Raw genomic sequence first — 133,251 nt, 5'->3', positions numbered from 1 at the left:
GCAGTTAGCTACTAAAATAGATAGTGCCTACTTGAAGTTTGTATTTTTATTGTAGGCTTAGGTGGCTATGTACATAGTATCTCATGCAAAGTATGCACTTTTTACCTCTAGGCACGAAAACCTCTTGCATAATTAGTAGCAATTACTGTAAAGATCAGCATTTTGAAAAGAAAAATATGTAAAGATTAAATCATTTACTGTCCTAGGGGAAAGTGTGACATTTTTGTGATGAAATTTGTCAACAAACAGTTGACTTTTTTAAAATGTTAAAACCCACTGAATTTCACAAGGTAAAATTTGCGAAAAAAAAGTTGCGAAAGCTATTGCTGGAAAGAGAATTATCTCTGCTACCCGTATATATGCGTCAAGTATGGGGAAAATATCTAGAAATATGAGAAAATCAAAGAAAACAATTTCAGGACTGTTAGATGCATGACTGTGTTATTATGTATAGCAGGTAACATAGATAGCTTACTTTTCTATTGCACTGGTATAACATGGACAGGATTATGATTGTCAAACGGTGTTCACGCAACAATTTCACTCTAAAACAGATTTTTTTCCTTGTGTAAAGAGAGCTTAGTGAAAATCTCTACATGTAGCCGATGACTATCGATAAATACTTCTGGTAAAATCAAACAAATCCTCACATCATACTGAACGAACTTCCTAAATGTTAAAAAAATGTTAAAGTAAAAAGTATCTATTTTCACAAAATTTTATCAACAACGGGCTGTATACTAGCATTTTTACAAAGCTAAACTTGTATAGTAACAACAGTAGATCAGTTTTTAAGAAGACGTTGTAAGCCGGCAGATTAAATGTGACTTTTATACTATACATCTTTATCCATTTGACATGCCATCCTTCATTTCTTTATTATATACGTTGTCATGTATAGCAAGTTTATATATGTAGCTGTTTGTTTAATCGAGGTGTCTGTAGTAAGGCAGTGCATTTTAGAAAGTGTATGCAGTAAAACTCTGAAAACCGGACCCTCCAAAAACCTGAATCCTCTGAAAAGATTTTCTCTTTTAAGAAATTTGAAAAACACTCTTAATCCCGGAAACTCTGAATTCTGAAATTCGGATGTTTTTTTCAAGGCCACAAAAGAATATTATACATAATATTTTTTCTGAAAACCGGACAGTGAGTGTGAAACTTTTGTGCACTGTCACTTTGAATTGATTTTAAAAAACATAATTTCATGCAGGTGACAAATTTTTGTTTACCAACTAACAATCACAGATGTTGCCTGATTGGTGTGAAAAACATTTATGTGTGTTTGTATTTTGTTTATTAACTATATATTGCAACGTGTCTTAATCTAACAGGGAGAGGTTATTTGATCTAATGTACAAGTGATCTTTTATGAAATTTCATTTTTTCCCGAATATGAAAAGGATAAATAGTCTTATTACATACTCGTTTTTATTCCCCGGTAAGTTACACTGGTACCGGAAACGTCAATATTTTTCCATACACTGACGCTTGAATTTCATATTGGGTGCGTGACGTAATTCAGTGTGTGTTGTTACACTCTTTTTCTATTTAGTTCAGTATTGTCAATCCTATTCAGGCTATTGAATATATTTATGATATTTACATAATATTTATACGTGTAGATGCGTATGTAATAAAAAGGTTATTATCTTTGCACCGGAAAATATGCACTCGTTCTTCAGCGGAAGAATATTGCGCTCCTAAAGTCGCGCAATATTTCCGCTGAAGAACTCGTGCATATTTCCCGATACAAAGCTAATAACCTATAATTATTAATTTATTAAAATTAATATCGATATTCGCATGATTCATATTCAATGATTTATATGCGCTAGTCTATTCATATCTCCATGTTAAGAGAAGCATAAAGTATCATTTTAAGTGATGTTTTTCAGTTAAAAATGATTCAGCTTTAATAAATAAATAAATAAATTAATAAAAGAGAGATACAATAGAAAAACCTAATAAACATTAAACACAATTTGGTCAATATTAAATAAATAAGAACATACATGTATTAGCCCTTTCAGAAATTTGTGCAAAATCCTGTTAGAATTGGAATCCTCTGAAAACCGGATTTTTTTACTTTGTCAGGAAAGCGTCCGGTTTTTCAGAGTTTTGTAGTAATTATAAACATAAATATGCAGAGGGGTTAAATGGCAGAGGAGGTCTATTAATAAAGGTGCCGCAATTTCAATACATATGTCGTAGGTTTGAGCCCTGCTAGGGTCAACTCCAAATACGATACCAGTGTTATTGTCAAGAAAGCGGCTTCGAAACTTATTCTCACATTTGAAAGCTTATAGCTTTCTTCTAAATCATGCTTTATTAATTTAGTATTATTAAATGTGGTATAAAATAACAACAATAATAACAACAATAACTGATAATAAAAACAAATACAATTAGTAAACATCCCATTTTCTATTTTTACAAAGGAGGCATTAGGATTACGATACACTTGGATGTTATTACTTGTTGTGACAAACGTGAAGAGCTAGAGATAGCTTTACACGAAAAACGTATGTCTCCCAACACTTCCCAAGTAGAAAAGGCAAAATGTCACACATTTAGGATAATAACTCCAGGATAAATCACTGAACCGCAACATTCCAATGATATACACAACTATGCTTGACAGTTGTACATTTTTAACTCCTGTGAGGTATGGTGGAATTTCAACCGATGGTATGTAAGAGCACAGATATCAAATAATTTAACAAATCAAGGGTCATGACTCCGCTGAAAATCATTTAATCAGAGCATTACGATGATATGCACAACTACACTTCGCACTTATGAGGTTTGACGAAATTCAGCATAATGGTGCACAGCAAATAGTGTAAACAGTGTATAATATATATCGCGGGCTTAGCGTAAAAAAACTTTTGTAAATTGGAGAAGCAAAAAAAAAAAAAAAAAAAAAAAAACTGTTTTACTTTTGTGTAGTTCAGTTTCTGGATTTGATTTAAACAGTACAGATGTGCTTTGATAAGTTTAATTATCATGTATTTAGATTAAAATAATAAGTATACTACAAAAAAGATATTTGAATGAGATTGAGTTACAACCGTTTTGCACAAAAAAATGGGAAGATTTGGAAATATGTTTTTGTGCAAAACGGTTGTAACTCAAAATTGTATCAGATTTCCAATGCAGTAGATGGTGAAAAGAAAATAATATTCTGGCAAGTGCTAAAATGTGAAACATGCTCTGCTCTTGGATTATTTTATTTCTAATTATTGTGGACTAATCACTTAAGAAATACTTCCATTAAAAGCAGTTATTAATAGCCGCCGGTTTCTTTTTGCCACGCCGGTATTTGGCAAATTCAGCCCATATTTATACGCGCTTTACAAAAATGAAAATTGCCTTAAATTGTTACATTAACCCACCTATTTTAAAGTTAGTATGTTTTGATATGATATCATTACTAGTTTTTTGTTAATCAGTACGAGAAAATTACATTTGCCATGGCAAAAGCGGTTTTGCCATGGCAAATCGGTCTTTTGCCATGGCAAAATGTCTTGCCATGGCAAAATTATTTTGCCATGGCAAGAAAATTCATGATTTTGCCATGGCAAAATTGCCATTGCAATTTTTTTTCATTTTTCTTAAAAAGTGATTTTAACTATTTCCAAACGAATGTATTGGTAGAAATATGTTGTTTCATATCGATAACTCAGTTTTTTTTATTTTGCCATGGCAAAAACTGGCCATGGCAATTTTGCCATGGCAAGATTCTGCCATGGCAATTTTGCCATGGCAAGTTTCTGCCATGGCAATTTTGCCATGGCAAGTTTCTGCCAAGGCAATTTTGCCATGGCAAGTTTCTGCCATGGCAAGATTCTGCCATGGCAAAATTTTACCATGGTAAGTTTGCCATGGCAAGATTTTGCCATGGCAATAAAAAAAAATTCAAATATTTTAAAGGAAGTTTGATAATTTTAGTGGTTATGAAATACAATACTGACAGAAACAGAGAAGATTTTAGATTTCTTGGCACATTTAAATCAGAAAGAACAGAATCTTGCTACATAGATTGTTTCACCATTACTGGGGTAAATGCTGATTGATTTCAGCGGCAAGAAGTATTTTTTTACTTCCTTGTTTTAATGAATGAGAATGTATGAAATGTATTTGTAATATTATATAACAGTGACCGTGTGCCATATATTTTTCTATTTAGAACAATACAAATATTACTTAAATTACAGAACATATCTATTCATCAAATAAGTAAGTTTCTTTCGTTTATGAAATATAATATTAGTTATTATCATAGTATCCTGGTCTTTGATGTTATATATGACTCGAGAATTTTAGCAGGCTTGGATAATCTAAGCCGCGCAAAAATTCCAACAAAAATGTTTAGCGCTTTAAAGTTTTTTTTATATTCTTCATCTGCATTCAGGTACATTTGTCAAATAACGTAAAGAGTAAGCATGTTTAAATAAAATATTTCTATTTTCATACTGACTGTATCTGACAACATCTGTATTTAATTAAAAATATTCGGGAATTTGGCTGTTAACATAGACGCAGTGCTTCCGCTGTAATAAATTACATGATCACCCCTAGTCCACTAATAAAAAGGAGTTAATAAGCGATAAACATGCAAACAGATATTGATATGTAATAAAGTTCTCTGCTTTCTACGGCTGTCTCAGGCGCTCCGAAAACAATTTACTTAAAATGTTGCATTATATCAATTCTTTATTGCATATGGCTAAAAATTTATATATTAATATGTAATTGTGTGAGTCTTCAAAATACGAGACAGTGGTTATATCGTATTTTTATTTAAGAAGAAACAGATATAATCTATAATGGATATAACAGACTAGTTTGGCTATACGGAAAGAAACAGATATTATAATTCACAATGTGTAGCAAAGCTGATTATCAAGTAACTATCTACTTGCAAAGTACATTATATGTTATGAAATATAGTCATTTTTATTTATTAACATGATACGTCAGCAGTGTAATTTTCAAATAGAAAAGACCGATAAAACGTTTTCCGTATACAGTACAAACGTATTTTCAATATTTTAGTAATGCTAACTTAAAGTAAATAGCTTGTATTGCGTATATATTTTTTTGAAAAGTAGTACTACAAATATTTTGTCCAAACGATTCTCAGGCGAAAATAGAAGACTACTAAATAAGCATTTTAACCAAAGTGTTATCTATGACGAATTTAAAGTATCTTTACAAATCCTCGCGCGATATAGTGTAAACTTAATGAATTTACGAGTCGAATGTTAAAATATTATCCAGAGGTACCTACATTCAATCAAACAAGAAGCTGCGTTTAAGTGGCAGGGGCCAGTTTCGCATTTGGCCCAGGGTACGTTTTTAAATAAAATAGACATATGCACTTTACAGGCATATATATTCAACTGGTTATTTATGATGTGTATAGAACTAAGGATTCCTGCGTACGAGTGATTATTGTGTAAAATAAATATGTGCATGTATCGATTTTCCTAGCTCCATGTAGACGGCCGGGTCTAAAACTTTACCTGAGGTAACGGAAGTCAGACGTATTGGAAACAGTCATCCATCCATCCAGCTTCAGCTCAAAGTTGCGGAAAAAGTAAACGGTCATGAGACACTTTTCTTCCCACTATTATTTTCGTCAGGCCACATGCTTTAAAAGTATGCATGTGTTTTAGGTCAGTCATTTGCAGATAATACGGTACAGGTCGCGCAAGGTGTGCATTTTGGGCCATTTTGTGTAAAAATGTAGTGTCCTGAAACCTGCGTTTTACTCGTTTTTATCACAGAAGCAACAGAATCGGCAGACTGAAAATGTCACATAATGAAGTGCTATGTGTATGCAAGACATTCGCTCAATAATTGCCTTGAATTTGTCGAAATTGGATTTTTATGATTTTTTTCGCACTGGTATCAGCGCAGAGTTGTGGAGTTCAAATTGACCGTCCCTTGTCCCCATAAGTGATTCGGCCAAAATTAAATTTCGGAAAATCTCTTGATTTTGCGCAGTTTTATGTAGTTTAGAACCTCTAGATTGAGATTTTAAACTTTCTGGGGACTTAAAACGCTAAATGAAGGCACAGCGGCTCAAAAATGTTACGGTGAGGACACATCAAGGTTTGAAAGTCAATATCTGTACAGACGATTTTTCAAAATTCTACCACTATTAACAGTGTAAAAACACCGTTTTCATTATTCTTAACCCACGTAGCGCATATTTAGCCAATCAGCTCTGCATTCCATCAATCAGGGGGATGCTTGGAGGGTGGGGACCCAATAAAATAGGCAAATAGGGGGTGGGGGCATTTTATTTTCGCAAAATGATGCGAATATGACTTTATTTCATTTTAACTAATAGAATACGTTGAATTACGCCAGAAAATGATAAAAACGGACGTATTTTACGTCATTGGTCTCGTAGCGACAAATTGTAAATTTTGGCTCATTTTGCGCGAGAGGGGTAGGCTAGTTTAGACGCTCACTTACAGATATCTTTTCATGCTACTAAAATATTTTTGTGTGGTTATATTCGCAAAAGAGGTATTAAAGTTCAGAACAAGTAAAATCCGCTTTTGGTCATAAAAAGAAAAATCTTAAAGTGGCAGGGGCCAGTTTCGCATTTGGCCCGGGTACGTTTTTAAATAAAATAGACATATGCACTTTACAGGCATATATATTCAACTGGTTATTTATGATATGTATAGAACTAAGGATTCCTGCGTACGAGTGATTATTGTGTAAAATAAATATGTGCATGTATCGATTTTCCTAGCTTCATGTAGACGGCCGGGTCTAAAACTTTACCTGAGGTAACGGAAGTCAGACGAATTGGAAACAGTCATCCATCCATCCAGCTTCAGCTCAAATTTGCGGAAAAAGTAAACGGTCATGAGACACTTTTCTTCCCACTATTATTTTCGTCTGGACACATGCTTTAAAAGTATGCATGTGTTTCAGGTCAGTCATTTGCAGATAATACGGTACAGGTCGCGCAAGGTGTGCATTTTGGGCCATTTTTGTGTAAAAATTTAGTGTCTGAAGCCTACATTTTACTCGTTTTTATCACAGAAGCAACAGAATCGGCAGACTGAAAATGTCACATAATGAAGTGCTATGTGTATGCAAGACATTCGCTCAATAATTGCCTTGAATTTGTCGAAATTGGATTTTTTATGATTTTTTTCGCACTGGTATCAGCGCAGAGTTGTGGAGTTTTCAAATTTACTGTCCCTTGCCCCCATAATAAAAAGCAAAACATGCCCCGGGGTTATGATAAAAGGTGTTGAGGTATTTAGATTAAGGTGAAGATCATAATATGAAGGTCAGTGACATCTATATATAGATTACTTTGTATGTCTGCCACACGGTTTGTTGCGTGTAACTATGAACTAGATTTCGGCTGCTCTTTCTGATCTCTCTGTTGACCCTTTAGCCACGTAAAAGAAAAAATAGCCACATTAAAGCTTACGGAATGAATGACATCAAAGAAAAAGTACGGTTACAGCTTGTCCCTCTAGCCATATAAGTATGCAATGTAAGCACAGAGGAACAAACGAAGAGTTGAAGGAAAATGAAAAGGAAAATTTAGGCAGAACTTTGCGAAATAAGTAAAAGGTTATAGGACAGTTATTTACAACATATGATTTCGTTTAACTATTAACTTGTGATCTTTTCAAATAGAAGACAGACCAACAGATAAACAGACAAACAGTTTTTATTTACATTCAGGTTCTACAGTATGTATACATGAGAACAATATGATTTATTTTTGTTGGATTTAACGTCGCCCCGACACATGATAGGTCATATGGGGACTTTCCAGCTTTAATGGTGAAGGAAGACCCCAGGTGCATTATTTCATCACGAGCGGGCACCTAGGTAAAACCATCGACCTTCCGTAAGCCAGCTGGAAGTTCCTCACATGAAGAATTCAACGCCCCGAGTGAGGCTTGAACTCACATCGATAAGGGGCAACTGATTTGAAGTCAACGACCTTAATCACTCGGCCACGGAGGCCCCATGATTTATTGTATTACCAAATGTGGGTGTATATATATACCTAGCAATTATATTAAAACAAACATTTACATGTTTACTTTTTTCTTGTAAATGGGGACCGTGGCATTAGCGTGTTTGTTCCGCGCGCACGATTAATAGGCTGGACACCACTAAATCCGGCTGTTCTTTATTTTATATAAAAGTCACTCACTTTAAATCGGGTTTTCGACATTTTCTAGCATATCAGATTTTCAGAGACTTACATTTCCATAAAGAACTATATCGCTACTTTAGAAAAACAAAAAGAAAAGGGGGTGTTAACTTTTATATAAGAAAACTACAGTTCGCTAAATACAATCCGCTAAGTTTACTCCTTTTCGCTTCTTTCAATTTCTCTTTCCAAAACATTAGATTCTTACGCCGCCATTTTTACATAGAATTCGGTAGGACTCGATGTCGATAGAAAGCAAAGGTATTCATACTGGAACGTGGTAGGGTAAAAGTAAACACGTTGCAGTTGAAAAAAGGCACTAGGAAAGGAAAAAAGATTAGTACTATTTATATGTGGACTACTTACATTCTATTTAGTAGTGATAAGCCTTAAACACTTTGCATTGTACTATTCGTACACGTTACACGTTTGGTTAATCGTGCAGCAAATCATATTAGTGAGATTGTTGCATTATACGCATGCGCAGCTGGTACATTGGAAATGGTAAGGCGCGTGCGCAGCGTGCGTCGTCTGCATGATGTCATGTGGAATTGTTTTAAACATTGCTTTCATTTCAAAAGTTTAAATGGAATCAGAACATAATAACTAATTTATCTTGATTAACTACCGTTTGTAAGAGCAAACATAGAACAAATTTTCTTTTTATTTCGTATCATTTCGTTCTTAAGATCTACATTTTAAAAAACATTCCAGTGAATTTCTATGTTATTTTGAAGTTATTCCTTTAGCCACGTAAAAGAAAAATAGCCACATTAAAGCTTACGGAATGAATGACATCAAAGAAAAAGTACGGTTTGCGAAAATTGAAATCTGTGCCAAAATTGTCGAAAAAGTCATTGCTTGTAACTTTGGATGTCACATCACTGTATACAAATATACCACATGCTGATGGAATAGACGCGTGTCGACACTACCTAGATAAAGAAAATAATAATAGTAAACTATCGACGGATGAAATATGTAGCCTCATAAAGTTAACTCTCGAAAACAATCATTTTCAATTTAGTGGTGAAAACTATGTCCAAACTTTAGGAACGGCCATGGGTAGTTCCATGGCACCTGCGTATGCCTCCTTATTTATGGGTAAATTAGAAACTGATTTTCTTGAAAGTTATCATCTGAAACCTACTGCTTGGCTCCGCTTCTTAGATGACATTTTCATGATATGGGATCATTCTCTCGCAGACTTAAAGGATTTCATAAAAAAGCTGAATGCATATCATCCAACAATAAAAGTTACTTACAACGTATCTGAAAACAAGGTGTCATTCCTAGATGTAACAGTGCTGAAAAATGAAAGCAATAACATATCTACGGACATTTACATCAAGTCTACAGATGTTCATCAATACCTGGAATACAGTTCATGTCATCCAAATAAATGTAAAGAAGGCATACCATTCAGTCAGGCGAAGCGATATCGACGCATCATATCAGACGACGGTAAATTTCAAGAATCTCTTGACAACTTAGAACAGTATTTTAAGAATCGGAATTATCCCGACAACGTTATTAAGACCGCATTTGTAAAAGTGTCGAGTTCTACACAAGATGAGGCTTTAATCAACAAAAATACAGACATAAACAGTAGCCAATTAATTCCATTTGTGATCCCATATAACCCGTCCCTTCCGCATCTTGGACTTACAATAAATAAATACTGGGATCTTTTGAAACTGTCCAACAATAACAGTGTACAACAATTATACAACTATAAACCTGTTCTAGCTTACAAACGACCCAAAAACCTACAGGATTATCTTACTCATTCGTCGCTAAACAAAAAATCTTTGGATTGTAAAACAAGTAGATGTAACAGACGCAGATGTACACATTGTGACAGTATTATTGAAAGTGATGCATTTACGAGTACAAATACAGGGAAAACTTTTAAAATATTTTTCGGTGGAAACTGCACGTCTAGTGACGTTATTTATTTAATCACATGTAAAAGGTGTAAAGTACAATATGTCGGTCAAACGCATCAACTTGTGTCGAAACGATGAACACTCATAAATTTGATATCAGAAGTATATGTGACCCAAGTTTTTCATCAAATATTGCTCTTCATTTCAATTCTACTGAACATTCTATGGAAGACTTTACTTATTTATGCATTTTAAGTTTCAATGAAAGTTCGGCTGATAACATGGATAGACTGCTCAAGAATACGTATTGGATTCATAAATTTTATACGTTATATCCGAACGGTATGAATGCAAAGTCACTGTATAAATTCTCACAGTAACTTTTATGAAAACTGAAATGTCTCGTATTACGTGTTTGATGTTGATGTTAAGTTTTGCACTATTATATACTACCTGTTTTATATAGTTACGTAACCTTTCTATATAATCTTAACACTATCAAAATTGTTCAGTTTTAATTTTTAACATGTTTGTATTCTCAATTTATTGTAAATATAAATATTTTTATGACAACATTTTACGAAAACAACAAAATGCATCTTAATTATTACCTCCCTTTATTATATATAAAATTTTGATAAAGACAGTACCGTCTGCAAGTTTTGTTTGGAACGTAATTTGATTAATTCTGGCATATATATTGTATTTGCTAAATAAATTAGTGCATAATATTATAAACAATTAGATTATTTTTTTAAATGTTCAATTATCTTGTTAATAATTTAATGTCTTTCCTTCATATATATATAACAAAGTGTGCCTTTATCGTGGCTTTATGAATTTTAAAATGAATCTCTGCTGGATTCTACCTTTAAAACTTTTGTATTTGAATCTTCAATAATTAACTGTTATTTCCACTTTTTTGAATATTATTTACTGGCCGAGTCTCTGTGGAAATTCATGTATCATTTGATCCAGTTAATTAATGATGAGTTTATGTGTATTATCTAAATTATAACGTCTACAACTATTACATTGAAAAATAGAATAATAATGTATATTATTTAACATTCATAGACGTATTATTTCATGATGCACTTTTATAAACCATTTATGGTGTCTAAACGTCGACGTCCATTTGGCGCGTCAATGTCATTTCCGTATTTCACGTATCATTGTGTATATTATTGTCAACTGAAGAAGCTTACTAAAGCGAAACATGTTTTGACAAAACTGTGTTGGTTTATGAATTTTTAACATTATATGTTATTTTAACAAACACAGGTTTACATAAGTTATTGATTGAAAAGGCAAAACAATCCACATTAGAGACGGCATATTTCCAAATGCTTCGGGCATTCATACAATGATTTTTTTTTATTTTTACAGACTTTTGTTTTTATTTATTTTGCTGCGTATTTTTAATCCACTGTTATAAGGATGAGTTATCATGATTGTTCTTTTATGAAATATTTAAATATTTATTTAGAATTAAAAATTTGAGGGTGAATAATTATAAATATGAATTATGCAGCGAGTAAACACTGACACGGATTACACTCCATTCAGTTTGGTGTTTTGATAAATTATTCACATATTTAAAGGGGATAAAATACAGCTTTAATACGGGAGCTGGCGTATTTTTAAATAGATATATTTTACTTCCTATGTACTATAATCTATCATCTGTCTAAAAATCAACCAAAAGGAAAGGTAGAAACACATAACTTCATATAAGATGCTCACGGGCGACATGTCGAGTCCGCCAGCTGTCAAAAGGACTGGAAGCGCAAAACATCTAAGCAGGAAGGTCTAATACGTATCAGTTGTTCCAGATCTAAGTACACACAAAAATCCTAACCAGTAGAGATAGATCATACATTTGTTATACATCTCAATATTGGATGCAAATTGCATGTTGTACTGTTTAAAAGTGGTGTTAATTTTATTTTAAAACGAACAGATATAAAAAAGTTACAATTGAAGTATCATAACAAATGTCTCTAAAATATCGTTATAAAAAAGAAACAAAAGTTATTTACACAGCCATCAGTCACTAAGTATAATGCATAATCACACATGCGCAAAATGCTAAATACCAAGTAGACGCAAAACAACTAATGGATACTGTATGACACGATATATCATCCTGTTAATCAGAAGATCAAAGTGCGATACCGCCTTTGGCGTCTTTGTTTGTGTTTTATCTAATTAGGATAACAGTACATTTTGTATCATAATCAGTACATTATTGTCTCGAATAGCTCCGGACAATATCTCTACTATTATATTGTAAATATTTTGGTAAAAAAGTTGAAATTGTAGTAAAAAAGTTCAGATACGTTCAGCTGTTTAAAACTATCTTCATGCAGTTAAATCGAATAAATCTAATGAAATTAACGCACTATGTATGACTTATAATAACTCATTTTTTGTAATTAAACTCGTAGTCATGTATTTGGGAAAAGGAATGTAATTGTTGAATGAAAAATTCTGCGATAAAGCATGTAAAAATCTGACCATCTATATTTTGACTATTCGTATCTTTTTTAAGGGGACCCTTTTCATTCACGTGTAAGGATGAATCTTATAACACGTCACCTTATTTAAGTCGTCGGCCCATAGTTTATGCTATTGACATGTCTAAATTCAAACAGTTTATTTTCCTGTACTTAAGTCGTAAATTAAAGAAACGTTTTAATGAAAATTTACATCTGACCTCATGCAATGAGAAACTTTATAGATCGCTGGGCGGTAAATAGTGAAAAATATTGCCCAAACGGTCCGAAAAAGTCATTCAATAAGTGCGTGTATAAAGTTAAACGTCAACCAAAGTATTTGTTTCAGTGTTACACTAAAAAGTTACACTATCGAACCGGATTTTCTTACTAAATTACAATGTTCAAACGTTAGTAAAACGCCGGCGGGTGGTGCGGGGGACTTGAATGATTTTCTTCTCAGACGCTTATAGAATTATAATTACATTACACAATGAAATTAAAGTAATGATCGTTATAGAGCCGTAGTGAGTTAAAACGTATCATTATGGAGCTGACGCAGTTTTCTGTGTGTATGGCTTTAGAACCAGGGGAACTTTTCCAGTAACGGAGGTTCAATAATACATCTTTCATTTTTTACTGCCAGCCGTTACATGATTGAAATACTGTTGAAAACCGCGTTAAACCCAAAACAAACAAATCTATCTTTCCGAAAAATAGTTTCTGTGTTTAAATATTGTCATTTCATAATATGTTTATATAAATAAAACTGCCTTTGTAGCGATGCACTTAAAATTCGCCTGCCTGACATGTTTTGATTCTCAATAAATGCTAGCTATCTGACACCGGTGCGTATCTCTGAATTAAGTGTGTGTTCAGGTTTAACGTCTTTTTCAAAAAATTTAAAGTTATATAAACTACGGTGTCTACTTGTAGCAGTGAGCACAATGCCCAACTTTAGTGCTGCCTAACTATTACGCCTTAAAATGTGATATGATACCCCACCCAGTAACATTATACTGACACCGGGCTGACAAGTCCTAGGACTACCGTCTTGAGCGCCAAGAGAGGAAGCTTCTAGTACCATTTGTGCGTCTTTGGTATGACGCGACCGGGCATCGAACCTATAACCGGTTTCGCTGGTGTGTGACTTTCTACGGGTTTTGCAAAATGCTTATTTTTGTAACATAGCATATGTTGCACAAACCTATGTACAAGGGGAAATCTGATACACATTCTTCCTATTCGTCATTAAAAATCGCTGTATTCACAATTATGTCTAGAATTCGTAAGTACCTCAATGCAGATCAAGAATATATAAAAAAAACTTTAAAGCGCTAAACATTTTTGTTCGGATATTTTTTCTATTTTTGCGCGGCTAAGATTATCCAAGTCTGCTAAAATTCTCGAGTCATATATAACATCAAAGATTAAGATACTGTGATAATAACTAATATCGTATTTCATATTAAACGAAAGAAACTTACTTTTTGTATGTGTAACTCGAGAAATATATGTATTGTTCTAAACAGAAAAATAAATGTCATATGATCACCGTTATATAATATTACAATTACATTTCATCAATTTTTATTCATTAAAACAAGGAAGTAAAAAACTACTCCTTGCCACTGAAAATTAACATTAGCATTTATCCCAACAATGGCGAGATAATCTTTGTAGCTAGATTCTGTGCTTGTCGATTTAAATGTGCCAACATAGGAAATATAAAATCTTCTCTGTTCCTCTTGTATTGTATTTCATAATCACTAAAATTATCGAACTTTCTTTAAAAATAACTTATGACCGTTATGTAATATTAGAAATATATTTCATACATTTTCATTCATTAAAACAAGGATGTAAAAAACTCCTTCTTGCCGCTGAAAATCAACCAGCATTTATCCCAGTAATGGTGAAACAATCTATGTAGCAAGATTCTGTGCTTGCTGATTTAAATGTGCCAACACAAGAAATCTAAAATCTTCTCTTTTCCTGCCAGTATTGTATCCCATAATCACTAAAATTATCAAACTTCCTTTAAAATATTTGAAAAAATAAATTAATTGCCATGGCAAAATCTTGCCATGGCAAACTCACCATGGTAAAATCTTGCCATGGCAGAACCTTGCCATGGCAAAGTTGCCATGGCAGAAACTTGCCATGGCAAAATTGCCATGGCAGAACCTTGCCATGGCAAAATTGCCATGGCAGAATCTTGCCATGGCAAAGTTGCCATGGCCAGTTTTTGCCATGGCAAAATAAAAAAAACTGAGTTATCGATATGAAACAACATATTTCTACCAATACATTTGTTTGGAAATAGTTAAAATAACTTTTTAAGAAAAATGAAAAAAAATTGCCATGGCAATTTTGCCATGGCAAAATCACGAATTTTCTTGCCATGGCAAAATTATTTTGCCATGGCAACACATTTTGCCATGGCAAAAGACCGATTTGCCATGGCAAAACCGCTTTTGCCATGGCAAATGTAATTTTCTCGTACTGATTTACAATAAACTAGTAATGATATCATATCAAAACATACTAACCTTAAAATAGGTGGGTTAATGTAACAATTTAAGGCAATTTTCATTTTTGTAAAGCGCGTATAAATATGGGCTGAATTTGCCAAATACCGGCGTGGCAAAAAGAAACCGGCGGCTATTTATTATAAAAACACATAAAACATAAAAAGTTAGTAGTACTTACCAGTAATGTTTAACTTTGCAACACACCAAAAGATTTGGAAGGGCATTTAAGTAAAAAGAATCCATTCATGTAAATGACAAAATACATTGATATAATGGTAAATTAATATTCTATCATTATTGCTAACATGTGTATACATACTATTGTTACGGGCATGCTTATATAGTCTCAAATGGTAAATTCATAATCTATCATTATTGCTAACATATGCACGCAAACTATTGTTACGTGCATATATGGATGTTACAACTGCTTAGTGTCAAATCGCTGTCATATATGAGAAACTTGAATTTTCTAATTACATTAATAATTATTGATGTATGTATCACCTTGCTTTGTGTTAATTTTAGATTTCATCCACATACGTGACAAATGTATGCTGACTACTGTTTAATTACTGTTCACGTGCATCGAAACGTATAGTACATTTTATTTACAAATTAAAGAGTTTAAGTTCTGCTTATTAAATCGCCTCTACCGAACATATATATATTGAGTGTACAATATACTGACTATGCCGACCTAAGCGAAAACAATCAGCACTAAAACACAGCTAACAAGAAGGATACCAAAGGCATTTGTATACACTTATGACAAATCTGAATGCATACAATGCTGGGAACAATCATCTTCGGCCTTTTCCGTAGGTTAGCCACGCCCCGGTGTTACCTGAAAAAACTACCAGATTGAGATGCGCACAAGCAGTTTACTTTGTATTTCATGTAGGCATATTTCTGCCACGAGATAGCTAGGTAGCTATCGCGATACTTTAAAAAGTTATCTTGATAAAACGCAGTTTTCTGAAAAGATTATCTCAATAGTTGAACCTTTCCTGGAAATATTATTACGATACTTTACATTAGTATTTCGATATTTTTTGCGTAAGTGCCCACAGCTGCCATTTATTAGCTAAGTAGCTACCTCGATACTGTCAGCAATTATCTTGATATTTCAAACTTTTCTGAAACGTTTTTTTTAATGCGATAATGTTTTCAGAAAATTGCACAACTTTTCTGGAAAGTTCAGAATATTATCAATATGGCTGCCAAGTATCTCATGGCAGTTTCAAGCACTAACGCGAAGTTTTGCGCTAAAATATTTTCAGAAAAAATGCACAAATTTCTCGGAAAGTTTACAATATTATCGTGATAGCTACCTAGCTATCTCGTGGCAGAAATATGCCACCATAGTATTTAAAGAATACGTAAAAGTATCGAAAGACGCGTCATCTTATTATTTAGAAAACTGAATCGACATGTTATAATAATCCATTATAGGTTGATTGTGATTTGTTTTGTTTTGCGTTTTAACGCCATTTTTCTACAGTATTTCAATTGTAACGGCTGGCAGTTAATTTAACCAGTGTTCCTGGATTCCGTACAAGTACAAAGCTGTTCCCCGCAAGTAATTGTCAACTTCCCCACATGAACCTGAGGTGAAGGACGAATGATTTTAGACACAATATCTCATCAAATCGTCACAGAGAACATACTCCTCGTCCGGGAATCGAACTCACGATCCCGCAATCCGCAAAACTGCGCCGCGTCCTCTTATTGAGCTTGTGAAGCAAGTTCTACAACTTATATAAATCAATATTGACATTTCATTCCTGATGAATCCATCGTCACAAGAGTAGGAGAAGAGAAACCAGTTTCCCTTTTAATGTTAAACGTCAAGCAAGGGAGCTACTGGTAACATTTTTCTTGTTTTTGGTATGACGGGATCGGAGATCGAACCGAAGCCCTCCTGCACTCGAGGCGGACGCGGACTAGGCTCTAAATATAAAGGCACAGATACATCGATGATAGAAAATTGTGATTCTTTTCTCTCTCTTTTCTAGAGAAACAGTAATAATTTTTAAAAAATCGGGGAATGTGTATCACAGAGAGGACATGGATGTTTTATTATAATAAAGCGTGCGCACGTATTATTTGCTGTGTGCGCGCGTTATGTCTAAAAGTTGCGCATGTAATAAGAATTACGTTACGTGCGCACGTATTAGTATAAAAACATCTGCGCACGTATTAGTATAAAAAGCCTCTGCGCACGTGTCACTCGGCATGTCGGAAAGCTTGTTATTGTGTACACTTATAAGCTTTTACGTGCGTACGTGCTCAGATGTTTCTTTGAACTAACACGTGCGTACAGAGCAATTTGTCCGTTCTTTATTGTTGCAGCCGTTTCGTCTAGAATTTGTCTAGAAAGCTAAAATTGGCTTTCGATAGCGGTAGTCCAAAGGAAAGCGGTCATCGGTTTTACATTCTGCAACCATGGCCTATTGTTATTATATAATATACCTACCGTTCTAATGAGTGTTTAATATCATTAGAATAAAATCAAATGTCTTCATGCGTGTATAAAAAGTGTCTCCATGCGCACATAAAAATATTATTACTTGGGTATATCCCAGGTCATCTTATATATGCCGTGTTTACTGGGGATAGTGTAACACTGTGCGCTATAGTTAAAACTCGATAATTTGATTTTGTTGACAAACAGTAACAAAAATTAAATTCAACCAAATTGTAAGAATACAAATGACAAAATCACGATTTGCACGTGCACAACCAAGCTCGGGATTTTCGCAAAAGTAAAATTATTTTACCAATATTTGTGTAGGCATTCATGTCAATAAAATTAATTCATTAGCTTACCTTTTAAAATAAAGAAAGATATCTACATTCTTCAAGGGTTAAGTTGGAAGTTTTGCTCAGTATATATATAAAGTCAAGGTCCATATCTCTGCTGAGAACCGGAACATGCTGATGATCGGCATAACTAGGGTTGGCACTGGTGGAAATATGCCCAATGGTGTAAGAGAGGATGCCAAAATTTCATTAAAATTGACAAAAAATGGTCATAAGCCCCTAACACTCGCTGAACCAGAACATTCTGATAATATGCATAATAATACTCGGCACTGATCACTCCTGTAATGTTTGGTGAAAATCTGCATCATTATATAAGAGAAGTTGCCAAAACATCATGGGTTTGCCGAGTTATGGAGCATGACTCTGCTCACAATCCTCGAATCGGAAGATATCGACGAATTCTACAACTATGCTTGGCATTTTAGGCTTATTAAGGTTATATATCGCGTGTCTCCTGCTTTGTGTTGCATCCAGCTTACTTCAAAATAATTACTAATATATATATACAAAGTTCTGTGATCTCTTCACAAAAGGGAACATCTTTTTTTCTATAACATATACATTACATAGTTCAACCTTAGTATACTTTCTAGGGTACGACTTTAATATTTTCTGACCTTGGCGTACATACCTACATGTCTTTTGTTTAGGTGATAACCTCTCAAAGTGAATCGGGCAAATTTTAATGCTCTTATCTACGGAATCCTGATGGGGCCAGTTATAATGTCGCCGTCGCGTTTGTGGGGTCGACACACGACAACGCGAAGTGACATAGCGACATTACGAAGTGACACCCGACAATCGCAAACGACGGCTACAAACCCAAACGACATTGTTGCGATATCCACTTTGAAATGTCGCCTTTCAAAAGCACGATATATCGATATGTCACTTCGCGTTGTCGAGCGTCGTATCGCATTTTCACTATGTCACTTCGTAATGTCGCGATGTCACTCCTCGTTGTCGTGTGTCGACCCTGCAAACGCGACGGCGACATTATCAAACGACATGCGATAGTCACAAACGACGCTCGACAATTCCAAATGTCGTATCGTATGTCGCGTGTCGCGGGTTTGGGTGAGGGTCGACGCGCGACAATTCCAAACGATACACGACACGCGAAGTGACACTCGACAATACGAAGCCACATTTTCATAATGTCGTATCACATGTCGCCCGTCTACCGGTGAAAGGGTAAGATAAAAAGCTGTATTTCCGTACTTTTTCGTACGTAAAATGTCCATGTTTTTCATTAACTTCAAATAATTGTAGAATGTTCCAAACACAAGATATTTTAATGAAATACCTTTTATGAATTAAATTCAAACATTGTCTTATGGAAGATTATTTATGCAAAAATTCTATTATTGTATTTGATCAAACGCTTTATGATTAATGACAACTATTATTGCATTTGGTAAAGTGCTTTATTGTTGATGACAAACGCATGCTACATGTTGCAATTTAGATCACTTATATATGGATATAAGTTAACTAATTAATGCTTTAAATGCCAAAATCCTTAGTATCTTATGTATAGCTTCATGATAATTTTTCAAAGTATTTTTTCTAACGCTAAGTGCCAAAAGAGAACTGGTAGTCATTTACTTGATCTGGGCTATTGGAGACTACATACGTTCTCTCATTGTTAACCAACTGTTTTTATTACAGTTATTACATGCATACACTGAAATGTCATTAAGTACTTGTGTAATGTCAAGAGAGAGCAACGATTTCTGTATTGCGCTTTATGCTTATTCATATACGTAATTTCATGTCTTCGTATTTTGTTAGCTGGGTCCATATTCGTTTAAATGAAGAACGATAACTCCAGCTTACTTATTTGAGAATACAGTTAATAGCTGATCCCTTCAAGAAACTCTCCTAGAAAGAGGTAGCCGGTGTCATATTAAATTATTGCTACAGAAAACAAAAAAATGTAATTGTTTGTCTGAAATGAATTATGTGCCTGTATTTTGTTTTACACAAAAGTTGTTATTATAAATGTTTGGAAGGAAATTGTTATTGTTGGTAAGTGGCTTATATATATTTACTATCTGAAAATTAGGCTTTATTCTGTTTTAATTGTATCTTTGAAGTTATTCTTTGGTAAGTGGTGTTGAGGTGGGTCAATGGGGCAGTAGGACAAGGTTATTCCTTCTTTATTATGCCCCCCTACCACACAGTGGTGTAGGAGGCATATTGATTAACTACTCTCTGTCACAAAGCTTGTCTGTACTCTAAGTCAATTATTGCTCATCTGATCTTCACCAAACTTGAAGAAAATGTGTTTGACCATAACACCTCGGCCATGATACATAACTTGCCAAATTGGCAAAGGTACTTCAGAATGATGGCCCTTGAAACTTGTTTTGATAATCAAAGCACTGAAAGTCTGATAAGGCAGTTGTGGGAAAGATGTGCTTTTCTAAAAAGCAGTTACAGTTTCTAAACTAATGTAATATAAAATGAGCCGTGCCATGAGAAAACCAGCATAGTTGGTTTGCGACCAGCATGAATCCAGACAAGCCTGCGCATCCGCGCAGTTTGGATCCTAGCTATGCGCAGTCTGGTCAGGATCCATGCTGTTCGCTTTTAGAGCCTACTGCAATTAGAGAAACTGTTAGCGAACAGCATGGATCCTGACCAGACTGTGCGAATGCAAAGGCTGGTCTGGATCCGTGCTGGTCGCAAAGCTACTATGTTGGTTTTCCCATGGCACGGCTCAAATGTGTTTTCTTTAATAGCTTTATATAAATGTATAGTATCTATAAGAGTAATGTACTGTGTTCTACATACTATGATTATCACATGTTTAGGTGATGGAAGAATGGACTCTCCAGGCCACTCTGCGCAATACTGCTCCTACACTCTAATGGAAAATTACACCAAGGACCTTCTGTGTAGTATTATAATTGACAAGAGAATGACTGATCTCAAGTCAACAAATATGGAGAAAGAGGGACTGATCCGTGGTCTGAGGACATTGAGAGAGAACAGAGTGGCTGTAAAGGAATTAGTGACTGATGCTAGCACTACTATCGCTGCTATGATGAGTATGTTTACCATAAGCTCCCTAAATTAACTAAATAATATAAAAATCATATTTACATACTAGCAGAATCCACATATGCACATTCCTAGCTTGACTTTTCGAAGAATAAGTACAGCTATTCTACTAAAGACAGTGTCATTCTTTGGTTACATTTGTCGCACCAGTCCACTTTTTGACAAAACCGCTTGAGATATAGCTTTGAAACTTTTAAACTATTTGAACTACCACCGTGTCATAATTTTGTTTGGTGGTTTGTGATTATTACTAGATGGTTGCATTTTTGATAGGTATTTGCAGTGATGTATTTATATGTCTTTGGGATCAGATCTATAGTGATGTGATTGAGTGTCAAATAAGAATTGACCATTTTTTGAGACTTAAATCTTAAGATAGGCAGTTGTCTTAATTTGGCTAGCTTAATGTCTTAAATGTTTACATGAATCCCAGCATGTTACTACCTCTCAAAACAAATTAGACTATCTTTGGCTATTTCAGAAAATCAGTATCCTGATATAACACATACCTTCGACACATGGCACGGAGCAAAGAACTTTGGGAATAAATAGGAGCAGTATGTATTGTTCTTCACAAACTCCTGTCATTATTGTTCTATTTCTTATTTATACTGAAAATGTCTGGTACATGTATATAGTTCAACTTTAGCAAAGCATTAGGAAACAAAAATTTGCTTACAGAAAAAAGTTTATATGAATTGCAAGCAAAGTAGTTCCTCCTCAGCTAATATTACAAAATTAATCTCTATAACTCTAGATTCAGATACCTTGAGAGTTTATGTATTTGATATTTGTCAGCAGACAATAAAATATTTAAACTACATAATAGGACTATTATCATTTCATGAAAGCATGAAAGCTCTAAACTGAGTATTGTGTTGTAGGTATCCAGTCTATAAAGCAAGAAACTACTTGGCAGGACTGGACTATCAGATTTACAAGGAAAGACCATTTCTGATGAATAAGAATGGCGAATTTAGGTTGGTATTGTGAAATTTCTTCTTTTTTTTCTTATTGATATCATCCCATACCGGTGAAAAGGGCCATTATTTTTCCTTTTATCTGTTCTGAAGCTGCTATTGTCATTTATTAAAAAAATGTTGGTATCTAAGTATAAACTATTTGGCAGTATTCTCATGGTGCAGGCTTGTACCTGTCAGAGTTGTCCATAGATCACATGTATGATTTTTTTCCCTACTGCAATCCTGAATTATGATTTTTTTCTGGACTTAGAAGTTATATCATGTAAAACAGCATCTCAGCTGTTATCTGATCTGTTATGGATTTAGGTAATTTTTTGTAGGTGTTCTGTAACTCTGTCTTTATGTTTAAAGTTTTTAAAGAAAGTTTGTATTGATCTTTGACATTCTTTGCAAGATATTCCTCCAAATTGTAATGAATTGAAATGATTGCATTGTCCTCTAGTGCATTTCACATATTTAAATTGTGGACTTCATAGATGCTTCTCTAAACGAAGTGGAACATACAGCTGCTAGAAAGAGAAAGTGCCAAAGACATACACATATGTAGAACAGTTGCTCCAAGATATTCTGCATTCAGTAGCTACAAGAATTGAACCCTTAAGAGCTCAAGTGACGCTTACACCTCCAGACCCTCGAAAGATCAAGAGAAGCGTATCTGGTATTACTCCACCACCGACAAAGTTTTTAATGGCTTCAAAGAAATCCAGATTTGATGAGAAGTGAATGCAACTTACACAAATATAATCTTGCATGAATTGTCATAGAACTGGACTTAAGGACAGAAAGATATCCATTATTCTACCATGTATGAAATAAACATTTGCGAAATCTCAAAAATATTGAGGATTGAATAAATGTAGGGTATTTCTTATTTGTTCAAACCATTTGAGAGGGTAAATTACACTATAACCAAACGGATTTAAAATTACCAAGACAACACATTCTTTACTAGTTTCGACCTTTATGTCTTCGTCAGAAATAACAACGTACAATACAAACGACGCCACGCCCGTTTGGACGCGAACTTCAACGTGACAAAAAGCGCAAATATAGAATAAATTTGTATTAATGTACATATAGATACGGATCATAATGATACGGCGGGTATTTATCGAAAACATATTTCTTCAATATGAAGCAGAGAAAAAATAAAACCCAACATACCTACATGACAAATTTTGAAGTATACATGTGAAGCATAAGCGAGAATCAACGATAGATCTACTTATAATTATATAAATAGTAAAATAACATTAATTTAAAAGCGAACCACACATATATAATTACAGAAACAATCAAAAAAATAAAAAACTTTCATTAAAATACGATTAAAGGCAAAATGCAGTCAAACGGCGGAAAAGGGACCTTGAAGCAGTAATAAGGGGAGGTAATAAAACCTTATCCAAACCAAAGAGCAAAAGTCTTGAATCCACATGCAGTTTGTTTTCTTTGTAAGTTGTATATATAACGAGTGCCAAAATGTCATAAACCTAGTCAGGAAATCTGACCAATTCTGTAGAACAGGAGATTCAAAGATAAGCTATTTGATCAGTAAAGTAGGCATGTACACCATAGTCATTTTAATAGTGACTTAATTACACAAGAAGGCATATTTCTTCTTGCTGGAGTCTATACCTGATCAATAATGGACTTACTTTCAAAATGGCTGCATTTTATATCTGGTATACTAGATGTATTTGTTCAGCTAATGATAAAAAATTCTCCATTTAATAAGAGGACATACGACATCATGGTATATGATACATGATACAATCTCATGATACAGACTGCTACAGTCCAAAAAGTTTGTATCAGACAGATTAACCAGTTAATGGGCAATACGGTCAAACTTGTGTATAAATACCACCCTTGTGAAAGACAAATGGTCTTTTTTCATGGGTTAAAATACACTGTAAATGTTATAATTTAGAAACAAAACTTGGTCCCTGGAGCCAGGTAGTCTCTTTTAACCCTTATCATGCTGGACACAACTGATTCCGCCTTTTCAACCAGTGTAGATCATGATCAGCCAGCACATCCATGCAGTCTGATCATCATCTGCACTGTATACCATTCAGTCAAAATGTTTGGTAAGCACCCATTTTAACAGTTAATGGTAATGTCGTAATTGAAAGATGGACAAGTTCATTACATAAATTTACCATGGTAAGGTGGTCTTTAAAAACAAGTTTGACTGTAAATGATTTCTGGAGTACTCATGAGGCAGAAGCCTCTGGCTACAGTATACTAATCGTACTTATGGATTTTTACCGAGAAATAGTGACACACAATTTCTATTTTCGGCTTGGTCTGGCTTGTAAGGGATGGAATAACGAGTCTCATGTTAACGTTTTTGTTCATTCAATAGCTAGACATGTTGGTATGATGGACTTTATTTGTACATGGCCCCTATTGATTTCAATGTCACTGAATCGAATGTCAAGATTACAATGACCTGAACATTGGAAAAATGAATTCTGCATGGTATATGGACAAGTATTTCACCTAAGACCTTGGAACTTCACAATAATGTTGTTGGTCTTATGTGTACATTAACATTTTTGTTAAAAGGTCACTGCTTCAAAGGTCAAGGTCACAGGGACATGAACATGTTAGCTTGGTTGTTTTTATTCAATATCTGGACTAGTATTTCACCTAGGATCTTGATACTTCAAATTTATGATGGTTTTGATGTGAACATGACCTCTAATGGTTTCAAGATCACTAAGTCAAGGTCACAGGGACTTGAACATTGAAAATAATTTTTGCTCAGTATCTGGACAAGTTTTTCGCCTAAGACTTTGAAAGTTTATAGTTAAATTGATCTTTATGTGTATATGACCTCAAATGATATCAGGGTCAAAGGAACCTGAACATGTAAACCTCTGTATGACCTCAGATGATATCTAGGTCACTGAGTCAAAGGAATCTGAACATGTTAACTTTGTGTTTACTCAATATCTGGACAAGTATTACACCTAGGACTTTGAAACTTCATACCTATGTTAGTATTGATGTGTACATGACCTCATTTTATCTTCGGGGTCACTGGGTCAAACATTGAAAATGGTTTCTGTGCAATATCTGGGCAAGAATTTCACCTAGGGCCTTTGTCTTCATGTGTACCTTATCCAATTAATTTTTAGGGTAAAAGGTCAGGGTTACTTGAATGTTACTTACTACCAAAGGTAAGAACCAGTTTAGTGAATGGGAGCTAAACTGTTCAAATGCTGGGAGTTATAAGGTTTTAACTATAGAATGTATGGGGCTGTTCGGCTACTGACCAAACTTTGTTGAAACATTTTGTTCTTACTTATTCTATAGTTTGGTGAAGATATGATAAAAATAGTTCTATATAGAAACACATGAATCTTTGTACCTATTGTCCGACCAACATAGCCAGTCCCATTGCTTAGAAACAGCATAAAAATGAAAACAATTGTGTTATTTTCATACATTTCTTGCATAGAATTGCTTAATTTAAATATGCTTGTTCATAAAATACAAAGGATGTCTAAGAAATTCATGGAACAGTTTCATTTTACGGTATGTGTGGAGTTACTTTTTGTAAGCTTACAATGAATTCTTTATACAAATGCACACAACAAAAGACTAATTTCTATAAAACTGTTATGTTTGTTGGTTTACCTAATCTGTGTGTGACTAGCATGTCTGATGAATTTTTCAGTATTGAAAACAAATTCCAAAAACTTCTTAGACACCCTTCTTTTTTACAAGACACTAACTAACCATTGTTAAGCTTTTGATATGTAGATAGAACTCATGACTGTTATTAATAAATGATATATTACTGACAGACTGTAGTTACTTCAGCTTTATTTTAGATGTTGAAAATAACAGCACTTGAAAATTCATCATGATTTCCTGTAGTCTAAAGACAATACAAACTGTATCTCAAAAGTGTCAATCATAAGCAAACAAACTCAAATGATAAACATCAGTAGTTGAATGTGAAAAAAAGTCTCCAAGACCTAAACTAGAACTTTCATAAGGGTTTTATATTCACGGTCTTTAAAGGCACTGTATAGGTGAATAATCACACGACTGTCTTGACCATGCTTTGAAAAACTGGGTTATTCTCTGAGTAAATTACATATGGCACAAAAATCGTCAGATCTCTTAAATGACAATGTAACTCAAACGAAACATGCAGGCACAAAGCCTGTGTACTGTCCCGAGGCTGAAGGAAATTTTCGCCTTATAGCTAGAACACAGCAACTAGGAATCACTCGTCTGATTCCAGCCCCCAAATGTCCATGTCTCCAAAGTGTAAAATTGCAATATCCTGCATGTCGCATGGTTCTATTGTAATCTTCAACTCGTTGGCGATGTCTTCCAAACATATCCCTGTAGTAGGCCTGTCCTATTGCCAACACTTCAGGGTCAAGAACAATACGGTTCATTTGCTGAAAAAAACACACACTTTTCATGAATTTACTGACTTATCTGTACCTGATTTGATACATAATACAGTACAACCTCTCCAGAGCAGCCCTCTCTTGTGCAATAATTGCTCTATAGCATCATCAAAGTTTCTCTAAGCTGAAATATACTTTAAAGTTTACTTCTCTAGAACAAAAACCTGTACACAATTGTCAATATTTGTATCTCCCAAAGGGCACTGCTCAACAGAGGTTGCAATGATTGAAATTTGTGCTCTAAGATAAAGGGACACAATATAGACAGACACATGAAGAAAAATCAGATACATGTATTCTATAAAAAGGGACTTAAGTTTGCTACAATGTAATCTTGCTGTGTTAGATTGCCCCAATGTGCTGAATATGTGTGGAAACAAAACAAAAAAATAATAAAATTTTGACAGAACAAGAGAGTAATGTCAGTAATCCTATGATGTCTTATTATGATGTTGAATGTATGTGTCAAGTTTGAAAGCAATAGACATCCTGGTTGTGGAAAAACATAATTACATGCAGAACTTTCATGACACTGGCACTCATAAACAAAAGATGTCAAGCTGAAAAAACTAGTGTGGAATTTAAAAATAGATAGACTTACATCTCTCTGGCTCACACAGTTTTGTGGAATACAACCACAACATTTTTTTCAAACTCCGTGGGCATTTCTCTACAGAAACTACATCTGCACCATGATGGTACTATGTTGCCTGAAGAACCTGGAGGTGATGGTGGTGGAGTCCCGTCATGATGACGGTGTCATCCTCTAAAAGATCAATGAGAAGACCCGGCTCCCTCTTCAGTAAGGCCAGAACCAGATTATTTTCTTCTTGACTCGACGCTTTGTTGACAAAAAATGCTTGGCGCGATACCTACTGCATAACGTCATAGACCACGTGATTGTGCACCGTGAAACAATAAAGACAAAATCGAAGTAAAACTTCCTGTCGCAGTCGAGGTTGTACTACTGGAGGCCATGTTTATTTCGATTTGGTGTACCATGTGATCCGTCACGTGGTAGGGTGACGTTTGAACGCGCTAAATTTAGAACCGGAGATCTATCTTACTTTCATTTTTACATTTTTTTCCTTTACGATTATGACATTTTCTGTAAGTTTTTTTTTCACATGGAAGGTACTCTATATGTTATTTAGATAGATTGTAAGCAAGTTAGTGAAGAAATAATTTTTATTTTTAAAACATACTGGCACTTTAAAAGAACTTGTTCGTTTTTGTTCCTTTAGGTTATAGCAATTGAACAAGCCTGGGGATCAGTCCTTATAATTTTAGGACATGTGGCGCCCATAGCGTTAAAATTTATCAGAATTTGCCGGTTCCCGGCTTTGTTGAAGTCAAGGAACTTAGTGTATGGTGGATAGTGAATTGTCGCTGTGCCAAGTGTCGAAATTTCTTTTTTTCCTATTTAAAACTGTAATTAATGCAAACGCATTATGGAAGAGCTACTTTACAAAATCAAAGTATGGTCATACATGCAAATAGTTGATTTATTCTGTGCATCAGAATAATAAAGTATATGCATGCGAACATTTGATATAGAGCTATGCAGGAAGTATGTTATCAAACACCAAGCATATAGTGTTTATATTCATCAAAATTGCGTTACATAACATACATTTGTCAACAATCATAAAGCATTTGACAAAATGCAATTGAATGTTTGTCATGAATCATAAAGATTTGACCAAATACAATAATGTTTGTCATCAACAACAAAGCACTTTACCAAATGCAATAATAGTTGTCTTTAATCATAAAGCGTTTGATCAAATACAATAATAGAATTTTTGCATAAATAATCTTCCATATTGTCTAAACAGATATGTAACTTGTATAATTTTACCGCCGACGGTTTCGTCGGAGGACCGTCTCAAAATGTATCATTTTTCGTGAAAATATGCATACATCTTCATATATTAGATAGAGGGGTGGTCCTTGTCTGAGGAGCCATATCTTCATAACCTGATGTCCGATTTTAATAAATGATACCTTGTTGCAAAGGGTCAGCCAGTACCTAGAGAAAAGGGGCCACGTCAGGTTCGAACCCGGTCGGCTAGGGTTCAAGGTCAAATTCCGGTAATATTCTCAAAATATGAACTTGTCAGAGCAGTCAAGACAGTCCTGAAAACCCAAGCACTAACTTCAATGAGTCCAATGACACCATTGGAGCAATTCTCACGGCTCCCCGCGTTTGTGGGGTCGACACACGACAACGCGAAGTGACATCGCGATATATCATGCTTTTGAAAGGCGACATTTCAAAGTGGATCTCGCGACATTGTCATTTGGGATTGTCGCCGTCGTTTGCGATTGTCGGGTGTCACTTCGTAATGTCGCTATGTCACTTCGCGTTGTCATGTGTCGACCCCTATAAATGGCCCCAACAGGATTCCGTACTTATCGGTGTTAGTGCACTACAGACGCTATCGGATTACTTGACACGGCAGGTTATATATGCGTATCATATTATCATAAAATATATTTAGCAGCTCCTTTAAAATTAAGTCAAAACACGTTTAAATAGTTGTTCAACTGTTATTAATGCTTGGAGGTGTAATAGGCCGTGTTGAACCATTTCCACGTTTTGTTAAGTGTGACAAATTTTGTTATGGACAGGGACGTTTATTGGTAATTGCAAAATTAATAAGTTTAATTCCACTGGGCCATACACATGTGCACTTTTTCATAAAAAAATGAATACTTTTAAAAAAACTTAATCAAATTTAAATGTTGTAACTGATTGCAGGATTTTCTTACAGATTTTATTGTAAGTGTTTGCATAGCTGACAGGTATAATTCCACGGTTTTACAAAAGTGCTCCTTTGTAGACAACTCTACTACTCGACTGGGCAAATATCAAATATGAGGTACAATATGTTCATTACACAGAAGCAACGATATTGATTGACACAGTAAGGGAATATATTCCTTGAATCTTCATAAAATCGAAGTCAACAGCCAATAAATCTGACATGAAATTCCCAACAATTCTTCATGATAATGATGAATATCAACGTTCATTTGAACGGATGAAACTTTAGGAGTCGAGTACACAAGGTAAGGTGTAAGTATAACTCGGTTATATAAAAAGAGGTCAAAACATTAAATTTGATAATCATATATTTATATATTTTGATATAATCCGGTCATATTCACAAATGCACTACATTTCATTTAAAACCAACTAGAAATGTAGAAGTTGAGTACAAAAGAAACAGATGTAGTTTGTTTGTCTTAGTATGACTAACTTAAAAGGGGTATACATGTAACCCACAAAATAATAGTAGGGAATAAAAGTTCATTCTATATGCGTATGTTCGCTTCATGCTTATAATGTACGCCGAGTATTGAAACTGTAGGATCAGTTGAGTACACAATATGCAGATAAAGCTGTAATATAGCGAAGTGGGAAAAGCAGAAAAACTCAAAAATAATTAATGTACATGAAAGTCCTAGAATTACGAGCATGTTCACTTCATGTTGATGATTTTAACTAGGTAGAAACTGTAAGAGGAGTTGAGTACACGATATACAGATGTAGTTTTAATACGACCACGTTCAAAAAAGGTCACAACTCGCAAAATAATAATCGGACATGAAAGTCCTGAACATGTCGATGGTGTAGGTCAAATATCATTTGAATTTGCTCAATAATGAGCATACAAGAAAGTGTGGTTGACGAACAGAGGGAATATTTAAATACTATATTAGCTATAGTATCTGTAACATATCATCGTTCTTGATACAACGTAAAGAAATTAAATACTAACAACAGCAACACTTGTTAAGGTTTAGCTGTATATCACAAAACAACAGATTTTTTTAGCAAATGAACAGCATCTTGACACACAACTTATCTGTCCAATACATGTTTTACTGTTCTGTCCGACGGAGTTGGATACTTAAAATATTCTAAATGAGTTGTCCCCCTTTAAATATGAATGCCATTTGTAAAGAAATAGATGTAAACAATTGTCAAAACGATGTTTTACCTAGTTATGTAAAGTTTAAACACTCGGACGATGTTGCAAATGCATCAGAACGAAGACATGTAACAGCTTTTTAAAAATGGTGAGTTTTTAAAGGCACTGGATTGTCCAGAAGTGTGGCCCCTTCATGCAGACCCTTTCCGGAATTCAATATAAATATGCATAAATTGACAGTGGTTTTATACAGTAATATAAATGTTTTATACGCTGTTTTATTTTCATGTAAAATAATTCTTTCTTTCTATGATTTGAAGACGTTCGAACTTTTTTCTCCGAAACATGGACCTATACCTTAAATAAATGACTGAATGTATATCAAGGGGACCATTTACATTTTTAACATGGCCTTTCACTGATAACCTACAAGTCTAAATAACTTCCCAATGACATTTCGTTATCAAACGTAAATTACTTAAACATGAGTGTTAATTTTTTAATGAAATGAAATGTATGACATAGAATTCCCGAAAATATATACATGTTTTCGTATTGTGGTGTGAACCAATTTTCATTTCCATTGGATGTAAACTGTAGAAGGAAAGAGAAAAAAGGGGACGGATAAAGCAACACTGCGTTTATCGGCCAATTCAAAGCAATACAGAAACAGATTCTCTCTGTCCGTGCCCGGGGATGTAGCACAACAGGAAAAACACTCTGTTTATAGATGTAACCCCAGCCTTATAAAATAGAAAATGCAAAAGTTACTATCTTTAATAATTAGGTGTTTGAAGGGCTATTGCAGTAAAAGCAATTGCCTAGTTTGTATTGGTGTTTCTGTAGAGTCCATGGCCAAATTCGTAACTCAGCTATTTTATTTTCGTTTTGCTGATTGTATAGTGATTAAATGAACGTGCTTGCATGCATCGGTACTTTGGATACTTCAGTGATTAAACATTTGCTAAGACCAGTGAGCCGGACAGTTTGAGTTCGATCGAGTGCCCGTCAATTTCAAACAACATTTTCATCCAAAATTTTCAGTTTTAATAAGAATTCATTCTGGATTGCAAAGCCTGTAGATGTTGATTTGCATTCTTTGTTTACATGATTAAATACTTTCCTTTGCAGACGACGAGGATATTTACGGAGAGTTACTCTTATCGATTGACAATACAGCACTAATGCAGACCCTATATAATTCCTTATAAACCTTACCTAAAAGAAATCTTTGCAAATCCATTTTTTCTTGAATGATAAAATTTTGGCAGCCTACCATCTGTAAAAAGCTCACTATTACTGCAACAAAAAATCGGAAAAAGTGGGGTTTTACTGCTATATAAGAAAATTGTGCTCATCGTTCAAAACACAGCATTTTTTAGAGATTCCGGTTAAGGAACAGCGGTATCCTTCCAACATTACATGTTTTCATAATTGCATTTAAAGATTACCAAATTGTAAACTTATGTCGTTTACACAACCTATATTTCTCATACCATTCAATATCAGTGGCATCAGTCAGTATCCAATGAACAAAGAAAAGACAAGGAAATTTGCGCTATATTTTAACCGGATCTGCTTGTGACTAGACCTTAGAGTCTTACACTGCATTTGGTCTTGGTCAGTCTTAACGTTACAGTGTAAATAAAACTAAAAATATGCCTACAACTATATGACGTACACCATCTCTAGTGTTTTGAATATTACTGCTATTAAATTAGTTGATATCAAAACAGAATATTTTCTTAACTGAAATGAAAATCATTTGTCATAACTGAATGTTACATAAATGATATACTAATACTTTTATCACTGATTAAAAAAAAAAAAAAAAAAAAAAAAAAAAAAAAAAAAACATCCACATTCCCCAAATTGCAGTATTGTTTCACCACTTTTTTGTTGCTTGATTGCCGCTAAGTCACAAACGGGGACACATCTGTAACAGCAGAAGCCTTAACATTTTGACCTCCGTCCCCATTTAATGTTCTTTAAAAATGATTTAAATAATTGGCCATTGTATTCTCGTTTGCAGCGTCCTTCTCTACATCATAATTTTCGCTTTTTCTCATTTGTATAAAGAAGAAAGAAATTATACCATGTAAAGTGAAGCATGCATTCGGATACTTTTGGATATCATACTTAATCTAAATCTAAAGTGACAATACGCTGTGGTATTTACGGTTTAGGGACAGAGCACACAAGCCATTGAATTAATTTACACTACATGCAAAAAAACTGGAATAAAAACAGGCAAAATATTAAAATGCATAGTAAGGTTTCATTTATTTTAAATTTGATTAATCATGAAAAAGAACAACATATGTATATTTACAGGGGCTTCCTTGGCCGAGTGGTTAAGGTTGCTGATTTGGATTCACTTGCCCCTCACCACTATAGGTTCGAGCCTCGCTCAGGGCGTCGAATTCCTCATACGAGGAAGCCATCCAGCTGGCTTACAGAAGGCCGACCAAGCTGCCCGCCCGTGATGAAATAATGCACGGAAGGGCACCTTGGGTCTTCCTCCACCATCAAAAAACTGGAAAGTCGCCATATGACCTATAACTGCCTCGTTGTGACGTTAAACCCAACAAAAACATATTTTTATTTTGGAAAATATTGCTCAGTAGTAGTTCAATTCAACTACCGGGCCAGATTATGGCGAAATCTTTTTACCATTTTCATACTTGTGTAATTCTTTTGCGGTTTTTATTTAATTGTGCATCTAAACTTGACAATTGAATGGTATTTTCAAGTAGATGTTTTGTATAATTACATGGAAAGGTAAAAAGAAAAAAGAAGTACACATGTATCCCTCCCCATAATCTCATTTCTGAAGAAGATCCATAGTGGTCACATGTCAGACAAAGCTATCTCTCTAAGAAGATATGGCATTCCTATGGTGGCCACGAGATAGCTAGGTAGCTATCGCGATAAAAATGTAAACTTTTCAGGAAATGTGTGTGTTTTTGTCTGAAAAAAAAAATTGTCACAAGCTATTGTTCTAAAGTACACTACAGTTAAAATAGAGTAAATAGTATAGTAGACTGAGATTTAAAACGTTTCGTTACAGTTTTCACAGAAGTTGATGTGAGCTTTAGGACGTGTGTGTTTTAAATATAATATTTTAACACGTATTATGCTTAGGTGATTTGATTTCTAGTGTTTCGATTTTTAACATAAGCAGCAGTCCACGTATTTATGTATGCGAGTATTTTTTATGGGAATTTACCACTATGCAAGTATGTAGCAGAATCTGTTTGATTGATGAAAAGACAAACAATTTCGAAATAAGCTGTCTCGACACAAAACGCCACGAACGTAAAAAAATGACGTTTCCAAGCGTTGTTTTGACGTTCCAATTGGTGGTACTGCAATACACCTTCTTCACCTTTAATAAGCTTTGAGTATGCATATTTTTAAGTAGTGTACATTACACGTCATAGATTTGGGTTAAATTATTCGGTCACACGGAAGACATCTGACAACAAACTAGAACATTTATTTACGATTGCTGGTCGAAGGAGCCTTTTCTGGAAGCTTGAAAGGTATGGTATCTTTTTCACTTGAGAATGAACGTTTTTTTTTTGCTCACATGTCACAAAGGTGACAAGGTGAGCTTTTGTGATCGCGCAGCATCCGTCCGTTAGTTCGTCCGTAAAATTTTGCTTGTGACCACTCAAGAGGTCACATTTTTCATGGGATCTTTATGAAAGTTGGTCAGAACGTTCACCTTGATGATATCTTGTTCAAGTTCGAAACTGGGGCATGTGCTTTCCAAAACTAGGTCAGTAGGTCTAAAATAGAAAAACCTTGTGACCTCTCTAGAGGCAATGTTTTTCAATGGATCTTTATGAAAGTTAGTCAGAATGTTTACCTTAATGATATCTAGGTCAAGTTCTAAACTGGGTCACGTGCCGACAAAAACTAGGTCAGTAGGTCAAATAATAGAAAAACCGTGTGACCTCTCTAGAGGCCATATTTTTCATGGGATCTGTATGAAAATTAATCTAAATGTTCATCTTAATGATATCTAGGTCAAGTTTGAAACTGGGTTAACTGCGGTCAAAAACTAGGTCAGTAGGTCTAAGAATAGAAAAAACTTGTGACCTCTCTAGAGGCCATACTTTTGAATGGATCTTCATGAAAATTGGTCAGAATATTCATCTTAATGATATCTAAGTCAACTTCGAAACTGAATCACGTGCCGACAAAAACTAGGTCGGTAGGTCAAATAATAGAAAAACCTTGTGACCACTCAAGAGGCCATATTTTTCAAGGGATCTGTATAAAAATTGGTCTGAATGTTCATCTTAATGATATCTAGGTCAAATTCAAAACTGGTTTAACTGCGGTCAAAAACTAGGTCAGTAGGTCTACAAATTGAAAAACCTTGTGACCTCTCTATAGGCCATACTTTTGAAGGATCTTCATGAAAATTGGTCAGAATGTTCAACTTGATGATATCTAGAATAAATTTGAAACTGGGTCACGTGCCAACAAAAACTAGGTCAGAAGGTCAAATAATATAAAAACCTTGCGACTTCTATAGAGGCCATATTTTTCATGGGATCTGTATGAAAGTTGCTCTGAATGTTTATCTTGATGATATCTAGGTTAAGTTCGAAACTGGGTCAACTGTGATAAAAAAACTAGGTCAGTAGGTGGTAAATTAGAAAAAACCTTGTGACCTCTCTAGAGGCCATACTTTTGAATGGATCTTCATGAAAATTGGTTAGAATGTTTAACTTGATAATATCTAGGTTAAATTCGAAACTGGATTATGTGCCGACAAAAACTAGGTCAGTAGGTCAAATAATAGAAAAACCGTGTGACCTCTCTAGAGGCCACATTTTTCATGGGATCTGTATGAACTTTAGTCTGAATGTTCATCTTGATGATATCTAGGTCAAGTTTAAAACTGGGTCAACTGCGGTCAAAAACTAGGTCAGTAGGTCCAAAAATAGAAAAACCTTGTGACCTCTCTAGAGGCCACAATTTTGAATGGATCTTCATGAAAATTGGTCAGAATGTTCACCTCGATGATGTCTAGGTCAAGTTCGAAACTGGGTCACATGCCGACAAAAACTAGGTCATTTGGTCAAATAATAGAAAAACCTTGTGACCTCTCTAGATGCCATTTTTTCAATGGATCTTCATGAAAATTGGTCAGAAATTTTATCTTGATAATACTTGGTCAAGTTTAAAACTAGGTCACATGAGCTCAAAAACTAGGTCATTATGTCAAATAATAGAAAAAACGACGTCATACTCAGTTCAAAACTGGGTCATTTGGGGACAGGTGAGCGATTTAGAACCATCATGGTCCTCTTGTTTATATAAATTATCTTCAGAATTAATAAGGCACCAGACAATCCAACATTTTAGCACTTTTGCATTGCATGTTTTCAGAGAATATGTATCAAAAAGGAATGTATATAGTTTGAAACAACTACATGAGACACAATTTAAATATATAAACACCATTTACATTTTATTGATTTATATACGTCTAACCCAGTGTGAATGTTTATTCATTTTACTCGTTAAAGATTGAGGTATTTCTGGTTTATAAAATATTGAAAAGTTCATTTTAATAACAAGCTGCAGTGTTTTTTTATTTAGATGTACTTTAAAATGACTGTGCATGCGTATATTTAATTTCCACTGATAACTGGATGTTTACGATGTTTTGCGCTGAACGATATCCCGTTTAACGAAAACCCTTTCCAAAAATTTAAAACATTTTTTTTTTCACGTAACTTTGAATAGAGGTCAATAAAAGTCATACATTTTTATTTATACATTTAACCTAAAGGTGAAAGCTGTTTTCTCGTGGTTCGTTTGTCGGTTGATTGCTTCGAAATGTTTAAAATGCTACTAAAAAGACATAATTGAATATTTTTATTTTTTTTTACTTGCATGACTGTGTATAAAATAGAAAAGATGACACGTAAATTAAATTTCGGAATTTATTGATTGATGAAACAGAAAGGACCGGGCGAATAATCGTAAGTCTAAGCATTCGGGTGCACAATAGGTATCCTTATGGGCATGTCATGATGACTGTCAAGTTTGAACAGTAAATCTGCATGTACCGTAACAGCAAGCGATAGTCTTAACACCGTTTGCAGACAAATGTAATTTATACACCGTTTGCAGACAAATGTAATTTATACACCATTTGCAGACAAATGTAATTTACACCTTAAAATGCTTCATTACTGGTAAGTTATTTTTTTATTTTTATTTTACATTGTTAACGTTTAACTGAAATATTTTAATAAAAGAATTTGTGTTCTGTTTGTGTAAAATGACAAATTTGCAGACAGGTCAGACTTTTTGAAAATATTGAAAAATACATTTACTCGTATTGAGAATTGTGTTACCAAAATAAAATATTCCCACTTTTGGATATCGATGTTTCTATTAGAAGATTTGATATAAATGTAAAAGAAATATTGATTTCATAATGTTATCAAATATTGTCTTCGCGAAGAATTTCGTTCGTTGTAGTTTATCCAAAAGGTAAAAACATCAAGAAAATGTATACTGACAATTTGTTTCATTTTTTTTTTAAACTTGACATCATCTATTTTCAAAAGAAATACATGACCAGTCATGCTTTTCGCAACAATATATCAAAAGGTTTGAAACAGATACATTTCTCATTAATTTTTAGGTTTCATACAAGAGTCCTTACATTTAATATAGTGCAATTAATTAAACTATTCTATAGCAATACCATAAGCCTCATGGGTAAATCTATAGCAGAACTGAATATGACGCCTTGTTAGCTGATAATACTAGTATGCATAAGGCATTTTTTTTCTGTTGATTTAATGCGAGGTACATGTTTATGTTTTCGCCGTCTGTCTACCTTGTTATATAACTGTTTATCTCTCTATATTTAACTTGTCCGCACTTAATCGCAAAATCCAAGGAGAAGAATTCTATAAGACAATGTGTCTTTCATTCTAATCCTTTCCTACTTTTCTTGTTCAAACTATGATGTATGTATTTAACTTGTACATGTATTACTGGGAATAAAAAATGTTTAAACTAATTGCAAAATCTACTGAACGGATTTCAATGAAAGTTCACAGGAGTGGTTTCTAGTTTTTTTCATTTCATCTGCATGCTAGGGTAATTTTTGCCGAACTATGGCCCCTTTATGTACAGCTTCAGAACTGTTTTCAAGACTGGGTCTCCTATATTTGATGGAATAGAATAAAAAAATTATAGAAATAAAAAGTTATAAACGCGCTATTTTACGGGTTTTATGGTTGTGGTATTGCTTTGAAAAGAAGAGGCCGTGATAACTGCAAATGTCGATTCCTGAAGGAAGTAAGCTTATGTCTGTCGTAGAAAGGTTAAACTTTCCTGCTGGAACTAGCCTCGAGGACACATTGAATAATATTCCGAAATCGGTAAAAAAAGTAAGCGGTAGCATATTTAGACCAGATGTTTACGCTATGACTATACAGCGAGTATAATAATCTGCTGTTGATTTTAGATTGAGATGGGAATATCCGGTAAGAGGTATTGTCAGTACGAGTCTCCTCCTTGTTACCGCCAAAACAGTTACCACAGAACCGTATTCTACAACCAGTGGTAGCTTATTTATCTTCCATGCCATAGTTACTATTTATAGAATAAATAAGGCACAATTGAATACTTTGTAGCAATATTTCTTAACGTCGCGTATTATCATAGCACGGTAAAATAGGTACAGCAACAGAATTCCAGATTAGCTTATCAATTGTAGCGTTAAATTAAGTTTATTTGTCATAAAATAATTTCCTTTGTGTGAAAATATATATTACAGCGATGAAAGAACAACTATCAAGACATTGTCGGTGTGCAATAATACAGTATCCCTGGAAACAAATTTTGTTTGCACATTGGCTGAATTGAGAAAACAGTAAAAAGCTGTTGTTCGTCTAACAATAAAATTATAGAATTATTTGAAACGTGCTGGGTTGTGCCAAAACGTATACTCTACCAAAGGTATCATTCAGGTTCTAAAAAGATAACACGTAGCGAAAAAAACAACAACAGGACAACCTGAGTTGGAAAAATGCATTCTCTGTTCAGCAGATATTTATTCGAGACACTAGAAGGTAACACGGACGCGCTATGTATATCACAAACAGAGTACAAGGAAACAAAGAATTAAGAAGCCTAACATTAGTTAGGAAGTCGACATCGTCATCAAAAACGTTGTCCTATCAAACGATATGTAAACCATTAACCCTGATCGTGACCGCAGGTTTAGCATCGTAAAAAGTAATTGACCGCATACCACCTAGATTTCATACAAACATACATTTTGACAAAGATTTATGATGATCAAATGGAAGAAGTTGCCTATGAAGTGTTTACAAAGATTTTTCTATTATTTGACCTAGTGACATAGTTTACGTTTAATTTCATAGAGACAAACATTCTGACAAAGTTTTATGAAGATCAAGCCAAAAATGTCCTCTAAAGTGTCAACAAGGTTTTTCTATGATTTGATCTAATGACAAGGCTTTTGACATCAGGTAATCCATTTTCAAACTTGACCTATATTTTTAGCTCACCTGTCACAAAGTCCGTCGTCCGTGCGTGCGTGCTTGCGTAAACGTTTGCTTGTGACCACTCTAGAGGTCACATTTTTCATGGGAGCTTTATTAAAGTTGGTCAGAATGTTTATCTTGATGATATCTATGTCAAGTTTGAAACTGGGTCATGTGCGATCCAAAACTAGGTCAGTAGGTCTAAAAATAGAAAATCGTTGTGTTCAGATCACTTGCCCCTCATCGATGTGGGTTCGAGCCTCACTCGGGGCGTTGAATTCTTCATGTGAGGAAGCCATCCAGCTGCCTTACGGAAGGTCGGTGGTTCTACCCAGGTGCCCGCTCGTGATGAAATAATGCACGGAGGGGCACCTGGGGTCTTCCTCCGTCATTAAAGCTGGAAAGTCGCCGTATGACCTATCATGTGTCGGTGCGACGTTAAATAAAAAAAAAATAAATCCTTGTGACCTCGCTAGAGGCCATATTTTTCAATGGATCTTCATGAAAATTAGTCAGAATATTTACCTGGATGATATCTAGGTCAAATTTGAAACGGGTCATGTGCGGTCAAAAACTAGGTCAGTAGGTCTAAAAATAGAGAAACCTTGTGACCTCTCTAGAGGCCATACTTTTCAATGGATCTTCATGAAAATTGGTCAGAATGTTCACTTTGATGATATCTAGTTCAATTTCGAAACTGTGACACATGCCGTCAAAAACTAGGCAATTAGGTCAAATAATAGAAAAACCTTTTGACCTTTCTAGAGGCGATATTTTTCATGGGATCTGTATGGAAGTTGGTCTGAATATTCATCTTGATGATATCTAGGTCAAGTTCGAACAGGGTCAACTGCAGTCAAAAACTAGGCCAGTAGGTCTACGTCGGCCGTGTGTCCGTCCTTAAACTTTTGATTGTGACAACTCTAGAGGTCACATTTTGAACTTCATAAAATTTGGTCAGAATGATTGCCTTGATGAAATCTAGGTCGATTTCGAATATGGATCATCTGTGGTCAAAAAGTAGGTCACTGGGTCAAATCAAATAACACCCTTGTGTATGCAATAGAGGTTGTATTTTTCAATTGATCTTCATGAAATTTGGTCAGAATGATTGCCTTGATAAAATATAGGTCAAGTTGGAATATGGATCATCTGGAGTCAGAAACTAGGTCACAAGGTCATATCAAAGAAAATACTTGTTTAAACTCAAGAGAACACATTTTTGGTCCAGTCTTAATGAAAATTGGCCAGAATATCACTAGGTCAAACATGTTTACACTATTATGGTGTGTTTCTCAGGTGAGCGACCTAGGGCCACCTTGGCCCTCTTGTTTATAAAGAGAAATATTGTGATAATCAAGTAGACAATGTGGCCTATAGAGTGTGAACAAGGTTTTCCTATGACTTTACCTGGTAACCAAGTTTAAAAACTCAGGTAACACAGTTTCAAACATGAACTAGATTTTTTAAAGACAAACATTCTGACAAGTATAAGTTGTCGTTGGGTACTTGTCACACCGCCCTGGTGTGACAATCCACCGACAGCTGACTTGTTTTCCCTGTCATGAGGCTCTGATAAAAATGGATTTATTGCATGAAATGTCATCATACAGACAATTTTACCATGTTTTTCGGCGAACGCCGTCTAAGAATGAATTCATGTCCTGGACTGACTCATGCCACGTGACTGAAGTTTGCAAATCAGACTTCTTGATAACGCATTATAGATAATTTATCAGAATGAAAGATTTATGCAGCACTCTGCCTGATTGGACGAGGGTGTCCTTTTTCAACTCTGTTGATTGTGCAACGCTAAGTGAAATGACAGACGAAGCGTTTGTCGTTAATGACGCTGTTTATAGTTTTAAAGCTACGTTTCGCTCAGTATATTAAGAAGAATATTGATATATCTAAAAAAGATAAGTAAGTTTAATAAATATAATAAAAACCTGTTCAAATACCAACATATGTCAGTCTACAGAAAAAGCTGATACGGTCTGCCTATCACATTAATAAGGGTGTGATTAGCCGATTGATTAAGGTCTTCTAGGTAGAGAAGTGGCTTTAATTATTTGTCGAAGGATAAACGAAACAAGTTTGGACTTCTATGAAACCTTTGTGAAACATTAAAAGAAAACCATTTAAATTGTTAAAGTGTGGTGTTTATTTTTGCTATTTGAAAAATGTTAGACAGATGATAGAATAACACAAATGTTATGAAAACCTCATAAACTTCTTTTCTTATTACAATTCGCTGACCATTTTTTTAGAGATATTTCATGTTTTATTTTGTGTTTTTGTGTATAATTATCTTGGTTTCTTGATAAGGGTTGTCTGGAATGTCAGTTTAAAATATTAACTTATTCTTCTTATCAGGGGCAGTGTATGGAAATTTGAAGTCGTATTTTCTCTTTCCATTTTTTTGGGAAAATCTCTTGAAGGAAAACAAAGTTTTATGAAGATGAGGTAAAAATGTGGCCTCTAGAGTGGTAACAAGTTTTTCTCGTTAACTGACCTAGTGATCTAGGTTTTGGCCCAAGATAACCAATTATCAAACTCGTGCAAGATTTTATTAAGGATAATATTCTGACTAAGTGTCTTTAAGATTTGGTCAAAATTGTAATCTCGAGAGTACTAACAGTCAATTGCTAACGAGAGTCGACGCACGATACACGACAGACGATACCGGACGCCGGACACAGGTGATGACAACAGCAGTGCTCAGGTGAGCTTAAAGCTTGGGAAATTATACTTTTTATGTTACTCTAATTAGAATAATTATATGAAACATGTCTAAACAATCACCTAACCGGTGACCCTGACTTAATAAATATGAAAAAGGCAAGGCGTCAATCATGTTTACAGTGATGTCAGCGTTGTATGAAAACACTGGTAGAAAGTGGAAGAATTACTGTCTAAAGCTAGAAGGTCACGACTATCAATATTTCATATTGCAGGCAAAGACAGCAACACGCTTTAGAAACATTCAGCTATCAATAATTTCCATTTTGATCGGCCCTTCGCATGATGCTTAATAGGAGTCTTCCTTGCCTGGTTTGATCTAGTTCTTTGCTTTGTATTCTTTCGGACGTAGACATTGAAACAGACGTCACCTTTAACATAAAAAAGGTCGCCACAAATAATATGACTGTGTTCTAATATAGGATTTTCGTTCATGTAAGATGATGGTTCATAATTAGATTTAGCGATTAACCCGTAAATATTTAATAATATAACTATAAATCTACTCAATTATGCATCATATGTCATTCCTCATGTTCATCGACAACACATGCGTGATGAGGTAAAATTGATATACATGTATAAAGATAAAACACAAATCAATAACAAAATGTAACATAGCGTTGTTAAATTTACGACGTTTGACGGTAAAGAAGTTTCTCAACATCGTACCCGATGTTTAAAAGAAATAAACTATTTCACATATTGATTTACGTTGAACAGTACCACGTAATATGTTCTGCACTGTAATGTAAAAGCCACGGCTAAACCTGGGCAAAGATAGAGTGTGGAGCCAGACTTAACCTGTTTCCGAAGGAAAAATAGGAAAAATACGTAAAATGTGTTTAGAAGGACCGAAATGTGTGATAAAGGCGGGAAAGATTTGTAAAATAATAACATGACGCTCTAACAATGAACTTAAAATAGCATGACCCTTCTTTATACAGCGCATGATATAAATAAGTCCGTTGCTATTGTCGTCGGGTCATTTCAATATACACAAATCATAGTATTGTTATAATTGAACAAGACATTGCCGATATTTGTTTTTTAACTTAGACATAAAATGCCAATGGTATATAAGTCATCGTATACATATCAAACAACAAGAACCATTTGTAAGCCACTTTCAATATTTTAACTGATCAGGAAAAAGGAATACTGCTAACGTTTTGCCTCTCTTTTATACCTAATGTATAGTGCAGTCTGGTTAATTCTGTGTTTGTATAATTTATATACACTGGTCAGTATCTTTCATACTTTCAAATATGAAACATGACTCCAGTATACCTTTTAGTTAATCTCATTTATGGATGTGTAATGTAGCTTATGCAGTTAGTTATTTCACGGAGTCAGTGACCAAGACATACATCAAACCAAAACATACAACATGACCAAAACATACAACGTTAATTTAACATAATATAATTTCGATCCCTAAAAAGTGAGACATACATTCTTAGAGTGTAACGGTCAAAAGTCGAATACCATGTGCAAACGAAAACAAAATCTACCGGTTGTCAAGCGTTGATGGTGCAAAACAATAATTGTTATGATTAAGTACATAAGCACAAAATCCAGACGGAAATAAGCACAAGCTCTATGGATAAAAATGATCAAAAACAGCTTTAAAAGTAGACACAGTTTTGCATTTTTAACATAAACGATGTCAATGCTAATTCCTTTAAATCTGTGTTACAACTTTAGAAATAAATTTAGGTTATATCAAACGAATCAGATAAAATTGTATATTATGTACATTTATTTCGGATTTTGTGGCGCAAGTTAATTGGCGTATAACGTTTGGAATTTTTCTGTTTTGCTCTGTCTACCGATTGCAAATACCCTTCCTACAATTTATAGGTTGTTTTACGTTCTTAATATTTAAAAACATATCAAAATCATTTGGAGGTTTTACGAAATAATATTTAAGGAACGTTATATATTAACTGTCGGAAAGAATTATTTTATAAGGAACGGTCTCATATTTTGATGTAAAATATAATTGAAATATCAAAAGATGATACGATATTACCAATAAAATCTCGAAGCATTGAACCACCAAACAGACGTCTTCAAGTAATGTATAAATCATGTCATAGGTTGTATTTATTTTAAAACTGAACATCACATTGTATTCAAATATATTCAAAATTTTAAGAATAAGTAGGAAATACCTGTCTTTTATGCAAACGTTTTACAGTTGCAAAACAAGTGTTATTTTCGTGCAAGAATTTTAGAGTATTGTCAAATTCATTTACCTCTTTATCACGTCGTTCAAATTATTCTATGAATATTCAGAATTAATAGTTAGGTGGAAATAAACACCACTTTGCCTGAACCTTGGAAGGTAAAACAGTGCTGAATTGATAAATGCACCATTTTGTCTTTAATTTATATTTAAGCATACAAATACAATAAGGAAATGAGTAAACGAGCCGACTATGAGCGTATATCAACTGTATATGATAATACTGTATCTCCAGTTGGTTCTGACGTCATTGTTGCCATGATACAGCTTTACACAGGAAAACAACTGAAGGTATGTTTCTTCATACAGATTTGTACATTTATGACAGCTGTTGATATATAAATACGGGACTTCGTTGTACTCGTATATATATGTAGATTTGCCAGTAATAAACATATTAAAGTCGTTCGAAATTGTAATTGGATTGCCTTCTTACAAATGAAAGAATTAAAATGAAAATTTAAACGTGTGCGGCTAAGATCGGATACGAGTGCAATGATTTAGTGTTAATATTACAAACGTTATTTTTTTGTTGGATTTAACGTCGCACCGATACAGTTTAGGTCTTATGGAGACTTACCAGCTTTGATGTAGGAGGAAAACCCCAGGTGACCCTCCGGGCATTCTTTAATCACGGTCGGTTACCAGGGTAGAACCACAGACGTTCCGTGAGACAGCTAGATGGATTACTCACATTGAACGCTCCGAAAGAGGCTTGAACCCACATCGGTGAGGGACAAGTGATTGAAGACAGTGACCATAACCACTCGGCTACGAAGGCAACACAGTCATCCTGAGCGTTGACCATTGATTAGTTTAAGAACATGTTAAAACCACTCACTGAAAGCGAAAAAGCAACAGTCATAAATTAAGCTTTATAGACACGTAAATATTTAAAAAAAAAAATCATAACTTTTCGGAATTTGTATGTGTGCGTGTGTGGGAAGACAGGGGAGGGGGAGGGGGAGAAAATTATAAAAAATGCAAGTGGTCATTCTGCTTTTAATTTCACCCACTGTTAACTGTTGCATAACATGTTGAACACTATCCCTCATAATACCTAAATTGATAAATTCATGTAAATACACGACAAAAGACATTGTTTTAAATTTATTTGAGTTGCAAAGAAACCGTTAATAAACATTAACAGTAATAATTTGTGCGCCGAATGTTTGTCTGAACCACTTGCTGTATTTAGTAGCATACAATCATTCGAAATAGAATATCATTTGTAAAACAATCAATGTAGGAACAGCGAATCAGTTGGTAATATAAATTGTGACAGATCCTAGTTATTTTAGGATACACATGTTTTGGATGCTGGATGTGGAACTGGTAATTATGCAAAAGATCTAATCGATTACGGAGTTGGCCATGTAAGTTTAATAGACGCATCCACTGGCATGTTAGAAAAGGCAAAGGACAAACTAAAAGGTGCTGAATATGCGAGAAAAGTGGTGGATATCGTGGATAGTAAGATACCACCATTACCTTTTCCAGATGAAACATTTGATGCGGTAATGTTTAATCTTGTAAGCAAATAATGATAACAAATCTTTTGTGTTCTAAATGTTACTAGTAGTTGTAGACAGAAAGTAGCTATCGGATTAAAAATTCTGTTATGCTTGAATTTGTGTGTAAAATAATAGATTACATGTTTTGTTCAGTAATTAATGAAACAAATACAAAAGTATTAGACTTTCATATTTTATTCAAAGTAGAAATTATCCGAGAGAGTATGCATGAAATGTAAACTAGAACAGTATGAAAAATCTACATATAAGTTCTACTCATGCACATATCCGTCAACTTTCCAATACAGTTGATATTTAAGGCAATAGCTACCTTAAAGATATAGAAGATGTGCCAAAAACGTTTGACAGCAATAATTTAGTCCGGCAAGTCTGGCTGTTGCTTGTTTTTGTTCCAGTATTGGTTGATCTAAACCTTGATGTCTGAACCTAAAACTGTGTCTCGCTGAAGAACTGTGTTTTTCTTCCTAGGTTTTGAATCACTTAGATGACGAAGATGATAATGAGTACCCCACTTGTGTTGAGGCATTGAAGGAAGCAAAAAGAGTTCTTCGAAAAGACGGATTGATAATCAGTTCAACAGTTTTACCATCTACGCTAAAACATGCAGTTTGGTATACTCAGCTTAATACGTCTTTGACCGAAAGATATATCAAACGATTACCTTCCCTAGAACAATTTGAATACATGTTTCAAGCCGCCGATATATCATGTGTTCAGAAAATGAATATATCAGGCTCGGATTTGCAAAAAGTGTACCACTGTCTGGAAGGTCCGCTTGATTCTTCCTGGCGAGCAGATCAGGTATACTGGCTTAGTGCTACTGAGGGCGATTTGAATGTTGTCAAACAAAAAATTAAAGAATTAAAAGCTAAAGGCAAACTCGATGAATGGGTCAAACAACATGATAATGTCAACACTTGTGGCCTTCTGACTATCTTCGTCTGCAAACCAATAAGGAATATCTAATTGAAAAGTAGTTCTGATTGTTGTATACTCCCGAAGTCGTGGCTCGTTATATATACAGATTACCTGGACAAATTAAACCCTCGTGCGAAAATGTAAAATATGTAAGGAAAGCTCATGGAAGTTTTTGTAGGAAGTTCTGCACGTTTGATAAACCGGAAGTAATGGTGTAACGTCATCATAGTCGTCTTTTTAGTTAGTTTGTTACATTTTGAAATTCAACAACAATAAATCACTAGGAGACTGCAAATAACGAAAAATATGTTGATAGAAGGAAATATCAATAGGCCCAAGTAAACAGTATCATTAAAAATAAAGTAGCAAATCTGAAGCAATAATAAACATTTCGGGTACTCAAGTCAAAACCTAGACAGGAGCTGAACATGTAAAAATATTTGCCGTTCAAAATTCACACTTGTTGAGAACCGGGTTTTAGTGGGGCTAGTGTGAGATACAATTTCTTTATTATTTTATTGTTTTATTATTCTATTAACTATAGGTTATGTACCCTGGTCATTGAGCTACATATTGAAGTACATGACTTGTGCAAGTCCATACATAATGCTTTTGGCAGAGATTTATCATAAGCATAAGTCCATTTTATGAGAAACCTTCAAAACTGTATCTCCCTCAAGTTATTGGAGACTGTTGCTAAAAACAGGTTGTGCTAGATCAGCAGTTTATTAATATTTTTGCATAATCATACATTTTAGTCTTTCTGAAAATAAAATTATTTATATCTTCTACAAAACATCAAAATCTAGCTTGCATTCTTGCCATGTTTATGGACTTTAGCAGATATTGCCAAAAACAATTTTATTTAATTAACCTGTCCACCTTTGACCTACTTTCGCTGTATAATCTCTCTCTCTCTCTCTCTCTCTCTCTTTCTCTATCTCTCTCTATATATATGCAGACAGTTTTGATCAATTAGGGTCCAACTACTGATAATTATCATATCTCTTTCCTGAAAACAGTTGTTTACCTATCAAAGAAGTCCCTGTAAATATGATTGAAAAAACAGTTAGGGGTTCTCAGTAGTTGGTCATCTAAAGGTCAGCCATATTGAATTTCCAGGCACCTGTTGACTATATCTTTGACAACCAATCTAAGCAATACAAAGTAATGTCTCTGGGAAATATTTACATAGGAAGATCCCAAATATTATAAACTTCATTATGATATACTTTATAGTATCAAATTATGTGTATATTACTTGTACTAATAAAAAAGGGGCCAGAGTCATTAACCCAGTAAAATCTGAAATCTAGGCCATTACAGGTACTTGAAATTGAATTTAAGGGGCTTCTAGACTGGGTTGAGAATTGGAATTTTACTCATTAAAAAGAGAAATTTAAGTAGGTTAAATTTACATTTTGATTTTCTTGCTTTTGGAGAAAAACCAAACAGTGGAGATAAAAAGGGGTGATTTTAGCAAACCACATCCTGTTCTCTACTAGTTTTTGAACTACAACTTGTGTATCTAACTAATCTAGTAATTAATTAATTTCTTTAAAATAACTTGTGATATTTGGATTTTACTTACAATGTGGATAAATAATAGATTTAAAGTTTTCTAATGGTGAAAGTAAAAGATGCTCTGTTATAGCTGTGGCTCTTTTTCTTGATTTTACTTTAAATCTTACAGTGTTTTTGCCATTTTCTTATTCTTTGGGACTTAACAATTTTCAAGACATTTAGCTGGCAACAAACTGCAGAATCATATGCAGGTTGTAGCTCCCTTAATGACCGCTATGGGTAATATACCCTGTATATTATTAATCCTTAATTTCTTTTGTTGACCTGTGCTTCACAGGTATTTTCCCCTAGTTCCTGTGCTTACTTTATGAACTTAGTGTTTTTTCCATTTAAAGTGACTTTTGGTGATTTTTTCAAGTCGTCATGGAATTTGGAAATTACCAGAAATATTAATCTGAATATTTGGAACTGTTTACATTGGTCTTGTGTACATACTCAATGTAAATAAAAGACTTAGTTAGACTTCATACTGACTTGATTGTTAATCTCTGAGTGAATAATTATTGACACAGCTGGAGTGTACCTGTGTGCTAGTTCCTAACAGACAGTTGCGGCTCCTCTGATATTTTTAATCATAGGAACAAAGATTCCCCACAGGGTCTCTGACTAGCCCTAAATAGTCAGTGGTGTCGGTCTCCTGATATTTATTGGTGACCCTGTCCCCATTCCGGATAACTCACCCCCTCGATTAGCCCACGGGAAAGTAAGGTCCTTAACACACTTAACAAAAAGTCGGCGACCATTTGTAATTTTCAGCAATATCATAATGCACAATTCTAAAGTACAGTAGATTGCAATCGACATGACCAATTTACGAAAGGAATATACCAATGTAAACATAAATTACCATTTAGTATGTTATTTCTTTTATAATTTCACATACGCTGAAGACATGTTTCCATTAAAGAAATCAATATATTATTCTGCTGTGCATTTCTTACTTTCATTTTCACTGCGGTTATCATCTTTGCAAATAATGCGCATTTTCGAATTTTACTAATGACCAAATGTATCTGTATTTTACAGGACATAATTTAGTATATACATATATTGCGATAATAAAATACATCAACAATTTATTTGATTGTATAATTTGAAAGTAATTGTTTTTTTGTCATCGGATTATAACTGCGAATTTATTTCCGGTGAATAGCTCCTGAATATCTTTTCGCGATGTAAGAAACTGGTTGAAACAATTTTAGTAGGAAACAAGCTTTTAAAGCTTAGGTAAGTATTTTTAAACAGGTATGAACAAACAGATAATGTTAAGGTTTATTTGCTTTGTATATTACATTGATCACCTCATAATCGGCTGTAACAGCTCATGTCTGGTCCTGCCGGATTTTTTGAAAGTGCATTTGTTCTCGCGATTTTTGTATGGTGTACATGAATGACAATAACACAGTTGCATTGGAGCGCCTGGTGACTAACTATATTTCCTAAATTACAAATACCTGAATAAAATCTGAAAAGTAGATCCCTCGGAAGCACCGAGAACAAGGCAAACAGTGAAAATAGCAGACTCGGTTTGATCGAGTCTGTTCATGAGATCGAGTCTGTTCATGAGCAGTAATGAAAAATGCAACACCGCCCACGCCCCCTAGCACCGGCTTAAGCAGTATTCAATCTTCAAATCTAAATGAGTTAAAATCAATGATCCCGAAGGACCAGAAAATATAACAACACTGAGATGAAGTCGGGGCGACTTTTTACGGCCGCCACACAGCACTTTACACCCGCTGTTGTTAAGTAAATAAAATCTGGAAAGTAGATCCCTCGGAAGCACCGACAACAAGGCAAACAGTGAAAATTGCAGACTCGGTTTGACTGAGTCTGTTCATGAGCAGTAATGAAAAATGCAACACCGCCCACGCCCCCTTAGCACCGGCTTAAGCAGTATTTAATCTTCAAATCGAAATGAGTTGAAATCAATGATCCCGAAGGGCCAGAAAATATAACAACACTGAGATGAAGTAGGGGCGACTTTTTACGGCCGCCGCACAGCACTTTACACCCGCTGTTGTTAAGTAAATTAAATCTGGAAAGTAGATCCCTCGGAAGCACCGAGAACAAGGCAAACAGTGAAAATTGCAGACTCGGTTTGACTGAGTCTGTTCATGAGCAGTAATGAAAAATGCAACACCGCCCACGCCCCCTAGCACCGGCTTAAGCAGTATTCAATCTTCAAATCGAAATGAGTTGAAATCAAGTCATTTCTTATTAAACAGAATATTAAGTGTTTGAAACTTGACAAAATTGACACACTTTATATTGGAAACATGCTGAAGGTTATGTTTGAAAAGGAATGCCATTGGAGAGCAAGAAATGCTTCGGTTAAGCTGGTGGATTATTGACATAAAAGAATGACTGCGGTGCACAAATGTCCACGGATATCAGATATCAAAGTAAAAAGCTCAAAATGTAGACCAAAATTACCCTCAAAGAAGCTCACTAAACGCCAATTCTTACATGATGGGATAATGCACCACGTGTAATTCCAATCCAAGCGAATTGGTTACATGAAAATTGTTCTTTCTCCATTGAAATATACCAATATCAAAGGGTACAGACTCATCAATTTGGATTCATCAATTTGGATTGCTTGCAGACGCATATTAAATGTTATTGAAACATGCGGGACCTCCATGGCCGAGTGGTAAATGTCGCTGACTTCATATCACTTGCCCCTCACCGATGTGGATTCGATCCTCGCTCGGGGTGTTGAATTCTTCATGTGAGGAAGCTATCCAGCTGACTTACGGAAGGTCGGTGGTTCTACCCAGGTGCCCGCTCGTGATGAAATAATGCACGGAGGAACATCTTGAGTCTTCCTCCTCCATCAAAGCTGGAACCTCGCCACATAATTGTGTCGGTGCGACGTTAAACCCAACAAAACAAAACAATTATTGAAACATGCATTTAACTGTAATGGTGTAAAACAACCTATCAATGAGAACAAGCCGGTAGTAGAGATTGTGTCAGAGTCACGAAGTCATGGTTTGGTTTTAATGTTAGGTGCGAGATGTGCTGCTTGTAAGGAACAGTTTGTTTGAAACCATACCCAAATTAAAAATTGATGATAAACGCAGCAAATATGATATAAATGTTAGGGCAGTGTGGGCAATCAGTTGTTACAGGTAATGGTGCTATAAAGTTGAAAGAAATGATGGCAACAATGGATGTGCCAAGTTTGTCCCAGCCAACATTTTGTAAATCGAGCAGGATATTGCAACATGGTGGGTAAACATCAGGAGTATCTTATACAGAATGTAGCAGCAGGTAATTTTTATTATACACGCAGATACAAAACTATTATGAGGGCTCTATTTAATTCGCGCTTGTCAATCCATTGGTCCTTCTATTATTCCATCATGTCGACCTAATGTTTTAACTGCTATATATATTTTCATAAAACTAATATCAGTAGTGAAATATTTGAAGACGAACTGCAGATGCACAGCCTTGGTCACAAGGTCATACTTCAAACTCATACTTGGAGCTGCAGGGATTTCCCCCTATATCTACCTAAGGTAAAAGGAGGCGACCAAAGCAAAACACATGTTTTTCCCCCAATTCTGAACTTAAAATTCGCAGATGAATGTAAACTTTCAGTGTTGTTGCTGCCATACAATTTAGTTTTGCTAAATTATCTGTTGACTTTCTGTAAACAACTTTTATAATATACTGTTGAACAATTATTAAAACGCAACCCTACATTTGGAAATATTACACTCAAAAGTACATTTATATAGAATATGGTAATTTTCAAATTTTCCTGATTTAGACAATTTCCGAGAGCATTTTTCCCATTCCACCGGTGTTGGTTGCATTCCCAAAATGATGGGAAGAAAGGCCTGAGGTCAAAGGTGAAATAGTGAATTTCTGGTGAACTTTACATATGTTTTAAAGCACTAAAATGACTTTCATACAGTTGTCTTCAATTGTTAACCTCATCAAGATGACTTGCATAGTGTGCAATCTAGGTACAAGGTCAAGGGCACACTTGAAGCCAGTAAACGTCAATCGTTTTGATTAAAAAGTTTACTTTATCTGTAAAACTGGCGCCTAGGACTTGCATTGCCTTTAATGTTAGCTTTCGTGTTTTAGATTATATTTTTAAGAAGTACAGCTTTAATTTGAACTGCATTGAGTGATATGTAGGTCTGAAAGGCCCTTTTGTTGTATATAATACACTTCAATGTATGTCTGTAAAACTCAATTGAAAACCGAACGGCACGTTAGGTGGGTAGCACATCAAACATTTGCAATGTTAGCCAACACAACCAGTGTGTAGCAAGTACTTTACTTTTTTTCTGTAGAATTTCATAATAGCAAATGCAAATTATATTTCATTTGTATTTGATTGAATTAATAATGTATGAAGGTATTTTCTATTGAAAGACATAAAGCTTTGATACAAACGATAACGTAACACTTTCATACGTTAATCATCGCATTATTTACAGCGTATAAAACAGAACGTCTCACGTGAATAAACCAGCATGAGAATAGAGATGTTTGTCAGGAGAAAGAGCATTAGTGCGATAATTTGATTTGATCAAGGTATCAAGTTCTCTGTTGCTTTTTAATCTTTAAACTCTGTGGACTACTCACTTTCGGATTTCTCTCTCGGACTTTTCCAAACTGTCGAAAAACATGCGGTAATGATACAAATGATGACTTATCCAGATTTTTTGTTATATGTAGTTCCATATACTTGAGTAGGTAAGGCATACCATCTAAAGGCTATAGAACCAATACGTATTTGTCCTTTACATCAAGAATAGACTTTACTGATAATAAAGAGGTTTACATATCATTATTGTCAGGATACCCATTGTGCTTGTGCGATCATGTGATTTGATCCATGCCTCCAGTTCTTCGCTGTCCTTTAAGTCTTTAACTCTCTGTACCAGTTCACTGACCTCCGCCTCTGTTGCAAATGACCAAAACTCATTCAGGTTTCTTCGCAATGACTCTTCTAATGGGTCTTCAACATTATAGTAGTGCTTTAACAGATCGGAGCCCAGAACAGTCATTTTCTGAGTGCAACATATACCGGCATCTTCAAAGATCTTGTACAGCTGATTCAAAGAAGGAGCATTATTTTCTATGAATCGCTGAGCCACCTTTCTGTCAATCTGCATAAACCACAACGCATCTGCAAATGTTTCTGGAAGAATTGTTGTTATAACTATAACACCTTTTGGACGCAAGATCCTACGGGATTCTTGTAGTGTCTCAATCACGTTTGGAAAATCGGAGTTTGTTCGATCAAGGTGGTGTAAGACCTGCAAGTAATAAAAGATGTAACTCATACTAAAACCTAGAAAGAGCGAGGCATAATTAAACTAATCTAGTGTTCAAACTATCTATGCTTTAACAGTTTGATAACAAATTTGTAAAACATTTATTTTCACACATCGATGTAATGTCACAATCAAACACACATAACAGAAAGTAAAGTCGGTCTCTTACTAAGGAAACCAATGACAAATTTAGAATAACTAAAGTTACAGACACCCTTTAACCCATTCTTCCTGTCTCGGCCAATCGTTGTCAATATTTTGTACTAGCATGTTAACGGTTAGCCCAATGTTTTAAGAAAAAATCAAACAACACCAGATCACAGAAAGAAATGGTTGTTTTACGTAAAAATCAAACAGCACATAAAACATGTATATTACTCTACTAAACAACTGTCAATTTATTTAATATAATAATTACGAAGAAAATATTTAAAACCATATTATTGTAGATGGCCCACACTAAATAAATTTGATAATTTGATGTCAACGGAAAATAGAAAGGAATTACTAAATCTCTCAAAATTTATTTATTTTGCGAATAAACGAAGACAAGATATTGAAAGTTAGTTTCATTTTAGAAGCAACACCATTTTTCCATCTAACATAGTTATTGTATGTTAGAATGTTCTGTATGTAATAATAATAATCTTGCAAAGCTTCTCTCAGTATCTGTATTATTATATTAAATGTTAAATATGTCTCGCTACATGTCAACTCTGTTTAGGCTAGAAGCATTTATAAAAATGCTTAATTGCTGAATAAATGTTGTTGTTGTTGTTGTTGTATTTAATACCTTGAATTCCGACTGCAAAAAGGACAAAACTTTAATGCCTTCAAAAGTCACCATTTTCCAAAGAACTGTTACATAGCTTTGTTTTGATGCATTTGCAATGATGTCCCAGTTCAGACATTTCTCAAAACTAGTGGAACTAGTTTGCAGCATATTTTAATTTTCATTTCTTTGCAAATGTCATTTATTTTCAAAGGGGAACAACTTTTTGAGAATATTCTCAAAATATCCAGCCATACGGATCAATACATGAGGTGGACAGGTGGATTATTGGTAAATATGTTGTTTGTAGACCAAACATTTCTGTGTTTGATAATATATTCCTAAACCTTAAAACGAACTGAGCATATGTGACGATCATATAACATATTTGTTACTAAATAGTAAATTATCAACCGCTTCAGGTCTGTAAAAACAATATGTATTCTCTCTTAATCTTTTATTAAAAAAGACTGATTTTCTGTTCTCTTCAAATAATTATTTTCGTTTTGTTTGTTTGCATTGCGTTAATTGCCTTTGTAAAATAGTATTTCAGTTATGTAATTGAGAGCAGTTATTCTAATTTGAGTCCTGCAGTTAAAAATTATCCACATGCATCAAAGGTGGAGAATATGAAATCGTCACGGAGAAAATACACCTTGCCAAGGAATCGAACTTAGAACCATCCGTAAATCTGCACTCTTCTTATAGAGTTGAGCTGGTGGGCAGGCTTTTTATTCATTGTTTATTTCTTTTTTTTATATATTCATCCACATCATAATGATAAAAGTTTCTGTAAAGGGTTCGTTTATGAGCACTTTAACGACGGATTTCCTTAACACTTCAATCATCTAAGCACGCTTTTAAATATCAGTGTTTCTTTGCCCTCAATCTGTCATAATATTTCCTCTTGATTACAAGAATGACACTGAAGTTTATAGCAGTTCATAGCAAAGTCGGAACGTAAAAAAATTGACTTGTAGAGAAAATTTCAAGAATTCTGGCGTTAGCCGCACAAACACTATTGACTCATAAGACTACAAACTTACTAACCGATTAAGACATACAAACCGAATTGAACAAAACAGCATCAAAACAATCATCCTGAACAGGAATAGGCGGCAAACTGCACTCAACCATATCTTGAACCCGTCCTTGTGCTAAATAGTTACTAAGTTTTTCTCTAGCGCGTTCTAGCATACCATTTGATGCATCCAGTAGTGTTAAGTAACCAACTCCAATATCAAGAAGTGCCTTTGCATAACTCCCAGTTCCGCAGCCTGCATCTAGCACATGTAAATCCTGGAATTAAGTCGAAGATTCATCGAGATTGTTTTCATGAATTTTGAAGTTGTGCTTATATTGTAAGAAAAGAAAAACCTTGTAAACGAGGTCAAATATCCAATATCGGGCTTGTTGAACTGACTGTCATGGAGTCTTCCCGATAGACACGAACATGTAGCATATCTAACGACTTACAGGCTACAGCATTTTAATTAAGAAATAATAAATATGTCCCTATATTCTATCAGTTAGTGAAACATGGGCAGAAGGTCGGATACGTATAATATAATCACGAGTGCAAAGGTTGTGAAGTATATGCAGTTTCTGAAAAAGTACACATGACTGATGACGACACTCGAATGCACAAATAGTCAAATACACATTAGACTATTTCGACATATAAACTACGTAAACACTGGAGCCTGTACGATTGAAACATGGATTATAAATTATTTACAGTTATTATAATAGTTGACGTGCATAGTGTCTGCATTAACTACGATGGAGATATTGTAAAATACACGGCCAGATAGATGACACTTCTGTCGAACTGGCAACTTATCGGCACGATAGACTGGCAAGCATTGTCACACGATGAATATTGCTTCTAACTAATAAATAAATATCAGTGAGTAATTGTTTGTCTCAGAATTTTGACATATTTTGTATTACTGCTATTTAGCTATAATGGAAAAAGGAGTATACAAAGGCATATAATGAACGCCGAATCTCTTATGTTTCAATCATAGGCTGAAATGGACCAGGTATATTTTATCGAAGATTCATGTATAGACTTTTTGCTGTATGTGTATATAGTATGGCATGTCAAACGTTGCTAAATTATATATGTATATTATTATTATTGTATGTTTGTTATTGTTATTCAATGTCGTGTCATTCATATTCTAAAATTTGCTATTGTTATTGTATATGTCGTTATTCTTATGGTATGTTCGATATTCTTATGGTAAAAGTCATTATTGTTATTCTATGTTTCGTTATTGTTATTGTATCTTTGATATTGTTATTCAATGTCGTGTCGTTCATATTCTAAGTCTTACCATTGTTTGTGTATATGTCGTTATTCTTATTGTATGTTCGATATTCTTATGGTAAACGTCATTATTGTTATTCTATATTTCGTTATTCTTATAGTATCTTTGATAATGTTATTTAATGTCGTGTCATTCAATTCTAAGTGTTACCATTGTTATTCTATATGTTGTTATTATTATTGTATGTTCGATATTCTTATTGTAAAAGACGTTATTGTTGTTGTATATTCATTATTGTTTTTGTAAGCTTGATATTCTTATTGTATGTGCGATTTCCCGCGATATAAATAGCACAGCGACACTATACAAATACAATCACTTAACATAGAATAAGAATGACCAGTTTTGTAAATAGAATCGTCAGATATTGAACAACATTGATAACTTTTACCATAAGAATATCGAACATACAATAAGAATAACGACATATACAATAACAATGGTAATACTTAGAATATGAATGACACGACATTGAATAACAATATCAAAGATACAATAAGAATAACGAAATATAGAATAACAATAATGACGTTTACCATAAGAATATCGAACATACAATAAGAATAACGACATATAGAATAACAATGGTAAGACTTAGAATATGAATGACACGACATTGAATAACAATATCAAAGATACAATAAGAATAACGACATATACAATAACAATAATGACTTTTAGAATATGAATGACAAGCCATTGAATAACAAAAACAAACATACAATAATAATAACATACATATATAATTTAGCAACGTTTGACATGCCATAATATAGCACTTGCTGCAGACTGTGTTAAAATAAACCTTTTAAACTTTTGAAGTAATACAATATATGATCTTGCCATGACCGGAACACTTTGGGTTCGTGTTTTTGCTTCGGGTCTAATGTTGCTTTCCAATATATGTCAATTATACAACGACAGTGGCGGTCAGATACCTTTAACGTGTTCTTGAATTCGGAATCAGGTCTAACTAATTCTTCATATGTTATTTACAATTTCTAAAACATGAATTATAGGCAAAAAAACGAATGACTTGTGACATATAACCTTCTTCCAAAGCGTTACTGACGAGCCTATACTTTAAAGGACCTTCCATTTCCTCTTGTGAATTATCTAAAACCCACCTTTAACTGTTTACCCGTGTTGAGCTGAATCATAGCCGCTATTATATCTGATCCCACTGCAGTCCTCTGGTCGTCATAAAACGAACATGATTGGTTATAATCGTGAATTAGGCTCATTGTATCAGTATCCTTGCCGTCTTAGCTATAAAATTATCTAGAAGGTTTCTCGCGCTGCTGCTGTTGTTTGTTTAATTTGATCCTTTAACTACGGTCATTCGTCTGAAACAACAGAAAAATATTATTGTCAGAATGACGAATATATAAGTTAGACATGAATTTGTAGTTATGTATAAACTCATTTTGTTCTACTTATGATAATTGTCAACAAAAACAACACCGCATTTATTAACATCAGTTCACAAATAGTTTCATAAGAAAATACAAGGCATTTGAAATAACTTTACATATGTTACACGATGTATAAAAGACAAATTTAAGTAGAAGTCAAAACCAGATACCTCGAATCGTGTGTTTTAATTTGCTTCTCTTAATGTAAAGTAATTTCAGAGTTCAGTCAAAAACTTAATAGGTTAGTAATTTGATTCCAAATAAGAAAATTTCGGCATACAAGAATTGCAGAAGTGCTGTCGAACCATAAGACATGGCTGAATATTGCTCCCCGTAATTCACACTAAAACATTGATAGAGCGCAAGTGTCATGTTCTTGCAAACGACCCCTTTATTTGCATTGTAGTACTAAAGAGGATTTGGCACATATGTGGCGTAATCAATTTTTATAAATGGAGGAAGAAATGGAAGGCGAAAAGTAAGAATAATAGTGTATGTAAAAACTCCACGTTCTTGGTTTGTTTCAGTGTTGTTATATTTTCTGGTCCTTTGGGATCATGGAGTCTATTCAATTGATATGTAATAGAGTTCCGCTTAAGCCAGTGCTAGGGGGCGTGAGAGGTATTGCATGTTTCATTACCTGTCATGAACAGACTCAATCAAACCGAGTCTGCTATTAGTCTGCTTTGTTGCATTCTTTGCTTCCGAAGGATCTTTTTACAGATTTTTATTTTGTACTTTGTTAATAGCCCAGTCTTTATATTGATATGTCTAGCAGCAACGACGGCCTTGCACAATGGCCGTCTCCGATTTCCCAGCCAAACACAAAATCAACAAAAATATTTAAAACATGCGGTATAAATAAATTAGAGTCTCAGGCCAGTGACAGGATGGTCTTGTCATTTGTTCTTTAATTTTCAGTTATTAAAAACAAAAATTTGCAAACTATAATAAGGTAAGCTAACCGCCGTGCATAATGAATAACATCTTATTATATGATTCCTACTCAGTCTATCGAACACAACTTTTAATTCTTTTTAGCTGAAATTTTGACTATTACATGTTTTACGGTTTAAAGTATTCGTCTTTTCTAGAATAACTTAATACTGATTCGAACAAAGAAATTTAACTGACAAATTTAAGTATTAAGCTTACTCTGACTCCATATTGGCGTATCCAGCTATATGTCTGACCGAATTTCCCTACATATTCTAACATGATATTTCCAATTGTTCACATATTATAATTATATAATTGCATTTTGGAAGTATTTTAATGAATTAGGAAATTGTAAACATAATACACAAGTTTTTCTGGCTTTAACTGTGGACAATTTGGCCAAAGAACGACTATAAAATAGGACAAAAGACCGTACCTTTAGAGACATTGTTCTCTGGGAATATTTTAGCCAGGTGCAAAGGAACATATTGTGCGTGGTGTAGGGTTTATAAAACCAGAATATACTTGTCAATATTATATCAAACTTCTTTAACAAAATGTCTTTAGTCTAAAATATTCTTTTAACTCATTTTTCAGGTATCATAATATCAATAAACAGACTGCCATCCAAAAGCTCAGTATAGCGTAAAGAAATATAGAAATGGCTACAAATACAAATAACAATGTTAACAATTTACATTTATCGACATTAGAATATTTCTCTAAATATATAGTTCTTCTTATATACAAATATAACAAACAAAATCTAAACTAGTATGTGTTTGATGATCATGGCTAGCTTGTTATGCCTGTATTCAAAACTGATCATATGCCAGTACGAAATGCTAATGTCAACAGGAATGTGTATCCAAATTTAAAAACTCCATGACCTACATGCCTAAATGTAATCATATTAAATTTGTTAGAATATAAATATATTTACTAACTTTTGTTGTAAGTGTCTAAATTGATTTCTGCCAATTTGCAATGATTCAGTTTTTTATCCACAGAGATTTTGTCTTGTCCTGGTACTGGTTATTTGCACACACTATTTTATTTACATTTCTGCCCAATGTTCCCTTCTGTCACGCTATAACGAATTCAATTTCGCCCAATCTATGCAAATCTGTATGACAAAAAATGTAAAAAAGGATGTCACTGAAGCATTAAAGCATTAAAAACTCTTCAAAAACATAAAACGACGCAACAGTGATATTAAATTAGTAAAATATATGACTTGTATAACTACCTAATAACAAGAGGGTCACGATGACACTGGATCGCTCACCTGAGTAATATGAGCTACATGTTTCAAAAGCCAAAATGATGCTAAACTATTAAGAAAGTAGGTCAGTAGGTCACATCTATGGTCACTAAATGTCAGTTTTAAGATCGGTGGGCAAAACTGTACATGTCATCCAAATTTCAAGGCTGTATCTTAGTTTTAAACAGTATTTATTAGATATATCATGTACATAAATATATACAGTAACATTTACAATCAAAATGATGTAAAGGATCTGAAAACAAGTTTTCAGCGAAAACTTATATTAATTCATTTCCTCGACAGTAAAACATGTTGTAAGGATAGAGTTTAAAAGAGTATGGGGTTTGTCTATTTATTTGTTAGTTTAAACTCCTTTTATAGTTTTTTAGTTAGTGAAGTATGAACATTGTGGAAATAATTGAGAAATGCTGCTTGGTACTAAGAATGTGCTGCATACGGCCAGTCCGCGCCAATGGTCACCCGCACGCACCGGTATGCCGGTCACGTGGAGAATCGCTTCGAGGCAACGATGTATTGTTGCACTTTAGTAAAGACCGATATATTTTGAGTCGTTGTTAAGTGTTCGTTACCAAACAGTAAGTTATCAATAGTAGGTGCACAAGGTAATTCATTTAGGAGCAATTGTCTTTGTGGTATATAAATCGGGCATGATAAAAGGTAGTGATTTGTTGTTTCTGGTTCACCGCATATACAATAAGGATTATTTGAAATTGATTTACGAAAAAGGTCATAATTTAGGGAACTGCAGCCTAGACGGAGACGAGTATGTAGTACTTGACCAGTCCTACTTCCTGAAAGGTAATGCGGCGGGGGTTTGGTTACGTTGCTGTTTAAGCGTCTTTTAAATATTTCTAACGAAGGACTTGCTTTGTTTTCTTCGGACAACGCGTTCCATTCACGAATCACGGATGGAATAAAAGAATCTTTGTATAATTGTGTACGACAGCTTAATAAGGGAATATTCGTGTTATTTCTTAATTGATATCTATTCTGTGTAGAAGGAGGGATAAGGTCACATAAGTATCTTGGGGAAATGTCATTTTCATTTTGTAGAATAGTATAAGTTTATGTTTCTTTCTTCTGTTAGATAGTGTTTCCCACTTTAAGTCGGTATACAGGTTGTTAATACTGCAGAGCTTTGTCGCGCCGGTAATAATTCTCGCTGCTTCAGTTTGTATCGCTTCTAGTTCGCGTTTAAGTTCTTCAGTACAGTTGTCCCAAAGGACATCACTGTACTCGAGAATTGGTCTTATAAAAGATATATAAAGGCGTTCGAGCGATTGTCTGTTGATAATAAATTTCATCGACCTTAGTATTCCTATTCTCTGCCATGAACGATAAATAACGGATGAAATATGCGGGCGCCATTTACCATCACTTGAAAATATGACTCCTAAGTGTTTATGTTCTTCTACTGTTTTTATAAGAATATTGTTCATGAATAAGTTCGGATGGTGAGGTTTGTTATACTTTCTAGAAATGAGAAGAGTTTCCGTTTTATTAGGATTAAAATCAACTAGCCAAGTTTTTGCCCAATGATGTATTTTACCGAGGTCAGAGTTGAGTTGAGATGCGGCGTCTTTTGGATCGTCAACTACTAGATATAAGCTTGTGTCATCGGCGAATAATCGAATGTTTGATTTAATATCTTTCACAATGTCGTTTATATAAATAAGAAAAAGAAGAGGCCCGAGGATCGACCCTGTGGCACCCCGTGTTGTTATCTGTTTTCTAAATATGATGTAAACCACTGTAAAAGGGAATCCCTTATTCCAAAAGACGATAATTTATGTATAGGATAGACAACGAGCTCCGTTGTCTACGGGATATATACAACGAGCAAAGCGAGTTGTATATATCCCGTCGACAACGGCACGAGTTTGTCTATCCGACTTAGACCTCGTGAGATAAAAACTGCAATTAATGAAAACTGTCCCACGCGTTCTATAGAAATTAGGATTAACGTGTTTTTGTAAGAGTGATATAATCTTTGTACCGTTAGCGCTTATTTGTCAGTAGGGCATGTGAAAGAATGCAGGTTACTTTGTATAAATTCAGTTTTACTTAAATACCGGATTACTAAAATTTGACGTTCATTAACACTTTGAGTCATTTGCAGTCGCAAATGCTAAATAGTTAAATATGGACTTCTCAAAAATAATCAAAATTGAACTACTGAACAATTAGTTTTGTAAGGAGTTTGCATGTTGGCGAAACACGATGACAGATACGTAGCCAGGTTCCGAAACTACAAAAAAAGGCTGACAGCAAATCGGAGGTAAACATGTTGGATAAAAAAAATACTATTGTTTGAAGTAATCTGGTATTTTAATTATTGACTAGTGCTTACTGGTAATATACATAATCACGTATAAATTATCAGATTCTATTAGAAATCACTTTTCAACAATCGGTATAAAATGACAAAATAATTATGGTTATATTCATTTAGTTGTTCTACTTTCTAACAGGGCCTAGTTGTTCGAAACTTTAACGGGTTGTTAGTTTAGTTTAGTTTAGTTCAGATTATATTAATTTATTTTAGCTCGATTGTGATGAAAGCTTCAGGCTTATTGTAACCACTCTGGAGTCCGTTGCCTGGGAAAACCAGTACTGGTGTCATATGAGAAGTCATGGTCGTGACCCTAATGATGCTCGAACCCACGACCCCTGCATTAAGATGTTAAACTAACCGCCTGTTAAATTTCTATTCAAGATACTAGTCTTGGTGGGTGGGAAACACTAGTTTGATGTTTTAATTTTACTGTTAAGATGATTTAGTGTTTATAATACTTAACAAGTACATTTGTTTTTCTAAGTTTTCTAAACTATCAAAATATACTAATAAAGTTAATCGACCTTTAGCTCAATCGCCTGTTAAAGTTTCGAACAACTGGATCCAGTTGTTTGCAAATGTAAGGATCGTGCTGACATGTCTATTTTATAACAAGTGAACATTAAAAGTTACAACTGTTGGAAATGTTTCAGTGAATATGTAAATTACGTATTTACCCAGCTGGTTCTACACTGCAAATATGGAGTTTCTTGTAATTCAATTTGATTTTTATATAATTGTAACTATTACTCAATTCATAGATTTGCGCGTTTCTGGATATGTTTATGTTCGGTCTCGATCACAAACAATCCCGCGGGCTTCTGCAGACGTTAATACACACAAAAAACGTGTATTATCCCTACATTTATATTTAGATGTTGTCAACTGAATTTACCTCAAAGTCAATCTTATTTTTTATCCCATTGATAACTGGTGAGAAAAAACTCCACCGTTAGCCTGTATTGTTAGATGGTAAATTGACACGAAATTCACGCGTTTTTTGCCCAAGTTTCCCCCGATATATATACAACGCTACTGTTGTATATGAAATATGGACGGGTACAAATCTGCTTTGCGATTGGCTATTTACGGATTATCGTGGTCTAAGTATTAATCCACGGTGCCAAACACGGTCAAACGCGGTCAAAATAGCATATAGGTGAAGTTTGGGAGATTTATAAAGACTGCACGTGGATATCGTGATAGTAAAGTATAGTACAGGGAGGAATGTTATTCATTGGCAATTTCGTAGTAATAGTAATAAGTGTTATTCAAGCATGAATTAGAATACGTTAGAGTATTCTCAAAGATGACTATTTGATACAGAGAGTATGCAACCTTATAGTGCGTTTTACTTGAGTTCACATGAAAATACCCAAGAAAACGACTTCAATTAAAGATTATAAACTTTACATACCGTAGTATTACATTGAATAGGACTTTCGCTGTACATATATCAACAGAGCAGAGCATAGCGAGTCAAAACACATATTATAGCTAAGAATAGTGTAATATTGGTAAAATAGAAAAATAATAGGAACATTCTAGGTTATGGGTACAATGGATTTTTAATGCCAATATCTAATTGTTATGAATAATAATAGTAAAAAAGGACAACAACAAACTTATGTTTGCGTTTTGGAGAAAGTGGGTGGTCTTCATCACATATATACATCCTTAAAAAGACTTGAAGTGAAAATACCAATTGAATTCTGAAACTCATTTACGATATTCAATCACAATAATCTGATATAGAAAAAAACGTTTAAAAATAGACTATTAACCACCTGTCGTGTGTATAAATAGCATATACATGTATTTGAACTTGAACTTGAAGGTTGGGAGAGTTGACATGATTGCACGTGAATATCGTGATAGTAAAGTATAGTAAAGACAGTGATGTCATTCAATGGTAGTTTTATAGTAATATCTGTTATTCAAGCACGACGTAAAATAGATACAGGGTGTATACAACCTTTTCATTCTGTTTTACCTGAGTTAGTAAAATACACCAAGAATGACTTCAATTATTACAACTTATAAATTTTACAAACCGTAAAATTACATTAGATCGGACTTTCGCTTTACATGTACGAGCAGAACAGAGCATACACTTCGTAAGAGTCAAAACACACATTATATTTTGAGTACGTGAAATAGAAAAATTGATAGATACATTCTATTATGGATCTGAACAATAGAGTCTGACTTTTAATGTCAACGTCTAAATATTTTTAATAAACAAACCAACAAATGTATGTTTCCGTTTTGTAATAAGTGAGTAGTCTTCAAAACATAATTATATAAAGTTTTTAAAAAATCTAAAAGTAAAAATACTAAATGAATTCTGAAGCTTACCTACAATATTCCGTAAAAGTAATCCGGTTTATTAATTCGTATAAAAATAGCCTACTGACCTCTTGTCGTGTTGTATAAATAGCATATACATGTACTAGAAAATTGTGAAGGTTGGGAGAGTTCAATCTGACTAAAGTACATCTCCTATTACGCTACGCATAGGTTTAGAAGATCAAGTACTTAAGTCAGATTGGGGAGAGTTAAAATGAATGCACGCGAATATCGTGATAGTAAAGTATAGTACAGATAGGAATGCCATTCAATGGCAATTTTATAGTAACAAGTATTATTCGAGCATGGAGTGAAAAACACGGTATATACAACTTCTACAATATGTTTTTACATGATACACAATCTACATGATCTAAATTTAACAGAAGCACGAAATTTTATGCTAATATTTATGAAGATGTGAATTTTAATTACGTTTAATTATGTTTTAAAAACAGTGTGAACTTTTATTGTACACGGTGGATATATCAAACAGTGTCAAAAAGGATATTGGAAAAATTAACCGGCGTTAACTGTGGAATTATGTCGATAAAGTAAGTTTATCACTTGTTTATGATACTGATAGGCGATGTCAACATTTAGTACAACGTACTGTATTTTAGCTTAAGATCTTCAGCTCTCTCGGTTTATATACTGGATTTGGACGGGAGAACTCTAAAGCCGCAACTATGAAAAAAACAAAATATAAAAAAGCGGCATTTAGAGTTTTGGAAGCCAGGACTAACTGTTTTTTAGTTTATTTGCTGATATTTAGCACATGCACCTTTAGGCGTGTCCTAAGTACGGGCTGGGTTTAGGCAGCCGGCCTTCTCTAACGCATTGGATTGTATCCATGTCTATTATATTTATTTTGATGTCATCTTTTCCGTTGATTTTCATCAGTGCGAACACTTTGCAGCCAGCGACCCAGGTTTTTGTGAGTTTTTTTGTCACGCACTAGGTGGCGGGCCTCATATGCTATCTTTTCTCTATGTTTCGTCAAGTTTTCTTGAACGAATATGCCGTTACCAAGAATTTTCCTGTTGGCATATAGACACTGGCGGGCTTTAGAATTGGTGAATTCTACTATCACCCTTCTGTTGTAGCTAACGTCATTCCTGAAACGGCCTTTACGATGGCACTTGTCAATATCTTGACTGGAGATGTTGAGTTTCTGGCCGTTAGGAAGTTTGATTTTGCTGATGTGATCAAGGATCTTTTTTTCAACATTTTCATTCGCATCCCCAGTGTCTCCAGGAACGCCTGAGATGTCTAAGCACATGCGGCGACCGTACTGTTCGAGGTCGTCAAGTTGCAAGAATGCATTTTTTAAGGACCCTCGCAGTGAGGCGTTCTCTTCTTTCAGAGCGTTGATCTGTGATCGCATGATTTCAGTTTCGATCTCTACTATGGCTTTAAATTCGTTTTTTAACTCGACAATTAAGTTCTCTTTAATTTCTTTCACTAAAAACTGACCTAGTTCTTTCAGTTCTTCTCTGGTCAATTTGGCGGCCATATTTAAAGTTTGATTTTCAGGGTCAAGTTCTGGGTCAAGTTCACCTCTATCACTGAACACACTATATTCACTGTTTCCACTTATATCAGAATCATTACCGTCTCTATAAGATTTATGTTTTTTTATCCAGTCTTTTTCAAGGGGTGAAGATTTGTTTCTTTTCCTCCTTCCAGTAGATGGTTTGACCCACGACATGAAGGTGTCGAAAGAGTGGGTGGGATAACGATTCAGATAACGATTCGGCAAAGTCACATTTGAGGGCAGATTTTAGGAATGCTCACATCTAAAGAATATATTGTCTAAGTTTTAATCATATTATATTTCAGCTCACTTCCCTCTTTTGTGAGTGTTCACAGCATTTTTGCAGATTTTTGAAGAGCGCCAAAAATTACCGCCATACCTGTTTACACCGGAAACCAATCCGAATGGCTGTATCTTAAAAAACAAGAAAGTAGGTCAACAGGTCAAGGTTATAGTTAGGTGACCCTTATCACTTGGGTTCATCAGGTAATTATAATTAAATAGTCAGGAAATATGATCTGATATTTTTTGAAGTATTTTTCCTATATAACTCATATAACAAGTGACCCCCGGGGCGCTCCTTTCACCCAAAAGGCATAATTTGAACAATGTTGTTAGAGATCCACTAGGCAATGCTACTTACCAAATGTCAAAGGCCTAGGCCTTGAACTTTCAGACAAGAAGATTTTTAGTTTTTTCCCTATATAAGTATATGTAAAATTTGGGACCCCCAGAGAAGGGCCTGTTTTCACCCTTGGGGAATAATTTCAATATTTCAAGTAGAGAACCACTAGGCAATGCAACATACCAAATATCAAAAGCCTAGGCCTTGCAGTTTAAGGCAAGAAGATTTTTAAAGTTTCTTCCTATATAAGTCTATGTAAAACTTGGGACCCCCGGGGCGGGGCCTCTTTTAATCCCAGGGTAATAATTTGAACAGTATTGGTAGAGGACCACAAGGCAATGCTAAATACCAAATATCAAAGGCCTAGATCTTGTGGTTTATGACAAGAAGATTTTTGAAGGTTTTTCCTATATAAGCCTATGTAAAACTTGGGACACCCGGGGTGGGGCATCTTTTCACCCCAGGGGCATAATTTGAACAATTTTCCTATAGAACCATTAGATGATGTCACATGCCAAATATAAAGGCTCTATGCCCTGCGGTTTTTGACAAGAAGATTTTTAAAGTTTTTCCTTTCGGTTGCCATAGCAACCAGAGTTCAGTGTGGAATTCCATTTTTTTAACAATTGTAAAAGGGGGGCACCCAAGGATCATTCCTGTAATGGTCTTGGATTTTTTCTTTAAATTCTGACTTTGAATTTGCTTGAAAACAATAAACTGTCTTAAACCTAATGAAAAAAAATTCTCACACCCAAAGGACTGAAAAGAAGTTCTAGCTCTAGGACAGAGTTTTTGGAAAAAAAAAACGACTTATAAAACTTATTTCCATTACTCTGAAAGCCTCCCTAATACAGAAAGGTTGCGACACTTTAAAGGAATAAGACAAAGATGTTATTAAAAACAATTCTCAACACAGATAGAACAAATAATGATACAACAATATTTGATATTTTGGACTCTTAATAATAAAAACAAAACACCAGTAATACATTTTATTCTTCTGGTACAATGCAAAACACTTGACTACAGAAACTTTTTTCTCTAAAATCTCTGCAGATTGCAGGATTCAGAATGACCACTTCCTGTGTTCAGCTTTCATTCGGGGAGCATATATCTTTTAACTGATAGCTCCTGTTGAAATGAAGTTGTCTTCCTTTAACTATAATAATATTAAACGTACAAAATATAGCAAAAAGGTCTACTACTTTTCCAAATATATCTTAATGAAGTAGAAAATTTGAGAAAAAATATTTTTGTTAGAAATAACTTTTACCAGTATGTTCAAATTATTCTGATTCGTTAAAACATCGCAACAAGAGCTGAAAAATAAAACATATCTTCTTAATCCATTTTCTTGACTTCAGCTCAAATATTTCCTAGTTAACCCTCAACTGATTACAACTCGGCAGAAACTATAGCCGTAAGAAAATAGGTCCCTTTTACCTTTGTATTGGGAACATGCCTAATCGTCTTGTCCGAGACTGCTTGTCCAAATTCAATATTCCACATGTTGCTTGAATGATCCTCTACCAAGATTAGAAAAAAAGATTCCAATATATTTGTCAAGAATGGACAGGTTATCATGTTTGTATGTTTCGGACATTAAAAATGGCCTAGTCAGAAACGTCCGGTCTGATTTAAACAAAGTTTCATTCTAAAGTAGCTTTGGTGACTTTCTTCTGAATTTGTTCAAATTAAACCGATTCTTCAGATGCCTTGGTCATATTTTCCTATATGTGTAGTAGAAACATTAATAGTTATCTGGTAACAAACTGCTTGTCAAATTTGAAAATAGTTTAACACATTCATGTTCAAATTATTCTACCTCGTCAAAGAAATCAAAGTCACCAGTGCTAAACAAACATTTTTTTCAAACAAAATATCCTAAAGCGGTAGAGTATTTTTATAACAATGTCTGAAGGTGACGCTTTACAAAGAGTGCTAAAATAATTACTATTTGTAAATCAATATGGCCTCAAAACTATTTACCGAACGTGGTGGGGGCTAATTGTTCTTACTAGTATATCTTTCTATGAAAAAATAATCTCCTTTTAATATGCAAGTACTTTTTAAATGAATTTGGCACAATTGTCTCTATTATGACTCTTACAGATTTTATTTGTAAGCTGACAGAATAAATTTCACGTTCAATGTTTTACATCTTTATCCATTTGACATGTCATGGTTTTAGGTCTTTATTATAAACGTATTCATACAAAGCAAATTTATGTATGTAGCAGTTTGTGTTATTGAGGTGTCTGCAATAAGACACTGCGTTTTAGAAAGTGTATACATGTAATTATAAACATAAACATATGGCTGTGAAGCTATAGAGGGGTTCAATGGAAGAGGCGGTCTGGTGTTATAGGTGCCACCACTTTAAAGAGAATTCCTATAGTTTTTTTCCTTTCATAGAATTTTTTTTAATTCACATATATGATAGGAAAATTTGTGCTGAAAACAATGAACAAATAAAAACAATAGGTCACCAGGCTTGTTTTTTGTGAAAAATTGTTTTGAACACACCCACTGTTGCTGAAACTGCTAGCGATTTTTCAACATTTTCATAATTTTCTGCCTTTTTAGTAATACCAACCAAAATATACACCAAGACAGCACAATAAGTTTTTTCTTTTTACAGATTTTATTATATACTTATTTGATATCATAGTCATATTTGTAATACTCTATCCTTACAATAATGGGTACAAATGAAAAAAAAAATTGTTTCATATTTACTTTAGTGAACTTTTTTTCACTGAAAAATACCCATAGTGAAGAATTTATTTTTTAATTTTGAAAAAACTCTTTCATAGAATTTTTTGCTGTTTTTTCTTATGTATAGATAATTGTATTGTGAGCATAAAAATGGCTAAATATGTATGGGTCACCAGGCTAATTTTTATGTTAAGACCGATAGAATAAACACCTGTTCGGACGGAAAATGGCGCGAAACTGGCCAAACTGATTACATGTATGTCTGCTAGAAGTTAAAAAAAGTTTTAAAAATTCTTAATTCTTTCTATAATTGAATACTAAATAATCTGAAAGGTGATAATGTCTTATTAGTACTAAGTCAATTATCTTACATTATATGAACAACACTGTCTTTGTACTAAAGTGCTATGTGAAAACACAACCACAAAAATAGCAAGATACCTGTCAGGCATGACACTTGTCAATACAACATAAACCAGTATCAACATTTGATTACTGATAAAACTTACCAAAAATGTTATTTCATTCAAGATTCCTCATATTTAAGACTGTCTGTAACATGTTTCAAGAAATTTTGACTTCAGTTCAGTTTTCCATAGAAAGTGTCGGCTGCGCAGAAAGATGCGCATAAAAAACTACCGGAATTCCCTTTAAAACAAAAGTCGTAGGTTCAAGTCTTGCTAGGGTCAACTCCTTACGATACAGTTATTTTAAGAAAGCGTCCTCGAGACTAATTATAACATTTGAAAGTTGATAGCTTTCATCTGAATCAAGCTTTATTAATTTAGCGTATTAAATGTGGAATAAAATAACAATCTAATAATAACAATAACAACTAATAATACTACAAGTAATACGATTAGTCAACATCCCACTTTCTGTTTTTACAGAGGAGGCATTAGGATTATGGTATGCCTTAGCTTGAAGTTATCACTTGTCATGAAAAACATGAAGAACTAGAGATTGTTTTACACGAAACATGTATGTCTCCCACAATGTCTCTAGTGAAAAGGCAAAATATCACCATTAAGAGTCATAACTCCAGGGAAAATCACTGAACCATAACATTCAATGATATACGCAACTAGGCTTTGCAGTGGTAACTGATGTGAGGTACATGTATGGTAGAATTTCAACTAGTGGTAAAGGAGTAAGAGCACGTATATGAAAGAATTTCACAAATAAAGGGTTATGACTCCGCTGAAAATCATTTGATCAGAGCAATATGAAGATATGCACAACTACGCTTCACACTCATCACCTGTGAGGTTTGGTAAATTTCAGCGTAATGGTGTAAACACTATTATATGACACATCAACGTTCATAGCTCTGCTGAAAACCACTGAACCGGAACATGCCAATGTCATGCATAACTTGGGTTTGCACTGGTAGAAATCTGCCAAATGGTGTAAGAGAGGATGTGAAAATATCACAAAAATGACAAATAAAGGGTTATAATCCACGTACAAATACTGAACCAGAACATGTCGATAATATGCACAAGAATAGGCACTGATCACTGCTGTAAAGTGTGACAATGATTACTTCTGTGAAGTTTGGTGTAAATCCTCCAGCTGGTATTGGAGTAGTTGCGCAAACAAGGTAAAGTAAGACTAACTCAGTCTACTAAAAATTAATGACCCGAAACATGCCAACAATGTGCATAATGTTGCTAGGCTGATCACTCCGAAAATGTTTGGTGAAACTTCATCCTATAATGAAAGAGAAGTGGCCAAAACATCGTAAAATTTGACGAATCAAGAGCCATAACTCAGCTGAAAATCATCAAACCCGAAAATGCCGACGATGTGCATAACCATCCATGGCAATATTCACTCTTATGAATTTTTGGGTAAATCCTCCCGGGGTGTTTCGGGAGTTACAAGGACAAACTTTGCGACATACAAAGACGGACAGAAAGACTGACTGACAGACGGACAACACTAAATCATGTTGCAGACATAGTTATGTTTTACATACGATGTTGTACATGGATAAAAACTAGAAGTTGCAATATAATTAATGTTTTTATATCACTTAATACTAGAACACTTCAAAATAGGTATTAGTTTTGTTAGCTAATGTGATGCGGTATTCATAAATGAAATAAATCCATTCTATATTTCTTTCTTCCTTAAAGGGTGTCATCTATGTTATTCCTGTGTTTTACATATATAATTATTTTGTATTTAAAATGAAACTGGAAAATTATTGTGTCAGGAATAATTATTCATTAAGATCACAAATCAACTTTTTGAAGACCATTAAAAAATGCTACACTGAACTGAATAAAACATAGTTCCCCTTTAGGGCTCATTTTAGGATTATCAAAGCATATCTGTCCCTTTTGTGCATCCAGCACACCTCAAAATAATTCTATACAAGGCTCTGTGCTCTTTTCAGGAAAGGGAACATCTTTTTTCTTAAATAACATAATACACTACATAACTCAGCCTCAGTCTAGTTTCTTGGTTACGACTATAGTATTTTCTGCCTCTGGCGTACCAACCAACATGTCTTTTGTTTAGATTATAACCGATCTCAGATAAGAGGGCTAATTTATGCTCTTATCCATGTGAGGACACTACCGACGCTATCGGCTTACTTGACAAGGCAGGTTATTTCATGCTGGCCTATTATATTATCATAAAATATGTTTTAGGAGCTTCTTTAAAATTAAGTCGAGCACGTTTGAATACTTTGTATTTGTTATTTATCCTTGAAGTTTTAATAGGGCGTGAGGACCCATTCACACGTTTAATACAGCAGTGCAGCAACGTATATTGGTAACTGCATAATGTAGAGACCGTACCATAGCTCTTCGCATACTTTGATTTTTCAAACTAAAGTGATTTTTACAAGTGCACCGGTTACGATAAAAATGTAAACAACGGACTCTGTCTATGAAACTTTGAAATGAATGAATGACAGTCGATCTCAGTCATAATACTGATTGACAGTGAATGCTAATGACCCCATGTGTTGCAGAAAGGTATTTAGTTTGTAACTGTAATTTCCCATCAATTGAAATCCTCTCAAAACTGGTAAAATGATTACTTATATTTGGACAAATCTCATCGTCTTTGCCGTTCGGCAGCTGCAAAAAGGGCAAATATAAAAGATTCAGTGTAAGTAATATTTCACTGGTACTGCCAGTTAGTAAGTTCATACTCTGAACAACACGTCAGAGAAATTTGGGCAGATTTGACAAATTATGACGTTGGCAGCATTAGATCATATTTTTTCTTTACACAAAAATTGCCGTTAGGTAACAAAGCGAATACGCCGATAATCCGGAGTTCACCGATTATTGTTCCAGTTCACGCAATGTAATCCAGCAATTAAACTGCATAGCTATTAGCTACTGCTGTTATAGGGAAGTGGTAGAGTGTCTGCCTTAGGGGTGAGAGGTCCTGGGTTCGAGTCCCAGTAAGAGCTTAACTATTTAGATTCTGCTAAAGCATAGTTTTGCTGTTAATAGACTGTTCCAGATGTTCTAAATTTTTAGCACACAGTATCATGGATCAGTATTTAGCAGTCCAGATCAAAGTTGAATGTTAAATCAAATGTACCCAATTAGAAAATATTGACTATATTATGTCCCTTTGATGTTTATGCTCTCCATGTTCAAGAAGAGTTACATTTCCTTGATCACAAAATTTTCGTTATCATGAAAATATTAAATGCTCATAACTCCGCACTTCTGGTTAAAATATTGTCTATATTTCTGTTTTTGAGAAATATATGGACATTTCTCTTCATTTCAAAGCTTTTTAACTCCAAACCTATGATTTGAAAAACTTAGGTACTATCTCTACATAATGAACATGTTTATTTCTGCTTTGCCATGATACAAAATTGCACCGTCATGAAGATAAACACCTTTTAGACTTAATCAGATTTAAATGAATGTTACTGATTGAAGGTTTTATTAGTGTTTGTGTTTAAATAATTGACAGGTTTCAATTCACGGGTCAACGAGGTGCTCCTTTATAGACAACTCTCCTGAGTTTATCAGATCTATGAAGTACAATAGGTTCATCAGATAGAAACAACAATATAGAGTGGCACAATATGAGTATGTATTCCTTACACATTAATAAAATCAAAGTCAACAGCAAATTAAGCAAATTAATCAAATCTGACATGGATTCCAACTATACTTTATGTTGATGATGAATAGCAAGTTTCATTTAAATGGATTAACATTGGAGGAGGAGTTGTGTACACAAGGTACAGATGTAATTGTTATTTAGCTATGTGAAAAGGGGGCATAACTTAAAAAAATAATAATAAAAATAATCAGTGTGGTGGACGGACGGAGGAAATATTCAAACTCTATGTGCCTCCTGGTCTTAGGCTTTCGTAGTTGTAACACATCATACTTCTTCACAAAAACGTAAACAAATATAATACCAACAACAGCAATAGTCGTTAAGGTAAATTACTGAATGTATATTTAGGGGAACTTTTATAATTTTTCACTAAAAACCATTAATTTAATATAGCAATAAATGATATTTTAGACATTGTCAAATGTATTCGTTATCAAACGTGAATTACTTAAAACATGAGTGATAATTTTTAATGAAATGTAATATACGAAATAGAATTCCCGAAAACATGTACATGTTTTCGTAATGTAGTGTAAAGCAAGTTTCATTTCAATTGGCTAGAAACTTTAGAAGGAAATAGGAGAACGGGGACGGATAAAGCAAGAATGTGTTTACCAACCAATTCAAAGCAAAGTACAGAATGAAACCGATTCTCCTTGTCTATGCCCGGGGATGTAGCAGAGCAGAAAATTGCTAATATGTTTATAGAGGTGACCTGAGCTTGATAACATAGAAAATGCCAAACATACTTCAATAATAAGGCGTTTCAATGGTCATTGCAGGACTTCTGTAAGGGCCATTAGCTAGTTTGCACCGGTGATTACCGTAAAGGTTAATCAAAAATTGGAGATAACTAAATCTGATAAAGAAATTCTTTGGTCATTCTTTAGCCCTTCATCGTAAGACCAAACTAGGTTCATGACATCAAGTCAGAAAATATTAGCAGTTTACAAATACTACCAGATATGTATGGCCCAAAACATTTTCTCTGATCTGTTTCCGAAGAGTCCATGGAAAAAATAATAAACTGAACTATGGTTTTGCTGATTCAGTACTGATTAAATCAACGTCTTTAGATGTATCTCTAGCTAAGAATACTTTGGTGATGAAGAATTTTCTAAGACCCATAAGCTTGACAATTTGAGTCCGATCGAATGCTTGTCCCCTTCAAACAGCCAATTCGTCCAAAATATTCAATTTTAGTAAAAAAGATGTTAATTTAAATTCATTGTTTACAGCATTAGGTATTTTCTTTTGCAGTCGACGAAGATTTTACGGGCTGTTACTCTTATATATTGAACACCACTTATGCAGAATCTATATAATTCTTTATAAAAGATAATAGGTAAGGGTAGATTTCTCGGAAGCACAGAGCACCAAAATACAGCCTCAGAACCACGCATTTTCAAAGTAGGTCCACAACAAAAAGCTGTAATGAAAAAAATATTACAGATGGGCTGCTTCAGAAATCTAACAAGTACATATGAATTTATGCCAAATATAGACAGACGGGGTTGAAGGGGTAAGGAGTAAAAAAGGGGTTGGGGGTTGGGGAGGAAGTTGAAAGGAAATGTAGAACAAGGATGGATATACAAACCGAATGCTACATACCTTGATCACAGTTACACTACAACGTAAACCACAATAGCGTAGACATTCATGTGCCAAAGATAAACACACAACCACACCCAACTATCTAACATAGAAAAACAGACAAGATACAAGAACACAGAAGGGCACCGCTTTAGACTCACAAGCAAACAAACGCACCCCTATAAGCAGGAAAAAACAATCGTGTACCGCCTTAGGATCCCGGCAGCCAAAAAAATGGGAGGGACGACAACTAACTCAAAGTAAAAGGGGTGGGGGCGGGGGTACAAAAAGGAGCGCAAATACAAGGGGAAAGGAGGGGGCGATAGGGGGAGTAAGGAGGTGGAAAACCCGTTTACGGCAAACAAGAAAACATACGCAACAGACAATACAAGACAGACAGAAAACCAGTTGAAAATAGGGGCACCGCCTTGGAACGGTCAGTAACCTATATAAAGGAAACTGGGGGTATAAACGCGTTGAGGGCATGCCAACCTCGCACTTACCCTATTTTCAAAAAGTTAGACAACACAGTGTAAATAAAATCCGCGCTGAGAAAAATAGCAGCAACAGTAAACAAGAGCACCGCCATGCGGAGCAATACACGCCCGAGGCACGGACTTAAACCCGTAACCATGACCTCTAAGCGAGCCATCCACAACATGCTCTACATTGTCGTTTAGATGTCGCGAACGTTTGTGCCAAGTTTCAAGCTTCAAGAAGTTCAAGTGTTAAAGAGCGGGTACGAAACAAACTCATATGACCTTTGGCACCTAAGTGTGAACTTGACCCTAAAGGGAGTCATCTGAAAAATGCACTTTGCACGTCGCCTTGACTAGGTGAACATTTATGCCAAGTTTCTTCCAAATCTTTCAAGCAGTTACAGAGCACGAAACAGACTGATATGACTTTTGACCCCTAAGTGTGATCTTGACTTTTAAGCGAGCCATTTAAAACATGCGCTCTGCACGTCGTCTCGATGTAGTACATTTGTGTCAAGTTTCTTTGAAATCCTTCCAGGGGTTCAAGAGTTACAGAGCAGATACAAAATTGCAAACGGACAGACGGACATTATATAACACATCCTTCGGGGACATTAATAATATCTGTCATGTGTTTACGAATCGGATCGAATTATCCGTCCCTAGGGCACCTGCGCATTGGGCGGTAATGAGGCTTGCCGAATTACCCGCTTGTGGTTCAGTACCGATGTTTGTGTGATACATTTTGATCGTTTTGTAAGGAGCATCATTCATTTCCTCTTGTTCGCCTGCCGGACAGGAGTTTTACAGGTGATTTTCTATGATTGAACGGTGAACGCGATCTTGTTAGACTACACGTTTTTGATGAAGAAGTACGAGTTTCGCATTTCACTGTGCAAAAACGGTTTATGACAGCAAGAAATGAGAATGTTTTTATGGATATTTATATTTAAACAGTGTGAGAGCGTATCAGCTGGTATTTTAACGTAACAAATGAGACTTTTACAGCAGTTGATAATGACCATATACCGAAATTGCCATTTTGACAGCTGGATCCCTTGTCTGTAAAAAGGTGTTACTATACCCAGGACCATCCCAAAACCTTTATGTAATGTGCCCCTGTGCATAATACCTTCGCCTGCATACAGTTAGTTAATCTAGAAGTAAAAATTAAAACCCAAGAAGCATTTGAAATACTAGTGACCCGAATAATTTTAATTACTCGATTAAGTTTTAATTTTTTATAAAACTTAAAGCAAAAAAAGTCGAATTAAAGACAGTAGAACAATTGCAGTTTAGGAGAACTCCAATAACAGATGCAATCTTTTTATTTGGGTAAAGTAATAGGGAAATACTCAAATATAGGATTGAATAGTTACTTTTGATTTAATTTGCACATTGTTTTTGTTTGTATAGTCGTTATATTCATGACATTTAAGATTTTTCATCTTACCTTAGCGAGGTGCGAAACGGGGTGAAGAGGGTTACTTCCGATTTTTCTTAAGATGATAAATTACTGAATACTTAATTAGAATAATCATATAAGTATTAAATGTCTTCTATTTAATATGTGCCTTGTTCTCGGTGCTTCCGAGGGATCTACTTTCCAGATTTTATTTTTTCTTATATTCAATGGCATTTAAGACTTAGTAATTTCAGCGCGCACCTGTTCCGTGCCCCGATTACTATAAAATATAGGTCAAAATCCATGTTATACAACTCACGAAAATTTCTACAAAATATAAGATCATACTTATTTATATGATTGTCATTTGACAGTTAAGCCTCAGTTTTCCAAGGTCAAGAGAAAAGATATCAGTAACTAATGAGCATAATCGGTATAAGAGTATATAAGCCAACTGGCGAATCTGCGATCAAAGTGTAATAAAAGTCGTGATTGACGAAAATTGAAAATTCTTTTAAATCCTTACCTTTGGAATTTTGACAACTTCCAAAAATGATGGAAAAATATCGCTTCACTGATAAGCAGTGTGAATAATGCACTGTAAATCATAGCTCGAGTTATAAACATGAATTTGATACGTGGATAGCAATTTGCAGTCAATTAAGGTATTTCTACACGTTTGGATCAATTCTTTTTCTAAAATGTAGAATTTAATTAAACCCTGATTTTTCAAAACTTCAGAACATACTTAGAAAATTCGGCAAATACAAAAAGTGTGCTTGACCTTTTTGCCAGACTAATTTGAAAAATCAGAACATCTCGCAAGTTTTCATAATGTGAGTCTATGGGAAAACCACAATTTTCGTAACATTTTCGCGAATAGAATTTTTTCTGCATAGTAGTAGATTTTAATAAAACTTTTCACAATCGTAAATAAAGATATGACATATAACATGGTAAAATAAAATGTATAAGTCCGCGTGCTTGCTTTTGAGACAGATGCCCATGATTAAAGTGATCCGCACATTTCAAGCTAGTTTTTAGTCATTATTTTGAATTATTTAACGTGGCAGATGTCTTTACATCATGTTTTAACTTCAGAAAGTTAATTGCCATTGTAGTATATTTACTCACGAGTTGCCATTAATTTAAAATATAAGTTTCATTTCCGTACGCCAAATCCAATCTTTATTCTACTTTATACGGATAATGACGTTACGCCATCACTCCCGGTTAATCAAACGTGCAGAACTACCTTAACAGACAAAACTTCGGTCAATATTATTAGTTGTTGTTTTTCTGTAAATACAGTTGACTATTTTAATTTGTTTTCTGTCATTATCTTTATGACCGTTCAAAAAGTAACTTACATCAAATATTTTAAATTACGTCAAATCCACTTAGTATTGACTCGACAGTGTATTTTTTTGTTTAAGCACTTATTCTTTATAAAGCAATTTAAGACAAAATTAACGTAAGTGATATTCACGCACATTTTGACACCTGCATTAGATACTTGCCTAAACATCTCGTTCAACTTTTTCTTTGTGCAGACATGCTGATAAAAGCGAGATAAAAGAGAAGTGTTTATTTTTGTCACTGCTGTTGACATGTATTCGTTCTGGGGCTGTGCAGTACACATTTATAAAAGGACTGTCAAACGCTTTTTATGCTTTTCGTGATTACAGTTTTGATGCCAATAGCACAGGAAGATTCAATTGATTCTTTTTCCCTTTGCTAATTGTAGAATATGATTTTTACATTTTGCACATTGTAATCATTGTACCGTGTATATCAGTGGTTTACCTGGCTTGGGCACTGAATTGTCACGGCTGAAAAAGAAGTTTTGAGTTACAACTAAATCACATATTAAAACTAGATATAGTAGAAGGCACTATGTATATACAGCTGAAATATGACCATTTATTAAAAACATGCTCAATTACGAAAATCAAGGCGGCCAACATGGCGCCGCGTTAATTTATAAGTAATTTCTTTTAATTGCTATTGTAACAGTTTTAATAAAAAAATGAAGTTTATGTTTGGTTTTGTTGTCTCCATCGCCATGCGGAAAATGATATGGTAATGATAAGCGACAGGGTATCTTTCTATCCGTCCATATGTTGTCTTTAAAACAGTTATAAAGCTCCGTTTTGTAACATGTTTAGTAAATGTTTGAATGAACCAAATTGTTTGAGCACCGCCTCGTAGCCGATGGTAGACGTCCTTCGAGTGCGGAGGTCTGGGTTCGATCCCTGCCGCGTCAAAAAGACGTATAAAATGGTACTAGCAGTTCTCGCTTGCCTCAGCATAAGGGATAGTGCTAGGAACTGGTCAGCCGGGGTCAGTATATAGTAACTGGTGGTATCATGCCACGTGTCTACGGCGTGATATTCCAGTAGGCAGCATATAAAGTTGGCATTGCGCTCACTGCTACAATAGATCACGTCGTTTAAAAACTGAAAATCTGAAAAAGACGTTTAACGAACACACACACACCATGTTGGAATGCTCTTCAAATTCACTTACGGATTCTTACTCACTTAAATGAATAAGTTGTTGTTAAGACTGTAGATCACTTATACTTCCTAATACACGAGTATGCAGATAGACCAATTGCATGATATAAGATGGCGGTGCTGGATAAAGATAGCATACAGCAAAGTAAAATGTGCGTACATTATGATATAATTCCAATCTCTAAGGATTCAACAATATAGGCAAGTGTTGCGGATCAAAGGACTAAATTATTGCATAGGGCTGTTGAGACAAGGAAGCGATTGTCAATCTATCTATAGCTTCCCGAAAATATTTGAAAAATCTGAATCCCAACGTATACTTCAATTAAGTATGTTCAAAATACTAAAAACTACACTAAAATGGCATAATGTCTTATTTCTGAGTTGAGCGATCGTGGACTGTTTAATGATTTGGACTTTTTGCAAGACAATTGCAACCCTATGTGCGATGATGAAGTTTCGTTTAAAAAAAAAACTAAAATTATTTTCACAACATTGATAAAGAAAGATATTCTTTGAGTTAATTATCAAATGGACATATATTCTGAAGTACAGAACTGTATCAACATAGAATGCGTCTGAAGGGCTCACATTGACTTATAATGGCAAACTTGACAAATATAGTTATGAAGAAAGTGGAAAAGATATATCTTTCATAGTAAAATTTCTACGTACAAGTTTTGTAAAGCCAAAAAGAAAGGCATATATTTCAAAAGACATTTACACTTCTTAACTCGAAAAGCATGAGAACAAACAGGTCTACTAATACAAAAATATAAAACACGAATTATAGATTCAGCAATCGTGCATTCAACAACGGTCAGAAACAGATTTCCCAAATTACGTTTTTTCAATACGCTTCAAAGTAACACATAGAAAAAGTGGAACTTACAGGTCGCTCACACGACAAAAACGAAAATGTGCAAGCTCGGTTGATTGAGCCTGTTCATGAAACGTATGGAAATGCATGCTACTAGTCCACGTCCTCTAGCCCGTTCAGCAGAACTCAACATTTACACGATGCTAAAAGTACAATTAAAGCATTTAGACACATCGTCAGAGTATTAAACTGGCAGTGAAACGGGTTATCATTCAAGTGTCTAAGGACATCGATCTCTTTTAGAGTATAAATTGGCTAATGCATTATTCAACAACATTAAGAAACTAAGATCTGTGAAAAGATATCTTGGAAGCATAGATAGAAATCTAGTATGCAACTGAGCAACATAATAGACGCCTCTGTTTAACTGAGTTTGTTCATGAGAGACAATGGAATGTGCAACACCTCCTGTGCCCTCTAGTATCGGCTTAAATGGAATTCTATTATTATATAATAGTGAAAATGAATGTACTCCTTGATCCCCAAGGACAAGACAATATAACACCACCGAGACCTAGCACGGGGACACTTTTTACATCTGCCACACTGCACTCAAAGACTGCTGTTTCGAAAGGAAAGTTAAAGCGAGAGGAGATAAACACCATATTATATGATCCTTAAAATAAGAACAATAAATCAATGGGAACACCAATGTTAAAAATGCACCCCATTTAAAACGGTGTAAAAGAATTAGACAAATGTGAATCAACAAAAAATAAAAGAGCAGTTTGGAAAGCGCCTCGGAATGATAAATTGTTAGAACATCACTGAACAGTTTGAATCTTAACCCGATAGTATGTACATTATTTTCGTACAGTCTACTGCATATGTGAATGGAATGCTCAAGCATATAGAAAGTTAAATAAGATATCAGAAATATGTTGCACTAATCTCTGTATTCAAATTCAACATTTGAATACGACGTTGCTGGGCAGTTGAGAAAGTACTTATTTATATACATTTAATATTTTCCCTTATCATTTTTATTCTGAAAGGTTTCGAGATTATAATGTATTTCCGTAAAAGGTTAAATTACCCCTTTACCAAGAGTAGGGAAAGGACAATTACTTTCTTTATAGTTGGGAAAGACTTACGTTACTGAGTGTTATACAATTTAATATCATATTAAAGCAATGAAATCAATTTGCATGCTAATCCAATACTAAATTTTCTAAGTTCATTAAGGACCAAAATTTGAATAGATTCCAACAAATAATTCTGTTACGCAGCGTTTAAGTATGTTTCATGCGAAGGATGCTTTGTGTGACGTTTCAGTCTAATATTTGTTTGCGTTATAAAGACAAAGTTTAATAGTTGCGTGCCAAAGTTAAACCAAAATGATCATAATCATAGAAAGTGCAGTTTAATTACTGCGAAGCATTGTGTGAAGTTTTAAGCGGATACATATGATTGATACTGAGAGAGCCGTTAGTTGCACGCAAAACTTTAACCAAAACCAAAGTAAAATAGGACCATAATTAACAAGAAATTCAACCAAGAGATATATGGTTATTTCTGTAGACTTGATCAACGGGAAGTGTTGTGTACAGTTCAAATCTTATACAAGCAATGGTAACTGGAATATTACGTTGTACGCAATTAAAACATTAACTAAGGTATCATACCGACGATAGGGTGAGTGGAACATCTCTCACAATTCTTTGATGGACTTACAATGTACACATTTATTTTGTAGGTCCACGTACCACATCATTCAAATGTACGAGTGCCGTGCAGCCACTGGTCATTATTAATCTCTAAATACCTAACTGTCAAAGCCATATCTATGCCACTCTTCAGTTATCTGTTTTCTCATTGGAAAATCATTGAAGGTCGCCTAACAGGTTTCAACTGTAATAACCGAGTTGATACATAAGATTTTTGAGGCCCGCATAGAACAAATATGTGTTGCAATAAATACTAATGAGTTGAATATTCTTGTTATACCATCAATGTGAAACAGAAATAAAATCTAAATAATATCTATTTAGGTTGTTCTAATAACAGAAAATAATCCCCAGTGAATAAGCAGTCATTCGTGTCACATGTAGGTCGCGAGCATGTTTTTTTTGCTATACAGAAAGACGACTCGTATACTAGTACATATTTTTTGTAAGTGTTCATGTTTTCAATATCAATTTTGTTATTTTAAAGAAATCGCTTTGATTCGTTGAAATATTAAGCTGTAATGGGTAAAATTAAAGCTTAAGTATATGACCGAATTTCGTGCAATTCTATTACATATCTAACAGCGTGCATGCAATATGAATAAAACTATATATTAGACGTTATAGTTTTTAAATTTCATCCGTTAAGGGTTCTTCCTATTAATATTACTGTAAAGCTGAGAAGAACTCTTTTAACGTGGTTTATTGAAAGATATTATGCTTAAGAAATAGTCCATCAAGCAGGTTGCTTTTTACAGTCAATTAATTTTTATACATGTATCTAGATTTAAACGAGTAAATCACAAAAAAAAAAACAAAACATCGTAGCTGAGACGCTTTAAATGATTGCGACATCATTTTTATTTGCTTTATCAGAATTAAAATTAAATGAATACATTAGTGTAAAAACATGTGAACATTCACAAATGTCACCAAGATGGCTTGATACGGATTTGAGAATATCACGTACTAATATGTAGCAGGTTAACTGACTGATCGATTCGCAACACTGAGTTACGTTATCATAATGTTCAAAACCTATTTGTATTTGTCAGATATTTTGAACATAATTCAAAATAACACTTGTACTATGAATATAAATACTCCCGCTCTCTGAAATGATTTTGAGTTAACCTGTATTTTGGTAATGTCATATGTTTAGATTTTAAATTGAAATTATTCATTCGTTTATTTTGTGATTCAATTAAGTTAAAACTATAAAATGATTGCCGATGATTTTACTTTCAATTACATAAAATTACCAATTGAAAATGTAATGCATTGACAAACTAAGCATCCTGTTACAATTGTACTACTTATTGAATTAGTCTTACCCTACACCATCTTTACACAAGGGAAACAGCCTGTTTATAGAATGAAATTGTTGATTGGACACCGTTTGTCAGTCCTAAATGGGATATACAGTATAGCAGTCATGCATTTGACAGTCCTGAAATAATTTGTTTTCTTCGTAAATCTCATATTTCCAGCAGTAGCTTTCTCAACGCATTTTACTTTGTGAAAGTTTGTGGGTTTCAATTTTGATTTGAATATCGTCTGATTGTTGACAAATTTCACCACAAAAATGTCAAACTTTCCCCAGAGCAATTCTTGATTTGATCTTTTCAAATAACTGATCACTATTACTATAATAATGTTTTTCTCATGCCTAAAGGTAAAAATGAATTGTTTGCCGGAGATGATAGTTATAAAACCTTGTCACAAAAACCTACAAAATTTTTCTCTATCTTTTTTCAAAATATTTTCCCTTTACCCAGGAACATTTACTCGGCTCAATTAACATTTTCAAAAACGATACTTCTATTTCAGATTGTTCACTTTGACGCAGTTAATTAAACATTTAAAATAGGTACTGCCTACTTGAAATTTGAATTTTTAGTTCCACTGCCTTATTGAATTATGTGTAAGTTGATATTAATATACTCTTCAGTATGATTCGCTCACCTTATTTGAATCTCTTTTCGGGCCATTTGCTGAATAAGACGTTTGATATGATATATAAAGCCGTGTTCCCAAAGGCTACCGATTTCAAGACCTCTTATTTGAGCGATCACCAAGAACACAGATGATCTCATTCATTTTCAGCAATGATTACAAACATATATGATTCTTGAGGAGAAATTTCCGTATTATGTTTGTGATAAAAACTCGGCTTGTAAAACTTTCGTCTTGTAAAAATTTGTTCTCTATTCAGCTTGGTCTTCAGTTCTCAAACTAGTTTCTTTCCAAAGTCTGTTTAAGTAACACAAGAATTTGAACAAGTTTTCCCTTATTAAAATATGAATGGTTGATCGCTCATCATGTGCAACTTTCTCCAATACCGTTATGTGTCTATGTTGTGTGTTTTTCGGTGTAGCTGTATAGCATGGATTTTAAATTAAATTCTATAGTAATCGGGGCACGGTACAGGTGCGCACTAAAAGATAAACTACTGATTCTTAAATGGCATTGAATATCAGAAGGCTCATATTAAACAGACGATATTAAGTAGTTTTGTTACACAAAACTAAAATGATTTATTCGAAGTTTGTTTAAAGTCTTTAGTAATTTATCATTGCAAGAGAAATCGAAAGTAAACCTCTTCTCCCGTTGCATACCTCGCTTACTGATGAATGAGTGGGACGGCTGGTTGTAGCTGTGGAGTCAGTGTACCCGGTTTGCACTGTACACCCCGCAATTTAAAAAAATAAAGCAGAAAATTTAACAATTCTTTGTTATTATTTCACGTAACTAAGTTATTTACTACATAATTTGACACGAGGGATCGTTCCTCACTGGGGCCTCGCTCTGGTAAGAGCAGACGAAAACACAAACAACACCAATGGTGGCCAGTGGGTCAGCTGGAAATCTTAAATTTCATGAAAATAATGACTATGCAAACAACAATGTGCAAATTAAATTGAAAAATCACTATTCTATCATACTTATATGTAAGTATTTACCTATTCATTTTCCAAAATAAAAACGATTTCAACAGTAAAACTGTTATTAAAGTTCTCCCAACATTCGAGTAAAACTAATTAGAATTTTTGGGGTCACTAGTGATTCAAAAGGTATTCAGCTGCTTTAGTCTTTTTGCTTTTAGGTGTAAAGCAGGGTTTTAGTACCTTGCTTACACGTTAAGATCTGCTTTTAAAACTCACTTTCAGGCGTTTTATTCCCCGCATGTATTTCACCTTTAGGATACAGTGTCTATATAGAAGGACAGTAAGGACGATTTAGATGCAGCAGTTGCCAAAGCAGAAACTAACTGTATGCAAGTCAAGATATTGTGCTAGTGTGTTACTTATGGGGGAATTCTGACCCAGCACGAACTTATTTCATAATCAGCACAGTAAGTCAAATCAGTTTGACCTTCTATCACTGAAAGGATACAATTGATCATTTAAATTTACTGCTTAGTTGAAGTATTTGCAAATAAATCATGTGCTCGTAGTTACATATCCAAATCTTTTCTGTTTGTAAATCCTGTTTAATTCTGATTTTTCCATGCGTCAAACATTATTACCACTATTATCTATTGTAAAGACATTTCTTATTTTAACAAAAGATCCAAAACAAACATCAATTTTGAACAAAAAGACCCGTTAAAACTAAACCGAGTTATGCATGTTTTTTTATTTCTTCTGATAAGTTTTTAACATTTTGCATCATGTATTCAAGGACCAGGTCTTATCAGCTTATGCGGGAATGTATCATCTCTCCGTGTCAAGGGGGTTGGACGTTAAGTCGCACAGTCGGAGGTTCAAGAGAGGAAAATGTTCCATTTTGATAAAAATGGCGGATTTCGGTAAAATGCTGAAAGTGTGACTCTGTACCATTTAGTCAGTACATTTACTGACTTTTGTTTATAAAACAAACTTAGTGCAATATGTAGCAAGATGCAAAAAAAAAGTAGACCAAGCTCTCCGTTTCATGTGAATTTTACAATTTTCCTTAAGTACGTTAATATGCGAATGCTTTGAGGCATATATACACATGATATGAATCTTTTGTCTTTTCGACGCCATTTGAACCCACAAGAGTAAGATTTTGTGATTATGTGTGGGGGATATTATTTAGTGAAAAATATTTTTAAATAACAAACATATCCTATGATACAAAGAGGTCGAATAATAGCTGGTTAAAATTGAAATAATTTTTTTTATTTCCTTTCTTAAAGTTAAAGTGATTAACTGTTTGGATATAACTTCAGTGGATTCTAATCCTGACAGGTAAAGCTTGTGAACTTAATAAATCTTGTAAATCAGCATTGAAATTTCTGCCTGTGTATTTCAAGTTACAAAATGAACATTTTGGAATGTGAAACGCATTTAGAAAAAGGGGCTGTCGTTGTCGAGTTGTTCAGGTCAATGGCTTCAAATTACTTGCTATCCACCGCGTTGGGTTCGAAATATTGCACTGGCCGCAGAAATCGCCATGTGCAAAAGTCATTTAGATAGCTTTCGGATGGTTGGTTGCTTAACACTGGTGCCTTTCTGTGTCTGAATCAATGCGCGGCGGTCACCCATGGTCATCAAACACTTGAAAAGCCGCCACATGATCTTAATAGGTCTCCGTGGCCTAGTGGTTAAGATCGCTGACTTTGAATCACTCGCCCCTCACCGAGATGGGTTCAAGCCTCACCCGGGGCATTGATGCCCTATAATTGTGTCGGTATGACGTTAAACCAAAAAAAAAAAAAAAAAAAAGAAAAAAAAAACCAACAAAACAACATGATCTTAATCGAACCTTTGTGACTCTAAATCCAAACAAAATAAACCTTTCGGTTATATATGGTGTGCGGTATACGGTTATAAATATTTTTGTCAACATCAAAATAGAATTATGTTGTCACAAAATGTTATTTATGTTAGAAGTATATCACATTTTTTAAAGATCGCAAAATACGCGTGAATAATTATCACATTTCAAAACTGAAGAAACTCGCTTACAGCTCTATAATGATAAATTAATGTTATCTTATTACTTCACCTGTACCACTTGAAAGTTAAATGTGGTTCTGCTATTTGACTTCGTTAAAGTGGAGGTACTTCGAAAGGAGGGGTGGGGCGAACAATCCCAAATACACATGACAGGATGAATTAATGAACATACGTTTATGTTTGATAAGTATTTAGGAATCGATACTAATTTCCTTTGTTGCTTAAATGAGATATCATCTTCACCAGCTTATGTGTATAATTTATTGTAGCTTCGACATATATATATAAAAGTTCTGAAAAATCTATAAACAAAAAAGGGAAGCCTGCTCAAAAAGTTGTGTATACTAACTATATCTATCATTAAGAGAATCCGCTATTTAACGACTAAAATATGTTAACAGCTAGTTTGTTTCCACGTGCGCGAAGTATTCGAACTGTCCGATAATAATTAACGAAAATATCCGACTGGCCACTGCGCAATAGGTTGCGTAGTAATACATGCTGGTAATGACCGTAATTAGTGTTTTCCAGGCTTTAGAAATGAAGCATTCGTATAAATTAAAAAAAATTGCAATACGTTCAAATGCAAGTAGAAATATCATAAGTACATATAAATGCTACCCTATGTTTTCGTCCAATTAAATACCAATTAAACGCTTTTCGTGACCCGAATTACCATATATTTACACGCGACTATTATTATCTTCTTGAATTACATTTTTTTAAATGTGCTGTTGTGTTTACAATTACCTCTCTGTCAGGTCCCTCCTCATTTTATAAGCTTAAAAGTTCAAAAACACTCACTTCGTGGAAGGTTTATCAAACTTTAATTGGTCCTTGCATGATACTTGAAATGCACGTCTCTGTTTATTCTATAGAATCGTTGCATTTTTGTTGCTTTATGTTTAAGCATATAAAAAGAAAAAAAGGAAATGAGTAAACGAGGAGATTACGAGCGGATATCAAGTGTGTACGATAGTGCTAGATCCGCAGTGGGTTCTGACGTCATTTGCGGCATGATACAGCTTTACACCGGAAAGCCAATGAAGGCAAGTTTTTGCTTAGCTTTCTTTCATACGTATTAAATACAATTAATAAAAAGGGTGATTTGTAAGACGGGTACACTTAATTGATATTTAAGTTTTAAAAACGTACTGTTATATATTATGTTCTGTTAAACTAACAATTCTTTTTCGAGTTTGACGCTCTTTGAGATAAACAGGTACATATAAATTGTGTGTAATATAGACGCTTACCCATTATCTTGGTATTTCGTTAATATTGATTACTTTCAGAAAACTTTAAATCACCTAAAATGGAAATAAGAAGCAGTTCATATACATACTTGAAATTGTTTGGAACAAATATTGTCTAAAGCGATAGAGCGGTCATTCAACATTGTACTTCAGCCATTTTAAGGCATTACATTTCGAAAGCTATCAGTCACATGCTTTCATAAACTTATTTTGATTATTCAGTTTATAGAAACACACTAAAAACAATACGGCTTTGAATTTGTATTTTTGACTTGCAGAGAAACCGAATATAATCACGTTTCTACTGACTGTTTTGCTGATGCAAAAGCTTTACTCTGTATGATTAAATCTCTCGAAATACAGTTATCACTTGTAAATCAAGCTCTGTAGAATGACTGAATTTTTAACTGAGAAATTGTGACGCATCATAATTATTTTAGGATATACATGTTTTGGATGTTGGATGTGGAACAGGTAATTATGCAAAAGATCTAATCGAGTATGGAGTCGGTCATGTAAGTCTGTTAGACGCATCCGCTAGTATGTTAGAAAAAGCAAAGGACAAACTAAGTGGTGCTGCAGTTGCAAAGAAGGTGGTCGACATAGTGGAAGAAACAATACCACCGCTACCTTTTCCGGATAAAACATTCGATGCTGTGATGTTCAATCTTGTAAGTTAACAAATTGATAAACACCTCTGTTGTTCTGGATATTTTAAACAATGGCAACAATTGTGGGAGGAAATGTACCACTTCTGTCCATACCAGAATAAAATTGACGTGTTACGTCTATTTTTTTCAATAAAAGTAATAAAACACTTGTAGTGTACAGTATGTCATGAAACAGATAGCTATACGTAAACAAATGTTAGACATACTGATTTTGTTTAACTAGTGATCATGTTAAAGAGTATACATCAGGCGAGAAGAATTAGAACAATTTGAAACATACCATTCATGTACATGCCTGGCAATATGCGCCGCAGGAAACTTAACATTACAGAACAATTTGGAGCGCGACTTAAAAACGTGGTCAATGAGCCACTACTAAATTTAGCCGAAAAGTACGGGTGACAATTGTTCATTTCGATACCAGTAATAAATCTGTAAAAAGATCCCTTGGAAACAGAGAATGCAAAAAAAAAAAAATGAATAATAGCAGACTCGGTTTGATTGAGTCTGTTCATGAGTGGTAATAAAATGTGCAACACCTCTCGCGCCCCAGCGGAACTCACAAATTAAGCCTTCTCAAAAAGCATACTGAATTACTGGAACATTAAATTCATCTCTCTGTTTGTTTTTTCTTTCGTTTCTAGGTTTTGAATCACTTAGATGACGAAAATGATGAGGAGTTCCCTACATGTATTGAGGCACTGAAGGAAGCAAAAAGAGTTCTAGGGCCAGAAGGATTGATAATCATTTCAACAGTTTTACCATCTACAGTACAGCACGCAGTTTGGTATACTCAGCTTAATATGTCTATGACTGAAAGATATGTGAAAAGACTACCTTCAATTGAACAATTCGAATACATGTTTAAAGCGGCAGATGTGTCATGCATTCAGAAAATGAATATATTAGGTTCCGATTTGCAAAAGAAATACTACTATCTTGAGGGTCCGCTTGATTCGTCCTGGCGAGCAGACCATCTTTACTGGCTCAGCTCTACAGAGAGTGAGCTGAATGCTGTCAAACAAAAAATAGAAGAACTAAAATGTATGGGAGAATACGAGGAATGGGTCAAACGACATGATCATGTAAACACTGCTGGCTTCTTAACAATATTCGTCTGCAAACCGAAACAGAATATATAACTTCAAATAGTTCTGATCGTATGATATAACCGAAGGCTTAACAACATTTATCCAGATATCCCAGAATTAAACCTTACTCAGACATACGGAAACGCAAGCTATGCAAGGAATGAATAGGATGTTTTGTGTTAACTAATATAGTGACACCGTTATAACCCTAAAGGTTTAAATAAATGATATGGAAGCTAAGGTCACATCTGTCCATAAATTGCCTGGGAATAAATGTACAGAGAAGGAAATGCTACGTGTGGTATGGCTGGTAATTAGTGGTTAATTAAAGAATCTTTGACATGTTTACTGGAAAATGATACGTTCTTTTTATAGAATAATAGATTTTCAAAATGTTTTTAACAAACTATTAAGAGTGCACCAACTTGTGTGACAAAAGATTCTGACAAAAACTTTGTTGGCTAAAAATTCTAGTGCTTTTGTCGCATGTTGTTCATTGATTTAACTGGACAACAATAGAGCTTTAGTTTGTTTAAACAACATCAAAGCAAATATTTTATCTTAGATAGTGTATCATTTATTATTCTTTTTTCAGCATTTTTATGTTAATCTAATATGTTATTCATATTCACCCACTGCTATATTCAGAAATCGCGAACACTATTCTTTTAAAACAAGCTTAACGACAAAATTCACAGAATGGTGTTTTTGAGTGTTTTGATATAAGAATATACATTAAATAATATATTTTTTCCTTTAATTTAATGCAGTTAGTCGTAGAAAAGAATAATAGACTTTGATTCCTAATGCATTTTCATGTGTTGAATTTGATACAGATTTATCTTACTCTGATGCATCTACTATTCGACAACTGTATTAGGTTGTTTTATGTATACTTGGAATGCATGTGATTGCTTATATTTTAATAATAATTGTTAGAATAATTTGGACAATATTTTCGGATTTCAGTGCTCATATGAAATGGAGAATGTTTGTGGCACTTAAAGCTAAATTTAAAAATAATAGCCAGGATCAAAGAAAATCATCCTGTGTCTTGATATTATCTATTTTTGCTGTCATATTTTATTATATTGTCTAGTTTTTACCAAAATACAATTTGCTATTGTCTAGTTGTGCCTGATTCACAACACCAGAAACAATCACCATAACATACTGATTTAACCTGTAACATATGTATTACTACACATCTTATAGAAACATTCTTTCAACTTTTATCGACATTTTTATATACATGAGCTTTGTTATATGTTTGAGAAATACAGATATAAATACAATGTCTCATGAATATGTTTTCATGTAACAGCATCTTGGACATCCCTAAAAGCATGGTATTTGCTTCTTTTGCTTACAAGTTAAACGAGTTATTATCTTGCATGATAAAATATATTAAGTGATGGTTTTAGGGCTTTATTTCCCGTACTTGATTTAAATAACTAGATATCACTGCGTGATTGTCTTTGATATTCGGATCTATATGAGCTGATACACGTCGATATGAAATGGATTATTTACAAAAAGAAATTCGTATTCGGTACGTAAATTAATATTCTTATAATTATTTTTATAGCTGTCACAATTTACTAATAATTCTTAATTTGATACATTAAGAACTTAAGAAAGTGTATGAATGTCACTGAACGAGTGTCAAACGCAGAACTAATTTTTATGAGCGTAGGCCCTGCAATGAATACGATTCCGGTTGTTGGATTTTGGAATGAGCCCAAATATATTCAATCACTATACGTTTAACAATAGACATTTGATAATATATATTAATTAGAGCCCCATATTTTCTTAAAAAACTAACCATAGGAGAATGTAGATATGCCATTTGCCATATCCCTTTTCTAAATTCCATTTTGTATAATGCAGACCCCCTTTCTTAAACTCCACTTTGTTTAGGTCGGCCCATTGGCAAGTCCTTTATCTTAACTGGGGGTCATACGCCGCTTCTCATGAAATTACACACTAGTGTATCATTGAAAGTTCCATGTGCACCACTGTCTGAATACATCTGGGGATGTCTCTAAAACTTTTTGTAACATTTGTAAATGTTGAGTTCTTCTCAACCTTTGGCTACTGGGCGCGAACGGTAGAATGCATTTCCACTACTGTCCACAAACAGGCTCAATTAAACCGAGCCTGTAACATGTTCAGTTTCGTCAAGTTGAACGACCTGTGGAGTTTCTACTTTTCCCAATATATCTTAAAAATAGATAAGGCAGCTTTTTTTTATCGCCAGTATGCATTCTCAACAGGACTATCTAAATGTATGTTATAAATTGTGTAACTACAATAATACATTTCGCTATCACTCCTAAGATTTGACGTTAAAACTGTAAAATAATCTTTTGCAACACATATAACACAATCTGGTATTTACAGGAATGTGCTCACAATTTTCGGAAAATGTTAGATCATGACAACTTATCTAATGCATTTGGTATAATTATTATAACACTGTTTAATAAAAGAATGTTTGACCAGGCTGTTTAGAGACACAACGCGTATTGAATTCTTCATGTGAGGAAGCCATCCAGCTTGCTTAGGGAAGGTCGGTGGTTCTACCCAGATCTCCGCCTGTGATGATATTATGCACGGAGGGGGCACCCGTGGTCTTCCGCAACAATTTAAAGCTAGAAAGTTGACATACAATTGTGTAGGTGTGACGTTAAATCCAACAATAAACTAATAAACAAAATATAAGATTCATCGCGTTCGTTAAATATATACGCAACATTTCATAGCGGGTCAAATTATTTGTACTTTGTTTTAATCTGCTGGGTTTAACGTCGCACCGACAAAATTATAGGTCAAATGGCGACATTCTTACTTTGTTTGTGGTGGAAGACCCCAGATGCCCCTCAGGGCATAGTTTAATCACGGAAGGGCACATGCGAAGAACCACCATTCTTCCGTTAACCAGCTTGATGGTCCCTCACATGAAGTATTCAACGCCCCGAGAGAGGCTCGAACCCCCGTAAGAGGCAAGTGATTCTTAGTCAGACATCTTAACCACTCGGTCACGGAGGCCCCTACTAACTCACATCGATAGTACAATATTAAATTATGATTGTGATTTTCCAGAAAGTATTGTGTGGTTGTAAAAAGATGGAAACAGACATCGCGAAACAAACGACTTTATTAAGGCAATTTGTATTGTTTTATTCTGTTCTAATTTGGATGAAAAGTAAACGGACGTAACTTTTAAATACGATATCGGTTAAGTGTACATATTGGATAGCTGATCAAACTAGAACCCATTCTCTGTATTGATGGAGCCTCATTTAAAGTTTATATTGTCGTTTTGTCATGAAATTGTTATCAAGATGGGTGTAAGGAAAATTTTGCAAACGAGTTTTCACCTAATAAAATATTCTTAAAGTGTCTATGAAAATCATATGTTATATTCCCTGCTTGCATATTTCAAGTATATAATACATTTTACAGGAAACTGCACAGCGTGTTCATTTTCATATCTTGTTGTTTGATAATGATTCTTCATATCGGGTTCATTAACTCAATCGGAACTCTCTTTACTGACGTTATGGCCACATTCAACAATTCACGTGCGGAAACGGCAGTCATACAATCAACAACTTTGGCAATTTCTCTTGGATCTGGTAGGTTACTCCAATTTAAGGGGCATTTAAGGATTTTCAATGAGAAGACGGTCATGTAATGAATAAATGATGTAAATGAAATCTTCTAGATGACCACATGCTCTGGCAAACAGCATTAATTTAGAAATATAATTATATTCCATAAGATGTTGCCTTGGAGATGGGGGAGGTTTACAAAATACTAAAACTGCTAGTCTTATTTGTTTTCCTCGTTGAATCGGAATAAGTGTTTACATACAAATGTTGTACCACCATTCACAAGCAATATACGGAGTTTGCGTAGTTGGGTAGTTGAATTTTGCGATTATCTGAACACGTAATCATATGTCACGTTGTGAAACAAAAATGTCAGACACTATCGCCTGCAGATCACGTTTTAATGTTTAGGGATATCTAAAACATAACTGAAAAAAATTGTAACATATTGACAACTTCATTCACTTTACCAAAAGTTATTAATGACAATGCGTTCCATTTAAGGAAATAAATAATTCATTTCACATTACCTTAAAAGTTAGCATTTTTATAAAATGGAACAATTAGTATATAATTGTATCATGTTTACATATAAGTTTGTATTTATGATATATATATAGTTAATTGGTTTCATGAGAGTATAATTCCGGATGAGTTCCGGATAGCACCCGCAATGCATCCGTAGAACTCCTACATCCGTGCAGAAGTCGGGGGCATCCGGGGGCAAGGGTGCAAAGTTTTGAACATGCTCAAAATTTTGCTACGAATAATATATCCGCAATAAATCCGTTACAAGTCTGAAAAGATCGTAACAGATCTTAAAAGATCGTAACAGTCCGGATGACAATCACTGTGGTGAAATAATACGAGCTATTACGGTTTTATTTCTGTTCTCATAAGATTAATTAAGGTTCTGTCACGACTGATTTAGAGATTTATAACGTAACAAATTCGCCAAACCCATTTTTTCCCCTTACACATTCGGAGCAATCCGGGGATGGGAATCCAGAACTCATCCGCAAGCCCATCCGTGGCAGTGTGATTCTAGCTTTAAGAAGACAAAACAACAAAAAAGAATGAAAAATATTTTCTTTTCGTATTCAGCATAATGTAATAACTCCCTGTGTATAGTTTATTGAATCCCATACATCATTTGTTTAAATTATATGAATTATTTAAAAGAAAATGAAACTTAACTTTATTTCGTTCTGAAATTTACAGATTCTTCTGTTTAAAAATAGAACATTCCTATCTCTGCTGATTGCCTTTTTTTTTCATGCGTGTAAAAATAATTGAAAATAAGTTAGGCACATTTTAAAGTTTGCAGAAAACCTTATAAAAATCTAAGTGCTAAGTTTCATGTAGTAGAAACACGTGCATGTATGCGAGAGGTTAATTCTATACTGTATTTATAAAGTTTGAGTTTTGGAATGCCAAACATTAATATTTGAACCGAATTTAGATGTTTAATTTTAATTCAGATAATTAAATCATGACTATATTTTACTTCCTCCAATCATGCAGAAAATGCATTCACATTTTGTTGGTGTATTACAGTGGCAGTGTCATGCCATGGTCATTTTATTAATCTATTAATTAATTTGCAAAGTATGAGTAATGTCACATGTAATTTGATTAATATGTTTTAGTAATGTGTAATTTTATTAATTATATATAATGTGATTGTCCCCAGGTATAAAGTACAGATGTAATTTGTCCACAACGGCTTATCTAAAATCGTCTCATCAATAGGTATATTTACTGGAGCGTTAATCAACCGTATCGGCTTGATGGGGACAGGAGTTTTAGGTTCCCTTGTGGCTAGCTTAGGTTTGATATCATGCTTCTTTGCATCTTCCGTGACGTATCTTATTATATCGGTAGGCGTTTTCAGTGGTAAGTTTTATTTATTTCAATGGCAAATGTAACACATGCATTTTAATTGGACAAGTCATTTTACCATGTATATAAGTGTGATATATTGCTCACAAGGTATGTTCTTCACGAACGCTTCTCATACCAACGGATTTTCCGTGAACGTTATGATTGTAAAAATTACAGCTACATGTATAATGAAACGAGACATAGTACATGTAGCAGAAATAACATCCTTTTCAACTTCAGGAGAAACTATCATACTTATATCTTTATCTAATGATTCACCTGTACTCGTCTCTCTCTTTCTACAGCGACTCTGTACATAGTTTGTATCACTTGATAATATTTATATAGCAATTTCATTGAAATTGACAGCGTTGCTATTAAATGGTTTCAAAAGGTCAGGTGGTTTAAGCTCAATTCACAGTCGTGGTCAGATGCCCATTCAAATGACGATATACAAATGAAACAAACACTAACTTAACAATTTAACGATTTTTTTTTGTATATTATATGTAAAACATCGCTGCCAAATTGGTGTTTAAGAACATGTAAAGCAAACATTTTGCATTGTCAGCCGGAAAAATTACAACAGCCCGCCCAGAAAATTCAAAAAATAAATACTTGCTTTCTTGTTTTTAAGCTTTCCATTTCCGCAAGAGTTATTTGAACTTAGCGGCGCTCTTTCACAGTGTTTGAGTGACTTGAACTTAAAAAAAAATCATATGGACATAATTGAAATATGACAGTAAAGCATTTGGTAGCAAGAGCTTTTTATATAGGGATATTTTTTTTTTGCTTTATGCATGAAATAAAATTGCATATAACGTGCCAATTCAACATAAAATTCGCTCTTTATTCAATTGATACGCTAGTTTTCAAATTTTATCCATGCATATTTATCGGAAAAAAAGAACTAGTCCGAGGTAAAACTAAATCATATATTAAGAGGAAAGGAGTTTTCTTGCAGAGAAATCAATTACGCCTAAAGTTTGTTATTGAAATCCAATCAGCATTATCAGAGATTTTCAACTTACTTCGACGCGGACTGTGGACAGCGGACTGCGTATTTACAGTAGGGGTTTTCTCAAAATATTTAAAGGTTCGCAAGAAAGAAAACATACTTATGATATATATGTTTCTTTTACTTATATGTGTAGTAACTTTTGCCTTCATTGTAGAAATTAGTATATTGTGATATAATTATACAATACATACGTTTGAAAATATTTGAATAGTGAACAGGCTAAATTTAACACACGTAATCGCAAATGTCAGATGTCATCTAAATACTCAGCCTTTAGCATGTTCTTCCAATATCCGTTTGCTTTAACATTTTGTTTTGATATCGAGACATTTCTGGCGTTACCTATTTTTCGTACGACTCGAACTACACGATATGTTCGAACCCACGGTGCTACGATAATACTTCACCTTAAATAATATGTTCATGCATTAAAAAAGTACAACATGAAACATGGATTTGAAGATAATGGCGACTCCAATAAAAACAGTTTGGTTTTAATTTGTGTTCGTCCATACGATTCCTAGACTTGTTTTCCTAGCAACAAGATAAGAAAAAAAAGCAGTACAAAATATTATTGTGAAAAAAATTTGAAAGTCCGCTTAATTGTTGTTGCATAGTATAAATACAATGTTCTTTAGTGACAACATCTTGAATTAGTTATGTATCAGCATGTTTTAAAATAATAATAAAAAAAGAATAGCTTATCTGAAACATTACCATAATTTAGCGACAACACCCTGAATCAGTTATGTATCAGCATGTTTTAAAGTGATAAAAAAGGTATAGCCACTTCGTATTAACATAATCTGATATCAAATTTTGAAAAATGATCATGACAGGCTCGGTCTTGATGACTGAGGTCACGCAACGACATTTTTTGACATTTTGAGTCATACTTTCGATAATGGAACATTTTTATTGATATCAAAATTGCATGTTAATTTAAGATTTAAATTCATGACTATTTTCAAGTAAGTATTCAGTAAGGATTGTCATATCTCAGCTGGAATTTAATCTTTAATTACCGTTAAAACTTGCTGTAAAAATTTCAATTTAAAACCCAGCTGAGACCGAAGATTGTTTTGTGAACAAAGGGCCTGGGGCGCGTCCAAGGTCAAAGTTTCGATCATATTCCAAAATGTTTTATGGCCAGTCACGCATAGAATTGTCAACAAAATTATATTTTGGCCTAGTTAACCCCAATGGCACCATCTGACCAGTTCTATATGGTCATCTGATACAACCAGCTTAGCAGTCGAGACTAGCCTTTTATCATTATTGACAAAGCCTTTTTGTCGAGTACCTTTTTCGAACATATGCATACAGTAAACCTCGCTTATAAGGAACAGCTTGGGACCTCTAAAAATTGTTCCTTATAACCGAGGTTCCTTATATCCGTATAGCGAACTAATTCCTACCGTAATGTAGCCATCATATATATCACGATAGGATGGCCGGACAAAACTGAATGAATTCAGTACCGTATAAAACTGAATTGTAGGTTCTGAAATGGTTAATTATATATTATTGCACGTGCGCCATTCTTTTTACTGCGGTGCGTTAAAATGTCACGCATCGTATCGTGCATATTCAAAATTGTGCGTCGTACAGTACGTAGCAGTTCAGCGTCGCGAATGCAATAATACGAAACACCATGTTTTTTCATAAACACTATATACATTCTTTGATACCAAATATACAATTATATATAATAAGTAATCACTTGAAACATATGTTGCTGTGATCTTCTACGCAACATATGTTGCTGTGATCCCCTGAGCTAAAATAGGCGAACCTCTTGCGGCGCAGGGGAAGAGTGTCTGTCTTCTCACCAGGAGGTCATTGGTTCAAATCCTAGATTATAAGGTATGTTGATCGTTGAATCAACAACCGTTTTCACTGCTAGCGAATACTGGATAGGACTTCACGAAATTGACAGCAAACATATAAATAAGTTGCAGCACTTCTAATAAAAAAGAATAAGATTGATACAGATCCTCTAGTTTCTTGTTCATAAATACGGTAGTCCAAAAATTTGAATAGATGCATTAAACAAAAAGCAATATAAAAAGTAAAAGGTTAAACAATTTATGCTCCCACGCTGTATGAATACTTGTAAGACAAAATATATCGGCAATTCATATACAATAAATCTTATAACTGCCTTTCTCAGATATTTTAAATGGAAACAGTATTACGGCATTAGAACCGGATGCTAAATATGCCACTGTTCAGATATGCATAACTTCCTCATACACAGTTTGAGAAAACCCCTATAGTAAATCCGCAGTCCGTGGTCCGCAGTACGTGTCGAAGTAAGATGAAAATCTCTATTTGGACAACGTTTCTAATGTCCAAATGAATCATGTATGATATACTTACTGAACTTTTCAATTTTGTTGAAGGCTTTGGTTTTTCCTGCGGATTTATTTCCTCTGCAGCCATCATGAGCCAGCACTTCTCCGGCAAGAAACGCTATATATTTTTGTCAATACACGCTACAGGGGCTGGAATAGGCGGCATGGTATATTCGTATTTGATGAGGTATCTAAGGTAAGATTCACTCAGTACATTTCCAAAGATACTTATGCGTTATCACGAAATGAAACAGGATGGACGCAGATAACGAAAGAACAAGATATTTGACGTGAAGATGAGTTACTTTTATCATGAAATATCTTAAATTTTCTTCAGCTAATACTGTATTTTATTTCATTGACGTCTATTTACGAATGATATGAGCGAGTAAAAATGATATAAAGCAGAAGCTTGACTGTGATTTATTTTGATTCTCCCGATCAGTATTTCGGTTCTAACACGTCTTGATATAATTTGTTAAATTCAAACTTGGATGTCCATATAATGTTCTGTAATAACAGAGATGTGTTTTTCAAACTTTTTGTCTCCTAACCCAAGTCTGCTATTATTTTACTTTGTTGTGATCTATGCCTTCAAGGGATATAAACTGCTTTGCTTGTTATGTAAAATACTGTGTCCCAATTTCTTGTCACATTGCACTGCAAAAATAACAAGTAATGCCATTTAATTGGATTGCTGAATTAAGATTGAATTAATCAATTTGGACTGGATCGTGTAGTGATTAGCTAATTCTGAATCAAAAGAAGCTACATTTAGTCAGTGGTTCAGGTAATTCAATCCTCGATTGGTACATTCATTCTCAAAGTACTTGATATGTAGAAAATGATTCTCTTGATTTTCAGTATGCATCTTCTACTGCGAAATGACATAGGCATTAATTGGAAATGTTGTATTAAATTATATTAATTACAGTAATAAGGATTGAAACGTAGCTATAACTTCTAACTGCTTGCTATAACTTCTAACTGCTTGCAGAGAGACTAGCTATTACAAGGTTTTACTGCTAGTTTAATAAGATAATTAAGCTATCTGAAATTTAGCCTTTCTTTGTTAAGTCAATGTTTGATACTTAAAATTAAATATTATAGAAAAATGCTAAACAAACATAAGAAGGAAAACAAAGAAGTTGCTTCTTCTATTGATTCGTCCGAATTTACATTAAAAATATATGAATTGTTCACAAAGATTTGGGTACAAGCATGACAAGGTCCGATTCCATTATACTTTTCTGCAGTTAAAGTGATACATGTGCTCTCTGTAAAAGTCTTTATATTGGTCTTTTATGTGTGTTTGTGCAGTAAACAATAAAGTAGCATTAAATTCAGTTCAATTAAATTTTGTGATTCCGCAACATCGAACCACAAATTGAACTATTTTGGAAAAGAAAAATGAATAGAAAATTAACTGTAGATACTTGTCAGATTGTTAATAAGCTGATGACACTTACTGACCATCTTCACAACCTAAACGTAGTTTTGGATTCAGTGTTGTTATATTTTATGGTCCTTTGGGATTTGTCCATTCAACATATGTGTAATAGAGTTCCGCTTAAGCCGGTGCTAGGGGGCGTGAGAGGTGTTACACATTTCATCTTTGCACACATTTCAACGTCAGCTGGTACATATTATTATTAATATGCGGTTGCTTTAGTTGACAGAAAATGGGCATTATTGGAAATAAGAACACTGGCATAGAAGACAGATTGGCGAACAAAAATACACAAAAACTAATAAACTAATGCAAGGCAAAACCTACTGTTGCAAATCCAATAACTAGTTTTCGGCCGGCTTTCATAACTATGGCTGTCTTGGTAACATAAACCTAACAGAAGTTTAGAGAAGTTGGGTGGCAGTGTTGTTAAGCTGCTTTTATTACAAACAAATTTTGTTATCTACTGATTAGTAAGAACGACAGAATATTCTTTTAGTTACAAAATGATATATGCCCATTTTTCCACAGGAGTGGGTTAAATAAATTTGCTTTTGTCAGTCAAGATGTGCGTCGGATACAATTGGAGTATTACAAGAAGTATTTGACCAAAAGGCATTATGAACATACCGTTGTGAACCTAAAAGTTTCTTTGTGACTTTACATACTTGTGATAGCAAATTTATGGCCTTTTAGTTTGTCAAAAATGTTTATATAAAGCCTTAACGTATGTGTTTGTTTGTTTGTGGATGTATTAGCTTACAGCAGGCTTGTGACAATTTGAACAAGATGTGTTCAAACTTGTGTCTCAAGCTGCAAACAAAAAGTGACACGAAAATTGCAGCAATAATAACTGGTGTATACGTCGCTGTGTACCATGAATTTATAGTCATGGTTATTGAAACTACTATGACAGTTTAACTTACTATAAATAGAAAGGTGTGCGTTCAATAATCTTATCTTACATATATTAAAATGAAACTTGGCTTATAGATAAGTTACATAAATCAAGTTTGAGATTGCCTATTAACCCAAGTGGATCTAGGGCAATATCAACATTACGTAATTTCGACGTATAATTTTCCAACTATATCAATGTCCCCCGTAACTGTGTGGTATAAGGCTATGTTTCCTTTCTGAATATACAAATGTCAAGAAGAAGAAGTCCATTTTCCGAGGAGGGTCATTTTTGTAAAGAGTCTGTTAGTCCAGTGGAGTCGGTCAATGTAACCGTTACTTAAAAAGATAAAGCACTTAATGATTTGAATTAGGACATAATAATTTATCTTGTCACTTGCAGTATTTTCGACCCGATATCAGGGTGCCGTATATCTTTCTTGATATACCGTCAGTTGACACGTGACCAGTGATATAGGTCAGCTGATCATGTGACCTTATGAATGATATTGTTGTCTTAAGAAATTTTGCATTGAAACTATCACCATTGTGTTGGAGATGTCCAAACTAAGAAAATGAGTGGTCAAATAATGAGTTTTTATTCGAAAACGAAGAAGTTTTAATTGTAAGCACATTACGGTGTCGGTGATTACTTCATTATATAAGTGACGTTATTACGAATATGACGTCATTAAAACGGTTGTCGCACATTTATTTTTGTAAAATAAATTGCCAAATATCGGAAAATGAAGTAATGACAAGATAAATAGAATACTAGGTTAGTGCTTAAGATGGAAAAAGTTTATCTGACTCGGCTCCGGACGTTATCAGGTTCGCCTTCGGCTCACCCGATAACATCCTCCACCTCGCCAGATCAACTTTCTCATCTACGGCACTAACCTATTATTCTCTATTTAAAGTACAGTTAGGCCGTGCAAAGTATAACTGGTAATTATCATCCACTTAACATAACTTTTCTAAGCAATAGATTTCAGAGAATCGTCCTCGATTAACATACTGGTTGTACAGTGACAACAAGTGAAGACAACCTGTGGCCTACGAACACATCTAGTTTTATCTTTCAGTGACCTGTATGGATTCAGAGGAGCGCTGGTTATAATTGGAGCGATAAGTATGAACACAGTGCCTGGTTGTATCCTTTGGAAACAGAACTCAAACAACAACAAGCTCCCAAGATGTGTAGCGGATTCAAACCAAATCATTGAATTTCAAACAAGGTTTCAAGTAAAGACAGAATACAGCGGAGAAGTCATTATGATAGAAAAATTAAGACAGAATTCTTCTTTAGAAGCTTCTGATACTGTTTATGTTAAGCAGTACCCAGTGCAACATGGGGAAACAAAAACCAAGACAGTCATTGTGCAAGGAACAGAAAATACATCTTTTACTTCGAATAAAAGTAAATCAGGCCAAACGTTTTGTAAAAACATCAGTCAAATCCTGCGCAATAGAAGTTTTTTGTTTTATGTAATGGGAATGGTCATTTCAGCTCCGTCTCTAACTGTGGTTTTTATCTTTGTAGCTGATATATATCTAGACAACGGAATGACAAACGATGACGTGTCATTAGGGTTGCTATTGATGAATGTGTTGAGTATAACCGGACGATTATTCCCTGGCATAATACTACAGTCTAAATACATACCATCGTTATTATTGCCGTTTCTAAATGCCATGTTATCTGCCGTCCTAGTATTTTGCTTTGCTTTTGTCAAATCGCGATGGCATATAATAATTTTATCTGGAGCTGTTGGCGTACCATTAGGAATGAGTATATCGATGTTAACATGAATAACTCTGAAACTTGTAGGCTCAAACAAACTGCCGATTGCCATGGGAATGTTCTTTACACTGAATGGTATTGGTCAAGTGATCTCAGGACCAGTATATGGTAAGTCATTAGAATTTCTGTAATACCATCAGTACTACGCACTGCCATAAAATGTAAAAATAAAGGACATATACATCGAATTTATAAGAATTCTTTTGATATTAAATGTAACAGTTGTTACAGATTTATATAAATCTTTAGGTTTGTAAAGTTGACGTAAGTGTAGCATGATGATTTCTTCGAGACATAATGGGTGTCCTTATTGTGGTTTAATAACACGTTCACAGTTGAAACAGATTAATATAAATCTTTAGTTTGTAAAGTTAACGTAAGTGTATCATGATAATTTCTTCTAGACATAATGGGTGTCCTTATTGTGGTTTACATATTTTATAGGATATATCAGAGATGAAACCGGTTCTTATACTTCGATATTCTACATCTCAGCAGGAATGCATTTAGTAGGAGCTGTCATTTTCCTTGTTGCACTCATCACAAGAAGACTACAGAAACATCACATTAGAAAGCAATCATCAGTATTCTACCTGACCAGCTTTTAATGTACAAAATGAGTTTGAATATAAGATTTACACGCACAAAACGTCTTTATAGCAATTACCATTATTCTAAAAATAAAATAACCATGAAGGTTATGTTATTTATGGCAAAATTTGTTCTGAAATTAATTTAACATTTTGGTGTATCTATGATACACTTGCACTTGGGCTATCAGTTCCATTGCTAAATGATTCCAGCTTTGACGAACTTTGACCATATTATTGCAATATTTTGTCTGTAATGTATTATATTCAATCGCATAACAATTAATATTTGATTACAAATCACTGATCCTATGGAGTTTAATGTGGTTTATTTTGACTATGAAACCGTGCTTGCTGTATATCTAAATGTCTTTCAAAATCTTGTCTAACGCACGACAATTAACTAGTAAGAATGTTTCTCATTGAAGAGTTGGTGCAGGCGTTCAGCGCGTGCGCGGAATTATTATCAAATGGAACACACGGCAAAAATACTCATTTTTTTGCATGTCCGCACGCATTTAGTGTATAATGTGCATAATATACTGACTAAAGGTTAGGGTTAGAATCACCATGGTTACAAAATATATACATTTAAGGTATTTTTGTTCAAATTTAGTTAATCCGGTATATACCGGAGTCTGTAATATATCTCGGGCGCACCAACTCTGTATTTAGTCACAGCCATTTACTAAAGGTATTCTTTCTTTTGATATTAAAGAAAAGCTGAACAACATAATCATGTATCATAATTATTTCTTTGAGTTCGTTACTAGTTTGCTATGTATGTTTCGCTTTTATTAGTTATGATACTATATTTATTAAACCATTAAAACCAGTCAACTTTCGCGAACAGAAAATAATAAGTGCATGTACATGCAAACCTACATTACGACATGGGGTGATTTCCATTTCTATATATAATAGGTAAACTTGCGCTTACTCACTGTTATATAAAGCATAAAAATATGGTGTTTTGATAATGTCAGTGAGGTATATCAACATCGTTGTAGCTTAACCTGAACATGAATAACCAGGTCTAGTTGCTGTACAAGAGCGTCATGGTCCAATTGATTGTAATGATAGTAGTATATAGGTACACTTTTGTCATATTTTACTCCGTTGAAGTTTTTCTAATATGTCTTAGTTTGTGTTTTCTAAATAGACGATAGACCCATAGCTGCTAAACACATGGTTTGTATGTGTGGCTTTGTAGCAGACGATTTGATCCAAGCAGGTATTGCTTGCCTTTAATTATGTCTTCTGACCACCAACATAGAGGACATCAAGTTTTTTTCATGTATTTCACAAGTAATGTGTATTTATTTAGTTAGTTAAATTGTAAAGTTTAGAGTAATCATATTAATCAACAATTGAAAGAAAATGAAAAGAAACAAAAAAAAAAAAAAAAAAAAAAAAAAAAAAAAACAATGCCTGACATCTGCAGTGCAATCTGTAAATTGGTATCAAGTAATATTATTTTTAATTGGTAAAGAGGCTGAAAACGAGAAATTACTTTAAAAGTTTCAAGGTTACTGTCACCGTAGCAGTTTGATACCTTGTTTTTATTCATATAATGAGTGGGATTTTAAGATTTCAGTAGTCAAATCAGAGTGGTCACAGGATGATGAGGAAACTGCCTTTGATGTTTCTTATAGTACTGAAGACTTACTGGTTGTTGAAAATCAGGAAAAACCATGACCAGTAATTGAGCCCAGGTTGTCTGGACAATGAACATGACAGTGATGATAATATTTATGACAGACATGTTAACCTTGTTGATATCGACAGTGGACAAGCATGTCAATACTGTTTCCTTAATCCATATCTTACTCAACAACGACAGTCTTGGCTTGGTGATGGCCAAAATTCTCATGAAAGAATTTGCGGGTTACTGATAAAAAGATACCCAAATTACTGAAATATGCTATTCTTTGCAGGGGCTGGGTACTTCCCTCAGTGTATTTAGAAGCAAATGGCATTAAATTGAACAAGAACAGATGCAGATGTGTGGACATAAGGGAATTTATTTTGTTTGTTTGTTTTGGGTTTAACGTCATTTTTCAATAGAATTTCAGTTATGTAACGGCGGGCAGTCAACCTGAATTCTGTTCCAGTACAAACCTGCTCTCCGCAATAAGCTTCTGACTTCCGAAAATGAACCAGAGATGGAGGACGATTGAGTTAAGCGGGAAAGGGAATTTATCCCCAAATGTATGATAAATTATATGTGGGGCTTGCACCCCAACCACAAAGGTCAGCCATACATGTGCCATAAATGGAAATAGATATATACATAAATTGCTATAGAAGCAAGGAAACAATGACTAAAACTTATTTCTGATACATTCTTGAAAATCTCTCCCTGATGAAAATTGTTGCATAAAAAAAATAAAAATAAAAAAATAAAAAAAATAAAAAAAGTAACAGCCACCATTTGAAAGTAGGTTCCTCCCATTTCTTTTTATAGCAAAGGTTTTGGTTTAAAAACTAAATTTGCAATCACTGGATAAATAGAAGATGATAACCGTATTATACAGGTGTCTAACACAAAATGTACAAAAAATGTTACTAAATGAGAATATAAAGCTTCATTTAATCGCATAGTCATATCTGTGGCTTGATCCATGTAAAAAGGTGTGCGTGACGTGCATATCTACTCTAGGATAAATTCCTAAATATTCTTTTGTTTCCTTTGTTAACCAGAGTCAACATATATTTATAAATTAGTTATCTGATCCAGAATAGTAAATACATTTCGCGTTTTTTGCCTGTATATGCATCTACATATGACCTAATTCTGCTTAATCGACAGAAGTAAATTTGTTGAAATTGGCATTTAAAACAACACAATATATAACATTATTTCCTTTCAAATAAATACCTTTATGGCGGCCCGACAAAACTTTAGGAATTGTCTGGAATTGGGACGGCTAACTTAGCTATTGAAAGAAAGTATTTATATCATGATTCACTAACTTACGCTAAATTGACCCGCCATTGTTATCAAAATACAAATTTCAAGAAAAACATACAATTTTATGTCAAACGATATAAAAAAGCCTGGAGCGTGCAGCGGGAATGGTCCAAGATGGAGTCAGTTAAGCAGTTTTTTAAATGTTCTTACCAGGATTTGCAGGCTCGATTTGAAATAAGTTCACGCAAATAAAATTAATCTTAACTGACCATTAATTAAGAGTGATATTTTTTCAATTTGACAAAATCCAGACGGCCAAACAATGTTGTCATTTCCGGTGTTCATGATACTTAATATACATATAGAAGATTATTCATTATTTTCTGTACTAGTGTCCTCTACAAACAATAAGGTAAGTCATGTGAACTCCCTTGAGAATGGTCTACTTTATGTCAAAGGATGCTACAGAACAACTTTAGTGCTCATCCATCTAGAGGTTCATGTAGAGTAGTCGTATACGTAGTTTTAATAGTTCTGTTGTTTAGTTGTAGTTTCTCCTAACGTCCCCTAATTAATTTGAAGTGAAGTGCTTTAACTATTTTTAAAAGTAAGACCTAATATTTGTCTTTTAATTTTGTTGATTCATTTTATCTTTTACCTTATCAATGTGTTTCAAAAGAGATATCGAAGCTAGTCGAACGACGGACGCTAGCCTATCCATCTGTATTAACTCACACTGAACCTTTGATCCACGTGGGCTTATAACAGTAAATTACAACCTTGGCAAAACGGAATGTAGTTCTTAGACCAGGTGACAACTCTGTTAAAGCAATGTTAATTGGTAAATTAAGTTAACGAAGGTAAACCTTTTAATTCTTTAAGTGCCAGAAAGATTGCAAATATCTAGAAGTTTTTTAGTTGTGTTTCAGTGTGATATATTATTTCACGTTTTTCTTACAGTATTAGAAAATATATTACTGTAAATAAAGTTATTACTTTTATTTACTTTTATTCTATAAAGTTTAACTATCTTTAAAGTCAAACTTTACAAAAAATAAAGATTTGATTAATAATACATTTTTTACATTCCATTTTTTTTTCTTTTTTACTATTAGATCTACTATGACAATATTTTTGTTGTTTAGATATCTGTACTAAAATCGTGACGTGCTTGAGCGGTGTTTACGGCAGTGATCACACATCTTTCAAATGAAGATTTCATTTAACACAGTCATTGCATTGGAGATATTATAAACTAGGTTAAAATGTCAATACTTAATAACCTCACTAAAGAGGGTGTTTTTTTAAAAAAAAAAAACAAACATAATGTCGTTATTTGTAACACCATAACTGTGCAGCCTTTTCCATTCCAACGTCAGCCTTTCGTTTCAGATTGAGGTTTGCATCGCTGACTTTCTGGACATAAGAAGTAAAACCAATTAATGTCAAACAGTATGTGGCTCTTGCGTTCTTTAACCACTTTGGGTACTGAGAATGGTTAAACACAAGTCATAGTTACACACTATTCATTTTTGCATTTAGCGTTTGTATTGAGACATAAATACCTGAAATGAACCATGCATATTTCGTTATTGCCTATGTATGTGCCTAATACATGTAAGTGTGATATGATCAATATAAAAAGATTGTGATGGTATTTCATTTTCGGCCTGCTATCTAATGGATGATGTGTGTGTTTAGCATCTTTTTTTTAACATTTTTACAGTCATTTAAACGACGCTGTCTGCTTGTAGCGGTGAGCATAATGCTCAAATAACCAATAATACGTAACATAAACCCTTCCCAATCACTCCCGGCTGACCGGTCGTATTTCTATACCTTTGATGCTGAACGCCAAGCTAGGAAGCTACTAATACAATTTTAAGTCTTTGGTTTGTCGGTAGAAGGTCATGATTAATGATTTTAAAGATTGCATGGCTTTCTAACATGAAAGTATAGAGTACGCGCACGCACACTCGCATGCACGTACACGACAGTGATTGACATTGTCAACCAACCTCTTTGCCACGGATTGAAATATTGTCTATACTTATGTATTACTGAAGGCTGTTGGATCTACCAATGAATAAAATGAATGTGAAAGGACAATTTGCTAAACGCATATTTTCTACCTAAATATCAAAGCGTTTTTCATAAATATTATCCCATAAATGCAATGAAAGTTTCGATCGTTGTTAATTGAAACGAACGATTAGTATGTCGCCAGATGTCTGGGTTTTTTTAAACGTAGTTTAAAACATCATCAGATTTCATTAATATTGGCTAAGTTTTTTGATGTAAAAAAGATGAAAAGAAAATCATTTAAATGCAAAAGAGTAGTTTTTAAAATACTTTTTGAAATGACATTAATAATGTAAATATTTTTCTTTTATCTGATTACCGGTAGAGAGTTTTCCTAGGTGTCATAGTAAAAAAATATTCATCATTTTAGAAAGAAAGCGTTATCCAGATGCACATCGCAAAACGGAATATTTTTAAACTATGACGTCCACTTGGGGCTGTTGTACTATCACTGTCGCATTTTACACATTTTACACAAGCTGGTGATAAAATCACAGATATCATGTGGTCAGACATATAGCCACCCAGTTGCCTACCCACCGTTATTTGACTGATATCTTATCCTATTTGAAATTCTTTACATATACAGACATCAAACAGTCTACGACCTTCGATTTCAATGCCTCCTTTAAATATTCTGAATTTACCAATGATAGAAAAAATGCAACAGTTACTGTAGTTACCACGTCATTTGTTCAACCAAAGGAAGTTGAATTGAGTACGGCTTGGCAATGGAAACGACATAATCCGCGATATAGGTATAAAAAGCGAAGTTCCCAGAATGCGTAGGAGTTTCAGTTTTCAAACCGCGCTCAATCCACTTCCGTTGGTTGAAAGGCGTTAAAAACTACCATGCCATTTTTTATCATCAACGACGAGTTCTGAATATTTTAAAGATGCATTTGAATAGACAGTTCTGGGCTATTTGGTGACTTTATATGCAAAGAATTTCAAATGAAATAAATATCGATCAAATCAGTGTTAGTAGTCAACATAGTTGATGAGCCAGTAGTTGGGTCGGTCACCATCCCGAGGGATTCACTCTCATAGTTATTTTGGCAAGGTTATAACCCTAGAGGTAGAACACATGTGATAGTATTGAATCGATGGTAGATTTGTCAACTTCCAGATAAGACATTCTACTCACACTTAACAAAATGTACGTATAAGTCAGACTTTAACATTGAAACTTATCGCAGTTATTTTGTCAGGAGCATTCGCTATTTGTATGGTTAGAACGAATATTGTGCCTTTTGTGATACTTATAGATCTGTTACTAATTTCAGTGTGATAAATCATAGCACTTTTTGGAAAAGTCAGTTTATTACCGCTTAGAAATGACAAACATCAAGAACAAAGTTAATTACATGGGTTTATAGGAAGTTTAGTGAGAAGTATCCAACAACTTTTTTTGTGTTTGTTGTGCCTCTAGATTAACATAGCAAGTAATATTTCCTTAACCCCCACCCACTCCCAAAAAGAAAAAAAAACAACAACAAATATTTAAAAATAAGCGAATAAGGAAGATCGGGTGATATATAGAGTTTGATCACTGTTTTGATATTTTCTTTATTATTCATTGATACTTTCCTAGAATCAAACAAAACAACATGATGACAGCAAATTATATTCAAGAACAAGATTAATGTTCTTCTTTTAAATTAACAAATACGGAATTTTTAGGATTTTTTAAATAGAAAATTCTCAGTATTGCAAGAATAAAGTAATAAAGCATTCATATTTAAATATAAAAAAAAACGAATAAGAGAGTAACAAGATTTTTTATTATGTATAATCCGAAAGATGTTTCAAAGATGACAATAAAATACAATTAAACGGATAGAAAAAAAGGCTGTGTTCCGCAAAAGCAAAGGTCATTATGTAACCCCAATACGTTGCTAATAAACATATTGTCTGATGAACCAAAGCCGGGTCCCTTATTACTTCTAACACAATTCTGGTCACATAGATATAAAATGTTCAAAATGAAGTGACATTTAAAGTCATAATCAAGTTATTTTATTTCTTCATTTGTTCTTTCCCTATAATGTCTGACTCAAAGTTGGGTTCTGGTATTTACAGTCTGCACATATCAGTACCTTTCAATTCCTTTGATAAACAAACACATGTTGATAGTATTCACTTCCTTGTTCATTATCACGCCAATAATCAGCCTTAGGTGCTGTATGACCATCTATCCAATTTAATACCCACTCTTTCATCCTTCTCAATCACCCTTCCTATGCCAACAGGACTTAGGACGCCCGGCTCCCGTTCCTGAAATTGCGTCTGTATTGCACTCTGTTCTAAGTAAATGAACATGTCGTGCCTCATTGACTGTATTGGATGATGCCTTTGCTGCATAGAAAGGCAAGTAAATATTCTAATTTTAATAAGTTCTCGAGGAAATTTTTGCTTGGGTTTAATATCGACACAGTTAATACTCATATGGCAGCTTTCCAGTTCTTTTATGGTAGATGAAGACCAACTGACCCTCCGAGCATTATTTCAGCACTAGCAGACTCCTTGGTAGAACCACCGACCTTACGTTAGGCAGATGGATAGCCACACATGAGAGAATTCTACAGCCAAAGCAATTAAGACCAAATTCTATGAATGTGTCCTTTGTTTCCCTGATGTCATTTTCAAGGCGATTGCCCTCCTTTTCCTTTTCGTGTCACATCCTGTATGTATATTCATCCCAATGAGAGTCAAACAAGCACAAGGAAAGTAAGATTACTGGGTAGATAAACATGATCATGTTAGCTTTATATTGATACCACACCCATTAAAATCCGTTCATCTTAGCTGTGTGAAGAAGGTCAGCGTACGCCGTTGAAATACGGTCCTATATTAAGAAACGTTGTATTCTTGGCATAGGGTGTAAAGACATTTTTGATGAAATATGTTCTGTTTATGGACATAATGAAATGTCTTTTTCGACAGTTATTCGTTGGTTTAAGAAATTCAAATGTGGGTTAGTTTCAACAGAAGATGAACCACATGGCCGTCGGCCGAAAACAGCAACGTCTGCCAAGATGGTTGCTAGAGTGAAAGAAATAATTGCTACTGATGCAAGATATTCCGCTAGGCAAATAACGAGTATGGGGAGCAGCTCATACAATTCTGAAACGTAATTTGAAAATGAAAAAGATCTGTTCTAGATGGATTCCCCATCTGTTGACAGATGAGCAGAAAAGGGCACGCGTTCAATGCGCAAAATTGTTGCTTAAACAAATTGTTTCCAAATTAAAATGCACGGTCTTTTGCAAATGTCGTCACTGGTGACGGGACATGGGTTCACATTTTTGAGCCCAAACGAAAGATTCAGAACAAAATATGGGCAACAAAGTCTGGCAAAAGACCATGCATTGCAAAGCGGACCACGAGTGTCAAGAAGGTAATGTATGCCATATTCTTCACAACTCAGGGTCCTGCCATTCAGGTTGCTGTTCCTGAAGGCAAATCTGTAAATGCCAAGTTTTACAAGACTAAAATTCTTCGAAAACTGAAGAAATATTTCAAAAATCGAAGACCCGCAACTGGTTTGGCCAATGTCAGATTGCTACATGACAATGCGTCATCGCACAAGGCGTCTATTGTACAAGACTTTCAGAAGCAGGAAAAGGTTGACGTTCTCCCACACCCTTCTTATTCGCCTGACCTTGTCCCGTGTGACTTCTTTTCGTTCCCAAGGCTCAAAAATTACCTTTCTGGTCGAAAAGTTGTGCAGCGCAAACACCTCGGTTCTGCAATATTCCAGTGTCTTCATAGTATACCTAGAAAACACTATGAAAATTCCTTCAAGGATTGGATTAGAAGACTGAAACTTTGCATATCTGTTGGAGGTGAATACTTCGAGGGGAGCAAAAAAAATTTTCATTGAAATCCATCAAGGATACATTTTTATTTGGTTATATGCATTCATATTTGAACAATCCTCGTATGTACATTTAAATATACAGCCAAACCTGTTCTTAGCAGTCCGCAAAGCGAGTGACACAATACGACTGCTTAAGACAAGCGGCAGCTTAAGACAAGTTAAAATTCAAAACAAATGTCAATTTGTGATGTTAGCTAACTGGCTGTTTAAGGTGAGTCGATACCTTATTCGTCAAATATGACATTCCTTCCGATTTTGACGAAACTTTGTCCAACTATAGCGCTATGGTTTCTTTTCATTTTTCCGTCGTCTTGGCAACAGTAAATTATCAGTTATGACGTCACGAACGTCGAAACTTAGGGCGCCAAAATGCCCAAACATCCGCCGTTATGGGTCTTCTAAAATATCTAATTAAGATTAAAAGTATGCGAAACTTCACAATATGATACTTTATCTAATTCATATAAGGACTGGCGTGTTTATAAGTGGTAATGCACAACATTACAACGGACATTTATAATTTGACTGAGCAACCCATTTCCTTCTGATATAAAATGTTGACAAAAAATTGGTAAATATACGAAAAAATGAAATCTTTAAAAAAACTAGAGGCCCATTGTATTGTCGTATTGTCATCATCCATACCAAGGACATAATTATCTGCCTCAGGTATTTTAATATATTTGTGAAGCACTAGCTGATTTGGAAACCTTTTTTTCACGACAAAATGTGTAAGTCTCTAAGAAAACCAACATCATAATATTCCTAACAGTCATTCTCGTTTATAATTATGTGAAGTCACTAATGTTGCACAAAATCATATTTACTGCAGTGTTACTCAAATATTTTCTCTGCCAATATGTGGCCTAACATGTATTTGAACTATAATAAACTGTAAAAAATCGCGAACATCAGTTTCTTTAAAATACCTGCACGTTTATCTGATTTGAAAGATTAACTTATCTTCTGTTAGTTTCCAGTCATATTTTGCCCCCAGATTAATGTAAATAATAGACAGACCTATCATAAATAACTGCATTTTTGCAGTTAAAAGTATGAATGTCAAAGCCAGCATCGTAAAAAGAATTTTTTTTTAAAAACTATTACGCTGAAGTAAAAAAAGTGACTTGCGAAATATTTCAAACATTTTCCTAAATATAACCAGTCTTAAATTATTTCCATTATAGGTTAAACAGTATGTAGACAAAAAGATCACGTTTGTTTTGAGCGGATATGGAATATATCACATGGACAGTTGATGCAATTAAATATTTTCATGAGCAGGTAGCGCGAGTTATTGTATCAGTTCTCGATGTGATATTCCATATCCATTCACAACAAACAAATTCTGTTGTTTTTTTTTTTGCTGAATGCTAATAAAAGAAATAGCAAACCTATATCACTCACAGTGTGACTGATAAAAATATGTTACTCTATTTTGTTGATGGATAAAATGATGCGAATAATTAGACCACTCGTGCTACGCACTCCTGATTTAATTACTAAGCATCCGAAGTTCTGACTATATTTATTCACCGATAAAATGTAGTAAATCATTATTTATTAAACAGATGCACATTTCAATAATTATTCAACTGGAAAATAAGCTGTACTGGCACGCAAGTAGTCCCCGGACAGCAGTAGTCACCGGACACGTTCCCGCAACGCTCTAATTTCGCGATTCGTCTACATATTTCTGTGCCTAATCATACAGACGTTTGCTTTGGAGAAGTTTATCAAGTTTATTTTTTCACAGGTAATCATATGAATATAATAATCGTGGAAATCCTTCCGCATGGTTACTTGTTTACATTTTCACTGGCGGGGCTTCCGTTTTTATTGCGCATACGCAAAAAAGGCCCGTCTGGAGGGATTTAAAATTAAGGCTACATGTCTTTACTTCACGACTAGCAGACGATACATACACGTTCGACAAAAACAATTTATTTTCTTTGTGACAATAATACTAATATGCCAAAATATTTCATAATTTGTTCGATTAGTCAGTTATTGCAAGTAACTTAAGCATGATTATTCTATTTTTGTTGTCGCAATTTTCCGTGTGGCTGGGACAAACAAATTTGACTTAAACGTTCGATCTTTTTACAGTTATATAAAATATCATTTGTCTTTTTCATAATTCCAGCTCATATGGACAGTTCCCAATAAATATATTCATGAAAAAATGGTGTCCGGGCATTACTATCGAGCATGTTAAAATTTTACGTTTTACAGACCCCTTTCGGGCCTCACTTACTCCCCGCGAACGTGACGTCATTTCACAGGAAAACCCCTAAACTGGTAATACCGGAGCTGAGGTATTTATATATGTTAATCGTTTTTATTTTTGATATTGTTTAAGCTTTTGAGGACGAAATATATGCGTTTCTGTCCGGGGATTACTTGCATGCCAGTATAGGCACTTCAAGATATGCATTTTGTACTATGAAACTGACTGTACAGCATAGTCTAGACTTCTTTAATCAAAAGCAATACTTTCAAACTTTAATAAACTTGAAACAGTTTTTGTTTTCAATATGCATTCGATTCACGGATTATTGAGAGGCACTGAGGTGTAGGGGTAGAATTAAATCAGGGTTTTTTCCCCTTCATAAAAGAGGCCGCTGATAGGCCTCTTCTCCTCAGTAAATTTCTTTTAAATCATGCAGATTTCCACAGAAATTGACTTTACAACATACTTTTATTCCCCTTTGCTCACATACCTAGCTACCCCCCGCCCCCCCCCCCCCCCTCCCCAAATAACAGGCCTGGGCCCCTTCCCCTCTTGTTAAGAAAAACCCTGTAAGTACCGACGGACTCCTAACCTGGAGGTCGCGGGTTCGAATCCCGTCCGCGTAATTTGATCATGACATTCGCAACCCCTTCTTTCGGCGTAAGTACTGTTTATTTGCCAACATTAATAAAGTTGCGGGGCGATAATTGGCGGGGCGGTGGTATACGAGCGAGAAAATAATTAAAACTACTGGTATCTGTTTTATTTTTTTAATCATGGAAATATCTAATAAATACGCTCTAATTACATGTTCAATATTGGTCAGGCGCGTATCTGGGCATACGGCTATACGCCTGTGCGTACAATTCAAATTCGACACAAACTGTCAGCGAGAACAAAACGAACATAAAAAGGAACATAGTGGGAACCGCACAGGAACGACCGGTGGCAACACCTTCGAACGGTACATATATGTGTATTTTTCTTCTTTTTCAATTACGCACTGCTTACAAAGCTGGTCATACTGATAATGCTTCATTTATATATATCTACTTATCTTCTTTGCAGTTTGCAGTTCACATGATCAGTGGCATCTATGTTATTGTGATTTATAGCGTAAAAGTGAACAAACCTTATGTAGGGAGTACGGACATATCATTTGATGTCGAACATATATTGTGAATCGTTTTAAGTTTCGTATATTTTAAATGAATTCGTAATGTCCATCCCCAACTTTGAGCGTAAAATATACGAGAACCGCAACTCTTGTCGGTATTGATTTTTTGCCTTGCGCGCCGTTGCAGTTGTTTCCCTTTACACAAAAATATCGATAAACAGGTATCTCACGATTAGTCAAACCACTGCTGTAGACCTTAGACTTCACACGCGTCAACCGACAAGAAATTAGTAAGATAAGAGATAAAAAGAAGGAAGCGGTTAACGGTATATATGGCTTTTTGAAAAGCGCATCTTCAGTCTTGGTAAGATAGAGTTATTGGAATAAGCAAATTAAAGCAGAATATAACACATCTTTAAGGCACTGTAATTAATTGTATTTAATCGAAAAAATGTGGACTTTGCTAGATAACGACCTTGTACCATGAATTTAATAATTATATGTTTAACAGCAAGCAACTTGAATGTACAAAATATTCCGCCGTAATGCACAATGAGTTTCTAATGAAACTGGATGGATTTTACAGTAAAAATACTTGTTCAGAACAAAGAGCTATAAAAATAATGTATTTTTAGTTCTTTGTTCAGAATGACCGAATCGTTATGCGTATGTAAGGTGTATTTTCGGTCATGTAATATGCTCATAATGCTGGGTTAAGTTATAAGTTTCGTTTAATGTATGGACCGAAAATATGAAAGTCAAAAATGCCACCTTTTAATCGTAAAGGATATACATAAAACATCACACAAAACAACTCTTTTTATAAATTCCCTTTTTAAAGCCCTTTTCTGTGAAACGAAATGCTATAAAATGTTCTCAAGGTTTTGTTGTGTTTTTTTTTTAATTATTATTTATCGCCCTGCAAATTTCAATTTTCACTTTGCTGCATATTGACTATAAGTGTTTTACGCGTGATGTTTTATGGGCCTTTGCGAATACACAGGATGGAGACGAGATAGACACCCCAGGCTATGCTAATTACCCCAAAATACATCTGTAATAAAAATCAAGAGTTGCAAGAGACTGTAATGTACATTTGTTAAAAAAATAAATTTTATAATAGTCTTAAACACATATTATCTTACATTTTATAATTAATCTAAAATATCGGTTTGCTCATGATTAAAATTATTGTTTTATTTTCTTTTTCACTATTATAAAACTTCAATGTTTCACAATATTCGCAGTAAGATCATAAAACACTTGTCAAGCATATGGGTAGAGAAGTGTCTCCCACGCTAATCCAATATACAACCTCTGTCTTATCTGCTGCTTATCAGCGATTATGTAATAGTCGCTAATTGATGGGCACCTTTGCACAACAGGGGTCCCTATTAGACCATGAAGATTTGTGGAGTAGGAATTAATTTTCCTTTAATGAATGTAGAATAATAATAATATAATTATTACAATAAAACACAGATATAGTGTAAACTAAAAATTGTCTTTGTAATATATCATGATAATGAAAAAGATCATATACCGGTGAAAGTGATTATTGTATTTAATAAATATATACATGTGTGTGTGGTTTTTCTTTTTTTATTATTCAACAATAAGTTGCATAAAATGCGCCCTTTTTCATCTTCTACTTTAATTATAACACTGAAATGCACGCACGAGTAAATTAATCACATTATCATCACAATTAAAATCACCATCATTCATTAATTTGTAATTCATACTTTTACATTCATGCAGTGATCAGAGAACGTAAAGAAGCTATGGTTGTATGTAACATTTTAGGCACACGTATATATGTAAATCCAACACAAAATTTTCGCTAAATGTTTCAAATAAACGAAGTATGTTATATTGTAACATCATCAAAAATCATACCGGCACACAGATTGTGTACAGCAATTAGTATACATAGAATTAATTTTAATTGTTTTTTTTAATTTAATGCGGACTTTTTAAGACTTATAGTTCGTCGATTCAAAAAAGTTTTACCTTTAATCATAATATCAAACAGAATATATAATTGGCACTAGTGACGGATAAATCAATAAATAAATTAATAAATAAATAAATCGCTCGAACGGATATGCAACACATTGATATACCTTGCCTTGTACCGCCGTACCGACAAGTAAATGTACTAGTATGTGAAAACGTACTCAAGATTGCGATTACTTCATTTTCAAATTAAAATGGAAGCAATTTGTCATTCTTCAATTTTAAAATAAAACATACCTAGACAATGTTCAGACAATGGAGAATACTTCACGAGGTTATAAAATAATGTCATTTTGACAAAAAATAATTTTAAAGCCTTTTAAAACCTGACATATACGGTATTTTCCTCATTTTTATATAGAAATACATAGAAACCATAGTCATCAACTTCAAACAAAAATGGAAGCAATAAGTTTTTGTACCACATCGATAAAAAATACATTGAAATAAAGGGCAAAAAATGAAGATTATTTCACGAGGTTATAAAATTTCGTTAAATAACGATAAAAATACGTTTTTAATGTTTGAAATATATTTTCCTATACAAATCTATGGTAAAACTGTTTATCGATAAACGTGATCGGGTCCGCGATCCGTGTATATTCAAGGGAGACTACTTTTGCCGAAACTACTGGTCAGTGTATTGGAATGTTGGCCATGCATATGATCAGTCAGGCCCGTAGCTACGTTGAGGCAAGTGAGGCAGTTGCCTCGGTTAAAATTTGGCATGCAATGAAAAAAGTAATTAAGTACATGTATTTCAATTAAGAATACAAATGGTACCAATTCAAGTTCAAGTTCAAAAACATACGGAAATGATATATTACACCCATTCAGAATGACTTTACAGTAACAGCCGTAATATAGATCTACAGCCTATTAGATAATTCTTAATCAGATTTAGAATTATGGATCCGCATACTCATAAGTGTGTCGCATTTATGTTACTTATGTAAACAAAAAAAAAGATCGACATTCAAAGATACCCACAGGGGTTCGGCTCATGCCTAGGTCCAGGCCCTACCCTATAAGAAAAACACAAGGGAAAGCATTTCACCTAGAGCAAAGTTCTATGTCCCTTCGGTTTTTCGCTTGCTGTATTTTTTCTAATTAAATATTTTCTAAAACTATATATGCCATTTGTTGTCTATTAAATTCTGCGCACGATGGTACCAAATTTTCTTACATGCGTGCAATAATGTAATAATGCGTGTACGTATATAATAACCACATGAATAACTTCTGTTTCATGTATCACCGTAGAATACTGAAAACCTAATATGCAAATATAAATGTGTACGCATGTGAACAACTTTTCTCTTTTCTATATATTGGTATGAAAATAGAATCGCTTAATTCACAGTCAAGTCAAATGTTAGTTTTAATTTATAACTTTATTAAGTATACTAAAATCGGGAACTAACTGAAGATATTTAACTAAAAAAGGAAATGTAACACTGTGTAATTTGTCCATTTCTTTACTGGCCTAATAAAACGGATAGGGACTATCTGTTTGAAATAATTCAAATTATCATTGCTATGTTTAAGAAATAAATACTATTTTATTTTAAAAATAGAGATGAAATACATGTACCCACGTCAAGTTGCAATACGTTTTGTTTATTGGATATACACATCAATAGCTTACAAACGTGTAATATTTTCTCGGATAAGAACGTTTGACATATATAGACACATTGTATAAATATAAAGAAATGACAATCATTTCCACTTCAACGTAGAAAACGGCAAAATTTATAGTTTCCTATGCACCTAACACCCAAGTTGCACGTGCGAAATATGTACTTGAAAGAAGGGGACAAAGTTATTCAGAGATTGATGCCCACGGAGCGATGTACCCTGTTTTCATGTACGGAAGCCTGCACACTTCAGAATTTGTAACATTACATTTAAAAATCAAATGTTTTTTAAGTGTCGCTTGAATAAGCAGTAAACAGAAAAGATAATGATCTTGAACAAGCAATACAATGAAGCAGTCGAAAAAAAACATAATCATTCGTAATGTCTTGTTTACTTTAATAAAGTATATAAAACATAAGCATTGTCTTTTTATTAATTCCCATTTTATTGCCGTTATTAAATGCCTCCTTTTTTCAAAGAGACATGTGCTATAAAAGTGCGAAATATCCACTATCGCCCCCATAATTATCCATGCATGGTGTTAAAATTTTATTACAGTGAAAAGGTAATAAAAGTAACAAGAAAGGGACAATCTAAATAAGTATCAGTTAGAGCTTACTCAAAAATTTATATCTATTACATCTGATTGAAATAAAAATCCCGATATGAAACTGTCAGTTTCTAAATTAATCTTCGCTTACACTGTCAGAGTTTTGATTAACATGCTAAAAGATTGAAATACTGATAATTTACTCTCCATCTTATCATTCATTAATATGTATAAATTGTCATTTAACCAGATTAAACACTTCGCTGAAGCGTACTGGTTAAAGAAAAGGTTGAGGAATCTTGCGTGTCAAGGTGTGTGGAAATAACAAAAATAAATCGCACATTTTTGACAGTTGAGAACTTTCTTCATCCAATACAAGAATCATATGTTGATGTACTTAAGAAAACAATTGGACAAATTATCAAGTTGACACTTTCTCTAAGTACAGACAATTTCATCTTTGTGTCGTCCTTTCCCCCCCCCCCCCCCCCCCCCACAATAAAACATATGTATCTACTTTTGTTTACCTCTGGTCCCTTCTTTCACGCATTCGCATGTCAAAATATGTATAACCTTTAATCATTGTTATGAAAAATAGATTTAATAGACAACAAATGGCATATATAGTTTTAGAAAATATTTAATTAGAAAAAATACAGCAAGCGAAAAACCGAAGGGACATAGAACTTTGATCTAGGTGAAATGCTTTCCCTTGTGTTTTTCTTATAGGGTAGGGCCTGGACCTAGGCATGAGCCGAACCCCTGTGAACATATTGAGCTCGAATCGGACGTTTTTGCCCGAAGGCCGTGTTTGACCTGGACACCCTGCATGCAGTAGGTGTCGTTGGATTCATTGGTATGCAGCTATTTATTGCTGGGATAGAGATGAATCCAGGGCCAGTCCAAGTGGTAAGTATCACGTTGAATAATCCCGCTCTCTGAACTTTAGCCTCACTAGCCTGCTGCATCCAAGCAGCCTATAGACGAGATTCTATTCTGCACTGATATCGTATTAGATATATCCGAGACTCAGCAATTCTATGATTTGTTCAACCATTCTCACTCATTATCGAATTTGGGCACTATGGACATTGCACACCTGTTTGTTTCTATATTTAAACATCATGTAAATGTTAATATTACATTTAAAGCCGTTTTTAGATCACGTGATACTGCATCTTTCTTCTCGATTTCCAGAGCAACTTGGGGATGTTTTACAGGGAACTTATCTACTACCCGGAAATCATGACAAATTAACTGATTCCTCAATTGACAAAATAAAACAAACATTTGAAAATGATCTTCCGATGACCAGTCAGTTTGAAACTGAAATAATAAGGTGGAAACGGTATAATGAAAACATTATGAAACCTATGTCTCTTCAAGATGGATTTGACAGATGTGACCAAAGCTATTTCCCTAACATTTGTACCATATTCCAGTTAATTTTAAGTTTACCTGTTGGCTCATGTTCGTGTGAACGTAGCTTTAGTGCTCTCCGAAGGCTAAAAACATGGACCAGTTCGTCGATGAAAAATATTCGCTTGAATGGGTTAGCACTAATGTACATCAACAAAGACATTGACCTGGACAAAAATGAAATATTAATCGGGGAACAGAAGAATTTCTTTGCCTTTGCATCTTGAATAATGCGAAAACATTAGTAGACAGTTGTTGATACATGAACTGTAGTTCAATAAAGCTAGTTTTACATTGTTACATGTCCCAATATACCTTATTTCCGGATTATTTTCTGTCATTTTATCATAAAAACATAAAAAAAGTCAGTACAAAACTACATTAAAACACCAAATTTAAAGTAGTAAAACATGGTCGCAGGACCCTCCAGAATGCACCATAGACGACCTAGAGAAAAAAATTCCCGGGGGACATGCCCCCGGACCCCCCCCCTAGACTGCCTCGGTTAAAATTTGCCTCTGGCTACGGGCCTGGATCTTAAGTACATATGTGTATATTGTGCATCCGTTTAGTTGAAGTTTTCTATACATGTAGAAGACATTTCGCATAGATATGTGCCACAAGAACCAAAAATTCTGTCTGCCTAAGTGACAAACTTAAGTTGAAACAAACGAAAAATGAAAGTAAAGCAAGTGTTTTAATGCCATAGAAAACCATTATGTAGATAAACCCTAAACAGTTTCAGAGGTTTAGTATAAAATCATCAACTGTAATTTTTATAAGTACGTGTTTATGTCTCAAAAGAACTATTCAGCTTTTAACAGTGTTTAATGTTGGGAGGAAGACCCCGGATGTCTCCTTCGGACATATTTTTAGGCATGAACTGGTACCTGGATAAAGCCACAAATTGTTCAGAAAGCCAACCTCGTGCGAGGTTTCGAACATACAAAGATACAAGCGGATACTAAAGACTATGTCTCAGAGGTATACTAGGTCTGAGTTTCATATTTGAAAATATGAACAGTTACTACATATAGTTTAGGTAAACATAAAGTAACAGGTTTATCTGTATTAACAGTACCATATGCCCTAGGTTTAAAATAAGACGTAATGCATTTATAGCTAAACACAGTATAAATATTTGCTGCTATAACAAAAAGTTAAGCAAATGATTTATATTTAATTGACGCTAAATCTCAGCATACCGGTACATGTATATAAACTGGATGTTTGTATGTTTTAGATTTAGACCACCACTTCAGGCGAAACATTTTGCCACAAACCCCTAGTTGCGATACTTAGTCAAAAGCGAGATTCTGTTGTGCATGCAAGTTTCTACGGCAACTACCGAGCGCTCGTTTTCTACAAACATACCTACATATCACTTTGCCCATTGAACCTCGGTATACTCAATTTGGGCATGTCGGAATTTGTTTGCACAAAGAATCACCCGCCTGACTGCTATTCAAGTATCAATAAGATGCAATAAAACAGAGCAGTGGGAGGATAAAAATTATATTCATCCGTTATCTCGAGTAAGAAAAACGTGAGTACTTACGTGATATCGAAGACTTTATTCATGGTTGCAATAACATCTATCAATCTATATCCAGATCTGAATACAGAAATACTTTTAGCAATTCGCACAGTTTAAATTTGCATTTGCCAAAATTAGATGTTTAATCTGACTAAAAAATGTTAAGTTTCCCATGAGGAAACTTGAAACATTTGCAGTGTGTGCATAGATACATTAATCAAAAACGTGTCAAAATGTTGATGCAGACGCAATGCATTAAATTAAACACTGACGAAGATTTCAAATACGATTACAACAAAAATTAAAAAAAAACCTAGTATACCTTTAAAGTGCGAGGTATCAAAAACTTACCAAAATATTCGATATTTTTACGTGTGTAGCAGTTAGATGCAGTTACCAAAACTGCCATAGTGTTAGGCCCCTTTGGCGTAAGCTGGTCTTGGCAGTTGTATAATAAAAAATATCATAGAATGACACAGTGTTTTAGTGACACACATATTTTGAAACATAACCATATATCTACTGTTACTATTGATGTCTAATGTACGAAAACAGGGAGTATATTGTGTAGAACTCTGATTCTTCAACGTTCTAAGTCTAAGCCGTGCTAGAGCGATACACAATTTCATTGTCAAGTTAATAGGACTTTTAATTGTAAATAAAGTATACGAAAAATGGTTGTATTCCTCAAAATATCCTGGGCTGCTCGAGTTGAAGGTTTTCTTTTAGACAATGTCACGATCCCTGCCATTAAGCATGAGCGGTGTGCTAAACTTTGATTTTAAATGATTACCTCCGTAATATGTAGTACAAATGTGACGAACAAAATAGATTAACGCTGGAATATAGCAATATAGCAAGAGAACGCATCTCTTGCCTAAAACATTCACTAAATCTCAATTTTCTGGGAGATGGAGACCCCCTCCCTCACCTGCATCATACTCGCAGCATCGCTGCTTCGTTCGTAACTATGCTGCTCATATCTAGCATACAGTTCAAAATCATCCAGGTACGCTCCCGTTAGCGACTGACTCATTACCTCCTACAGCCTAACCCCCCTTACCCTTCGATTTTTATTGTATATTTGGCCTTTTTTCACTTTCTTGGATAATCTGCAGGCCCGGGCCTGCAGTGTCTTATAGAAGCTACGCCACTGAATTAACAACAAAATTCCTTTAACAATTGTATGATTGTAATTACAATAATACGTCTGTAACAAAAGTATAATTACATCAACATAGTAGTTTTAACAATTTCATCATCCGATCAACAAGACAGTGCCAAACAAGTATTGTAAAATAAACAAAAGTATGTAAGAACAACAAAGTGGTGTTTAACATTTTCACAATAAAATGATATAGCTTACAACAAATTATAATCCAAGAGCAACAAATAGTGTTCACCATGGTTACGCTTACTCGCATCAATTTTGTTTGGGTATAAAAACTCCTAAAAAAAGCAGCAATAAAGTGTTTAACAATGGAAGGTACATATCAACAATAAGATATCGAAACAAGCTGAAGATAAACTAACATCAGCATAGTGTGCTAGCCGTTTTTGATAAAGCAACAAATAGTTCGCGTCATGATTATATTTACATAAACTATGTATGCTTATTGCATTTTCAGTAAAACAGCTACAGAATGTTCACAAATAGATGTACATATAAACCATAAAATGATTCAATCTCTGCAAATTAAAAACAAGTTCTGACCTCTTATTACGACCTCAGTATAAAGGCAGGCAGGGGTCTGGATCTAGTACACCATATATTATCTTGTTATTTTGAAACTTTAAATGACATGATAAGTTCATTTCATTATGTTTTCTATGACTGTCCAGGTTTTTTGTTTTGTTTTTTGTTTTCAAAAAGGTCTCAGGTCAACTGAAAATCACCAACCGTGACAAACAGGCAACTCTGGGCAGATTAGAGATACAAGGTTGACGGAGTTGTCTCCTTTGCCAAAATTAAGTTTTCTCCCTTAGACTAATAGAAAACTGACCCTGTTACAGTTTTGTTTTAAATGAGTACTATCGCTTATAGTTCGCAAAAAAGTAAAACTCACTAAAGTTGTCAATTTTGGTTACAAAAAAAAATGGCTCATTTGCACATATCTCGGTATTCTCGACTTCTGAATATGATGATGTATTTACAATTTTGATAAGATTTCTTCCTTTTGATGTCAATGTTAATGTAACAGCAACTCAAACCCGTTGAATATCTCTATGTTAAGTAGTGTCTGCTTCATTTGTAACTTACGTGGTGTTAATTTGCAGGCAATCAGCAATTCAATCTATGAATATATCATAAAGTAGAAAAGGAAACACAGTATTTAACGAAATGCAACATGTAGTTTATAGATAAATATTATTTACCAGTTGTTAAATTACTATTGTTTCAAAGTAATAGGGATGACACAAAATTATTGTTATATCCTTAAGAGCACTCAGATATATATTAAGCTCACATTTCTCGAGCAGAATTGTTTTACATGATACGTTTCATAAAAGATGTTGACTTAATATATTCTGTCAATATTTATTTGCCCTTTTATGGAGGACAGTTTCAGAACAGATGGAAAGAAATTTATATAAATGTTTATATTTACGTGAAAACGCGAATTATGTAACATCATTTGACATATGGGTACGTTGTATAAAAGTTGAAGAAGAAATACTTTTGAAAAATAAATGTTTTATATTTTAAAAATAGAACATGGACAGTCGAAGCCCACGTGCTGTAAGACAAAATTTACATTTCCAAAGAAGCTAACCTTGGTAGGAATTTTGTACTACTTCTTTTGAACAATGAAGTATAGTAATGGTTTGTGAGGTATAAATTAAAATTCACATGGGGGTTGATTTCGAATCACATTGTACATCAACCTTAAAACCATAACAAAAACAAATTTTCCTTAAACGTGCATAACTTTAGAACATCTTTTTAATATTTCATAAATATAAAATACGAAAAAGACTAACAAATTATGCCAAAAATTTCAAACATGTCCGTGCCTTAAACAACATAATATTACGTACTTTGAACAAATTGAAGGATGTTTCATATAAATCTGAATGGAGTGTACTAAAATCATTATTTTCATAACTCGTTGTCGAATACGAAACTGTCTAATACAAATTCACTTGTTCAACACTCCTATACGGCAATAAAAGTAACCGTTCATTGTAGAATTTACAATACTTTATTATCATAATAGTGTTTGATGTGTAAAATGCGTTAAAAGTAGATTCATCCAACCTGCTGATAAACTGATTTAAAGCATAAGGTCACCTAACACTTGGTTACATCATACTTTGTCCTTGGTCTCGATAGTAATTTACATGAAAGTTGACACTCTGAGATAAATTTTCTCTGGAAATTTTACAGTTAGGCATTTAATTAAGAATTACATGCATCTTTGTTCGGAGCCTAGCTTCTTTCATGCATTATCCTGTTTTGAAAGTGTCTCTGTATGTAAGAAGACACCCCTTTATCTATTTATGGCTCTGCCTCATCTAATATCAGTGTATAAACGTTTGTCAGTTGCATCTTAGGTTGTAACATATAAAGACTTCTAAATGTCTTAAAAATACATTGATCTATTAGGCACCGCATCATCGTTATGTAAGTCAGTAAATAGAAAAAGGAGAAAAATCTAATAGAAAAAATAGAATAAAGAATGCAACCTCCTTAAATCGAAACCCATTACAGTGTTAGAAATAATTATGACAGATATCCAGACTGAAACACAAAGACAAACATTAAGACATATAAGAAAATAAAAACCAAAATAGGTTCATTATTGAGCATCCTGTTGGAATAGTCGGTGGCAAACTTGACTCGAAAGTTTAAATAGCTTAACCATATGCGGCGAATTTCATTTTGAAACGCCAACACGTTCTTAAAGGTTCAGGACAGTGTAAATAAATGTAATATTGAACAGTTGATTCCGAAACACCGTAATGTTAAAAAAGGCGCAATGTGTAAGACATAGAAATGTTCATGTTAATCAGTGTAAAATCTAACGAACCATACACAAATGTACAATGTACAGCAACCAGAAGAATCAGGCCAAAACCCAAAGCAGTTCAGTCTCAATGTGCAACTATAAAGGAACAGAACAAAATAACATGTATATATCAAATTTGATCATCTATTTTAATAAAGTACCGGTATAAAGGACACAAATGATAAATATTCTCTCTTTGGGGCTTCATTTACACAATTTGTCTGTGCCTTCTATATATCTTGTAAAGGCTTTACAAAATGTAATCAAATAAATGTTGTACCATTGATATTTTGATATTTCTTACTTAGTCTATATAATAGGTGAACTAAACGTATGTCTCCTTATTTTGGATTTAGCATACTTCAAAAACTTTAATAAAAATTTTCATGCTTTCTGGACAAAAGAGATTATCTTTTGTATGCATCCGCTATAACTATTTATTTTATGCTTATTGGTGAAATACTGGAAAATAGCAGTGAGATATAAATCGAAATCACTCACAGTGCCGAACTTCTTTTTTTTCCAGATAAATTATCTCCCTTGAAATATATTCTTTAATTACCTCCCTTTGCTGCCTTTAAAATTACTGGATTATACTAATACTCAAGCCATACACGAGTCATGAACTGCTAGACAATCCTATATAGAACAGGCTAGCTATATAATTAAATTTGCAAAAGAAATAATGTTACCTTTGTCAGCTTGGTTGCTAGGCCTTGCCATTCATGTAGCTACAGATATACGTGTGTTTCCTCTACTTTTTTCCATTGGTTCACTATCGTGTGGTAGATATTACTGGCGACAGCACATTTAGCTGGTTGTTGTCTTAGTTAGTTATCACAAGACATCAACTCAACCTTACGTAATATGCCAGCATTTTCGTCGAAGTACTTTCCCACTCCAACTCCAAGCCCAGCCAGTTGTGTTCAAACTTCCATCCATTTTGTTATGCTATGCAGCTCCTAGATCAACATTTCCTAGTTATTTCTATTTAATCTATGATGATATTTAATTCTGCAGCTTGATTTTCCAAGGACTTACGCATATTCATCAGTTGTTTAGATTTTTCGTGTTGTTTTTTAATCTGACCTTCAGTGTGTGTTTTGGTAAACAAAGCAAGCTTCCGGTTATTCTACGAACTGACGGATTGACCCGAAAAGTTTTAAATTTGCTTCCACTTAACTACGCGCATTTGTCAATGTCTCTGCGGATTGTGTATTTTTACACAAAATATTTAAATGCAGTTTTTGTTTTTAAAAACAAAATGGCGTCGTGTTGATTTAATAAACCTAATCACCAATATTCGATATTAATGTGCCTAAGTGTCCATGGTAATTTAGCGGTTGTATCATATGTAACACGGTAGCTTAAATAAATCCGAATTTCGTCATGCAATATTGGATTTATATGAACATTTATGCACGTAATAAACAGAAAATTCGTTGATCTTCACAAACTAGCATAAAATAAAAAGAAAATTTGTTTGTTTGCAGTGAGATATCGAAATATATCATCACCGATAAGGGAGACAATTCTGATATTTTCACTCAGGCTTCGCCTTCGTGAAAATATTCAATTGTCTCCCTTATCGGTGATGATATATTTCGATATCTCACTGCAAACAAACAAATATCCTCTATTTAATAATTAAAGAGATCCATCAAGCAGTACACGAGAAGTCGATTAAAGGTATTTCTAATGTTAGCTCGATCGGCTCCTATAAGCGTCCCAACTGCCGTCATTTGAACACTTTTGGAAAGGACCTTATAATGATGCTACAAACCAAGAGTGATGAAGATCTACCAAGCGGTTAATGAAAAGAAGTCTTTGAAAGGTATTTCTATTTTAAACTTTAGTGGCCCCTAAAAGGGACCAAGTGCCCCCATTTGAACAAACTTTGAGGAGGACCCTAAAATAATGTTATAGACCAAGTATGATGAAGATATATCTAGCAGTTCATGAGACGAAGTCGTTTTAAGTTTTTTTCTTATTTTAGTTCTAGTGGCACCTAAAAGGGGCCGTGTTCCCCCTTCAAGCGATCCAGTGATCTAGGTATGTACGTACCCAATGAATCAATGATCAATCAGTCAGTGTTTAAGTTTAATTACGGTCAATCCGCCCTTAGGCTATCAGACACAATGAAGCATATAAATGCCCGTAGAGTATAGACCGGGAATCAATGATCCATCTTTTTTGCTGATTTTATTCACACTCTTCTTGAATTGTTCACTGGACTTCATACGCATGCGCAGAGTCAACTTCCTGCCTATCGGCCGATCCAATTAAAACTTTTCCGCAACTCCGCACATTGCTCTGACTGGTTGGAAACTAACTTGCGATATAAGTTAGCAGGCTCCGAGTTTATTGTATATTAAAATGGCTTCGGGTTTTTTAACTGCGTTCGGAAAGTACCATATAAGTCTATTGAAAACGCGGGGGCTACCTTCGGGGTTGCAGGAGAATTTCAGCACTTGCTATGTAACTATATTGAAAACGCAGGGGTTATGTTCGGGGTTGCGGAAGCTCGACATTTTCCGCATTTATTATATAACTTATATTGAATCTACGGAGGTCCTCTCTGGCTTTCCATAGTTTCTGTAGTGTGGAGGCTATGTATTGTTGGTAAGTGCGAAACCTCGGGAATATCTGACTCTCCGAAAATACTATACTATAATATCTGTATTGAATCGGCGGGATTTATGATGTTCCGCACTTTACTATATATCTATATGGCTATGTTTTAAGTTGGGAGTTTTAGAATTTCCGCAGGTAATACGATATACAGATCTGTTTGATGAAGACCATGGCTGTAATATCTCGTATTATCTTATCCTAAATCCGATTACTTGAAAATTTAGATGGTAGACATTTTTATTATGTTTACTTCCACGGGCAGCATTTGGCCTTTTCACTCAATTTCATTGTATACTTTCATTCTTATATAAAAGAATGTTTTTGTAATTACATTTTTATATTGAGGCCAATTTTCAATAAAAGAACAGGTCTAACAAAAAAGTAAATGGCAAATATGACCATTTGCGCATTATGAATTAAAAATGACGCGAAAAACAGTCCACAGTAAATGATTTCAACAAAGATTTTAGGGGTGGGGAGAGGGGGTGGTGGTGGGGGTGGGGTTAACGTCGCATCGGCGGATATCGAGCAGCGTGACGAACGTTTGCTGGGGAACAACTCTTTTATGTCTAATCAACATTTTAGTACCTAATTGTCTCCCTTTTTTGATCACACCTGACAAAACGTGAATGATCTGAATGAAGATTTATGTTGTCTAATATTCTGTTCATTTACATTTTCAATGTGAAACGTTGAATTTTATACTTTTCACAACACATGTATTAAGTTTCTTTACAACAGATTTGTCCAGTGGGCAATCATTTCACTTTTATTGGCAAGACAGAGCATCAAATAAAGAATGTCTTGTTTATAGGAAATCAACGTACCAAAATAAAGCAATTTTGGAAAAAGACCACATAATAAAGGCACTGTTGTAGAAAGCTATTATGAACAAAACAGCAAATATGCAAACGTCCAAATAAATATGTTTCCCTTTGTCATATCAATTATCCAACTTAGATGAAAATGAGTGACCATGAAAGAAGAAACATTTTTGATATCCTAAAAGTTAATTATCATTTATAAAACACATACATTGCACATTAAAAATAGCTAACATTTACTTTATCAAATTAATACCTAATATGATTTGTTCTTTTAAAAATGTGAAATAAACATGCGTTATGAGTCTTGTTTTTACAGCATTTGTCATTTTCTATATTTCAAAGTCCGAGTGATCCCTCCACCGGCAAGGAGATTGCGTTTTCAAGTTTAGAAATATATGTTTTGTTTAAATTAAAGTGTCACCTATTGTCAAATGACTAATCTTCGTGGTAAATCAAGTAGAATAAGTCTTAAACTTCAAAGTTGTGACTGATTTATATAGCTTTTATCTTTTACCTGAATATGATGTAGATGATCAGACGATTTGTAATTGACTATAATACAAACAGTATACATAGTTTAGAAACAAACATTTTTCGATCAGTGACAAATAATTTGCACAATAATAAAATTATTGAAAGTATATGGATGTTGCGATGTTTTTATTTCCGTATTTTACAAAATTTCTGTTTTAAGGTAGTTCTGCACGTTTGGATTGAAATTTTTTCTACAATGTAGAAATTGATAAAACTCTAATTTTTCAAAACTTCAGAATATACTTTGAAAATTCAGCAAATAATAAAGATAGGGTCGTGTTCTTGATTTTTTGTTAGACTGATCTGAAAAATGTGGACTTTAAGCAATATTTCATAATGGGAGTCTATGGGAAAATCATAACTTTCATAACATTTTTGTGAATATTTTTTTTTACAATGTAGATTTTGATGAAACTTCTCACAGTTGTAAATAAACACATGGCATATAATATGTTGCAATAACATTTATAGGTCCGTGTGCTTATTTTTGACATATTTTACCATGATTAAAGTGAACTGGACATTTTTCGCTAACTTTTAGACATAATTTTGAATTATTTAACGTGTCATATGTTTTGATATTATATTTTGACTTTAGAAATATAAAAATAGTGCCATTGTAATAAAATTACTCACGGGTTGCCATTTATTCATAAAATGATTTTCATTACTGTACGCCGAATCCAGGCTTTATTCTACGTTTTCCGGATAAATGACGTTACGCCATCACTTCCGGTTTATCAAACGTGCAGAACTAATTAAATTAAATATATGGTGTACCGACAGATGCCTGTACAATATAGCACATGTGTAACTTGAACCAATAATGTGTATAAGCAGCTTAGAAGCACGGAGTACATATTTTGCTATCTGATACTTTTTTTTATTGATTGCTTCTTATATCCATATACTTTTGAACACGAATTTTATGTTCGTCCACTTTTTAGAGCGGTTTAGTGACTTTCGCATATTTTGTAAACACTGAACATATGATAATTCTGAAAGCCAGTGATGTTAAAATGTTCAAGTAGTCATGGTGCTTGCTATTTCTGTACATAACGAGTAAATTACTTACTCTAAAATCAAATAACTAGCAATACCTTTAACTTTTTAATGCTGTTGAAGGTCGTGACCACGCCATGGCAATTGGCAAATTGCGCATTATACGTATGCGATAACGGCAGTTTCCGGTTTTACGGAAAGTTTTGTGCGCGTTGCCGAAGAATGCCGAATACGTAATAACACGGAAATTGCCGAGTGTCATTACGGGTCCACTACCTTAAGGCTGCTTTCTCAAATCTTTAATTTTCTTCTGTTTGCTATATATTCGGCATTGAGACAACAAAAATAGGAGCTGGTATAGAATAATGCCAGAATATATCTTAGTTGTAAATTTTGCTTAGCGTTTGAAATTTTTAAGGTTTTCAAATGGTTTACACCTTTGAAAGATTTGCTTGCTTATTACAGACTAGGAACGCCAATTAGATTATTCTAGAACGAATATGTCCTTATGAGACGACTTTTTCTATAACTGAAAATGCCGCATTAAATTGCTTTCTTGTCATGTATTTCAAGAGATGAATTGACTTTCTTAAATCTGTATGAAAAAGGAAAGAAAAATATAGAACAGTTTTGTGTACAGTCCCCATTTACATACACACACATATATATGACTTTTTGTTGTATATCATGCGCCATATATTAGACTTGTAATATCCACCAAAAATATATGAATATAATAATATCGCATTCGACTGCAGATGGCTTAGCTTTATCACACCTCTTCATAAAAATATCAATCCCAAAACAGTCTCTTCATATTTTTTGCCTAACTGGCTTGGAGATCTGAACAAATAAGGAATGGTATCAAGTAAAATTAAGTAAGATCTGAACCCATTATCCTCACAGGAAATACAGCTTCCCATCGGGCACAACAACGTTGAAACAACGTCAGACTTCTACGTTATATAGTCGGATCTGAAAACTGAAATGACGTT

At 34.2% G+C, this 133,251-nt stretch overlaps 5 protein-coding genes and 1 long non-coding RNA gene across 13 annotated transcripts; 4 read left to right on the top strand and 2 right to left on the bottom strand.

Moving 5' to 3' along the window:
• Positions 1-20,543: 20,543 nt before the first annotated feature.
• On the top strand, positions 20,544-21,595 carry LOC123547944 (uncharacterized). The gene is made up of 2 exons (XM_053552040.1): positions 20,544-21,021; positions 21,516-21,595. The coding sequence occupies exons 1-2, from the start codon at positions 20,601-20,603 to the stop codon at positions 21,584-21,586; spliced, it is 492 nt and encodes a 163-aa protein (XP_053408015.1). The 5' UTR covers positions 20,544-20,600; the 3' UTR covers positions 21,587-21,595.
• A 3,767-nt stretch (positions 21,596-25,362) lies between these two features.
• LOC123547060 (uncharacterized) lies at positions 25,363-27,271 on the bottom strand. The gene is made up of 2 exons (XR_008372418.1): positions 27,058-27,271; positions 25,363-26,444 (listed from the first exon to the last, which is right to left on the bottom strand). It is a non-coding gene; the product is annotated as an uncharacterized LOC123547060 (long non-coding RNA).
• Positions 27,272-33,528: 6,257 nt separating this feature from the next.
• Positions 33,529-48,452, top strand: LOC123547059 (demethylmenaquinone methyltransferase-like). 3 transcript variants are annotated; one of them, XM_045333830.2, is made up of 4 exons: positions 33,529-33,942; positions 44,103-44,239; positions 45,250-45,324; positions 45,952-48,452. In XM_045333830.2, the coding sequence occupies exons 2-4, from the start codon at positions 44,123-44,125 to the stop codon at positions 46,447-46,449; spliced, it is 690 nt and encodes a 229-aa protein (XP_045189765.2). In that variant the 5' UTR covers positions 33,529-33,942; positions 44,103-44,122; the 3' UTR covers positions 46,450-48,452. The 3 variants fall into 3 exon arrangements, with proteins under 3 accessions (XP_045189765.2, XP_045189764.2, XP_045189762.2); XM_045333829.2 differs by having other exon boundaries at positions 33,535-33,942; positions 45,250-45,465; XM_045333827.2 differs by having other exon boundaries at positions 33,543-33,942; positions 45,250-45,480.
• A 3,869-nt stretch (positions 48,453-52,321) lies between these two features.
• LOC123547057 (malonyl-[acyl-carrier protein] O-methyltransferase-like) lies at positions 52,322-78,689 on the bottom strand. 5 transcript variants are annotated; one of them, XM_053551352.1, is made up of 5 exons: positions 77,728-77,904; positions 68,334-68,416; positions 57,530-57,748; positions 55,135-55,365; positions 52,322-53,276 (listed from the first exon to the last, which is right to left on the bottom strand). In XM_053551352.1, the coding sequence occupies exons 3-5, from the start codon at positions 57,644-57,646 to the stop codon at positions 52,776-52,778; spliced, it is 849 nt and encodes a 282-aa protein (XP_053407327.1). In that variant the 5' UTR covers positions 57,647-57,748; positions 68,334-68,416; positions 77,728-77,904; the 3' UTR covers positions 52,322-52,775. The 5 variants fall into 5 exon arrangements, with proteins under 5 accessions (XP_053407327.1, XP_045189758.2, XP_045189757.2 ...); XM_045333823.2 differs by lacking the exons at positions 68,334-68,416; positions 77,728-77,904 and adding an exon at positions 78,572-78,689; XM_045333822.2 differs by lacking the exon at positions 68,334-68,416.
• On the top strand, positions 64,892-91,556 carry LOC123547058 (ubiquinone biosynthesis O-methyltransferase-like). Of its 2 annotated transcripts, none has more exons than XM_053551354.1 (4): positions 64,892-65,282; positions 88,124-88,262; positions 88,910-89,140; positions 89,785-91,556. In XM_053551354.1, the coding sequence occupies exons 2-4, from the start codon at positions 88,146-88,148 to the stop codon at positions 90,280-90,282; spliced, it is 846 nt and encodes a 281-aa protein (XP_053407329.1). In that variant the 5' UTR covers positions 64,892-65,282; positions 88,124-88,145; the 3' UTR covers positions 90,283-91,556. The 2 variants fall into 2 exon arrangements, with proteins under 2 accessions (XP_053407329.1, XP_053407330.1); XM_053551355.1 differs by lacking the exon at positions 64,892-65,282 and adding an exon at positions 73,569-73,687.
• Positions 91,557-91,707: 151 nt separating this feature from the next.
• On the top strand, positions 91,708-104,857 carry LOC123547056 (monocarboxylate transporter 7-like). The gene is made up of 6 exons (XM_053551350.1): positions 91,708-91,783; positions 93,703-93,875; positions 95,604-95,747; positions 99,162-99,309; positions 102,546-103,372; positions 103,709-104,857. The coding sequence occupies exons 1-5, from the start codon at positions 91,752-91,754 to the stop codon at positions 103,270-103,272; spliced, it is 1,224 nt and encodes a 407-aa protein (XP_053407325.1). The 5' UTR covers positions 91,708-91,751; the 3' UTR covers positions 103,273-103,372; positions 103,709-104,857.
• Positions 104,858-133,251: the final 28,394 nt, after the last annotated feature.

The sequence above is a fragment of the Mercenaria mercenaria genome, chromosome 9, assembly GCF_021730395.1.
Source record: "Mercenaria mercenaria strain notata chromosome 9, MADL_Memer_1, whole genome shotgun sequence".
Taxonomy (NCBI): Eukaryota; Metazoa; Mollusca; class Bivalvia; order Venerida; family Veneridae; genus Mercenaria; species Mercenaria mercenaria.
The sequence above is the reverse complement of the archived record's forward strand: the minus strand, read 5'-3'. Positions and strand labels throughout refer to the sequence as shown.

Coding starts and splice junctions, on each gene's coding strand:
- LOC123547058 (XM_053551354.1), top strand. CDS start 88,146: ATGAGTAAACGAGGAGATTACGAGCGGATATCAAGTGTGTACGATAGT. Junction 88,263..88,909: donor ACACCGGAAAGCCAATGAAG/GCAAGTTTTTGC, acceptor TAATTATTTTAG/GATATACATGTTTTGGATGT. Junction 89,141..89,784: donor ATGCTGTGATGTTCAATCTT/GTAAGTTAACAA, acceptor TTTCGTTTCTAG/GTTTTGAATCACTTAGATGA.
- LOC123547059 (XM_045333827.2), top strand. CDS start 44,123: ATGAGTAAACGAGCCGACTATGAGCGTATATCAACTGTATATGATAAT. Junction 44,240..45,249: donor ACACAGGAAAACAACTGAAG/GTATGTTTCTTC, acceptor TAGTTATTTTAG/GATACACATGTTTTGGATGC. Junction 45,481..45,951: donor ATGCGGTAATGTTTAATCTT/GTAAGCAAATAA, acceptor TTTTCTTCCTAG/GTTTTGAATCACTTAGATGA.
- LOC123547056 (XM_053551350.1), top strand. CDS start 91,752: ATGGATTATTTACAAAAAGAAATTCGTATTCG. Junction 93,876..95,603: donor GGCAATTTCTCTTGGATCTG/GTAGGTTACTCC, acceptor TCTCATCAATAG/GTATATTTACTGGAGCGTTA. Junction 95,748..99,161: donor ATCGGTAGGCGTTTTCAGTG/GTAAGTTTTATT, acceptor ATTTTGTTGAAG/GCTTTGGTTTTTCCTGCGGA.
- LOC123547057 (XM_045333823.2), bottom strand. CDS start 57,646: ATGAGCCTAATTCACGATTATAACCAATCATGTTCGTTTTATGACGAC. Junction 55,366..57,529: donor ACACGGGTAAACAGTTAAAG/GTGGGTTTTAGA, acceptor ACTTAATTCCAG/GATTTACATGTGCTAGATGC. Junction 53,277..55,134: donor ATGCTGTTTTGTTCAATTCG/GTTTGTATGTCT, acceptor TATTACTTGCAG/GTCTTACACCACCTTGATCG.
- LOC123547944 (XM_053552040.1), top strand. CDS start 20,601: ATGGATCCTGACCAGACTGTGCGAATGCAAAGGCTGGTCTGGATCCGT. Junction 21,022..21,515: donor TACTATCGCTGCTATGATGA/GTATGTTTACCA, acceptor TGGCTATTTCAG/AAAATCAGTATCCTGATATA.